The sequence below is a fragment of the Antechinus flavipes genome, chromosome 3 (genome assembly GCF_016432865.1).
Source record: "Antechinus flavipes isolate AdamAnt ecotype Samford, QLD, Australia chromosome 3, AdamAnt_v2, whole genome shotgun sequence".
NCBI lineage: Eukaryota > Metazoa > Chordata > Mammalia > Dasyuromorphia > Dasyuridae > Antechinus > Antechinus flavipes.
In genome coordinates, this window is record NC_067400.1 from 253,192,524 (window position 1) to 253,336,702 (window position 144,179).

The 144,179-nt window shown below is 34.6% G+C and overlaps 4 protein-coding genes across 5 annotated transcripts; 2 read left to right on the forward strand and 2 right to left on the reverse strand.

Moving 5' to 3' along the window:
* Window positions 1-2,430: 2,430 nt before the first annotated feature.
* SMIM34 (small integral membrane protein 34) lies at window positions 2,431-25,655 on the forward strand. The gene is made up of 3 exons (XM_051990588.1): window positions 2,431-2,449; window positions 18,056-18,317; window positions 21,641-25,655. The coding sequence occupies exons 1-3, from the start codon at window positions 2,431-2,433 to the stop codon at window positions 21,663-21,665; spliced, it is 306 nt and encodes a 101-aa protein (XP_051846548.1). The 3' UTR covers window positions 21,666-25,655.
* Window positions 25,656-26,190: 535 nt separating this feature from the next.
* Window positions 26,191-27,205, forward strand: C3H21orf140 (chromosome 3 C21orf140 homolog). The gene has a single exon (XM_051984936.1). It carries the CDS (start codon window positions 26,249-26,251, stop codon window positions 26,996-26,998), a length of 750 nt encoding a protein of 249 aa, XP_051840896.1. The 5' UTR covers window positions 26,191-26,248; the 3' UTR covers window positions 26,999-27,205.
* Window positions 27,206-35,464: 8,259 nt separating this feature from the next.
* On the reverse strand, window positions 35,465-51,437 carry SMIM11 (small integral membrane protein 11). 2 transcript variants are annotated; one of them, XM_051984942.1, is made up of 4 exons: window positions 51,364-51,437; window positions 43,510-43,621; window positions 38,187-38,368; window positions 35,465-35,628 (listed from the first exon to the last, which is right to left on the reverse strand). In XM_051984942.1, exons 2-3 carry the CDS (start codon window positions 43,528-43,530, stop codon window positions 38,201-38,203), a joined length of 189 nt encoding a protein of 62 aa, XP_051840902.1. In that variant the 5' UTR covers window positions 43,531-43,621; window positions 51,364-51,437; the 3' UTR covers window positions 35,465-35,628; window positions 38,187-38,200. The 2 variants fall into 2 exon arrangements, with proteins under 2 accessions (XP_051840902.1, XP_051840901.1); XM_051984941.1 differs by lacking the exon at window positions 51,364-51,437 and adding an exon at window positions 50,878-51,290.
* Window positions 51,438-51,583: 146 nt separating this feature from the next.
* On the reverse strand, window positions 51,584-59,446 carry KCNE2 (potassium voltage-gated channel subfamily E regulatory subunit 2). Its single transcript, XM_051984939.1, has 3 exons — window positions 59,313-59,446; window positions 52,726-52,761; window positions 51,584-52,580 (listed from the first exon to the last, which is right to left on the reverse strand). Exon 3 carries the CDS (start codon window positions 52,563-52,565, stop codon window positions 52,194-52,196), a length of 372 nt encoding a protein of 123 aa, XP_051840899.1. The 5' UTR covers window positions 52,566-52,580; window positions 52,726-52,761; window positions 59,313-59,446; the 3' UTR covers window positions 51,584-52,193.
* Window positions 59,447-144,179: the final 84,733 nt, after the last annotated feature.

Consider the following 144,179-nt stretch of genomic DNA (forward strand, 5'->3'; position numbering starts at 1 on the left):
TTATTACATGCATTTGGAACAAATAAAAGTGCCCTTTAAAAATATTCTATAATTAATTAAAAAAAAATAAAATTTGACCTACTTGCAATTAGCACAATTTAATTAGTGAGATTTTCTGGCAACCATTTGTAGGAATTTACAAAAGATTTTATGTGGAAAGACAGATTATACAAAAGATTTTGTTACGTTTCCAACATGCAATTCAGTTCAGCAGCTGAAGAAATGGAATTTCCTTATTTCCTTACATATTATGTAACACTCAAGTACCTAACTATTGCTAAGTTCCTAGATCAAGAATTCTATTCTCATAAAGGGATCTGCCTTGGTAAGTCTCCAGTCCTTGTCTAGAATTTCCTCTCCCCAGAAAACAGAAAGGGGGGAGATGAAGTGATGTGAATAGCCTATTAAAAAAAAAAAACAACAAAAACTTTTACATGTTATTTATTACAGTATGTTATATCCTGACTGCTTTTTACTATCTCTTCTTTTTATCTCATTTGCTTTTCTAATCAGCATCTTCTGTCTTCTCTTCCATCTCTTTTCTATTTTCTTTTCAATGTTTTTCTTTCCTTGGGGCTTCATTATATCTCTTGCCTCTAGACCTCTCTAAAATCTCAGAAAGAAGAGATTTTCTTAACTCAGCTTTATAATTCTCCCAATTCCAAATACAACTCTATAAATTCATCATTTTATCCATTAATCACTGCGTTGACTCTTATTGTGATGCCATTAAAAGTTCCCAAACTTGAAAGGATGAAAATCCCACAAATACATCCCTTCTCCCTCAAATCTTTTGCCTCTTTCTACATTTTATTTTCAACTTGACCCTGAATATAATCTTTATACATAACCCTTTATATAATTCTTATAGCAGAGGCTCTCTACTAAGATGAAGTTCCCTTGCACACTTTGTGTCCCTTTCAATTGTTTGGTTCTTTTTTGAACTTTTTGCTATGCTCCATTGAAACTGGGAACTCTAGTATTTGGTATTTCTCAAGAGAAACTCTCAGTTCTCCTTATAAACTGGGTGATATAGCTTCAATGTACAGATCAATTTTACTTACACAATAAAGGATTTGTATCTGACTGCATAGAATCTTGAGAAACTCTCATGGTGACCCATAAGGAGGGTCATGTACCTTGTTGCCCCAAGACATATAAAGTACATATAAAATAAAGGAATGAGTATTAAATAACAAATTATTGGGAAGTTTCAAGATTTTTTTCCCCCTTCCTACATCTTCATTCTCTATTGGATTAAGTCAGAAACTTTAGGACAATGCTGATAATGAGATTGGATTAATTTTTCCCTCAATCTTATTCAGACCCCACTCAAGTGGAGAAACCCATTTTGTTCTACTCAGGCTTATAAGGTGGAAGGGATAGATCCTTTTTCTAGATTGCCTCAAGGCTAGGAGTATTCTGGAAGGCTTAAGTGATCAAAGTCATGTCTCCCAGACCCTCACTAAAATAGGTCAACATTTCATCATAACATTCATTCTTCTCATTAATTGTTAGCCAATCAGAGTTGATTGCCACTCTCATTCTTCCAAGGACATATGAGCATTAAATGGGTTCCATGAGGGGTCTTTGGTTCAGAAGAGATTGCCAAATGACCAATCCTTTAATTAATTATCTGCTTGCAATAGTTAATAAATAAAATGATTTATTACCCAGAAACTATGTCTCTGGAATTTTTTATATCTTACAGTACTTAAGAGAACTTCCAGAAAAAAGGCCAATTTGTATTCTCTGTGCCAATCTTTGTTGCTCTTTTTTTTTCCTGAAGCTTTCTCTGCTCCTATGGTTCTCCATCTCTCTGTGGCCTCTATATCTGTCAATTGTTGCTCTGCAATACAACATTCATTTTCCAGCCTCTGATCTGAAAGTTATACAATAATAACCATCAGTATTAGTTAACTCCTTTCCCACATACTTGCTAGCATCTGATTTATGGATTGGTCATATTAGAATCTCATTCCACTGCTTAAAGCAGTTTATAGCTCTTTCCCATATCTATGGCATTGAAGGACTTGAGACTATTTTAGATTTCTGTAGTTTTGTACTTGAGTCCTATAGCCACACACATCCTTTCCAGGTGGTTGTGAGAATATCTCTTTTTTGGATCCCTGGAACAAATCCAAGTTAGGACATGGTGACCCTATCATCTTTTTTTTTTTTTTTAACCTGGACAGTATATTTTCTATATCAACCCTTCTCTTGTTTTTTTGTTTGTTTGTTTGTTTGTTTGTTTGTTTTGCAATCAGGAAGAATAATCTCATAAAATTGTCTTTTCACTTCAGGGGTTTTCTTCCTTGACAGCTGGGCAGGTTTATGAAAATTGTTCTAGGCAGTTTTTTTTTCCATTTTATGTAATTAGACAACAAAAACTTCACCAATTTTCACATTATCCATTTTCCTTAGAAAAAGATGCGTCTAGAAGCCAAAGGTAAAATTTAGCTGAAAACTTTTGTCAAAATCTATACCAAGAAAAATAAGTAACCAATCAAAAGAAATCCATATTTCTGTCACTTGATTTAATATGACCATTAGCTCTCAGAGCCCCAAGGCCTTCTCTAATTAATTTAATGGCTCAACCCACAGAAGTATTTTGTAATAAGCTTTATGAATAAAGGGCTTTTGTGAGAAATTCTCCAAACTTTTGTGACAGCTTTTAAAGGATAGACATGTATTAAGCAAATCAATAAAACACCATAATCACTAGTAATTTAGAAATAGAAATGATTTTAGTCATGATAATTTTTTTCTTAGAAATAATGAGCAATGAATCATTACCACCATTACTCCCTTATTGTTATTTCTCTTTGTTTTTGAAGTGGACCAATGACATCACAGGTGAAGTCTTGACTTGCCCAATAATTCATTTTAAATGAGATAGAATTGCCCAATCATCAGCCTTACTGGTCCAGAATCACCAAAGTCCAGTGTTAAGACAATAGTCAAGACAACTGGCCCCAGCATGAAATGGTCTCTTTGAAGGCTGACCAGACTCTAAGCATTCCATAAGCAACTGCCTTCACAGCTGTTGGAACCGATTGTTCTTCTGGCCCATTCTGCTGGCAGAAGTCTGTGGGCTGGACATCCCGACCTCACTGATGTTTTTGAGGTCTGTCAGTTCTCAACCTAGTTTGGTCCATCTGCTGAGATAGGTTACCAGGGAGTGGCTGCTACACATGCTTCTTGGAACCACAAGTGTGACGGGCAGCTCTGAAAAAGGGCTCAGCAAGCCCTCACCAGAGATACTAGTTCTTACTGAATAATAGAGACACCCTAAACATCACCTGTTATAAAAATAAAATTAAAAAAATATATATGTATATGTATACATATATATATATATAATATAAATATATAAAAATGACTAAAAAAATCCAAACAACCCAGCAGAAAGAGCCATTCTTACTCTCATAAACCCATCTGCTTCAAGCTCATTGAATTACTCAGGCTGTGATAAACATGAAAGTGAAGTGTGTGAGAGAGAATTCAAAAAGATTCTCTTAAAGTCACAAAAGAGTTTATTTACATTATCATTGACCTGCTAGACTATAAAGGAAGTCTAGCAGATTAAAAATAGTTCAGTTATATGCTGAAAATTGGGGGCTTAGCTAGCAGGCTAACAGCCTTTTATAACAAAGTTGTAAAAGAAGGATAAGAAAGATCATAATATAGGAAAGGAGAAAAGTAAGACACAAGTTAGTATGGGGGGGAGGGTTTATAGGAGACAAATAAGGAAAAACAGATAAGAGGTTTTAATTATGTAGTTTTTATTGCTCTATATTAAGTAGAGTCTGGTCTGTGACTCATCATCTCCCCGCCCTTTCTGTCTTTTGGGAAAAAGAAATTTGAGGGATAAGGTCTAGAGACCTATCAAATGGAAGCCTCTCTGGAAAGAAATCCAAAAGGTAAACAGACCTAGCTTTGAGACCTGTTTCTTCTATGAACTAGTTGATGATCCAGAATATCTCGTTTCATCTCTCTGGATTTCAATTTCCTCATCTGTAAAAAGAGGGAGTTATATTGAATGCTCATTAAGGTCCCTTCTGATGCTAATAAACTGATATGTTCCAAAGTTTTTATCTGCTGCTTGCTTTAGGAAAAATAATATGGCCAATGAAAAATAACAAAGTAATCTTGCTACTATTACTCTGGAAGACTGAGAAACATTTTGTCATAGTGGAGAAACATAGTGTCATAGTCAAGAGATCTGGCCTCAGAGCCAGGGAGATATAGATACATATAAATTCTGATAAATATTGGCTATTTGATACTTGACAAGACATTTGCCATCTCATTGTCCCAAGCCATCCTCAAAAGTTTAAGTTGCCCAGACATTGATCTGCATTAGGTAGGAGTTTTCTTGTATAGGAATTCCCTAGGACAAAGGACAGCTAGGTAGTGTAGTGGATAGAGTACAGACCGAGAATCAGGAATATTCATCTTTGTAAGTTCAAATAGAACCTCAGACACTTAATAAAAAAATGATTACTCTGTGCATGTCACGTAACCCTGGTTACCTTGATTTTCTCATCTGCAAAATGGGCTAGAGAAAAAAAAAAGCAAACTCTCCAGTATTTTTGCTAAGAAAGCCCCAAATAAAATAAAAAAAAAGAGACAGGCATAACTGAAAATTACAACAGTAACATTCTAGTAAAACTATAGGTCTTCTCCCTTTTCTAATCCACTTTAGAAGATATTAAAAGATAGACCCTACTCATTTAGGTTAATAAGAATGAGTAGAAGTTTTTTTTTTTTGGTTCCTTCAATGTTAGAAGCATGGTCAACTTAATAGATAAAGGATTTTGACTGTTGTGCCACAGTTCTCTTTTATTGTCCTGACTCAATTTTACTAATTGTTCTGCAACAGCACCCCTTCCTCCTAATCATGATGATCCAGATAAGGAGAAAGACTTTCTATCTTAGACATCATGACCCCAGCCCTTCCCTACTTATCAGAATGCCTCCCCTGACCCTGTCAGAACCGACTGCTGATAGCCCTGTTCTCACTCTCAGTCCACTCTGACTCCGCCTCTACCTCTGTTTACCCCTGTAGCTCGCATGTATATATGTGTGTCATTGAGAACTCACATTGTGGGCTGGATTCTTGGAGACCATAGATCCATTTGGTCCCAGGAAATTTCTCCCTTTCAAATAAAATAACTCTTTACTCTCTAACTTGCCTCAGTTTCTCCAGCATTACATGACGACTAGACTAGAAATGCCTCTAATTTGTTATGGGATTTCAGGGGTCATTATACAAGAAGATAATTTTGATATCTTTCTCTAAATATTTAACTTTCAATAGAGGAAACAATATTTATCTTAATTCTAGGATTTTTTGGGGGGTATTTTGGACTCTCAGAAGACTAAAAGAGAAAGAACAGGGTGATTTGAACAATTTTCCAATCACCCCAGTGAAATAACAAGGTGTGAATCATTAGCTGCAATAACTGAAGGGCACTTCCTCACCGAATGTAAGCAAATCCACTAGCAACTGATTTAAGTTTCAGAGACTGCAGCTGCTTCCTGATGAACAATTGGCTGAGAATTAGCCAGCTCTCTTGATTATCTTTAATAGTTGGCTTAGGACTTCCTCTTAGTCTTTTTCCCTCTGGTCTTCTTTCAAAATTCATCAAGATAGGGGGGTGGGGATATCTTATTTTTTCCTTACTTTCTCCAAACTTCCTTGCCAGCATCCCCACACACAAAACAAGAGATGAAGGTGACTGGTGGCCAAAGCAAATAAAGGCATAATTTCTGGCAGGAAGCCTGAGAGGGAGGTTGAAGTTAGAAGGGAACTTGGAGGTCACTAAATCATAAGATCACAGGTTTTATTATTTCATGACCTTCATAAGGAAATTGACACTTGGGACAGCTAGATGACACAGTGGATAGAGCACTGGAGTCAGGAGGATCTGAGACCTGTCGGCCTTAACATTTCCTAATTATGTGACTCTGAGCAAGTCACTTAACCCCAATTACCTTGCCAAAAAAACAAAAACAAAAAAAAGGAAATTGAAACTCAGATTAAATGCCTTGCCCAAAATTGAACATATGGTGAGTTGGGGATTTTGAAATTAAATTCACTGATTAAAAATATATTCTTTTGGTGGATGGACCCCAACTCCCGTATGCAAGAGTAAGAATTTTGAATTCTCTGAGAAGTATGATATTAGAATCCAGTCTTCTAACTTAGAGAAATGCAGCTTCCTTTTCGGGCAGCCTTGGAAATTGCCTTATGGGTAACTCTAAGTTTGAGAGTTTATGAATTTGAGGATTTGACCTCTAGACCTTCCAGAAAAAATATTTTCTGATGTGCCATATTACTTGGATAAAAAAGAGGAATATAATTAAGTAGATGCCCATCAGTTGGGGAATGGCTGAATTAAGTTATGGTATATGAATATAATGGAATATTATTGTTCTATACAAAATGATGAGTGGACTGATTTCAGAAAAGCCTGGAAAGAATTGCATGAACTGATGCAGAATAAGTGAGCAGAACTAAGAAAACATTGTACACATTAGCAACAAGATTATGTGATGATCAACTATGACTGACTTGGCTCTTTTCAACAATGAGGTGATTCAAGATAATTTCAATGGACTTGTGATGGAAAGTGCCATTCACATTTAGAGAGAGATTATATGGGTCAAAGCATAGTATTTTAACTTTTGTTGTTGTTGTTGTTGTTGTTTGTTTTTTTATTTCTCATATTTTTCCCTTTTGATCTGATTTTTCCTGTGCAGCATATTGAATATGGAAATATGTTTAGAAAAATTGCATATGTCAGATTGCTTGCTATCTTGGGGAGGGGAGAGAAAGGGGAGAAAAATTTGGTACACAAGGTTTTACAAAGGTAAATGTTGAAAACTATCTTTGCATGTATTTGAAAAAATAAAATACTATTAAAAACACATACATATACATATTAAAAAAAAGAGAAAGGTTCACATAGTTCTTGAATGCAGAAGTATACTTCAAGAAGAAAATCGATTAGTTACATTTACTGTATAGGCCTAATGGAAGGGGGTTTGATTATTTAACATCTCTCAAAGTATATTTACCCCCTGGGGAATATCTAAATCCCAAGGTTGGCACTATGATTTTGGAAAGGTTTGTATGTATATGTGTAAGATCCTGTGTGTGAGAGGGATTTCATTGAAATGCCAGAGTGCTTCTAAAATAGGGAGGCCTTTATTCAATCCCTTCCTTTAAGTGATGTAGAGGTCTTGGAGACAACAGAGGAGGGTAATAGGTTATTTGATTATGTTTTTCTCTATCTAATTATGAGCTAATTGAATCCTTTGTACCTTATGCATTTCTGTGTGGTGAAATAAACATTATCCTACACTTCAGATGTACTAAGTACCTTAGGTATTTGTTCAGGAATTGGGAACAACTATCACTCACATTTAGAAAAACCTAGACATAAAACATGACTATATTTAGAGGAGGGATTCTCAAGCTTTTTGGATATGTCTATAATAGTCTGGTAAAGCCTACAGACTCTCCAGAATAATGTTTCTAAATGCATAAAATATGTAGGAATATAAGAAAACATTATATTGAAATACAATTTTATATATATATATATATTCCCCCCCCCTTAAGGAACAAATTCCCAGACCACAGGCTAAGACCCCCTGATTTTGAGATTTTCCTGGAATACTCTAGTGAAGGGCAATTAACCAAAAAAAGAGACCCAAAACTGAACCTGTTCCATATGCCTACAGAGTATTTTTTGTTGGAGGGGTGCCCTAGGATTTGAATCATAAGTTTGTTCTACTTTAGAAACTTGAAGGACAGTAACAGGTGCTATGACCTAGAAAAATAGTAATCAACCAAAAGAATGGTAGTGATACAATCTGAATCATCAACTGTTTTCCATTATATGTGATTTCATATGCTCTATTATAAGGAACTGTTTGTATTAGGCCTGGATGCTGTCAGGTTAAGTCCCCAAACAGGAAATGTGATTGCACTTAGTGGAAGCAGCAGGTAAAGAATAATAGTAAATTATAGTTGCTTCTCTTGGAATGAAAATAGAGTTTTCTGAATAAGGCAGGATGAAGCTTTGTGACTGCAAAGGGCTAAATGAGAGAGAATGGAGTACAACAATTATTGAATAATTACTATTAGGAATTAGGCTAGGAGAAACCCAAAGGTGGGGCGGAGTGGGGAAGTGGATAACTATATTTGAACTCAGATCTTTTTGACTTCAGGCCCAGTACTCTGTACCACCTACTTCTTCTATGGAGCTCTGAAGAAGTGGCGTTTGACTATGGTTGAGACTAAAGTTGTTGAGACTAAGAAAGGAAATTTAAAGGTGTCAAGTTATTAAGAGATGATAATTGGTCAGGAAAATGTTAGATGTAAATAATCTGAAGTATATTTTTAAACAAGAAGCTAAAGCTTTTATGGTAGTATAGAGAATAAGAAAAATTCTAAATGTGTGATGTTTGTATTTCTGCTACAGCTGAATGATTATTATCTTTGTGAGCTGAATGATTATTATCTTTGTGAGCTGACCTCCTTCTAACAGAAGATGAAATGACTCATAGAACGCCTCACTACGTTTCATGTTCTTAGGAACAATAAAATGTTCCAGAAGAAAAAAGAAGTAAAGTTTTAATAGAAGGAAAAAAGAGGGGGGTGTGAGATTTAGAAGGGGAGACTAGCCCCTTCTTCAGATGTTGGAAAGTTGAAGAATTATACACAGGGAAAAGAGAAAGAAAAAGATGGCTATGCAGTTAGAACTTAAAAAGAGATTTGAAACTCTTTCCAGATGGATACAGTTCTGGACCCAATATTAGGAAGACTTGAATTCAGATTCAACCTCAGTCACCCAATGACTTTAAGTCATTTAATTTTTGCCTGTCTCATTTTCCTCAGATGTAAAATGGTGAAAATAGTACCTACCTCCCAAAGTTGTTATGAGGATCAAATGAGTTCAATCACAAGAAGCACAGTGAGATATCCATTGTTCTAGAAAAGATTTCTTGGTTTAAAATACTTGGTTTACTGCCATCTGGGGGAAGGGGTGGGAGGAAGGAGGAAAAAAGCTGGAACAAAAGGATTTGCAATTGTCAATGCTGAAAAATTATCTATACATATATCTTATAAATAAAAAGCTATAAAAAACAAAATAAAATACTTGCTTTAATAGACTCTTGGTCTTAGTAGCTCAAAATGAATTAACAGTATGATATGACAATCAAAAGAACTAATATGATTTGGGCTATACTGAGAGTCACCACTTCTGGGAACAGGGATGCCATCATTAAATAATGACATGGATAAGCTAAAGATTGTTTAGAAGAGGGGGATCAGGATGGTGAAACAGTGAAAGTCCTTAAGTTAAGTCATAAGAGGATCATTTGAAAAAACATTGGATAATTAACCTGGATTAGTGAAGTCTTCATGGGAACATGAAAGCTATCTTCAAGCACTTGAAGGACTAACATATTGGAGAGATATTAAACTACTTCTATTTGGTCCCAAAGGACAAGAAGCTTTAGATGATAATTGCAGAGACCAATTTTGTTTTGCTTCCAAAAGAAAGATCTGGAAGAGGAATGGAAATGAACTTCCTTGAGACGTGAATTATTCCTCCTTAAAGGTCTTCCATAAAAAAGCTAATTTACAACTTGTATGATATTTTATAATAGGATTCCTCCTGAGTATCTATAATGACATTCCAACTCTCCAATTCTATCCATCTAAGATAAGAACAGTGTTCATGCATAACTGTCCTGATTCCCATCTCCCTTCTTTAATGCCATTTCTCTTAATTGCAATACTCTCTCTATCCTTTTTAAATCATCTAAATCCTCCTCCTGATTCAAGATCTAGCTCCAGTCCTACTTTTTCTATGATGGTATGTCCTAGCTGTCTTGTCTCTGAATTCCTACATATTTGAGACTCTAATTACTTCATGTGTATCAATGTTGCTTCCTCACCTACTTTATAAGTTCCTGAAGAGCAGGGAATACATCTTTCATTTAATTGAGTTTAAATAACTATACTCATACAGCATTTAGCTTAAAGATGAATACTTATTTAATTGAATGATTCTTACCTTGGTCATGAATGGAAACCAAAAAGGCAGGAGGAGGGAGAAATGAACAAATTACTAGCCAGTGAGAATAAAAGGGAGAAAAAAAACACAAGAATTTAGAGTATTCATGAAATAAAGAATAAAATACTATGATAACTTAGAAAAATTCTTGGTTATTTAGGCTTAGTTTTTCTTGCCAGTTGTTTCTGCTCTAAACATGCTCCCTTCTCCTTGCTAATAGCGCCACCCCCCCTTTTTTTTCTATAATCTGCTTTGAAATTTGCATACTAGAAATGTCCATCTCCCATGTTCCTCCTATATGCCTATGGTGTCATAGGTGGGCAAACAGTTAGAATTTCTTCATAAAAAATTTATTTCTTTCCTCCTCTATAATATTTGTTTCTTTTGTTTTGTTCTACTTTGGATTTCCTTTGTAATAGACTGTCTTAATATGTAGACTGGCCTTGTCATGAAGTTAATGTAGGGATATGATTTGCATCCAAAACATATGGGGAGGAGGGGGAAGAGGAATCCTTTTACTACGTGAGGATTAAAATTATCCCACTTAAAATAAAAAATATTGAGGCAGAACTCTGAGCCAAAGGCACTTTACTAAAAGGTCCATGGTCCCCTCCAATGAAGTGAACCTCAGATTTTCCTCACAATCTGAGATTCCTCCTTCCAAGGCCCTATTTTTATAGGGCTACATGTCCAGGCATTCAAGAATAGCTATATTAAAAACAATAATTCCATCAACTGATGTATGATGCATAAGCTAAAATAAGCAAAATAATATGTCAGCAGGGTCACATTGGATGAAACAAGAAATATCTGCACACAAGATACATCCTTAGGTTGGGCAGGAGGAAATGGTACAAACCATCATAGTCAATGACCTAAGTGGTCATAAGATGGTCACTTACTTCTACTGGACAAGAGATTGACATGGAAGTACAAAATATTTTGGGGGACTTTCTATAAAGTTGAGTCACCTCTGTCATGCTGGACGTGATCGCCAAGATAAGAAAAAATGAGTGGAGGACCTTTAGTTAACTTTCTATAATAAGGCAAGTGAATTTAGAATCTGCCATTCGTAGCTCTGGGGCTTTCTATAAAGAACTTTGATATGATTATATAAAATTGATTAATACTGATTGAAATATAGTAGGGGTACAAATGAATTATTTCTTATACCTACCCTGGTAGAAAAGATAAGACTAGAGATCTGCCATATTGATTAGTAGTAACCAGATAGTTGAAGAACTTCCTTATTTTTCCTGACATCTATTTTAGGGTTTCTCTCTGGAAGTATCCAATGAATTCTTTCCATTTTTCACTTTGCTTTTTGTTCTAAAATGCTCTGGTCAATTTTCATTCATAATTTCTTGAAATATGGAATTCAGGAATATATAATTTTTATATAATAATTTTGAAATCAACAATTGTTAGATTGTCTTTCTTGGACCTATTATCAAGGTTTTAAATATTTTTCCTTTTTTTTCCCCCTGAGACAATTGGGGTTAAGTGACTTGCCAAAGATCACATAGCTAAAAAGTGTTAAGTGTTTGAGACCGAATTTGAACTCAGGTCTTCCTGACAACAGGGCTGGTGCTCTATCCATTGCACCAACTAGCTGCCCCTTTAATATTATTTTTTAGTTTTTTTTCTTTCAATTTTTTAGTTTTGTTCTGATTTAATACAAGTGTATTAGTGAGTTATTTTCTGAATGACCTATTCTAATTTTCAGGGTATTTAGTTTTTAAGTGACATTTTCCACCATCTGTTCTAAGATATCAGATTTTCTTGCTATTTTTTCCTCCCTTACTTTTCCATTCTTTAATTCTTGTATCATTTTCTTGAAATACTGCTGCATTTCCTATGGCCAAGATTTATTTTTTCTTTTAATGCTTTCTTGACTTGTTATGAGAATTGCTATTTTTCTTGAAGTTTATACCCTGGTCATCTCTTGAAATAATAAATTTCCTCACAATGCTCAGTTTCCTTGTTTTGCTTATGAGTGGGCAGGAACTTGGGTCATGCTCTGAAACTAAATGATATATACAGATCCTTCACAGACCTCAGCAATAGGGCACCAGACCAAGGGACTCTTGAAGTTCTTCATGAAAGCTCCCTTTTGTCATAGGGTTCTAGAATTTTTCTCATTCTTTCTAACTCTCCCTTCCTTTCCCAAATCTGGCACTGGACTCACACCACAATCTTCAGGCACTTGAACTAGATTTTATGTAAGGTCTTTCTGAGATAGTTTAGCTGCTCCTTCCTCAGGCTTATTCAGTTAGTCCCTAGTTTGTCCAATGTAGGTAGGGAGTGGTATCATGGTATGACTTGGAATATCCCACAGCCATTATCTTGTAGTCATTAACTTCAGAAAAGGCTCAAGATTGACTTAAAGTGTTTCGTTCTATGGTCTTCTGGAGGGATACATCTTTAAGCTCTGAATGGAGTGTTTGTTTGGGGATGAAGGAGAATCTGGAATCTTGTACATACCAGAACATTGCCATGTTCCTACAATTGTCTCCTCTCTTTTCCTTTCTGTAAAGAATTTGAACATTCTGAAGAACTCTTTTGGATTTCCCCACTCTTAACTCAAACTATGTTAATATCTTACCCATGGCAACGAACACATATGCTTCCTAGCAGAATTTAAACCTGGACCTTAGTCTCTGGATGCCCTATTAGCTTGTATTTCTCTCCCTGATCATAGATTACTGAACAGTCATCTTAAGATGTATATTTCTAGTCTGAAAATCTAGTCAATCTTAATCAGTTTGAGAAGTTATAAGTTCCTAAATTTTATAGTTAGGACTGATTGGCAGCAGGAAGTATTCTGCAGTTACATTGAGAGAAGATGATCACCCACAGGAAGATAAGACCAATCTGTGCTCTGATTTGTTCAAAAATATAGAATTTTGCAAAATTTTTCACACAATGCAGAATCAAGATGAAATGACCATTCAGCAGTCCTATAAAGATATTTTTTCCATGTTTTGATGTTTTAAGTTTGGCTTCCAAAGAGAATGAGAAAAGAATTATAGATTATTACCTCATGTTTTTAAGGCTTTGCTAATCTACTTGTAAATCTTTTGTGGTTTTTGCATTTCTTTTGTGAAGGGGAGATAAATAGTTGCCCAACACCTGATCTACATTGCATATACTCCTTTTTGAGGTTGTCCTAGACATAAGCCAAATCTAACATTTTTAAAGTGATGATCCCCAGAATTTCATAGTCAGGGCTTCAAAAGCCAGAGAGTGCTTGGAAGAGCATGGTTCCAAAGAGAAGGGTCAAGCTTGACTCTTCCAAGCTCTTCCAAGATTTACTTGCACCCGAGCCTTGGGGCCCCTTCATGGGAAAGGGTATCTTACAGCTGGCCAACATGTCTGTTTTTATGGTGTGGATGTGGGCATGAGTGTGTACATGTATATTTAGAGTTAGCATTATACTGTGGTGAATATTTTGCTGGTATTGGATTTAAGAAAAGCTTAGTGTAAATCTTAACTCAGATACTTGGAGTATGGAAACATAAACTCTCTGAGCCTTAGACAATTTTATAAGTCTACAAGTAATGGATCACTGGTTATATACCCTGGTGGAAGGAGTTTCTACATTGATGAAGTTATAGGTCCTTGAAGCATTCACATACATACATACATATGTAGGTATGTGTGTATATGTATGTATATGTACACATACACATACATAGAGATATTTACACAATTAAATATATATGTATACATATTGACAATGATTAAATGGAAACTTTATTCCAAATTATAACTATACAAAATTTAGAAGACCTCCATACATATACTAATTTTTATGAGACAAATTAGGCTGGAGCTTTCTTCAGTAGGAATTGCCTTTAATCATGTAACAAAAGGTAAGGATTTAGTGGGGATATTAAATCATTTTCTACTATTTCTAATGATTCAGTCAAATATTTGCTATGTGAATGATTTGCTTATATGACTGTAAGTCAGTGTTTATCTAGATTGAACTAGAAAATTTGAATAGATTTTGCAATTTACATACATCAGCAAGAAATCCCTGGCCTTTTAGTATGATATGAGTTGTATAATTCCATTATTAAATAAGCATGCATCAATAATATATAGCTAGTATTAAAGACAATGCATAACGATTCCTACTTCATGCCTACTTACCTCTTAACCTTTTCTAAGTTTCCTTACCCTCTTAAACAGTGAGTGTGCCATACTGAAGGCAAAAAGACACTTTTGTCATTGAATAATAGTACTTATTTTCCTTGAATCATTGCATAGAACCTAGACTTTTTCTTTCCACTAAAAGAACACTTGTAGAAGGGAGTTTTATCTTTATCAAAGGTTTGATTCATAGTTATAAGAAAATAATAGCCCCATCAAAGTGTCCTTAACTCAACAATAGTTTGTTTATATAGAAAGTCAACAATGGCCCTAAACTACCCTGGTGCTGAGTTTCAGGTCTATCAGTCTGTCTCTTTTTCTCTTTCTTTCTTTCCACCTTTCTTTTTCTTTCCTTCCTTCCTTCCTTCCTTCTTTCCTTCCTTCCTTCCTTCCTTCCTTCCTTCCTTCCTTCCTTCCTTCCTTCCTTCCTTCCTTCCTTCCTTCCTTCCTTTTCCTTCTTTCCTTCCTTCTTTCCTTCCTCCCTCCCTCTCTTTCTCTCTCTTCCTTCCTTCCTTCCTTCCTTCCTTTCTTCTTTTTTCCTTTCTTTATTTCATCTAATAATAGCTTTTTCCTGACTGGGGAAGAAAATAAATAATATGAATAGATACTATTATTATCCCCATTTTGTAGATAAATAAATTGAAGCTGAGAGAATAACTTACATGACTTGTTCAGGGACACATGAACAATAAGTGTTTTGAACATCCCATCTCTACGACTTTCTAGCTGTATGACTTTGGTTTAAAAAAATTGAGCTTTCTGGGACTTATTTTTCTGGCTTGTTGATTAGGGATATTGGACTAAATGATCTTGTAATTCTCAGTTGAGATTAAGAAAGGGTAGTCAATAGTGCCAATTAATGATCATAAAAAATTCAGAAATAGGTGGATGGTATAGATAACTTTAGAAATCTAACTCTGTAGAAAATAGAGAGCAAATGAGAGTGCTTATATATGAGGGTAAGGTCATATGTCCTAGAATAGGTGAAAGATAAGTATATTTGTAGTCTGAGGCAAATGAGACAGGGTAAATGAGAGGGGGACTAGCTCTATCTTAGAGTTACTCTTTAAGCCCATTCTGCAAGATGAATTAAACTGAAATCATTTTCCCTGCTTATCAAACTCCACATTCCATGCAAACATCTTTCCCAAGCTTATATTGTGCATTGCTAGGACAGGTGATATAAACCTGAGTCCTTTGATTATGAAGTCAGTGCTCTGAACCCACATTCTTTCCTTCCTTCCTCCCTGCTTTAATTTCTCCCTTCTTCCCTTCCTCTTCATTTGTTCAGATGTGTTGTTCTTATTTTCTTCTTTTTCATGGCACCAGTAGCATTATGTCTGAATATTGGAGTTTCCTAATCTATGCAAAAAGGTGTGCCTTCTTTGCCACACCTCTGGACAGGTGTTGAACTGAGGAATTTCAGGAAACATCCTGGTTATAAAGTCTGGCATCCCCATGTTGAGAATAACTTCACTTCATTAAAAGCTGGGATAAGACTTTGGATGGCTGGAAACAAGTAGGTTCTAACATTATTTTTTTCTTTCTGGCTTAGTTCAGACTGAGTGGGAAAGCTGTGTTCCTTCTGTAGAGTGAAGAATGGTATTTTACTTTGAGACTTCTGATTATGCAAACATATCTAGTCACTTGATGAACTGCTTCTAGAAATATCATATTATTTCTTGCTCAGGAAACTATTGTATGAATGCAGTTATTCACAAGAGAAAAGAGGAACAAATCACTCTTCAATCTTCTTGTCTTATTGTTATTGCTCATCATCAACTTCAAAAGAGAATCTGGCTAGGGGAAAATATTCAGACATGGAGTGTAAATGTTTTTACTTATGTCTTAAGGGGACATTGATTGGAGTTTTTTCCCCTTATATTGTTATTATCAACAATATTATTGTTGGTATATATTATAAATAGTATGTGACATAAGGAACAAATTGTAAGTTACTTCCCATGTACTATATAGCATTAGTTTAGAATTTAGTAAATGATATAGTGGAAGGCCTAGAAGGACTAAATCCGAAGACCTGGTTAGAATCTCATCTTTGTTTTTAATAATTTTTGTGACTCTGGATAAGTCGCTATATTTCAAGAATGCTAGCCAAAAAAAAAAAATTAAAGTTTCTTCCAGTTGTCAATCCTATGAATTTGTTTGAATTGATATTTTGCTTTTTAAGCATAAAAATGTAATTATTTTATATTATTATCATCAGTATTGAGGTAATTTAACCTGTGAAGAATGACCTGGCTTTAACATTAGAATTTAGTATATAAGGCATCTCTGTTTGTTTTAAGAGTGTTCCTTAGACTTGTTCTTAATATATGTGTGTGTGTGTGTGTGTGTGTGTGTGTGTGTGTGTGTATCTCCTTTCTACCATGTTTAACATATATTGAACTACTTGCCATCTAGGGGTGGGCAAGAAGAAAGGTGGGGCAAATTGGAAAGGGCTTTCACAAGGGCTAATGTTGAAGAATTGTCCATGCATATGTTTTTGAAAAATAAAAAGCTTTGATTAAAAAATAAATTTTAAAAATTACACATATATATCCCAGGGGCAGTTAGGTAGTGCAGTGGATAAAATACCAGTCCTGAAGTCAGGAGGACCTGAGTTCAAATCTAATCTCAGACACGGAACACTTCTTAGCTGTGGGACCTTCGGCAAGTCATTTAACCCCAAATGCCTCAGCAATATATATATATGTATATATATATATGTTATAAGTAATTATGTATTGTAAGATAACTAGAAAGAAAAGCATGCATCAAGCAATAAGTGATTGGACATTTTTTTTCTTTTCCTTTTCATTATTTTGGGTTTTCATACACAGTGGTGTTATGGGAAATCTACTATACTTTCATGAGTTGGTTGTTGTTGATGTTTTGAGAGAAAGGTAGCTATTCATCGGCCAATTGTATGTGTGAAAAGTTATTTATTCCACATCTTGCCTTATTAAATAAGCACATAATTAATTTTATTGTCTGTGTGGATATACTGCATACTGTACATCATCCCCTTATCTGAGCCCAACATCAACTTCTTGTATATTTGTTTTAAATAAAAAGGTAACATAACAAGCACTTATTAAGAACCTATTATTTTTATTATAGGTTTTAAACAATTAGACTACAATCTGTCTTTATCTATTTCTACCCCTGAATATTTCTTTACTATTTACTAATATTTCTCTATACTGACGCTCCTGTTTCTAATAATTACTGACTCATTTGAAAATATTATTCTAACATCTATGCTTGTTAGGTTATTTGCCATTTGAACAATATTTTCCTCTGAAAATTTCTGTAGGAAAATTCCCACAGAATCAAAATGAAATAAATGATTCTTAGTAGTGAATTAAGTTAGAGCCAAAATTGTTTTTCTTTCATTAATCTGTAGAGTGTGCCATTGGAGAGAGGTCTTAAGATAGGAGAATTCATAAGTAAGCAATGATTGGGTTTACTCCTAGGAGGAAAAAATGCTATGCACATGCATTTGTGTGTATATGTGTGCATATGTGTGGGTATGTAATAACAGAGTGAAAAGAAAGAGAAGAGAGTTGTATTCACAATGGCCATGTCTTCTTTGTGACCTTAAACATATCCCTAAATCTACCAGTGCTTCCATTTTCTATCTATAAAATGAAATAATAAGCCACATGCTCTTTTTCTGCCTTTTGATCCCCCCCTAAAGAAAGTATGCCAACCATTCCATACAAGAAATTATTGATATAGATGTCATTAAACTATAGGCAAAGAAATAATCTCATTTCAGTCTCTATCTTTTCTAGTGACTGAATGGATCCCTCAAATTGCTTCAAACAAAACCCAAGCCAACACTATACTGCAGCATTTGACTAAGAATTTCATAGAAGAAAAGAATCATACTAATTCCACCAGAGCCTTGAAATTTCCAGATGGGACAAGTGCTACTTGGTATATACTTACCATCTTTGGTATATATGGCATCATATTTTTCTTTTTGTTGGCCAGCAATATCCTCCAGAATGAAAAGCGCTTGGAAGATATTTATTATCCAAATCTCACAACTGAGCTAAAAAAAAGAGCTTCAAGATAAACACATCAAAACCAGCTCATTAAGTATGAATTTGTCCAGTCTTAAAATAAATCAAAGCCATGAATTGAGAAATAAAACATTTTTAATTGTGATAATAGGATAATAAACCTGCCACTCCATGGGATGTCTCATGAGTGCAAAGTACAATGAATTTCCCAGCTTCAAGACCCATACAAAAGCTTTTCATACCTTTAGGAGGAGAGGGAGAAGAGGTATTATGAAGTAGCAAGATGTAATCATAGGATCCCAGTGGCCCTGGGCAATCCAGGCAAGGAAAACCACTTTATACTGGCTGTTCGGCCGTTCATGCTATGAATACCAGTGGAAAGGGGCAAGAAAAAGAGACTGAGTTACAACTTAAACTTAGGTTCCTCTAGGTGAGAAGGACTTAGGGTTCAGCTCAACTGAATCAAGAATAAATATGTTAAGAGTAGGAATGTAAAGATATTACTGAAATTCTGACATTACTAGGATCTTTAAGGGAGTAGCAAGTAACATTTGGTATTAACATTTTTCCAGTATTATATAACCAATTATATCAACAATTTTCTGTCATTTCCCATTCTGATTCTGAGAAGGCAAAGTTTTCTTAATGAATCACTAATTGTTATGACAGTCAATAATATGGGGAAAGAAGAGAGAGATTCAGTAAGCAAGCAAAACAAAATAGAATTCAGAACAGAGGAATATTAGGAAGAAGTAAAAAGGGAGGAATTTGGAAGCAAAAAGGAAGGGTAATAATCCACTCCCATTTGTCCATTTTATCAATTCATTATATCTTAGGGTATGGATATCTCATAAAATTGTTAGGTTTCTAACATCTCTTAATGTAATCCTCTGGTCTGGGTGGTATCTCAGATGAGCTTCTCAGCTGATTTGCTCCTCCAATTCAGGCCACCCACAAATATTACTTTTTCTGTTAGAATCTCTTACAAAATAGATCTTAATACACTTCAAGTTTGCTTGACCAATAACCAGGTCAGATATGAGAGTTAGCTCAAAACTTATAGCTCTGATAAAAATATCAAATTAGAAATTTACAGACCAGAGAATTTGCATTTTTTCATATTCCTTGCTGTTCCTAACCTTAGATAAACTAGATATTTTACCAACAACAGGTAAGGAGAATCTATGGGGATCTGATTTGTAAAATTAGTCCTTTTAGTTATGAATTTGATATCTGTCAACAGTTACGCAGACTATAAGTCAGCATAGATTCCACCATCATTTAACTTTTAGTGTTCATTTATTTCATTCTTCACCTCAAATTCAAGTTCCAGAAAAGGAAAGAATTTTTTTCTCAGTTTATCACCTATATTTGTCTTATGATGTAGATTAGATAATTCCAGGTTGATATATTTAGAAAATTCAAATATAAACATGAAAGATCAGGAAATTCTGAATCCAATCCTTATATTTGACATATATAATTATCTAATTTTATTAATGATAAATCCATTATGCTCTGCTCTCAGGAACATTCTTTGGGATGGCAGTTTTGCTACCCTGTTACCTCAATTAAAGATGCTTTATTTTTCAATTCATGGCTGTGTTTCAGCACTTGACAAGTAATAGTGACGCCCTGGAACAGATCTAGGTGAGCCTGAGACCGAAGCAGGGAAACAGCAGCTTTTAACCCTAAACAGAAAGATAACCAAGAAGACTGAGACAAGCATTAAATACCACACTCCAATGACTATTGAACCTGAATGTTGGTCATTTCTGGGAAATCGTGTCTTAAACTAAGGGCTTATTGATTTGGGATGATTAAACAAACCTTGGGGAATGGAAGTGTGGGGGGTCCCCTCCACTCCATAATGGCTGGCCAAAGTAATGGGAATACTGTTTCAAAGATGTGGCGGATAACCAGAAGTAACCTACTCAATGTACTTTAAAAAGCCCTTTTTGTGTCTTTTCCTTTGACTCAGTGTGTGACAAGTAACTTTCCTTGCTTGGGCTTCCCATGAGGGGTAGAAAATAAACTACCCTTCCCCAACTCCAGCAGAAAAAAATGAACTGAAATCACATGGCAAATAACACCTGTGCTGATTTAAATAAATCTACACCTGGACTTTTGTACCTTAACTGCCTCTTTTGCTTTATATTCTTTTCCTAGTGATTGAGCAGTACTTTTAGGTGCAGGCAACCCCAGAAGCAATATTGTTAGTTTAAGAGGTCTGAAGATCTGAGGTCCCTCAGTCAGAGCTGACTTGACATCAGGAGAATTTTTGCATCAAAGAAAATGACCATGGACAAGGGGAAGAGTTCCACTCTTGTCTAGGCATACCAGAAGACATGGACCTTGAGAGAGCTGTTCACAGCACAGAGTCGAGATGAAATGCAAATTGTTTATTCAGCAATCCCACAAACCATCTCATATTTTAATGTTAAATTTCAACCTTCTGGAAGAATATGAGAAAAGTTAGTTATAAATGTGATGCTTGTTTAACTCTTTTATCAATGTGAACCTATAAGTCTTTGTGTTTTTTAGCTTTTCTTGTGTGGAGAAAATAAAATAGCTGTCCTTAACTGAATTTATTTACACTAAGTACCTTTCTATACCTCTTCCCTCATCCTATTTCCAGAAGACACCAGACATGAACCAAATTAGGGCTTTAAGAAATTTTCCTCAGCAATTTGAGGTAGAAGTGTATAAAAAAAGACAAAGAATAAAAAAAAAGTCAAAGATAACAAGAAAAAGGCCTAGATTCTCTTTCTAGAGAGTCAGGCTCCCCCAAGACTGGGGAGGGAAGTATGGGATATATCTAAAGCTGAGAGGATTCCCAGAGGGAATAGATGGATAAGCACCTTAGCTTAATCTAAAAGAAATTCTTCCTATTTTATTTGTACAGGAAACTTTTGAATAAGAAAACTTTCTTTTTCTATGCTGTTGGGTACCTCCCCCTCAACTTGAAGTCTTAGAAAGCTAACAATACTATAGCTCTGAGTCTGTATACTTTCTTGATAATATCATAATTATCAGCTGCCAACTCCTTGAAACAACTCCTCCCAGGGAAGGAGATAATAACTCATTTTCCTCTGCTCAGCTTCAGCCAGAACAAGTTTTGAAAAAGTTTTCAGAACAAGTTTTGAAAAAAACATATGGCAGAGTCATGGATGGATATGGTACATTTATATTTTTAATAGGGTTGGACCTCAACCAATCAAAACTGGCTTTTCTATTGTGTGATACAGACTAACACTGGAATTCAGATGGAGCATAGAACAACCCTTAGGAGATGCAGAAGAATTGTAGGGATCCTAGAAAGAAAGATAATAATTCATATGACTTAATTAGGCTTAAAGTAAGTGGGTATGGCTGAAAGATTTTTAGAGGGATCCCTCCTCTATGCTTAATTTCTCTTGGTTATTTCACTAACAGGTAGTAAAGTGGTACTACTTTATTTTTCTCTTTTATTTATTTTTTATTTTATTAAAGCTTTTTATTTTCAAAACATAATGTATAACAAGTTTTTAATGTTGACCCTTGTGTTCCAAATTTTCCCCCCTTCCCCTCACTGCCTCCCCTGGCAAGTAATCCAATATAGTAAACATGTACAATTCTTCTATACATATTTCTACAATTATAGTGCTGCACAAGAAAAATCAGATCAAAAAAGAAAAAAATGAGAAGGAAAACAAAATGCAAGCAAACAGCAACCCAAAAGAGTGAAAATGCTATGTTGTGATCCACTCTCAGTTACCACAGTCCTCTCTCTGGGCACTCTCTTCATCACAAGATCATTGGAATACTCATCTCATTGTTGAAAATAACCACTTATTTTAGGACAATTGTCTTTAATTATTTATTCTGTTATTATATCAAAATTTTTTTCAGGTAGCTCAATTATTTTTATGTTTTCTCTTCTCTATCTGTTCTCCAGATCTGTTATTTTTCTTATGTCTTTCCAGATGGATGAAGGAAAAAAAAGCAGTAACAGCAATGTTCTCTGTCTTGCTCTCTCAAACCATGTATGGCTTTCTCTCACATCTTATATCTGGTAGGATCTGGCAAGGTCTTAGGTCAAAATAACCCAATTTCATCCTATTTATAGGCATAGTGGGGAAAACAATTTATTATTTATTTATATTATTTTAACCTAATTTTGTGCGACTGGAAATGATCTACTTCAAGACTGTAGGATTAACTAAGCTCAGAGGATTTCACATTCAATAGGCACAGACTTAAAGGTGAAATACAGAAATTTATTACTCCTCAGAATCTTGATTTAAACAGGATATAAAAAAGAGAAAAATTGTAGTATAAAATTAATGTGCAATTAACAAACACAGTGATCACCAAGATAATATAATAAACAGACAATAGACAACATACAACCTACATCATCATCACTACAAGGAAACGTCAATATCTGAATTCCAATAGCTGGAAGAACTTGGGTCATAGCTATCAAGAGTCTTAAGATGGGAAGCTTTGTTAGGCAAGTGGTACCCAACCTCCTAACTGAGTTCCCCAAGTCCCTTTACACTAAGAGGATTTTATAGTCTAAGAACAAAGAAGGCACCATGCTAAATCTTCTCAGTTGATACATGACCCTTGAGACATAGCAGCCTCCCCTTAGGTACAAGGAATGCTCTATCACAAGAGGTCCCATCAAAAAGAATATTTGTTTATTCCTTTAGGAGGATTATGTTTACTCCAGGCAGTGGCCAGATTTCCAGGGTAAACACAGACTTATCATAAAGAATGTTCATTAATCAAGGGACCAGGAAGATGGTCAATTTTCTTAATGTTTCCTGAAATCTATTAGATAACTGGGAGCATGTTCCAAAGTTCTCAGCAAACAAATTTACATAAAGGCATAACTGAGACTCACTGGGATTCCTCACTAGGATTCCCTACAGTAGAAGTGATGCTGACCTCAGAAATACCTAAGGGAAGCCAGAGACACTGTAAAAAACACTTAGATCCTGCTCAGGTATGATTTTGTGTCTGCCCACCCAGATCTTGAGCTCACCAAAAAAAGCTTGTGTTTAGGATTCTCCAATATCTTGTGTTTTAGCTTTGCCCAAATTTTATTAAATGTTTATACATACTTGCTGATATACATCTCAAGCAACCTTACCAGAAAATTGCCCTTTTTTATAAACTGTTTAATAGTTATTTGCTGGCCACCCAGCTGTTTGTCCTTACACCTTTGCTTAATATTTATATCAGTGTTTCTCAAACTTTTCTTCTCAGTATTCCTTTATACTATTAAAACTTATTGAGAATCTGTCCAAAGAATTTTTGTTTATGTGCATTATATTTTATAGATAGTTACATATGACCATATTTTTACATATATTATTTTTATAAATGAATTTGTAGACCCTCTGAAAGGGTTTCAGAGACCCTAGAATTCTTTGGACCACACTTTGAAAACCACTAATCTATATAATATAAACCCCATAGAGACTCAAAAGAGAATCCACACTTTTTCCACTTCTCTTGGCCAAATGATAATAAAATTATTTTTTCAGGTTTCAGGATTTGTTTTTGACTGACAGAATACTTATGTCTCTAAGGTTAGCATTATGTCCTCAATGCACAGAAGTCATAAATGAATAAATGAATTTTTATTTTTATAGTTCTAGTTGCCTTGTAGCTAGACTCACTCACCAGCAATATGATTTTTGGTTTTCATGTATATACACATATGAAGGCTGAGGTAATTGGGATTAAGTGATTTGCCCAGGATCACACAGCTAGGAAGTAGGAAGTGTTAAGTGTCCGAGGTGAGATCTGAATTCAGGTACTCCTGACTTCAGGGCTGGTGCTCTATCCACTGTGCCACCTAGCTGCCCCAAAGTAATTTTAAATAGTCATTTGAATTGAGCTGGAAATTATTCCCTCCTCCAATATTATTATAAATGATAATCACTGAGCCTCTGAAGCTAAGTAAAAGGTATGAAACTCTTCCCAAAGAGAAGAAAGCTTGACATTATTAGGAGGAAGTAGCTCTTTGTCTTCTAAGGAATAATTATGTGGCTCTACAGGTGCTCTCAGGTGAGATTTCACCAATAAAAGTCTGAGGAAGAAGAAACACTAGTGGTTATTAAGTGACTTCCTGTTGAGCAGTATTAAGGCAGTTACTTGTCTTCAGAACAGAACATAAGTGTGCCTTGTGGATAAGGCATATATCTAAGACATAATAAAGAACCTCCCTTGTAAGACATGTCAAACCAGATGATTATGATACAATTCTAATGACTTAATTGGTCACAAATGATACTCCAGGACAAAACTAGAAAGCAGTGTTAAAGATGAATAGAAATCTTGAGCATTTTTTTGTGTTTAGAATTTATGTTGAGAGAGAAAGAGAAAAAGAGAGAGGAAATAAAAGAATAAAAGAAACAAAAAGGAAGCCCATTAATTTAGGAACAGCAGGACAAAAATTATGAAATTTTAACATGAAAATATGATAACTGTACCAAAAGAAGTGATGAATGTGAGAAATTCAGAGAAACAAGGAAAAACCTAATTGAGGTTTATTCAGGTTGAAAGTTAAAACTCAATATAAGTTAAGGAGATGATAAGAGAGCACTCTTGATAAGTTCAAGTCACCAGGTGTGACCAAATAGCACTTTGAGGATTTGAAAGAAATAGATGATGTTATTGCTAAATCATAGAACTGGAGAAAGCAAAAGTCATATTTTTTTAAGAGAGGGAAAAGGCAGGGGGATCTGAAAATTATATGGCAGTAAGTTTAACTTTGACTCTTGGTGAAATTTTAGAACACATTATTAGAGGAATAATAATTAAATATCTAGAAAATGAAGTAGTTATCACAAAGCATCAGCATGACTTCATCATTTCTTGACAAAGATACTGGAGTGGTTTACCATTTCCTTCTCTAGTTCATTTATAAATGAGAAAACTGAAGTAAACAGGATTAAATGAGTTGCCCAGAGCCACACAGCTAGTAAAGTTGGATTTGAACTCGGGAAGATGAGTCAGGAAGATTCATTCTGTTCACTTCACCATTTAGCTGCCTCAGTAGTTAAGTTGTACAGTATGTAAGTTTGCTTGGAGTACAGGGGGTAGGAAAGGGAGTAACATAAGTAAGAATGAAAAGATAGACTAAGGTCTTCTTCCTTTGTGGTGGTAAAACTATTATACTCTGCTTTCAATTCCTCTCTTAAGATATCATTCAGAGGGATCATTTTGATAACACTGTCAAGAGGCAATTCCTTCAGATTTATTGTACAGCTCCCTAAATGCTAAGCAAAACATATTTGCTTGCAGGATTTAGTACCCACTAAAGACTATCCTAGAACCTATCTATCTAGAATATTTCTTTTATGTCTTTTGTTTTCATATTCACATTCATTAGGATGGCAACCCATTACACTCTAAAAAGGGAGGGTTATCTTTCTTTTTTCTTTAAGGGGTGAAATGTATAGACATTAATTTATACATGAGATTATTGTGAAAGTGATGTGAAAAATAAAGAGAATAGAGGCAAGAAAATTTATTAGAAGACTACAATAGTATGTGTGAATGAATAATTGTTGTTGGTGGTGGTGGCGGGGAGCAGATAGGAAAGGTTGGATGTGAGAGATATCAGAGGCTGGACTGACAGAACATGGTTTCTAAATGATTACAGCAGATAATGATGCTCTAGTTTTAAACATGGCAGTCAGAGTAAATAGTACCAAAGGCTTCCTCCCCAATAAATTTAAGAGAAACAGGTATTTGGAAGCAAAATAAGCTTGATTTTGAATCTGTTGAATTTAAAATGCTTGGGGAGACATTCTATTGGAGCTCTGAAAACAATGGTATTTGATTCTTGGAAATGACCCAGCAGTAATAAAGGCCATTGTGAGGTCATCATAATCCCACACTTACCAAGTCTCTGAAGATGTAACCATGCAAGCTTTCTCTAACACTTAAGAAACCACCATGCTCTACTTTGCTAATCCTCTCTTAAAACATATCATTCACAGGAACCACTTTGATAGCATTGTGAAGAAGCAATGTATCCAATATATAAAAAGTCTAAGAAGCCTACAATCTGATGGATTTAAAACCATCTTTTTAGGGGAAACAGATATTCCTGAACATCTTGTCACAGGAGAAAACCTGGGGGATGAAAACTTCACGCGTAACCCTATATGGAGTGTCGTACATGCTGGAAGCAGTCAAGGATGGGTTCCTTGGAAATACCGAATGTTCCTAAGAGATGAGCTGTGTACCAGACAGGAAGAGGGTCTTTTTCTTGAATTCTGCAATGTGGTGAAAAAGAACTATGGAAAGTGTGTCATTGTGGTCAGAGAGAAAAAACAAGTAAATGACAGAAAGCAGGATGAAGTCACAGAGAATAAAGAAGTTCAACCATCAGTTATTGATTTAACCAGCATTTCATGTTGTCCCAAGATAGCCAAAGCTAGTGGACATGAGCTTCTTCCTCTTCCATCCCCTTACAATTACCTAAATCCTTTAGATTCTGCCTGGTCTTCTCTGAAATGGTTTATCATCAACAACAGGAAAGAATTTTGTTTGCGGTCTATTGACAATGTCTATTCTTACCAGTATATACTTTTCAGTGACTTGATTGGGAAAGGAATTGAGAGGATGACACCGAGCAAATGGAAAACAGTCATTAACAAAGTTCGAAGATGGGAAAACTACTATCTTGGTAAATGCTCTTGAAGGAAACTCAGCAAGCAGCTGCCCTTTGCCACTTTTGGGGCATTCATTCCTTCACAACTAGATTCTTTGCTTTCTTTTTTACTGTCTGCATTGCTCTGGGCCATTTTGGCACTAACCTCACATTCCAATAGAATACTAATGCTGGTAGAGCTCTCTGAACTTGGTGGTGGCTGTCATCATATTATTAAATCAAAAGAAATGAGAATATTTGATTGGCTGACTTCTGTAACTAAATCTCTACAATCAGTAAGTGTTGTAAATTCGCTGGGGTAAAGAAGTTAACTCACATATAGTCAATATTTACAATTCAGTCAGTATAGAGGCAACTAAGACTTTTGGTATAAATTCAATTACAGGCAAGCACAAAGGATAGTTTGCCCACATGCAACTATATTATAAAAAACGATAGTTCATATCCCACAGATTCTAGTCCTAAACTTCATGAAAAGGTTAATTAATCAATCACTCAAATTCTTCTCCACAACTCATGGGAGGGAGGATTGGGGGGTCATGGTTGTGGGGGAAGTTAGGTTACTCTTGTAATTTTGTCCTTTTAAAAAACACAAATTGATCTGCTGAGAAATGTCCAAAAGGGCAACCAGCATCAATCAAACTGATCAATCAATATTTATACGATTAATTTATGAGTGTAAAGATACTTTAGGGACAGCTGCATGGGTCCCAGGTCTGGAATCAGAAGGACTCTTATTCCTGAAATGAAATCTGGCCTCAAACATTTCCTAGCAGTGTGACCCTGGGAAAGTCATTTAACCCTGTTTACCTCAGTTCCTCATCTGTAAAATGAGCTGGAGAAGGAAATGGCAAAACACTGTAGTATCTTTGCTAAGAAAACCCCAAATGGGGTGGTGAAAAATCAGACACAACTGAAAAACAATTGAATAACAATAATAACAAAAACAAAGATACTTGGGGGTGGACAGACAAGGTGGAACACTTCTGTGAGGAAGAAATATGCTGCCCAGTTTTCAAAATAAGGCAGCAAATTCTCCATCACCTGTCCTTTTTATGGCTGAATTGGTGGTTTTTCTAGGCCTTTCTTCTTCCTTCTGCCTCTTCTGAGTCTTTTTTCATAGCTTTTTGGCATTTCCAGCAAAGGTGGATGGGAGTTAAAAGAAGAGATAAAACACAAATCAAATCATTCTAATCTTTCTAGTTAAACATTTTTCCATTGTCAACTCAAGCTTGAGATGTTCAAAATAGAATTTATCACCCGATGCTGCTTCTCCTGATGAACTTGCTTATTTTTATTATGGGCATTTCCTCACAGGTCAAGCTTCATGACCTTGGAGTTAAGAATTGAGCTTTTCCCTCCTGCAGATGGCAAATAAAGTATAGATTCTGATAGGCAGAATAGAAAAGGGAGACCCTTCTGGCATGGGAGACAGCCAGTCTAGAGGCACGCTGTGTCACGACTAAGAGATGACACATCTCGCGTGAGGAAAAATAGAACAGTGTGCCTGAACCAGAAAATTCATGGAGAGAAGCAGCTGTGAAACACTGGAAAGGCAGAAGGGGCCATTTATGAAGAGTTTTAAATGCCAGACATAGGAGTTTATATTTGATTCCAGAGGAAATAGGAAGCCATTGGAGTTTACTGAGTAAGGGAGTAACATGATCACTGCACCTGTGTTTTAGGGAAATGACTTTAGCAGCTGTGTGGTCGATGAATCAGAATGGTGCTCTCCCCATACATGAGGCAAGGAGACCAATTAGGAGGCTATTTCAGTAATCCAGGCTAGAGATGATTAGAGCATAAGCTAGAGAAGCTGGTGAATAGAGTGAATCAGAAATGTACAAAAGATATTGTAGAGAAAAAGATTTGGGGACTTCGATATATGGGTGACAGTAAAAAGTCAAAAATGAAACTTCTGGGTAACCGAAAGGATAGTGATGTTTCAATAATGATAGAGAAATTCAGAATAGACTGTGGGGAGTGAGGTGAAGACAATAAAATTCACTTTGGATGTGTGGAGTCTGGGATGTCTGTGGGGCATCTGATTAGAAATGTCTAAGAGGCAATGATACAAGATAAGAGTTTAGGGGGAGACTAAGTCCCCTGAACATCTAGAAGTCATCTATATAGAGATGATTGAATCTGTGACTACCAAGAGGAACAGTATAGAAAGGAAAAAAGAGAGGGAATAAGACAGAGGATGGAAGATAACAGAAATTAGAGGGGCACATCAGGGTGGAAGATCTGGCAAAGGAAACTAAGTAGTTAGTTATAAAGAGAAAGAAGAATCATCAAAACCCAGAGATTAGGAAGAATTCCTCAAAAAAAATCAGCAGTGTCAAATGGGACAGAGAACAAGGATAAAGACTAGGAAATGATCATTAGATTTAAAACTTAAGAAATGATTGGAGAGCAGCAACTAGGTGGTGCATTTGATTGAGCTGGAGTCAGGAGGATGTGAGTTCAAATCTGGTCTCAGAAACTTAACACTTTCTAGCTATGTGACCCTAGGCAAGTCACCTAACCTCAAGTGCCAAAGAGAGAGAGAGACAGAGTCAGAGACAGAGAGAGAAAGAGAGAGACAGAGAGAAAACAAGAGAGACAAGAGACAGAGACAAAGAGAGACAGAGACAGAGAGATAGATCATTGGTAATTGTGAAGAGAATAGTTTCAACTGAATGGTGTCAGCATATAGATGCTGAAAAATTGATCAGCTGGGAAGTATCCAAAACGGTAACCAGGAATAATCAAATAGTCAACCAACAGTTGTGCATTGATTATCTATATGCTTGGCACTGTCCTACATACTAGAGACACAAAGACAAAAAAGTGGGGAAAAAATTATGGCTTTCACAGACCTTATATTTTCTCAAGACTGTGGTATGGTGTATGTGTGTGTGTGTGTGTGTGTGTGTGTGTGTGTGCACAAATGAATACAACGTGTAAGGTGGTTAATCAGTGGATAATTAGGGAAGGAGGTAACCAACAGTTATGGAAATTGGTAAAAATTTCTTGTACTAGATGGTAGCTTAAAGTGAGAGATTCTATGAGGTGAAAGAGAGAGAGGAAACAGGAAGATAGCTGGTGCAACTGTGAGAAGGTTTGAAGCTTTGAGTTCTTGCCATATAAAGTTCAGTCATGGGAAATGGGGATATTTTGGCTAGAAAAGTGGCAGCACAGAGAGATTGGGGAATGAGAGATGTCTAAGTAATTAAAAGACTGTCAAAAAGTATTGGGATTCTACTTGGCTATGAAAATTAAAAAAAAAAAAAACTATTTTATCAGTTGTAAAAGCTTATTTAGGTTTGATATAAGGGGAAATTTCCCAACAATTATAGCTATGAATGGCTCGCCTGGAGAGTAGGTTTCTATCCACTGGAGATATTGTGCACTGGTGCCCTTGTCAGGGAAATTTTAGTTCTTGCATAAGTTGGACTAGATGATTCCTGAGATTTTTTTTTTTAACTTGGAAATTTCATGAAAATGCTCACAATAAGTCTGAGATAAGTACTGTATGTAAGTAAAGCAAATGGAGTTTTATACATAAAAAAAGTCAGAAACAGAAATTCTCAAATTAGGAAACAGTGTTACTAGGTCAAGATGATATGGAAGGAAGATATTTCCAGAATTAATGGCATGTTAATGTAGTGATTGTTCTTTTTAAAGCCCACTGCACCCTTCAAGAATATGACTTTATTTTTAGATTTTTTTTTTCATTGCATGTAAATATAAACATAATTCTTTTAGATTCATTGAGCAAAGTCAAATGATTCTGTCTTGGGCCTTCTTTTGAGATCAACTGCAACAGGTTAAGCCTGTATATGAATAAATAAAAAAATTCTTCTTAGCAGAGACGTTAATAATAGTTCATAATCTTTTAACAGTACCATTTTGCATTCTGAATAAAGTAAACTATTATTTTCTTGGTAACAATACTGAGTAATATGTGTGTTTGCCATTATTATAATTACCTATTGCCCTATCACCTCTAGGATCAATTACAAACTATTCTATTTGACATTTAGACACCCTTATAGCCCAGTCCCAACTTACCTTCCCCAGCTATATTTTAAATTACTCTTTCATGATTTCAAAAGTCCAGGCAAAAACAGCTTTCTCCTTGTTCAGGTACCACCTGAATTCCACAAGAGATGAAATTGATTTCCCCAGATACTAATTCTACATCCCCAATTCCTAATCTTTCTCCACTCTAAATTATTTTGTTTTTTATACACGTTTTCTCTCTTATAGGATATAAGTTCCTTGGAGACAGGAACTATTTCATTTTTGACTTTTAATCCTCTTTAACCAACATTGTGCCTGATACACAATAAGTATTTAATGTTTATTAACTGATTGATTAGAGGAGCATAGATTTAGAACTTGAGAGACCATTTAATAAAAATCATTCATTTCACAGTTAAGGGAAATGAGATTTAGAGATAGTAAATCCTGGGATTTACTTGATTTCAAATCCGGTATTCTTCCTACTATATCATACTGATTCCTTAATAATATCATGTTATATATAATAATAATATAACACAATAATATGTAATATTATTATTCATCATAATAATATATATTATCCATAATAATGATATGTTAAAACAGAGAATGAGAAAGCAATATTTTCCAGTTTAGTGCTTCTGATAGCATTAGCATTACCTGTCACACACCTACCACCTTCTAGGGCCACAGATAATGCCTGACTAATTGGCAATCAAAGCAGCTATGACTCAAATAAAGCAAGTTACATGGGAGTTGATGGTAGATGAACTTTATGGTAAGAGGCTGTGCTTTTGGATGATTTCTAGTGCCTGATCACCTCCAGCTGTTAGTGTTGTCATTAATGAGCTTGTTTTTACTGTTGCCTCTACCCAAAACATCAGATAGCTGTGTCACTTGAGTAGTTGATGAGTCTCCTGTTGAGTTCACAAAATAGAATGAAGAAAGAAGAGAAGGTAGAGGAGGAAACAGCTTACCTTAAGGGGCAAAAGATTCAATGGCTGGAGCTTAAGGCTAGGGACTGGGTCCCACTTGTCAGCATTCTGCCTGGTGACAGAAGCCCAGCTGAGAGGCTCTATTACAGAGTCCAAGCAACAAAATTCACTGCTGTGCTTGAATTTATCCAGTTACGATTGTTGGGAAATAATAGGCAATTTCCTGGTTAGTTAAAAACTCCATGGGCCCATTTTCCAGGTTACTTCAATAACTGCTGTGATATTTACCAATGTTAAAAAACCCATGTTTTTTGTTAGTGTAGGAATTCCCTCCACTGAGACAGATTGAAAGCCATCTATAATCTGTTATCTTTACAGCCTGAAATTGAGAAAGAGTAGGTGGATTTTCCATGACACGATTGTTACCAAGCATCAAAGAGGAAATTTGAATGAAGGTCTTTTTGATTTCAAATCTAGCATTCTATCTCACTATACTCATCAAAGCTGAAAGAAAACATTTGTCAAACATCGTAATCATATATTTCTTCCAGCCAGCTTATAGGTATAATTTCTTCTTCCCTTGCCACATCATAGACAATCTATCATGATAGATAAAATAGTTTCAAATGACTTTGTCAGATTATATTTATATGTATGTAAATATATGTATAATAAATGTAAATATATATGTAAATCATTTTGGATCTTCCCAATAATTATGTGAAATAATCAAAGAAAATATTTAACTATATTTTACAGATGATGGGGAAAATCAACTTTTTTTTTAAGTTTAAAGGCTATTTAGGCTTAGATTTTTCAATATCACCTCTCCTAATAATAAGTTATGCTTTAGAAGATTAGACAATTGTCATATAGTATAATCACTAGATCTAGAATCAAGAGAAGGCTACCTTTGAATCTTGCTCCAACATTTGCTAGGAATGAGACCATTAAGCAAATCATTTAATTTTTCTGAATTCCATTTTCTCATCTATAAAATGATAGATTTGAAGTAGGTGATATTCCAGTTCTAAATGTATGATTCCAAATGCCATAAAGCACCACATAAATATTTATCACCCTCATTATTATTTGAAGCAAAAAAACTTGGTTTTGGTTCCTACCTTTGTACTTCACACCTGGGTAATTTTATCTCCTTGAGTGGGCTTTAATTTCCACATCTATAAAATGAAGGGGTTGGATTTAGACTAATGCTAAGAAGATTACTAAAATATACATGCCCTTTGATTTAAAGACTGGAGCAATAGGCATAAACCTGAAAAAAGGTCAAGCAAAGAAAGGATCTAGAATGACCAAAATATTCATTGCAATACCTTTTATAATGATAAAGAACTGGAAACAAAAATAGGAATGGCTAAATAAATTATGGTGCATAAGCATAAAAGATTTCATTATAAGAAAAGAAATAAGAACAATTCACAAAAGCATGGGAAGAAGACTAATATGAGCTGATACAGAATGAAGCAAACAGAAGTAGGAAAACAACCTACACAATGAAAATGAGATTTAAAAAGAAAGAACAACTAAAAACACACCCCTGAATGCCATGCAATGCTAAAGATCAGTGTTGCCCCAAATGTGTCTTTCTTCTTTGCAGAGGTAGGGAGGGCTATAAGTCCGAAACACTGCACATACTGTCAGACTCTGCTAATGAGTACATTAATTTTGCTTAGCATTTGCATTGGGAATTCCTTCTTAGCATGTCTTGAGAAATTTTTGTTTTTTTACCTGATTCTGAGAGAAACCATTCAAGAAATTGGGAAAAATAATGAGAATTCCTTCATGGGAATTAAAAGTTAACAATCAACATGGATATATTATTGGCTCAAAGTAATCTACTCTAATATGAGGTCAAAAGCAAGAAGGGGAAATCAAGATACATTGATGTCAGAGATTAAGGTCAACATTTCTAAGAACCAAGACAGAATGAGGAGGAAAAAACTGGTCATGATCTAAACTTGTGTTTGTAACTGTTGCCATCTTATATATGTATGTTTATAGCACTGTCTGCTGCTAATGATGAGTCATTATTGCAAATAAATAAATTTATATGTTTGGTATACTTTATACAAATACTATCAGTTTTGTTACATGAAATAGCTAGTTTTCAGAAACAAAGTTAAGTCCTTAAATCGGCATTTTCAACAGGTGATTCTGTAAAGGAGGAGACTAGGAGATTTGAATGTTAGACATGAATGTTATTCAAAAACTACCCAATAATGTTTTTTGACATATTCCAGTGTTTGAATAATTGCTATAGAATATAGTTTTTGTAAAAAACAAATAAATACAAAACCCCACTACTGTACATTTATCCCTTCCACACTGCAATTTGCCCCATCATAATTTTGATAAATGAAGGACAGACATAAAAAATTAAATGGGAGAGAACAGCTAGATAATGCAGTGGTGAGAACATCAGCCCTGGAGTTAGGAAGACCTGAGCTCAAATGCATCCTCTAACACTTTATATTTACTAGCTGTGCAATCCTAGCCAAGTTACCTAACCCCAACTGCCTAGCAAAAATAATAATAATAAATAAAAAAACCAAAGAAATTAAATGGGAATTTTGGGAGGATTTTGCAGAAGCCACAGATGAAACATGAAGCCCCAAATATGACCAAATATTTAATCTAGATTTCACAATAAGATTCTGTAAACATCCCTTAAAAGAAAAAGGAAAAAAATCATACTTCTTCTCTGGTACAAAGGAAGAGTGAAAAAATTTTACATGGATTTTACAGACTTAGAGGGCACCATGCCATCAACCCTTGTGATATAGAAGGGTTAAGTATATCATATTTCCTATTTATTAAGTAATTGTTTTATATTTATAATGATGAATAAAGAAAATGAATATTGAAAGTATATCAAGAAAAATAAAGGAAATCAGTCAGCTTATTGCCAGATATGATTTAAATTATTGTAACAATATTTTAGTTTGTAATAACAAGCCAAAAATATATTATTACCGTCAATCTTCTATATTCCTTTGACTTTAACTTACATGACTTCAAGTATTTGCTTGATTGTATTAATAACCTTATTTTCACTTTTATGTTGGCAACTGAGCATATTCACAGCTAACTGCAATAGGCAAAAAAATGGGAGGCACAATGATGTATAAGTTTATATCTGCAAAAAGAAAGAAAATGTTTGTAAAAGTGTTTGTAAATCTACTTCAGAAAGTGCTAGTCACCTCTCAAGTTCATGATGAGGGAAAAAATGGAAAAACAGCTAAATTTGTGGGTAAGTCAGATGGTATTTCTTACTCTGTTGGCTTTCAGTGACCAATTGAACCTTTCATCTTCCTCCCTGCCTTTACTTTTAAAAAAGTATATTATATGGGATGTCTCAGTGGAAAGAAGAAAGGGAAAGAATATATTCCCAAATGAAGATGAGATTAAAAACAAACTATATTAATATAATTTAAAAAATTTTTTGATGACAGTACTAGGCTAGAAGGATTCTAGAAGTTCTAAATATCACGACAAATTCTAAGTATTCAGAAATTCACAGACAACAAATTGAGAAAACCATTTTAATATGTAAATTAGATACCAGTTCCTAATAAAGCATATGCCAACTTATACATTGTTTTAAGTTAAAGTTACAGATGAAGATATAATCCCTTGACACACCAAACTCCTAGAACTGGAGTCTATCCAATTCATCAGACAATTGGTAAAACCTAGAAAGAAAATGTTTTAAGAGATTTGTCAGTATTTGGGGAAATAATCACTATCACTTTCCATATTTTACTTTATAATTAAGATTTAGTCTCTCAAAACTTGGTTTTGTTTAATGGTTGCAAATTTTCTTTACAAATTGTTTCCTCAAAAATTGCCAACTTAGTTAAAACATCATTAGCCAATATTTAAAAAACTATAGGAGAAACACAAAATAGCCTGCACCTGCCAACTTGAAGTTGGAGTTTTTAGAATTCATACTTTACTTTTCTTGCTCTCTAACTTCTGAGAATTGTGGGAGATCACTGACTTAAGTTTTTTTATATTCCCACACCTGTTATTAATTCTTTTTCTTGGCTATAGAGAGACTATAAGATAAAATTATATCTTGAACACAAGTATGCAGCATTTCTATGACATTTTCTTTTTATAATCTGTAATTCAAGTCCTTTCAAATGGGTTTATGTCACTAACAGTAATTTTAAGCAGATTTCTTTTAAAGTCAGGAGATTTTTCCTTATTTCATCTTGAACTTATTTCATCATGAAGGGAGGGACAAAAATAAATCTTATTAAGAGGTAATATATGTGCTTGACTAGATACAAGATTCATTTCTGTATCCCCAGCTGAGGATATAGTAGAGACTTTTGTATTCCCAGTCTGAGAATATTAAAATAAAACAGACCTGTAATTTCATTGATAAGAAACTTCCTCTACCAATAAAGAACTCCCCCTACCAAAGCAGATCAGTATTCTGCTCTGCAATTTATATTCTTAGAGAATGATGTGGGGCACTGAAAGGTTTAAGTGATTTGTCCAAGATCATGTAGCCAGTATGTGGCAGAAGTGGGACTTAAATATTCAGATCTTCCTGGTTCCAAATCAATCAATTAGTCAAGAAGCATTTATTAAGTGTTTACTATTTGCTAGGCACTCTGCTAGGTGATGAAGATGTGAAGAAAGACAAAATCATAGTCTCTGTTCTCAAGAAGCCCACAATTTAATAGGACACAAGATGCTAGTAATTGTAAACACAAGATACAGGAGTTGTAAGTAAAAGGTGATCTCAGAGGTAAGGCACTAATAGTGGGTCTGGAGAGTGAGAGGATGGGGCCAGGAGAGAGCTCCTACAGAAGGTAAATTTTTACAGAAGGTAAAAACAATCTTGAAACCAGAGAAGGGAGGAGTCAGAGCTGAGGAAGGAAAAAGGAAGAGCATTTCGGGCTGGAGAGAAAGCTATTTGAGTGATATAAGGAGAGAGAAGAGAAAGATCTCAGAAAAATGCTTCCCTCCTCTCCCCCCAGAAAATTATGAGATAAGGTCCTCAACTGAAAGGGAGGGGAAAATTTAATAAGGGATGAAAAAGTTTGGAATAGCCACTGCAGTAAGTAGAACAGAAAACTGATTAAGAAAGCACAAAAGGATTGCCTCGCCACAATCCAGAGCCCACAATGAACTGTGGAGGACCTAGTCAGTACCATTTTATGATTTCCTCCAATTCTGTTCAGCAGCACATAAACAAGACTGAAGAAGGTAGATGGCAGGAGTAATCCAAAATAAGGGTTTAGCAAGACTTTAATTTAGTGATGAAAAGGGGTAAGGGATTTGAATGGATAATATTGTTGATTTTAATGATTTGATCAAGAGTAATCCAAGGTTGGGGTTTAAAAATACTTAATTAGTGTTATGAAAAAGGGATAAGGGATTTAAATGGATAATATTGTTGATTTTAACTCACTGATCAAAAGAGCAAAGTGAGGAAATGTAGCCAATGCAAGAGTGATGGCCTAAGGAAAAAAACTAAGGAATAAAGAGATTGGACATGATGATGAGATGAATAGAGTTAGGGATCATAAAGTACAGGGAAAGATAAAATGAAAAAGATTACAATCAGATAAAGGAATTTTGGAGTTCAAGAATATGGAGCTAGAACACCTGTGAGTAATGACAAAATCAGGAATATGATCATGTTTGTGCAGATGAGGGGGTACACAGGAGTAGATCATGAGAACTGAGTAGACTGAGGAGCCAGGAAGGTATGGTAGTTGAGGGAGCATCACTATGTATATTGAAAACAAGCCCTGAATTCACTAAGAAAGGAAAATTTCAATTTTCTATCTACTATGCTATGGCTCCCTCTATAATTTTAACATGGCAGGTTCTTAATAAACAGTTATTAAGTACTCTGGCTTGTATGAACTTTAACAGAACATTACTCTCTGGCTTGTAAGAAAAGAATTCAAAATGTATTTCCAGAGCTCACTCCATGAAAATTGCTGTTTAAGTCATTTTCTTTTTAAACTAAGTAAGCCTAAAATGGTTGTCTACAGCCACTTATAAAATATTATAATAAATATTTTTTCTCAGTATTTCCAGGATATAAAGTAAAAGCCCACTTTAAATATGAAGAAACAAAAGCAGTTCACCTAAGAACATAAAGACCTTCCTTGCCAAAGGTCAGGTGGCAATTTTATAGAAAAGTTGGAGCAACTAACTTTCAAATCTATTGCAAATACATTTACTAGCCATATGCATCATACACCAGAAAAATCCAACGTACCTCTTTGAGACACATCAATCTTCTTTCTTCTCAATGGTCTTTTTCTGTGTGGCCTCCAATTTTTTTTGCATTTGTGCTTCCAGTCTTTTCCTTTGCCACATTTTGGCTCCAGCAAATGCCAAGCAAAGAATAATAGATTTTGCAATCAAAATATAGAGCAGAAGTGGAAAATTTTCCAAAGCCTTAAAGAAAAGAGAAGTAATTTTTGAGATGTTTTAATAGTTCTTATTTAGCATTTCTTCTGATAACTTCATCTTTGCTGTCTGCTTCTTATATGACTATTATTCACATATGCACAATTATTAATATGGTTAACCTGTGTTTATTCAAGCACTAACCATTCAATTTATATTATACATGCTTTGCAAAACACCACATTATATGTGATGCTTTCTAGAAAAAAAAGTTGGCATCCACCAGGACTAGAATCATGTCTCTGCCACTGACTATCTTTATAATATCTGTACAAATCATTTTCATTCCTCTGATCCTACATATGAAATCAAGCATTGGACTATATGGAACAAATCATGTTGGAGTTTGGTTCAAAGGCCTCAAATTCAAAGTCCAGCTTTGCTACTGGGGTTTGGGGGAACAGGGCAAGCCAACACACTGAAACTCAGTTCCTCATCCATAAAAAGAAAATGTTGGACTAGATGGTCTCTAAGTGTACCTTCTGACTCTAAATTTATTATGACCCCATGACTTAAAGGTGCCTAAAGTCCCAGAAAAGTCTACAATGCTATAATTCCTTTTTTCTTCTGGTTGCCTATTAACATTTCCACCTGAGGATTAAAAAAGTAATAAAAGCTAAAATTTACATAAAGCTTTTAAGGTTTGCTAAACACTTTATATATCCTTTGATATTAGAAACCCAGTGAAGTAGATGCTATTATTATCCCCATTATACAGATGAAAAAGATTGAGGCACACAGCAAGTGACTTGCTCCCCCACCCAAATATTTGTAAATTATTAAGATGTTTTCCTTATGTCAAGCCAAAATTTGTTTCTTAGTAATTCAAGTTCAAGCATATGGAAGCCAAGCAGACCAAATCTAAATCATCCTCTTCAAGAAGACAATTTCAAATAGCTGAAAATAGCTAATATCTTCTCCCCCAAAATCTGCACCTCCCTCTAATTCTTCTATTTCTGTTGATAACAACAGCACCATCTTCACAATGATCCCCATAATCTGAGAATCATTTCTGTCTCTTTCTCTCCTTAAATCCCAATAGCTAACCAATTGCAAAGTCATATAGATTCTATCTTTCTAATATCTCTCGCATCCAGCTCCTCCTCTCACTATAGGAGTTGGAGCCCTCCTTTCTTCTGTAGATAACTGTAATAGCTTTCAAAATAGTCTTCATTTTCATTCTCTATACTCTCTATAATCTCTTTAATCTATACTCTCTATAATCTCTTTAATACTAATCTTTAATCTTTAAAACCTCACCATGGTTTATATTATTTTCCTAATGCAAAACTGGGATATGTTTTCTTCTACTCCAGAAATTTGTGACTCTCACTATGTATTAAATAAAGCATAAACTTTTGATGAATTCAATCTGGCTCCAATCTATCTTTCTAATCACCTTTCAGTTATGACCAAACTGTTATGCTCCTGACCTCCATCTTAGACAGTTTCCTTCTTCTCTATAATTTTGCTCATACTGTTCTTGTTCCACTTCCTAATCCTGCTTCCCACCCATAAAAGCCAAACTCAGAGATGAGTTCCATAAAGTCCTCCCTAGTCCTCAAAATCTCCTGGATGAAAGTAATTTCTGCCTCCTGAAATATCACATTGCACTTAAGACTTTTCATAGAGCAGAGAATCTCAGAACTGGAAGGAACCTAAGATGTTATCTAGTTAAAATCATGCCCAAATCATACTGTACCTAACAACTGACCACCTAGATTTTGTTTGAAAACATCTAGGAAAAAGGAACCCACTATATACTAGTTTCTAATTTCTTCCAGGGGCATCTTTTATCATCTCTAAAATGAGATGGTTAAACTAAATAATCCCTAAAGTTCTTTCCATTTTTATGATTCTATATTAAAATATGAATAATGCTTTTGAACATTTTATGTAGATTTCCATTCAATTATTTTTACTTCCTAACTGGAAACATTGGCATTCCTATCCTCATTCCAATCATTTTTTCCCTCAACAAAGTTAATCTCTTCCCCCATAAAAGTCTCAAGGTAAATAGCCCCTTTTGAGAGGACAATTTACTATATTTTAACTGGGGCACAGTCTTATTCTATAAAAATGGACTTTATGATAAACATTTCAAATATAGGTCAATTCCTGTATCAAAAAACAGTATTAAGGTTTTGCAAGAGTCAGTGTTGAAAAATTATCCTTGCAAAGTTTAGAAAATAAAAAGCTTCAAAATAAGATAAAGCAAAGAATAGTGTTGCAGTATAATAATACAACATATAACTTTCAAACCTTACTTATATAAAGTAGTATCAAATGCCATGGAATTCCAGTATAGGAAAATAATTTGAGTATCCCTTTGGTATATATTTTAACAAATTCTAGACTTGAACTTAATAAAGATATTACAGAGAAATGGGAAAATCAGTTATTGATATTGATTTTTATATAATAATAAAGTCCTAATATTTTCCCAAATATTTATTATCCTCCCTTGTTTCAGATATGTTAAGAATTGATCCCTCGGTGTTGTCAAAGTTGTGTCACTTCAAGTGTAGCCTCCTCTATATCCTTGGTTTTATTCAGCTCTTTTCACTTTTGTTTGCTTTAGTGACAGTCATCATGTATCAAACCATACATAGAGGAGTAAGATTCCAAATACAATGAATTGACTATTCCTGAAAGAGAAAATAGTTTAACGTCTACCCTTAAATGCTGAGAAGATCTGGTTTAAATAGGTCTCTCTGCTAAACTTTCCAATCAACTTGCTTTTCCTTTTTGCTGTTTTATGAAGTAATAATGCTCAAAAGATTCTATTCTCCTCCTTTATAATATTTTACAAATCAATATCATCTAAACTGTTCTAACTTCTGGCTTTCCTTTGTAATTGGCAATAAGATCAACTACTTTGTAGCTAAGGCAGTTTCAAGTCTCTACCTCTTTGTGGAAACTGATTTTCTTATATTAGACACCAAGAAAGTCTCATTACTATATACATCATGCTTGATTTGCTCAAGAAGAGAGTTTACATGGATAGAGGAAAGTTTCTTCATTGGGAGTTCCATTTAGTGTAAAATTACAAGATAACCCAGAGTCAGAAGGTCTTGGATATGAGACCAAATTATATTACTAAGAGCAAAACTGATTATATTTTAATGATAAGACTGTCTGTGGAAGCCCTCTTTGAAATTTTTGTCTGTTTAGAAAAAGTAAGATGGAATAAAAATAACAGGTTTATTAATTAGGAAACTCCAATTGGATCTATTTAAATAAGTTACCTGATTCTTAAAAAAAAAATGAGAAGTAGATATAATAGCAGACATTAACAGAGAAAAACCACCATTTCCTAAGGAATTATATCTTTCACATCCTAAAAACTAGTTAGAGAGATCAATATCAGAAACATAAGGAAAAACATTTGAAAGAACTGGGACTATTTATTCTGGAGAGGAGCAGGCACAATAGGACATGATAATTGCCTTTAAGTATCTGAAGAGCTGTTATAGAAAGGGGGATCTGACTTAATTCTGCTTGGCCCTCAACAGTCAGAACTAGGAGTAATGGGCATAAGTTGGAACAGCAGATTTAGGCTTGATATAAGATAAAGCTTCCTAATAATTAAATTTCTATCATCATACAGAGAGGTTTGAAGAGACTTACATGAACTGATGCTAAGTGAAATGAGCAGAACCAGGAGATCATTATACACTTCACCAACAATACTATGTGAGGATATATTCTAATGGACGTGGATATCTTCAACAATGAGAAGATCCAATTCAGTTCCAATTGATCAATGATGGAGGGCAGAACAAGCTACACCCAGAGAAAGAACACTGGGAAATGAATGTGGCCTGCTTGCATTTTTGTTTTTCTTCTCAGGTTATTTTTACCTTTCCGATTTTTCTTGTGCAACAAGAGAACTGTACAGATGTGTACACATGTATTGTATTTAAGATATACTTTAACATGTTTAACATGTATGAGATTGCCTGCCATCTAGGGAAGGAGGTGGAGGGAGGGAAGGGAAAAGTTGGAACAGAAGTGATTACAAGGGACAATCTTGAAAAATTACCCATGCATATGTTTTGTCAATAACCAAATCTGAACTTAACACAAAATTTAACATATAAGAGTCAATATAAAAGGTCAATTTAAATGAACTTAACATGGCCAAACTGTCTAAACATTTAAAAAAAATTCTATACTTATATTTTTTATATATGTATATACATACATGTTTATAAGATTCACATCAATAATAGGATAGCTCAAAAGAAAGAGTTAAGGTTAAGATAGTTTAAGCAAAAATAGCAATCATGTTATGCAAATAAGGTGCAGAGGAAGAACAGACACAGAAGCATTAGAGGGGGGAGGAGAGCTTATAGTCCTGAAAATCTACTCATATCAGGAATGGGTTCAACAGGCAACATTACAATATAACATGAAGGGTATAGCACCCTCCAAAATCTAAAAGAAAAAAGGCGGGAGAGATGGGCACATAAAGAAGTGAACGGTGAGAGAAGAAGATAAGGGAGAGAACTTTGATTGGGGGGGGGGACTTAATTAATAGCAAGGCAAGTTATGGAGCAGAATTTAAAGAGGCAGCAAGGATAGGAAAGACATGTGCATGTATGTGAGATGTGTATATATGTATTTATATGTCTATATATGTATACATAAATATATCTTTTCTTAAATATAGCTTGCTTGGGGGAGGAGAAAAAGAAATTTTTCTACCTGGTCCCTATTAAAATAGGAGTCTTAGCTTTTTTTGATTTTGAGTCTTAGCTAATTTGAGTGTATTAACACCTTGTTTTTTATAGCATGTCACAGGTTAATCATCTTTCTTTGAAAACCATTATTTTCATAAGAATTTCTTCTCTTCCTTCAAAGTTTTTGCCTTTTTTTTTTTTTTTTTTTTTTTTTTTAGTCAGTGATTATAGATCCCAGTCAGTTGGTGTACACAGTAATATGTTTTCCATGTCTTTCTAGTTGCCAATTCCAACTCCTGCGTTTGGATCAGTATTACCAATCAGCCACTGGGTAGGGAAAACCCTGCCATTTAGATTTCTATTAGAATTTTTTTGGACACTGTTAGCACAGACATTATGTCTAAAGCACAAATCTAAGCTTTTGAATTTCAAAATTCTCCTTACCTTCCAGGAGGGCTCCCACATATTGGATCAACTGTGAAACTGCTCCTGGCTAGAGATCACCAGAAGAGAACAAAGGAAGAATAAAAAGGGAAAGGAGGCAGAGCCCACTTATCTGAAGAAACAACAAAGGACAGTTAATTTACCAACAATAACTACAATTATATAGCGCTACATAGTTTGCAAAAACATTTGACACAATTTTCTCATGGAAGTGTCACAGATGCCACCAGAAGGAGCTATTACAGGCATTATTAATTCCAATTTCCATATAATTATCTGAGGTCTATAAGAACTGAAAAGAATTATCAAGAAGCCTCAGATCATGGATCATATGATGTAGAACTGGAAGGGGCAGGATCTGAATCCATGTGTTGCTGAGTTACGATCTAATATTCTATCCACTATATCACAGAGGATTCTTAATCAAGAGTTCTTAACCTGGTGCTATGAACTTAAAACACACACACACACACACACACACACACACACACACACACTAATTTGATAAATGTATTTCAACATAATTGCTCATATTGTAATCATATATTTTATGTATTTAAAAATATCATTCCAAGGAATTCACTAGCTTCAATTTGATGGGTCAGAGTCCAGAATCCTCTCAAAACTGACTATCTAGTTAAAGAACGTGAAGCAATAAAACCTCTTTCTGTTGCTCTTTATTTGTCTCCTGTGAAACCTCTATCCTGTCTGATCAACAGTACATTGCTAAGACATCCTGTCTCCTTACATGAATGAAAACGTCCTTTCTAATCTTTCTTTTAAAATTTATAACCTTGTAAGGCTGTTAGTCCGATAGCTAAGCTACACATTTTCAGCATATAAAATTCTTCCCAAACTTCCTCTAATTGTTAGACTTTCTTAAAGACTAGCCCATCAGTAATGGTATAAACTCTTTTGTGACTGTAAGAGAATCTCTTTGAATTCTTGAAGACTAATGATGAACCCTGACTCTCACACATTTCAAACTGATTGTTAAAAGGGTTGTATTTTAGATCTCTCATTTTCCCAAAGGGAAATAACATCTGTTACAAGATTCTGGAAGCATTTTCTCTAGGAGAGCTCATTGTAAAATGCTGACTGATAGTAACAAAACCAATGGCAGCTTGGCCAGAAATGTATAGAGTTTAAGTATCAGTTGTATAAGCCCAAAATAGGCTCTGACCCTTCTGAATGCAGACAGATCCTTAAGGCAGCTGCTCGTGAAGAATGTTCATGAAGAGATGAAGGGGTTTCATTGCAGTCTTGACTAAAAATTTACATGCCCTCTGACAATAAAGTGGAAATAGGAGATGGTGATCAAAATTTGCCTTCCTCTTCCTATCTCTGTGAGCTGTTTTGTATTTTAGCAGTTCTTTTGTTTCCTGCTTTTCAAATCTCTTTTAATAAATTTTAGATGTCCTTATTTTGTTATTAGGCAATGTATAAAAGGAATGGAAAAACCAAAGAAAAGGATCCATATAGTTGTCCTGAGAATCGAAAATATATTTAAAGTTTTTCTTAAGAGCTAAGGAAGCAATGGGGGAAAGATAAGTAAGAAGAACATTACCATTGTCATAACAGAGACACAGAATTTGTTTAGAAAATGTGGATCCTAATATTAAATATGATACTTGCTTTGTGATTTTTGGTAAGTTACCCCACTTTGCTCAACCCAATTTCCTCAGCTACATGAAAGAGTGTGGAGAATATGACAGCTCAGGCCCATTCCAGCTCAATGATTGTTAGCCTTTTGCTTAAAATTTTTTTGTTATACACATATCCACATCCCAAAGGTAAAAAACACCTAATAAATATATAATATTTATTATAATAACATATATGTAATTATATATAATATAATACATATAATATATGTAATAATAATAAAAATAATAAATATATATGCTCCCTAATTTCAAGTTTTCTAAATACTTCCCACCTTAAATTATTGACTGCTCCTCAGCCAAGATCCCTGAGGAAATATAAAACAACATAAAACTAAAATAAACAAAATCTCTATTCTATTTTTATGCTATATATCAGTTTTAAATCTGGATTTCTGTATAGACTTGAATGGTTAGCCTTTTTAACCAATGACTATTGATGACTCAATTTGGGGGTGAATAAACATGGTACTTTAAATATGTAGCTTGTTTTCAACCCTTAGAACATGGATTCAGGATCTAAGAATTTGTTTTTTAAATACACATGCACACACGCACACCACACACACATACACACACACACATATATATAATATATATATATATATATGTATGTATATATATATATAAACTATTTCGATACAATTGGTTTTCTATCTGTATTCTACATATTTTATTTTCTGCATTTAGCAACTAAAATTTATGTTAAAAAATTCTTCTGGGAAGAGGTAAACAGGATTCACCAGACTGTCAAAAGGTCCCACGACATACAAAAAGATTAAGAACTCCTAGTCTAGGATTTCCTTCCTCAGTAACAATAACTCTTATTTTTACAGGTAGTAGTCTTGGTCAGAATAAAGATAATGTTAGTGCTTGAGCTTATTCCTGAGGTATCTATTTTTGTTGCAACCTGCAACCAAAAGAATAGCTTCAATATAACATAATAAAGGTAAATAGCAGGGTGGATCATTTTAAAATGAATTGAGTACAAAAAACAATCATTATTTAACTTTGGAATATGTTATATAATTTTTTGTAGTATATTTATTTGTCTTCTTAATTATTTTAATTAAGCTAATGTCAAAGCCATATTCTCTGATAATGAATGAGCCAAAAAAAAAAAAAATTGTGCAAGGAAAAATCATTATCAGATTAAATTTTATTGCAAATTATTCTCCAAATCTCCAAATGTCATAATTCATCAAAGGACCATGGAGAATGTAATGTATATAGACTAAAGAAAGAAAAGAGAATCATACCAATAGTATCAAAAAATCATTAGCAAATGAATGAATTAAACTATCAATTTTTAAAAAAAGAATCAACAACCTACAATAAGCACAAAAGAATATTAACAATGAGATTGGAAACTTTAAAAAATTATACAAATGATAATGATACCTAAGACATGAACTCAGAAAGATAGTTCTATTTGGAAGGTAGGAAGTAAAGCAATCAAGGTTAAGTAATCTGTCTAATGTCACACAGTTAATAAGTGTCAAAGCGTCAAACATTTAAGTATTTGAACTCAACTTCTGACTCCTGGGACTGACTTTCTATCCATTGCACCACCTAATTTCCCTCAATAGGAATAGCTCTAAATATAGAAACCGCTTCAGAGAGGAAAAAAATGGCTTATTTAAAAGGTACCTTGCAGAAGTGATGCTGAATATAAAGCATATACAAGGTGGAGAAATGTCAACAGAAAAAAAATTATTTTTTATTCTTCTGTAATTTGGGAATAATGTAACTAACAATCATTAATTTAAAAAATCAGTAAGAAGGTGTTGGGTCAAAAACATTGAACCTCATGGATGAAACTGTAATAACTTTCCATTATAATGCTACACAGAACTCAAATATATACACAAACCAACCATAATTCAGGTTTTCAAGGTTATTATTATCTTTAAAACAATTTGGTACAATAGACAAAGTTTCCATGTGACTTTGCAAAGTCAGATAAGGTAATGGAAATAATGGAAGTATTTAGACCTGACTGTATAAGGGTAGATAAGTTTGTGATCTGGCAAATGTGGTAGGGCATATGACTATGATGAGAAAACAAGTTACTATGACTTTTTGGTGGCAGTCAGATGGTTTTGTGGACATAAGAAGACTGAGTTCAAATCTGGCCTGAGACACTTATAAGCTGTGTGACCCTGGTTACTTAGCGCTATTTGCTTACAGTTTTGTTACCTGTAAAATAAATTGGAGGAAATAGCAAACCACTCCAGTAGCTGTGCTAAGAAAATCTCCTAAATGAGGTCACGAAGAGTCAGATATAACAGAACATTAAATTTGCATTCTACTAGTATTTCTGATGCCAGAAAATTCTGTTCTCCATAGCAAATAGGGTCTTCATACATAACACTCCATCTCTCATCTCTTCTCCTTTGTTCTGGCTATTTCCCATGTATCCTCCTCACTTTCAATTTTTAGAATTTCATTTTCTCTAAAATTTATCTCAAAAGTCAGCACTCTCTCTCTATATGAAGTGATTTTAAAGCCCCTACAAGCTGACCTGGTATTTATTTGGTATATACTTATATATGTACTCATTATTTCCCTCTAGAATGTAAAATCCTATTAGTAGTTACAGTTTCCCTGGAGTAAGTCAATATTCCCAGTGCCTAGCAAAGTGCCTGATGTATATATAATAAACATAGTTTGTTGATTTAATGATGCCCTTCAAAATTTGTTCCTCTGAAGCCTCAGCATCTCTATTGAATAGGACTGGTGGGTGGGAAGAAGTAGGGAATAAGGAGGGGTTAAACCTTGCCTAATGCAAAAAATGTTTTGCCACAATTAAGCAAATAGGACAATAACAGAAAATAATCAATTAGCTCAGACCCAACTTATTAAATTGTAGTTCATAACCCCATACAGAGTTTTGAAATTATTTGTAAAATTATAATTTGTTTTCAGTAAATGTTTGATTTGTATACCTATTTTATATACCTGTATACTCCAGGTTCTGTAAATATTGGGCAAAAAAGAATAGAAAAAGTTTAAGAAGCTTTGATCTAAATGACTTATAAAATTCCTTGTGAGAGAGACACAATTCTGAGAAAGATCCAGCCTCAGACACTTACTAGCTGGATAAGTCACTTAACTTGTTTCCTTTAGCACAATAGAGAAGAAAATAGTGAATCAATCCAACATCTTTGTCAAGAAAATCCCATGGACAGTATGGTTCACAAAATAATGAAGAGTCAGATATAATTGAACAACATGCATCAATATTCTCTGCAAGAATTTTGACTTGAATTAAATTAGCACTATAGGCCCACATACCTGGAGTCATAAGACTAAAGACATTTTGGGAAAAATACTGTTGTAAAAGTCATCTATGATATAGTGGCTAAAGAGCTTCAGTATGTAGATCTGATTCAAAGTCCTTTAGGTAACATATAAACTATATGACTCTGGGCAAGTTACTTAACTGATTTTCAAGCAACTATCTAAGATTATATAAATTGCAGAATAATTTCTGCTGGTCTGTTTTGATAAAGAGAGCACTCTCACTAGGAGTTACTATAGCAATTAGTATATTATATCACTATAGCAATTTAATTACAGGTTCTAGTTTTAAAATTAAATAAAACCTCAACCGTAGAATTGAGGAAGAGAGAGTGGATTGAAATGGGCTTTTTTAGCAGTCACATAACTTATATTAAGCCTAAAGATCCCCATATATTTTCATTCAAATAGCTCCCTTTCCAAGCAGATTTTAAAAGCCAAATGTGGGTCTTTATATTTATTTATACCTGTTAAATTTTATCTTTAATATCTAAACCACAATTCTGGCTTACCTAGTTTTGGGGTTTGTTTTTTTTGTTTTTGTTTTGTTTTTTAATTCAGTTTCTGATCACTGTCTCTGAAGGGGTCCCTTCCTCTGCTTCATTTGAAATCTCAGTTTTTAATGGAATTGCCAAGGCCAGTTATATTCACACTTTCTTCATTCCTCTCTGCATCCTGCTCTTAATGCCACAACTTAATTGTGTATATTTATATTCTCCTCCAAGGGCACTTGGTGGTATAATGAACAATGTTGGAGCTGGAATGAGGAAGAATTATCTTCCCTAGTTCAAATCTTGCCTCAGTCACTTATCAGCTATGGGACTCTGGGCAAGTCACTTTAATCCTGTTTGCCTGAGTTACTCATCTGTAAAATGATCTGGAGAAAAAAACCCAATCATTTAAGTACCGGTACCAAGAAAACTCCAAGTGGGTCCACAGAGTTGGAAATGACTAAAAAGTATTTTTTTCAGTATATCCCCCCAACCTTTTGGGGAAAATGCAATGTATCATTTTTTTCTTTATATTACTTGCATAGTGTAAGCACTCACACATAATGGGCACTTAATAAATGATTGGTAAATTTCCATTTATTGAATTTTGATTGAAAGCTAACCTTTATGCTTTGTTTATTCACCTGTTCATTCTCAACCCACCCTCCAGTTGTACTGCAGAGATTTCTGGACAATATATCTTAAAACCTTACATGGTAGACATAAATTGTATCTAGGCTGGCTGTCTCTACCGCAGAGCCCTCCTCCACAATTTTCCAAGGATTCCCACTGGAGAGAATGTGTAACAAGTAGTTTTCCTTAAAAATTTTGCTATCAATGCTCTACTTTCCCTTGATACTTTTTGGGGGAAAGGGAGGATTTGTGTGCATAAAAATATTTTAAAGAGCAATGCAAGAGGTCTAAAATAATAAACATTTTAACAGGAAGGAACTTCAGGGATCATTTGGTCCATTTTAAAAATTAGGAAACTGAAGTCCTGGAAAAAATAGTAAAAGAAATTAGCCCAAGATTTGAACCTACCTCCTCTGACTACAATTCCAATATTTTTTTACCACATGTTAAATGTAACTGGGGGTCCTTTCCTTGTCTTTTAACATAATGGGGCTAAACTAGGTGATCAATCAATCAGTATTTTATAATTACTTTTATAATTTATAATTAAATATAATAATTTATAAAATACTTATGATATACCCCATGCTGTTAAGATTCTGGGGACACAAATAATAAAGAATGAAACCTCTTTGCCATATCTAAAGTCCTTTTCCACTCCAAAAGTGGTCTATCAATCTAAAACAGTGGTTTTCCAAATATAGGCAGCCTGTCCTACAAGTTCTCAAGATTCTTTCAGGGGTTCTTAAGGTCAAAAATATTTACAGAATAACACGAAGATGTTTTAATTTCTAAAATGGCAAGCAACAATCGACATCGTCTACATAAAAATTCTTTGGGATCTTCAATAATTTTTAAGAGACCAAAAAGTTTGAGAACTATTTAATAACTGTCCTTTTAAAGTGAACTCAGAACGGAGGCTAGAGGACCAGAATATTACCGAAACCATTCCCGGACAATCTATTTATTGTCTTCCTTTTTTCAATTTTTCCTGTCTCGTTAGCAACGATCCTTCTCTTGCCCTCCTCTTTTCTCACAGATAGTTCAATAACTTCTCAACCCCAGTGAGGAATATCTCTTTTCCACTGTATATTTTGCATTGTTCCCCATTCCCAAATACCCTGAAGCGTGGTGGTGTAAGACTGCAGAAGGGAGAGAGCATGATCTTTACACATACACACACGCACTCACGCATGCACACGCACACGCACACGCACACGCACACTTCCCACCGTGGCCGTGCTCCGAGCTCCCTTCACCACGTGACCCCCTCTTACCTTGCCAGTTTTCTGACACCTTACTCCCCTTTACGTGCTCGGCTGGCCAGAAAGGCAGACTGCCCCGCCGTTCCTCCCACAATACACTCCATCTCCTGACTCGGGGATTTTCATTGGCTGTCCCCAATGCCTAAAATATTCGAACTCCTTCCTTCCTTGGTTTAAGTCCCAGATAAAATCCCACCTTCTCTAGGAAGTCTTTCCCGATCCCTCTTAACGCTAGTGCCTTTCCTCTCCCTTGATTATCTCCCGTTTATCCCATATATAGCTTGCAGGACTCTTTGGATGTTGTTTTCATTCGCACCTCCCACCCCCTTTATAACACTAGAGTCCTAAAGAGCAGAGACTAGTTTTTGCCTTTCTCTGTATCCCCAGAGTTTTAGTATGCTAAGTACTTGAAAATGCTAGTTGACTGATTGACTGACTTGCCCGGGAGGGGACGCCGGGGAGAGACGATTCTGATAAATAATTTAGTTCTCCTCCTACCTTTACCATTCAGAAATCTCACCATAGACATTTCTCAGTGGCCATTTCTTTGCCGCAAGCAAAGTTCAGCCAAACTACAAGTCCCAGAATTCTTGTGCTCTAAAACTACATCTCCCAATAGACGTCCCTTATGTAGGGGGCAGGGCACAAGGAAGAAAAATCTCTTGTGTACAATTCTCTGCTGCGTAGATAAGTGCGTCCTGCATATTACTAGGTTGTAGTTTTTGTAACCATTCTTGCTGAGTTTGTGGGGCCAGCTGTGACTTTGCTTATTTTTTGTTTAATGCTGAACTTAAATGCCAAAAAAGAGAAATATTACCATAAACACACACAAAACAAAAAAACCCACATATACAAAACTTTTCGCTTCAAAATTTGACTTTATTGTTTTTTGGAAAAGGAAATTTACAGTGCTTAAAGAATAAAGAGTGTATATAACATAAAATACTATGTTAAATATGAGTAACATAGTTTAAGATACTACTCCATTTCATTGGCTTATTATCTGACTTGCTCTAGAGGTTTCATCAGAAAGGAAAGAACTTAATTTCTCTCAAACAAGCCATCAATTTGTTTCACTCCTTTTATCTTTGGAATATACACACATGCATATATGTATACATGCACACACATATACACATGCACATCCTCATGCTGCTTACTTAGCTAAAATACTAATACAAATAAGCATTTGCTTAGAATAATACATATACAGTGTACTAAACACACATGTGTATATGCGCCTATAAAAGAATACATAGGCATGTATAGGTATGCAGAGAGGGGGCAGACAATCGCTTCATGTCTTCTGACTGAACTTTTCCCAATCATCAGGGAGACATTTTGTATGCTGTCGCATCAACATTTTCATGAATGGTAGCTTTGGCATCTTCTAGACTCATAATTTGACTTTTGTATTTTTCACGCCAGTCGTCCACAATGTACTGATGGTATGGGTCATTAGAGTGCTCCTGCCTCTTGGATTTCACTGTGCTCACCAGGATGGCCACAATAATGAAAGAGAACATACCAATCATCACCATGAGGTACAAGATGACGTAGTAGAAATTCTCAGCATTGACTTTGGCCTGGAGAGCCTCTTGTTCTGCCGTTGTGTTGCTGCGCCAGTTGTCCATATAAGTAATAAAAATCTTTTTGAAAGCATCTTCCAATGTTTGTGTTAAATTCGATAAAACGGACATGTTTCTCACAAACTTCTATTAGAAAGACAAAATGAATTATTGAAGGTTTAAAAAAAAAGGATCATTCCAATTTTTAAAAAAATCTCCTTCTACCGTTTTGAACATATCTTTTTCAAGCTGATTTCTAGATCGTGAATCATACAAATGAAAATGTACTTACATGTGGGGATTGCCAGAAAGTCAAGGAAGGGCTGTCCTTAAAAAAATAATAAAAAAGAATTTTTGTATTTTTTGTTACATTTTGAGTTCTGAGTTGTATCTCTCTCCTTCCTTCCCTCTCAACACCAAATTAGAGAAGACCAACATTTGATATAGATATATATGTGAAACCATAAAATACAGACTTCCTATATGACTTCCTTCCTCCCTCTGGAGGGAAATAGCATCATCCTTCACAAGTCCTTTGTCGTTGATTTGAATGTTCATATCACTCATAACAGTTTAGTCATTCACAGTTTGAACAAGATTGCTATTACTGTATACAATGTTCTCTTGGCTCTGATCATTTTGCTCAGCATTATTTCATGTACTTTTTTCATGTTTTTTTTTTTCTAAAATCAACCTATTCATCATTTCTTCCCACACAGTGGTCTTCTGTCAGAATCATATACCACAGCTTATATATCTATCTCCTGATCAATGGACATCCTCTCATTTTCCAGTTCTTTGTCACCACAAAGAGAGCTACTACAAATATTTTAGAATACATAAATTCTTTTCTTTTTTCCCTGCTCACCTTTGGAAACAGACTAATGGTGGTATTACTAGGTCAAAGGGTATTTTATAATCTTTTGGGAATAATTTCAGATTGCTCTCTCCAACATTTGTCATTTCCCCTTCTATCACTTTAGTCAATCTGATAGATATTAGATAATATCTCAGTTGTTTTAATTTGCATTTTTCTAATCACTAATGATTTGGTGCATTTTTATCTGACTGCAAATATTTTTGATTTTTTCTTTCCAAAAACTATCTGCTCATATCTTTTGATCCAGTAATATCTTCATATCTGGATATCCATATCATTTGGGGAATGACTCATATTCTTATAAATTTGACTCAGTTCTCTACATATTTGAGATATGCAGTCTTTATCTGGGAAACTGTCTATAAAATTTTTTCCGCAAATTTTTTTCTTTCCATCTTGTCTACATTGATTTTACTTGAACACAATCTTTTTAATTTAATGTAATTAAAATTATCTGTTTTACATGACACAATGCTCTCTATTCTTGTTTATTCATAAATTCTCCTATTCAACAACTGCTATGGCCCATAGTCTTCTAATTTGCATATGATATCTTTCTTCTAGATTATATGTCCATTTTGACCTTATCTTGGTGAATGGTATAAAATATTGACCTATATCTAGCTTCTGACTGATTTCCAATTTTCTCAGCATTTTTAAAATTAAATAGTAACTTCTTATCCCAAAAGCTTAGATCTTTACATTTATGAAACACAGGATTACTATAATCATTTATTATTGTGTATTATACATCTTCTCTATTCCACTGATTCACCGTTGTATTTATTAGCAAGGATCCAAAAGTTTTGATAATTGCCACCTCATAATACAATTTAAGAGCTGATGCTGCTTCCTTTACATTTTTCCCATTAATTCTTTTGATATTCTTGACCTTTAGTTCTTCCAAATGAATTTTATTACTAGATTTTTTTTTTCTTTTTTGTTGAGGCAATTGGGGTTAAGTGACTTGCCTAGTGTCACACAACTAAGAAGTGTTAAGTATCTGAAGCTAGATTTGAACTCAGGTCCTCCTGATTTCAGGGCTGGTACTTTATCCATTGTGCCACCTAGCTGCCCCTACTAGATCTTCCAAATGAATTTTGGGTAATTAATTGGGATAGCACTGAAGGAGTAGATTAGTTTAGGTAGAATAGCTTTTATTATATTGGTTCATCCCATCCATGAATAATTAATATTTCTCCAATGACTTAAATTTGACTTTATTTGAATAAAAATCATTTTATAATTATGTTCATATAATTCCTGGATTTGTCTTGGTAGGTATACTCTTATATTTGTATTTTTATATTGTCTATACTTCTTTTAAATGAAATATCCCTTAATTTCTCTTTTTGCAGGGCTTCATTGGTGATATATAGAAATGATTTATATGAGTTTATTTTATATCCTGCTACTTTGCTAAAATTATTAATTATTTCACTTAACTTTTTAGTTGAATCTCTAGGATTTTCCTTGTATATCATCATTTCATCTGCAAAAGAGATGCTTTTACTTCTTCATTCTGATTCCTTCATTGTCTTTTTTCTTATTGCTCTTACTAGTATTTCTAGTACAGTATTGAAGAATATTTGTGATAATTGGCAGTTTCCTCTTTTATAATTATCTTAATAATTATAATTTTAAAAGATCTCCTTTCTATTGTCTGCTTGTTTGCTAATCATGAGGATTTAAGTCTACTGTGTGAAACCTAAGGCAAATCATAGGGTTATAAAATTGGCAGATACATGATGAAGCCCTTCAGCTATTATATGCCTCAAGTATTCTACACAGAAGCATATCTGTGTTAGAAAGCAAAAGGACAGTGAGAGTCCTTATTTGAAAATAAGGCATTAAAATTATAACAAGTGAGACATGGCTCTTTTCAGCAATGAGATAGATGATTCAGGCTAATTCCAATAGACTTGTGATGGAGAGAGACATCTGCATCCAGAGAGAGGACTGTGGGGACTGAATGTGGATCACAACATAGCATTTTCACTCTTTTTGTTGTTGTTTGTTTGCATTTTGTTTTTTTCTCATTTCCTTTCCTTTTTGATCTGATTTTTCTTGTGCAGCAAGATAAATGTAGAAATATTTATAGAAGAATTGCACATGTTTTTAACATATATTGAATTACTTGCCATCTAGAGAGGGAGTGGAGAGGAGGGAGAACATACAATATGTGCACAAGAAATTAAAGTATATGAAAAGTAATTTCAAGAGAAAGATAGTGTTGATTATTAAGGAAAGCAATCATCTCATAACTGTGTTTTGAAGACTGCCAGGTTTTGAGTTAGGAAGAGTTCAAGACCAGCTGTAATAATCCTGCTTTCTTCAGTTTTCTCCTCTGTAAAATGAACTGAAGAGGAAACGGAAAACCACGCCTATATCTTTACTAAGAAAACCCCAAATGGAGTTACAAAGAAATGGACATGATTGAAATGACTGAACAACTACAACATATATTCTATAAGGCAGAGGTGAGAAAGAAAAGCATTTAAGATATAAGGAAAAATAGGAAAAGCCGAGAGGTAGGAAATAGAATCTTAAATATTCAGTATATTGGCATCTTGGTAATCAAATCAGGGCTTGATTTTGTTGTTGTTGATCTTTTAGATTTAAAAAAATGGAGATCAGTATTACATAATGCAGATTATATATGCAGATTAAATATAAAAGTATGTTTTTTTTCCCGGAGAACTAATTGCTGAACAGTGTACAACACCCCCCAAAATATCTAGTTTAGTTAGAACAAAAAATTAATTATGAGGAGTAAGATGGAATATATTAGCTGTTGTGGAAGTCCCTTAGGAGCCCCAGATATACATGATTTACCTTCTTTATTTTCTATGAGAAACCAAAGAAACAAAAGTTGGGGAATAGTAAGGTATAGCTATCCTAAATGGCACTTGTCAGAGTTGTGATTGTTCACAAGCTCCAGTGTGGCTTAAAAATGAATATTTATTTATTTTTTAAAATTTATGGAATAAAACAAGCATTTCCATAACATAGTACAATAACAATAATAATAAAGATGGCACATGAAACTGCAAATCTGTTATGTACAATTTGCTATTCAAATAAAGTTATCATATAAACATCTACCCCCCACTTTTTTTCCCCCTCTTCCCTACCACATACCCTAGATATGGTTACCATTATACATATATATATATATAAAATCATTTTACATATACTTTTATTTATCATAGAATATCACTGTATATGTGATGTCACATATATCACATTTTTTCTCAAGATGTAGACAGCATCTTCCTTCATATGTTCTTTATGGTTAATGTGGATATTTATAATAATTGGAATGACTTATTTACTCAAAGTTCTGTGATATAATGCATTGTTTTGCATCTTTCCTTTAACACTGCCATTTCTAGGATTCATACTCTCGCTGTGTTCTGAGCAGAAATTGCTTGTGCAGCCTGAACAAGAGTGACATTGAAAGAGCAAAGGAGACTTCTTTTGGGAATAGTATCCTGAGGACATTTTCCTGGGGCTACCCAGGAATCTTGAAGAGAAATCATTTCAGAAGACAAGGAATGGGAACAGATAGTGAAGAAACCGATTTTTCTTCTATGACTTTTATATTAGTAGTATGTTTAGTGTAGCTCCCTACAAAGTTTTCCAAGGCTTTGCCTGTGAAAAACAAGGGCAGAAAAATGGGTAAAGGGGGATGGGAAATTTAAACTCTAATACAAGTAGGCTATGATTTATTCAAATTTTGTTGTTCTTACAACTGTATCTTACTCTTCTTCACACACATTATGGTCTAGCCTAACAGACCCTCTTTCTGTTCTTCATGTGTGGTACTCCATATTGTCTCCATACCTTTGAACTCATTGTCCCTTATCCCTGGAACATACTCCATTTTCACATATACTTCTTAGCATTCCCACTGTTCTTTAAAACTCAAACTCAACCTTCTATAAAGAATCTTTCCTAATTCTGGTTAATGCCCTCCCTCCAAAATTACCTTGTATCTATTTTTTTTGCATGTATGTATGTATAAATTATTCCCCCCAGCTAAATTGAGAGCCCCCATAGCAAGGACTATTTGTAGTTTTGTATCTCCAGTGTATAATTCAATGCTTGGCACATAGCAGGAGTTTAATATTATTTGTTGATTGATTTCTTTTCAGGAAATGTATTTGTCTATTCAGAAGTGCATATTTCTCTCTATCAGTCTTTACAGAAGTAGATTTTCTGGGGGTCACACTGAAGTTGGAAAGAGATTAGAATTATAAATGATTATGTAATTATTATATATAGTGGAATTATATAGGATGAAAACATAAGCTAATCAAATTATCAATTGTGATAAGGATTAATTATTTTGTTCCATCAAGCCCCATTCTCTGTGACCCATTTAGGGTTTTCTTAGCAAAGATACTGGAATGGTTTGCCATTTCCCTCTCCTGCTCATTTTACAGATAAAGAAACTGAAGCAAACAGAGTTACAGATGTTTGAAGCCAGATTTGAATTCAAGATGAGTAAAAACAATTAGATTTAGCAGCCATGAGATTGTTGGTAACCTAGAAGAGAATAGTGTCAGTACAGTGCTAAGTTATGAAAGCCAAATTGCAAAGATTTGATAAGAAAGTGGGAAGTGAGGAAATCAAATATAGATAACCTCCCCAAAGATCCATCTCAGAAGAGTAAATGTTGGACGGGATATGAAATAACAGGTATATTTATGTTTGTAGGTAGTAAAGAACTGCCAGTAGGTAAGCATGATGGAAAGTGAATGTTTAAGGAAAGAGTTCCCAGAGTAAATGGGGAGAAAACGGAAAAAAGCCAAACAGCCACCACAGCTACTAGAGCAAAGAAGTTAAGAATAGAAATGATAAAGGTTTTGAGATATAAAGTAGCTGTGACTGATGGTTTTTGTTTCTCATAAAGGATGCTAGCTGGGTTCTCACCTAAAGCAGCCCAGAAGAAGAGGCAGCTAGTATAGGAAGTCTGATGAGGAGAGAGAAAAAGTTTGATACAGTTGGAGAGTGTAATAGTTATTCTGGGAAAAATAAAAGAATTGGTTAACTACTGAAACTAGTTTACTTTTCATCCCTGGAAAGTATATAAAATCTTGTACATACTTTTATACATAAATGCATTTAAGGGGTAAGGAATTACTTGGCACAGTAAATGAATATTTTATACAATTTTATTTGTATTATTCTCCTTAACACACCTTTTGCTTCCCCCTTGTTAAAGCTCTATATGAGTTTCAAGAAAACACAGCTTCCTGTGAAATAAAGTATCAGGGGTCAATTATTTCATAATTGTAATGCTATAAAAGAAATGTGGTCAGAGAAATTTTTGATGTTTGTGGCTAGCATTCTGTAGAATTGGGAAGAGAAGATCAGAAAATAAAAAGCAAAGAATCTAGGAACATTCTGGAAAAAACTGTTAGAATAGATTCTTTTTCATACCTAGTAATACTATAACTTCTAGATTCTTTAAGATATAGCTACAAATGACAAATCTCAGATATCTCAGGATTAAGATTCTGGATGATTTATTTGGTTTGATTTTAATTCACCAAAAAAGGCTATAGCTGCAGAAGCCTTAATATAAAGTGTAGCAAGGATAGAATCTGAGCATGAACTGTTCAGGAATTAAGTTATTTATGTAACTGGACACAAGAATGCCAGTGAAACAGTATCTTGTTTTTATCTCCAAGGGCCTATTCTAACAAAGAGTAGGATGGTCCTATTATCCTTGGATATAAGAAGAATATATTATTTCATTACCACATTAAAAATAGGGAAATAAAATTATTTATATTTCATATAAATGTTACTTTAGAAGACTATTTGCCATTATTTTTCTAAGCATGTAGTAGAAAGGGGTCTATCATGAGAAAAAAGAAAAGCATTGTACCATGAAAATAATTACCAGTTTTAAAAATTTCTTGGACACTAAAAGAAATAATTTGGTAACTAATCCATTAAAAAATAAATAATATGAAATCATAACTTACCTGTTGGTATGTTGTTAGTATGATATAAAATTCTTTGAAAGGCAGAGAAATCTCTTTTAAATCTTGTTTAATCCTAGTATAATGCTCTTCAATCCAGCAAATAAATCTTAGCTTACTAAGCGTTTGTAATTTGTGTCCAGTTACACGCTTGTCAGCTCATTTCTATGGTGCTAGGATTTCATTTATCTGAATATTTAATCTTATCTTATGTGAAAGTTAAATACTAAATAACCAATAGAAATTAACCTTTATTTCTGGCCTGGTTTGCTTGGTGACAAGCTCTCTGCCTGGATTCCATAATGCCAGTTTCAACCAGAATTCATTCTTATGGGCACAGTTGGACCCATTTAATAATTATGTAAAAAGATAACATCATCTTCCCCAAACCTGGCTTTGGCTTCTTTAGTGGTATTGCCTCAGGGAGAAAATTCCCCGTCTAGATTTTCATGAGGAGAAAAAACCTCTACTCATCCTCCATTGTGTATAATGAGGAAGTACATAGCTTGGAGTTAAATATGATTTAGGGGAGAGAAAGGGGGAAGGGAATGGCATCCTTACAGTTTAGCTATCTCAACATAAGCTATTTTAGAGCTTACTCTTTTCCAGTTGTATTTCAAAATCAATTAAGCAATATGCATTTATTAAGTACTTGTTTTGTGCTAGGCATTGCACTAGAAACCAGGGATACAAAGAATGAGATAATCTCTGCTCAGAGATTGATCTGAAACAAAGGCTAATCTTTTTAATACTTTTTTATTAAAACTTTTTAGTTTTAAAACATATGCATGGATAATTTTTCAACATTGACCCTTACAAAACCTTGGGTTCCAAATTTTCCCCACTCCCCTCTACTTCCTCCCCTAGATGGCAAGTACTCCAATATATGTTAAATATGTTTAACAATATTTTTTAACCATCGTTCCTCAGTGATCCTATATATCTAAAATTTATGGGCTATCAGATAGATTCTCCAAACAACTAAAAGTAAGGTGACTCAAAAATAAACAGGTGCATGGTAGGTGTGAGTAGGTTGTAGCATAATACTGGTGGAGAATTGTGAAAGAGAAATGGCATAAAGGATATAAAAGAGATGTTTAAAAAAAAGAAATAATAGATAATAGAGCAAGAGCAATACTCTGTACTCAAAAGATCGAGGGGAAGGTTTCTAGCATTTTTTTAGAAGAATTTGCAAGAGAACATGGTCAAGAATAATACAAGATAAGAAAACATGGATGCTCTATGATTTGTACCAATAGAGATATTAGCATGTTAATGATAGAGTTGGAACAATAATTTATTTTCATACTGTTTAACTAATCACAAAATTATTTTCTCACAACAATTCTGTTAGGTGGGTAGTGAAGAACGAGAAGACAATTTGCTGGCTACCCCCAGCTCAGTTGATGTAATAGCAGAAATCAAGGGCAGATGACAGAGGAAATGTATTTAAGTTAATGAAATTCAAAGCTGTGTCCACTCCCTAATATCCCTTAATAAGTGGAAATGCTTCTTGATTGAATAAGAAAGGAACTTGGCATTCACTGGCCAATGATTGGTTATGCCCTTAATGGCTTTTAAAAATCAAAATCTGCCAAGCCCTGAAGACAACTGAACAGCAGAAGTCTTGGAAGCCAGAAGCACCTTTGTGGAATATGACTCCTACGACAGAGGGAAGCAGTGGGTGACAGGACTTTTCTCTTCTCCCCATCCAATAGTCGTGGTATGTTGCAGTGGAGCTGACCAATCTGTGGTAGGCATCTCATCCAGCCTCTGGAGGAGAGATTGATACACAGATACAATTAAATTTCTAAGCAAGAAACAGTATCAAGGAGTGAAAAGAAAGCCAATTGTGAAATAAAGAGACAATTAGCTATGAAGAGTCAATCATGGAGCTAGGAAAAGGGACATTCAGGATAGCCAGCTGGGTGAACTCTCTGGCAAAGATGCTATATCAAGAGGATACCAAAAACCATTGAGTGAAGAAAGGCCTTGGAGCCCTGCAGTAATGGATGTGTGAGTTTCCTTAGTTATATATATTCTATTTGTGTTTGCCTTACTACCAGTGTTTCCTAAGTTTGTGCCTCCTCTTTCCACTGACCTTGGGTATTTGTGGGAGATTTGTAGCTATTATTCTTACTATGCCATTTACTTTGAGCTAATTGTGTCTATAGACTACTAAAGCTTTGCTCAGTGGTAGGTGAATGTGAATTATAGTTTTAAGAGGGCCAGTAAAGAGCATACCTTGAAACTCTAGGTGTGTTGTCTATGGGTCTCAACTCATGACTGAAAACTGGGATAGCTTCTAAAGGGGGAACCATAGGAAGGGAGTGAAAATATTATTGCCAGTTGAGGTAACTGAGGTTTTGAGGCTAAATAACTTATCTATGGTTACAAAACTAATAAGAATCAAATCCAGAATTAATTCTGCTTTCTAACATTAAATTATGTTTTATTAGAACTGGGTTCTTGCTCCTGCTTTTCCAGTTATAGACAATTCATTGAACCCTCTTGAGTCCAAATGTCCTCATTTGTAAACAGAAATTAATAATCTTTGAATTATTTACTTCACATAGGTATTATGAATAAATTGCTTCATAAGTCTCAAACTATTATATAAATAACATTTTTTCAAAAGCCTTCTGATACCCTTCTCAAAGATGCCTTCAACTTATTTTTTTGATGAATGAAATTTTTATTTTTAAAATATATACATGTTTAATTTTCAACATTCCCCCTTAAAAAACCTTGTGTTCTTATTTTTTCCCTCCTTTCCCCTCATCCCCTCCCTAGATGGCAAGTGATTCAATATATGTTAAACATGTGCAATTTTTCTATACATATTTCCACAAATATGCTGCACAAGAAAAATCAGATTAAAAAGGGGGAAAAATGAGAAAGAAAACAAAATGCAAACAAACAACAACAAAAAGAGCACTTATGCTGTGGTCCACATTTCCCACAGTTTTCTCTTTGGGTGGAGATGGTTTCTTCATCATAAAATCTTTGGAACTGGCATGAATCACCTTATTATTGATGAGAGCCATGTCCATCAGCATTGATCATCATATAATCTTGTTGTTGCCATGTATAATGTTCCCCTGGTTCTACTCACTTCACTTACATAGTTCACGTAAGTCTCTTCAGGCTTCTTTGAAATAATCCTGCTGATAATTTCTTATAAAACAATAGTATTCGATAATATTCATATACCATAACTTATTCAGACATTCTCTGACAGGCATCCATTCAGTTTCCAGTTTCTTGCCACTACAACAAGGGCTGCTACAAACATTTTTTGCACATGTGGGTCCCTTCCCCTTCTTTATAATCTCTTTAGCATACAAGCCCAGTAGAAACACTGCTGGAACAAGGGTATGTACAGTTTAATAGCCCTTTGGGCATAGTTCTAAATTGCTCTCCAGAATGGTTGAATCAGTTCACAATTCCACCAAAAATGTATTAATATCCCAGTTTTCCCACATTCCCTTCAACATTTGTCATTATCTTTTCCTGTCATCTTGGCCAATCTGAAAGATGTGTAGTGGTGCCTGAGAATTGTCTTAATTTGCATTTCTCTGACCACTAGTGATCCAGAGTACATTTTCATATAATTAGAAATGGTTTTACTTTCATTATCTGAAAATTGTTCTATTTCTTAGCCAATACCAAATGGTTTTGATTACTGCTGCTTTATAATATAGTTTTAGGTCTGGTATAGCTAGGCCACCCTCGTTTGCATTTATTTTAATTAATCCTCTTGAAATTCTTGACTTTTTGTTCCTCCAGATGAATTTTGTTATTAAAAAAAAAAAGCTCTGTGAAGTAAATTCTTGGAGTTTGAGTGGTATAGCACTGAATCATTAGATTTATTTAAGTAGTATTGTCATTTTTATTATGGTAGCTCAGCCTACTTATGAGCACTTGATATTTTTCCAAGAGATTAGATGACTTTATTTGCATGGAAAGTGTTTTGTAATTGTGTTCATATATTTCCTAACTTTGCCTTTGGCAGGTGGACTCCCAAATAGTTAATATTATCTGCATTTATTTTAAATGGAATTTTGATGGCTTTAATTTATGCAGTGATTGCAAAAAATTGTGCACAAATGGAAAAGTAAACATATAGATCAGTAATTTCTTTTTCTTCTTTTTTTACAGTAATAATGATCAATATTTCTTTCATACTTTAAAAAATCTTTTCCTCTTTCAATGCTCTAAAATTGTGTTAGTTCCAGCACAGAATCTTTTGTGTCCACTCGAACTAATCCAGATGTTTTAGTATCTTTGTTTTCTTCAATTTAGGTGAAGCAATGAATAGAAAGTCAGGAAGAGTTGAGTTTAAATCTGACCTGGGATACTTATTAGCAGTGTGATTCTAGACAAGTCATTTCATCTCAGCTTGCCTCAATTTCCCCATCTGTAAAATGGGAGATAATAATAGCACCTATTTCTCAAAGTTATTGTGAGGACCAAATAAAATAATTATTGTAAAGTACTTTAAACATAGAAAATGCCATATAAATGTTCATTGTTGTTATCTTTCTTTTATATATACACATACATATATACATATATGTATGTATATATATATATATATGTATATATATATATATATATATATATATATATATATATATATATATATATATATATATATATATGACTTTGATGTCCTAGATGATGTCCTATTGAGTTAAAAACAAATGGTGGTTTCACTATCCTAGATGGTCAAAAGAGATGATTTCCCTTATAATGATTTCCCTTCATCTCCTTTTATCTATTTGTTGTCGTTCCAATTTCTATCTTAAAGGCCTTTGGGATGATTTTTACTTAGTTCCACTCTTGCCAAGTTTTCTTAATGTGTTGTTCCTTCCACTGTTTTTCACCTTTTTAAAATGTGTGGTTAATCTTCCACCAGCCTTATCTAAATGGTTTTACAAATGACCTTTTATTCTAAAGTGGTATTGCCTTTAGCAGTTATATAACTTGATCTGTCAAGAAAGCCGCTGATTAAGGCAGTATTTAAGGAGTTTTTTTGTCCTTTTTATAATAATTAATTTATGTTATTTAAATTCCAACTTATGGAATTATTACACTTAGTGTCAATTTCCTTTTCTCCATCTATTTCCCTATTTTAGATGTCAATAATTGTAGAGGGCCACAGACAGGGGGAGAACTCTGAGTGAGGTAGAAGATCCTTCAGCCCAAAGGGAACCTGCTGACAATGTCTGGTTTGGCTCCCCATCTCCCCAAGAGCTCTTGGCCTTCCTGAGAAGTCAGAAATCACAACCTGTGTTGTGATTGAAGCAGAGTGACACCAGGTGGCAAAGAGTCATCTACATGCAATAGCAAGTTGTTCATGTGGTCCCACATACACAGTATATACATGCCCATGCCCAGTGTTGTTTTGGTTACATAGGGTATTAAGGTATAAAAAGGGGAAATAACTGGAAATAAACAGACTCTATTTTTCTGATCTTTTCCCATCTTGATCTATCTGCTATAGTCAGTAATGTTGATCAATTTCTGGATATTCTTTCCTCTTCTCCTTAACTATGGGCATTCCCCAAGGTTTTGTTCTCAGCCATATCCTTTTATATACTCCATTTATACTTCCTATAGTCTTCTCTTGCTATAGTTTCTCTCTTGGTCACCTAGCAATTCAATGGTTTTATGCTTTTGCATATGATTCTCAGAACTACCTATCTACCCCTAATTTCTCTCCTGAAATTTCTCTCCATATCATCAGTTACCTAGTGGAGGTCCCAGAGATATCTCCCCCCCCCCAAAAAAAAAAGCAATTGGGTATAAGTGACTTGCCTACGGCCACACAGCTAGGAAATATTAAGTATCTAAAGCTGGGATTTGAACTCAGGTCCTCTATCCACTGCATCATCTAAATGCCTCCTGGAGACATCTTAAACTCAAAACACTGTATTTATTAAGTATTTCCCGAAAACTTCTTCTTCTTCCAAACTTCTCTATTTCTGTTGAAGACATCTTCATCTTTTCAGAGTCTCATATTTGTTATGTTAATTCTCAGTGTTATTTTGGACTTTTCACTCTTCTTCACTTCATTTACCCAATCAATTGCCAAATCTTGCTATTCCTAAGTTCACAAAAATCTCTTGAATCTGACCTCTCATTACTTATATTAATTCAGGACTTCCACACTTCTTGCCTATAATAATAATTATTATTATTGAGTTACAAAGAATCCTTTTATTACAAGTGATGTGAGTGACATGCTCTGAGAAATAGAGTTTTCTGTAGCCTGACTTAGTGGCAGAAAACAGCAGATGAGGCTTTTAGTGGGTATTGGCAACCATGACTAGAGTCTGATGTTTGTCCTTTTAGGGTCCTGCTCTTGTGCTGGGAAAGGTCAGAACAAAATTCAGGTTGGTTTCTCAAAGAGATACTTGAGATCCAGGGCTCATCCTTCCTGTTCTTTATTCTTGATTTTTGCCTATATTATTTAAACAGTCTCCAAATTAGTCTCATTGCCTCAAGTCCCCCACTTCAGTCCATCCTATACAATGCTACTAGTTTCCTTCAGCAAGGATCTGACCAAGTGATCCCCCTATTTAACGAACTCCATTGGCTTCATATTGCCTCTAGATTAAAATATAAACTACTTTGTTTAGCTTTTAAATCCTTACCCAATTTAGTTCCAACCTATAGTTCCAACTTCACTGAATATTGCCTCATAAATCATTCACCCTCAGCTCTGTGACCTAGCTAAATTCCTCTTATCTATACCTTTGCACTAGTATTCCTCCCTGCCTAGAATACATTTCCCACTTACCTCCCCCTCTTCCTTTAAGATACAGCTCAGGAAGAGTTGAGTTTAAATCTGACCTGGGATACTTATTAGCAGTGTGATTCTAGACAAGTCATTTCATCTCAGCTTGCCTCAATTTCCCCATCTGTAAAATGGGAGATAATAATAGCACCTATTTCTCAAAGTTATTGTGAGGACCAAATAAAATAATTATTGTAAAGTACTTTAAACATAGAAAATGCCATATAAATGTTCATTGTTGTTATCTTTCTTTTATATATACACATACATATATACATATATGTATGTATATATATATATATATATATATATATATATATATATATATATATATATATATATATATATATATATGACTTTGATGTCCTAGATGATGTCCTATTGAGTTAAAAACAAATGGTGGTTTCACTATCCTAGATGGTCAAAAGAGATGATTTCCCTTATAATGATTTCCCTTCATCTCCTTTTATCTATTTGTTGTCGTTCCAATTTCTATCTTAAAGGCCTTTGGGGTGATTTTTACTTAGTTCCACTCTTGCCAAGTTTTCTTAATGTGTTGTTCCTTCCACTGTTTTTCACCTTTTAAAATGTGTGGTTAATCTTCCACCAGCCTTATCTAAATGGTTTTACAAATGACCTTTTATTCTAAAGTGGTATTGCCTTTAGCAGTTATATAACTTGATCTGTCAAGAAAGCCGCTGATTAAGGCAGTATTTAAGGAGTTTTTTTGTCCTTTTTATAATAATTAATTTATGTTATTTAAATTCCAACTTATGGAATTATTACACTTAGTGTCAATTTCCTTTTCTCCATCTATTTCCCTATTTTAGATGTCAATAATTGTAGAGGGCCACAGACAGGGGGAGAACTCTGAGTGAGGTAGAAGATCCTTCAGCCCAAAGGGAACCTGCTGACAATGTCTGGTTTGGCTCCCCATCTCCCCAAGAGCTCTTGGCCTTCCTGAGAAGTCAGAAATCACAACCTGTGTTGTGATTGAAGCAGAGTGACACCAGGTGGCAAAGAGTCATCTACATGCAATAGCAAGTTGTTCATGTGGTCCCACATACACAGTATATACATGCCCATGCCCAGTGTTGTTTTGGTTACATAGGGTATTAAGGTATAAAAAGGGGAAATAACTGGAAATAAACAGACTCTATTTTTCTGATCTTTTCCCATCTTGATCTATCTGCTATAGTCAGTAATGTTGATCAATTTCTGGATATTCTTTCCTCTTCTCCTTAACTATGGGCATTCCCCAAGGTTTTGTTCTCAGCCATATCCTTTTATATACTCCATTTATACTTCCTATAGTCTTCTCTTGCTATAGTTTCTCTCTTGGTCACCTAGCAATTCAATGGTTTTATGCTTTTGCATATGATTCTCAGAACTACCTATCTACCCCTAATTTCTCTCCTGAAATTTCTCTCCATATCATCAGTTACCTAGTGGAGGTCCCAGAGATATCTCCCCCCCCCCAAAAAAAAAAAGCAATTGGGTATAAGTGACTTGCCTACGGCCACACAGCTAGGAAATATTAAGTATCTAAAGCTGGGATTTGAACTCAGGTCCTCTATCCACTGCATCATCTAAATGCCTCCTGGAGACATCTTAAACTCAAAACACTGTATTTATTAAGTATTTCCCGAAAACTTCTTCTTCTTCCAAACTTCTCTATTTCTGTTGAAGACATCTTCATCTTTTCAGAGTCTCATATTTGTTATGTTAATTCTCAGTGTTATTTTGGACTTTTCACTCTTCTTCACTTCATTTACCCAATCAATTGCCAAATCTTGCTATTCCTAAGTTCACAAAAATCTCTTGAATCTGACCTCTCATTACTTATATTAATTCAGGACTTCCACACTTCTTGCCTATAATAATAATTATTATTATTGAGTTACAAAGAATCCTTTTATTACAAGTGATGTGAGTGACATGCTCTGAGAAATAGAGTTTTCTGTAGCCTGACTTAGTGGCAGAAAACAGCAGATGAGGCTTTTAGTGGGTATTGGCAACCATGACTAGAGTCTGATGTTTGTCCTTTTAGGGTCCTGCTCTTGTGCTGGGAAAGGTCAGAACAAAATTCAGGTTGGTTTCTCAAAGAGATACTTGAGATCCAGGGCTCATCCTTCCTGTTCTTTATTCTTGATTTTTGCCTATATTATTTAAACAGTCTCCAAATTAGTCTCATTGCCTCAAGTCCCCCACTTCAGTCCATCCTATACAATGCTACTAGTTTCCTTCAGCAAGGATCTGACCAAGTGATCCCCCTATTTAACGAACTCCATTGGCTTCATATTGCCTCTAGATTAAAATATAAACTACTTTGTTTAGCTTTTAAATCCTTACCCAATTTAGTTCCAACCTATAGTTCCAACTTCACTGAATATTGCCTCATAAATCATTCACCCTCAGCTCTGTGACCTAGCTAAATTCCTCTTATCTATACCTTTGCACTAGTATTCCTCCCTGCCTAGAATACATTTCCCACTTACCTCCCCCTCTTCCTTTAAGATACAGCTCAGGCACAGTCTTCTGTATGGAAACTTCTCCTGATCTCTTTAACTGTTAGTTTTCTTTCTCCCAAACTACCATGTATTTAAGTAGTTGATATAGATTTTCCTTAATTAACTTTATAATTATACAGTGTATTCTTGTACATATACTTCTTTTATCCACCATTAGAATACAATTTTTTGTGAATATTACTTTTAAAATTATTTTTATTAATATTCCTAGCACTTAGCACAATGCCCAGTATATACTATAGACTTGATAAATACTTGTAGATTGACTTCTTGCACAGTCACATAGTTACTTGCATAAATAAAAACAGATCTAAATAGAAAGATCTTAACTGCTTATGGATATACCAATCCAATATAATAAAAATTATAAGGGTATTTAAGTTAATTTGCTTATTTGGTGTTAAACCAAATACCAAATTAATATTTTATAGGATTAGGAAAATAATAACAAAATTCATATGGAGGGAAAACAAGGTCAAGAGTCTCAAGGGTAGTAATGAAAAAGTATAAAAGAGATAAGTAACAGCTTTCAAACTACTACAAAATGATAATAATTAAAATGATTGATTTGGAACTGGTTAAAAATTAAAAAAATTTTTTTAAAGCTTTTTATTTTCAAAACATATGCACAGATAATTTTTCAACACTGACCTTTGCATAGCCTTGTGTTTCAGATTTTCTCCTCCTTCCCCCTAATAGGCAGCAATCCAATATATGTTATATATGTTAAAATATATGTTAAATCCAATATGTGTAAATATATTTATACAATTCTCTTGTTGTACAAAAAAATCAAATCAAAAAGGAAAGAAAAATGAGTAAGAAAACAAAATGCAAGCGAACATCAAAAAGAGTGAAATGCTATGTTGGAGCCACACTCAGTTCCCACAGTCCTCTCTCTGGATGCAGATGGCTCTCTCCATCACAAGATCATTGGAACTGGCCTCAATCATCTCATTGTTGGAAAAAGTCACATCCATCAGAATTGATCATTGTATAATCTTCTTGTTGCTGAGAACAATCTCCTGGTTCTACTCACTTCATTAGCTTCAATTCATGTAAGTCTTTCCAGGCTTCTCTGAAATCATGCTGTTGATCATTTCTTATAGAACAATAATATTCCATAATATTCATATACCACAATTTATTCAACCATCCTCCAAGTGATGGGCATACTCTCAGTTTCCAGCTTCTAGCTACTACAAAAGGGGCTGCCACAAACATTTTGGCACATCTGGGTCCCTTTGCCTCCTTTAAGATCTCTTTGAGATATAAGCCCAGTAGAAACACTGTTGAATCAAAGGATATGCACAGTTTGATAACTTTTTGAGTATAGTTCCAAATTGCTCTCCAGAATGGTTGGATCCGTTCACAGTTTCACCAACACTGTATTAGGGAGAAGGCTCTTTCCAACAATAAGATGATTCAGGCCAGTTCCAATCATTGTGTGATGGAGAGAGCCATCTGTATCCAGAGCGAGGACTGGGGGAACTGAGGGTGGATTACAACATAGCATTTTCACTCTTTTTGTTGTTTGTTTGCATTTTATTTTCTATCTCATTTTTTTCCTTTTTGATTTGATTCTTCTTGTGCAGCATGATAATTGTATAAATCTCTATGCCTATATTGTATTTAACATATATCTTTACTATGTTTAACATATATTGATTTATTTGTCATCAAGGGAAGGAGTGGGGGGAAGGAAGGGAAAATTAGAACACAAAGTTTTGCAAGAGTCAATGGTGAAAAATTATCCTTGCATCTGTTTTGAAAATAGAAAGCTTCAAAAAAAATTATATATGTCCTTTGACGCAGCTATACCATTATCAAACCTATATGTCCAAAGAGATCAAAGCAAGAAGTACAAAAACATTTATAGTAGCTCTTTTGTAGGAGCTCCAAATTGAAAACCAAGTAGATGTTCAAATGAGGAATAACTAAACAAACAACAACAAATAAATGCAATGAAATATTGTTAACCCAGAAGAAATGATGAAATGAACAGTTTCAGAGGACACTATGAAGATCTCTTTGGAAAGCAGAGTGAAATGAGAAGAATCAGGAGAACAACTTATAAAATGACATTTAAAAAAAAATCCTAGTTTAAAATACTTTAGAATTCTATTTAGCATAAAAATAACCCAAAGTCCAGAAGACTGAAGAAAAAACATGCTTCTCTCCTTTTTTTCAAAAAAATGAACTTAAAATGCAGAAGGAACATGTGTTTTTAGACATGGCCAGTGTGATAAATTTTTAAACTAGATAATACATATTTATTATGAAAATTTTTTCTTTTTCTTTTTTTTGGGGGGTGGGAAGAGTTATTCAGTTGGTCGTGTGTGTTTGTAACTAATAGATTACAAATGCATGTAAAAATGATTTTTAAAAATGTAAACCAAAAAGAACCTATCTCCTGATTACTAATCTCTTCTTTATAACATAGTACCTTTCACTGAGTATATCAATTGGAAGATAAGACTTTCCAAGAAAATTTGACATTGTATTTCTACATAGGAGATGTGAATAGGATCAAAAGATCCTATAGATCTATAGAGATAGAATATGCAACTATTTACAAAAAGCTACATGCAAGAAATGTGTTTACTACAATGGCAAAGAAACCAGGATAAAAAAACCAGAGGTAATTAAGATCCATACTTGAGGTGACGAAGAAAAAAACCACATCAGGCCAAGGGTAAAAAAGAGGGAAAATGTGATTTGACCAATGCCATCATTAATACATTAATACATCATTAATACAAATCTTTCTCAATTGTTTTATCCTTTAGCATCCTTAGCAAAAACATAATTGCTATTTTTCCTAATAACAATAATGGACAAGAAAAACATTTTATTTTTCTTGGAAAAATTTATTAGAATCTAAATATTTAAAGAAATATACCTTCAATTGAAAAAGGCTATTAACATACATCTCACCAGGTTCCTTCTATGCTATTTGACACAAATTTGGTCTAACACAGGTAAAACTAAAATTGACTAGGAAAGTTAATTCAGACATTTCAATTGGGTCAAACACCAGTATCCTGGAAGTTTCTTTTAGGGATATGATGCCATCTGCTGTTGGGGAAAAGGAACAGAAGAATAATTACCTGCTTTAATGGAATTACCTTCCATTTAAAAATTTATTTATTAGAGGTATTATTATTATTATTATTATTATTCGCTTTACTTATTAGAAGTAAAACCTCAGGATATTAGCACTAGAAAGAAATTTAGGGATTATTGAGTCTAACCCATATCATGGGTTGCTAACTGAGAGCCCAGAGGAAAGAGATGATTTTATATACACTAAGCAAGTAAGTGAAATCAAGGCTAGAAGTGAAGTTTTCTTTCTTCTCCAGTACCTGATTCCATCAGTGTTTTCTCTATGAATGGTATGTACTGAATGCTGGAGTGTCTGAGAAGAATGTGTAAAGACAAATAGGAAATTCCTATTTTCTGCCCAAGTAGATTGAACACAAGACACCATGAAATGATTATACACAAAGGTCCCTGGTCTGAGGATATGGGGAGGATCTTAACAATGCAACCCTGAAGTAATTGTTACACAAATTTGGGGTTTGTTATTGTTTAGTCATTGAGTTTCAGACGTATTAAATTTTTTGTGACCATATTTGGGATTTTCTTAGCAAAGATACTAGACTGGTTTGCCATTCCTTTCCCAGTTAATTTTACAAATAAATAAACTAAGGCAAACAGGGTAAAGTAGTTGCTTAGGTTCAAACAATTAATAAATGTCTGAAGTCAGATATGAACTCAGGAAGATGAGTCTTCCTAATTCTAGACCTGGCATTCTATATAGTACCACTTAGCTGTCCCAAATTTGGGTAGCTTCTCAAAAAAAACATATCTACTATAGTGAAAGCACGGGTATAAAGCACTCTGAAACCTTCAGGCATTATTTATCATCATCATCATCATCATCATCATCATTACTAGGACTACAGTTTGTTGATGACTTTCTTCCCTGAGCTTTATTCTATATTCCTACTGAACTGAAGCAAGGTTTATAAAGCACACTCATAGGGGCATGCTGGTAAATGTTTAACAGTTAGGTTTTCAAAAGAAAAATGTAAGCATATTATTTAACATAGTTTTAAGTTTAATATATATTGTTAATACTTTCTTAAACCTAAATAATCAACAAAATAATAAATCAAGTCCTGAAATGTAGTGATCACTAATTTCTACTCAGAGTAGGCTCTAGCACATGTCTGAATGAAAGCCTGATTTGACAAGATAAGTAAACCTGCATGTTAATTCTATCCCTGACACTAAAGGTAAGGCAAATTATCTATATATCTTATCTTTTTTCTTTAATATTTTTGTTTTTCCCCATTTATATATAAAACAATTGTTTTACTTTTGTTTAAAATTTTAAGTTCCAGATTCACTCCCTTAATCCTCCTCCTATCCCCCATTAAGAAAGTACATGTGAAATTATGCAAAATATTTTCATTAAAGTCATGTTGTAAAAGAAAACATAGATCTCTCTCCCCCTGAAAAAACCCTGAAAATAAAGAGAGAGAGAAAGAGAGAGGGGAAGGGAAGAGAAAGGGAGAGTAAGAGAAAGGGAGAGAGAGAGAGAGAGAGAGAGAGAGAGAGAGAGAGAGAGAGAGAGAGAGAGAGAGAGAGAAAGAAAGAGAGAGAGAGAGAGTTCTGCTATCTGTCCTCAGACAATGTTTGTTCTCTGAGTGTGGACAGGATTTTTCATAATAAGTCAGAGTCGTCATGTTATATCACTTATCTTATCCTCACAAAAATTTATATTATCATTCCTTTGTTATAGGTATAAATAGAATTCCTATTTGTAATAGGAGTCATGGATAACAGAGTTCAAATGTAATAGTAAGGATCCCTCTTCTCCTCCTCCTCCTTTGCACCCTCCTCTTTAACCCACTAGCAAGTTGTGTTTCCTGGCAGGTGACTATTACATTAAGTTCATGGGATACCTGGTGGTTCCTCACTCTTAGAGCAGAGTGAAATGAGAAGAATCAGGAGAACAACTTATAAAATGACATTTAAAAAAAAATCCTAGTTTAAAATACTTTAGAATTCTATTTAGCATAAAAATAACCCAAAGTCCAGAAGACTGAAGAAAAAACATGCTTCTCTCCTTTTTTTCAAAAAAAATGAACTTAAAATGCAGAAGGAACATGTGTTTTTAGACATGGCCAGTGTGATAAATTTTTAAACTAGATAATACATATTTATTATGAAAATTTTTTCTTTTTCTTTTTTTTGGGGGGTGGGAAGAGTTATTCAGTTGGTTGTGTGTGTTTGTAACTAATAGATTACAAATGCATGTAAAAATGATTTTTAAAAATGTAAACCAAAAAGAACCTATCTCCTGATTACTAATCTCTTCTTTATAACATAGTACCTTTCACTGAGTATATCAATTGGAAGATAAGACTTTCCAAGAAAATTTGACATTGTATTTCTACATAGGAGATGTGAATAGGATCAAAAGATCCTATAGATCTATAGAGATAGAATATGCAACTATTTACAAAAAGCTACATGCAAGAAATGTGTTTACTACAATGGCAAAGAAACCAGGATAAAAAAACCAGAGGTAATTAAGATCCATACTTGAGGTGACGAAGAAAAAAACCACATCAGGCCAAGGGTAAAAAAGAGGGAAAATGTGATTTGACCAATGCCATCATTAATACATTAATACATCATTAATACAAATCTTTCTCAATTGTTTTATCCTTTAGCATCCTTAGCAAAAACATAATTGCTATTTTTCCTAATAACAATAATGGACAAGAAAAACATTTTATTTTTCTTGGAAAAATTTATTAGAATCTACATATTTAAAGAAATATACCTTCAATTGAAAAAGGCTATTAACATACATCTCACCAGGTTCCTTCTATGCTATTTGACACAAATTTGGTCTAACACAGGTAAAACTAAAATTGACTAGGAAAGTTAATTCAGACATTTCAATTGGGTCAAACACCAGTATCCTGGAAGTTTCTTTTAGGGATATGATGCCATCTGCTGTTGGGGAAAAGGAACAGAAGAATAATTACCTGCTTTAATGGAATTACCTTCCATTTAAAAATTTATTTATTAGAGGTATTATTATTATTATTATTATTCGCTTTACTTATTAGAAGTAAAACCTCAGGATATTAGCACTAGAAAGAAATTTAGGGATTATTGAGTCTAACCCATATCATGGGTTGCTAACTGAGAGCCCAGAGGAAAGAGATGATTTTATATACACTAAGCAAGTAAGTGAAATCAAGGCTAGAAGTGAAGTTTTCTTTCTTCTCCAGTACCTGATTCCATCAGTGTTTTCTCTATGAATGGTATGTACTGAATGCTGGAGTGTCTGAGAAGAATGTGTAAAGACAAATAGGAAATTCCTATTTTCTGCCCAAGTAGATTGAACACAAGACACCATGAAATGATTATACACAAAGGTCCCTGGTCTGAGGATATGGGGAGGATCTTAACAATGCAACCCTGAAGTAATTGTTACACAAATTTGGGGTTTGTTATTGTTTAGTCATTGAGTTTCAGACGTATTAAATTTTTTGTGACCATATTTGGGATTTTCTTAGCAAAGATACTAGACTGGTTTGCCATTCCTTTCCCAGTTAATTTTACAAATAAATAAACTAAGGCAAACAGGGTAAAGTAGTTGCTTAGGTTCAAACAATTAGTAAATGTCTGAAGTCAGATATGAACTCAGGAAGATGAGTCTTCCTAATTCTAGACCTGGCATTCTATATAGTACCACTTAGCTGTCCCAAATTTGGGTAGCTTCTCAAAAAAAAACATATCTACTATAGTGAAAGCACGGGTATAAAGCACTCTGAAACCTTCAGGCATTATTTATCATCATCATCATCATCATCATCATCATTACTAGGACTACAGTTTGTTGATGACTTTCTTCCCTGAGCTTTATTCTATATTCCTACTGAACTGAAGCAAGGTTTATAAAGCACACTCATAGGGGCATGCTGGTAAATGTTTAACAGTTAGGTTTTCAAAAGAAAAATGTAAGCATATTATTTAACATAGTTTTAAGTTTAATATATATTGTTAATACTTTCTTAAACCTAAATAATCAACAAAATAATAAATCAAGTCCTGAAATGTAGTGATCACTAATTTCTACTCAGAGTAGGCTCTAGCACATGTCTGAATGAAAGCCTGATTTGACAAGATAAGTAAACCTGCATGTTAATTCTATCCCTGACATTAAAGGTAAGGCAAATTATCTATATATCTTATCTTTTTTCTTTAATATTTTTGTTTTTCCCCATTTATATATAAAACAATTGTTTTACTTTTGTTTAAAATTTTAAGTTCCAGATTCACTCCCTTAATCCTCCTCCTATCCCCCATTAAGAAAGTACATGTGAAATTATGCAAAATATTTTCATTAAAGTCATGTTGTAAAAGAAAACATAGATCTCTCTCCCCCTGAAAAAACCCTGAAAATAAAGAGAGAGAGAAAGAGAGAGGGGAAGGGAAGAGAAAGGGAGAGAGAGAGAGAGAGAGAGAGAGAGAGAGAGAGAGAGAGAGAGAGAGAGAGAGAGAGAGAGAGAGAGAGAGAGAGTTCTGCAATCTGTCCTCAGACAATGTTTGTTCTCTGAGTGTGGACAGGATTTTTCATAATAAGTCAGAGTCGTCATGTTATATCACTTATCTTATCCTCACAAAAATTTATATTATCATTCCTTTGTTATAGGTATAAATAGAATTCCTATTTGTAATAGGAGTCATGGATAACAGAGTTCAAATGTAATAGTAAGGATCCCTCTTCTCCTCCTCCTCCTTTGCACCCTCCTCTTTAACCCACTAGCAAGTTGTGTTTCCTGGCAGGTGACTATTACATTAAGTTCATGGGATACCTGGTGGTTCCTCACTCTTAGAGCAGAGTGCACAAACTCCCATCAATGAGTTTATCTTTAATAGTCAAACATCAGTTTGCTCAAAGCAAAGATTAAGATATAATGGGAAGAACAGAAACTGCACAGCATCCTCCCATAACACACAAGTACATACAACAGAATAGGTAACTTGAGACTCTGCTGATAGTGAAGCCTGCAAATAGGGACACGTGTCCAAAGCAAATAAGGCTTCTGGTGCTGTAGGACCACAACTATCCCTCCTCCTTATAACTTATCTCCTGACCATAATGCTGGCTTTTTAATCCACAGTGAACTCTTACCTGCTTCCAGGAGTATCATTCCTTTCTTAAGCTGTTTCCTGCCTGGAATGCTGGTGTTATCTGTATCTGTGTCTGTGTCTGGAAAGGTTGTTTCTGTTCCTTGATATAATTCTCCAAACTGTCACCCGCTGGATGGAGCATCTTGTACTGTACTGTGCAATTGAAGAAACAGAGAAAATCACCTCTCCTCTGTATTCATTAGATAAGCTGAGCCGATGCGCCACAAAGCTGATCCCTGCTTCAAGCACCTCCATCATTCTGTTGTCTTCAGAACTTAGCAGGTTTAACTTTTTAAGACCTCCAGAGACATGATCAGTCTTTGTCCAGTACAATGCCAACCTCCTTTTGTTTAGAGTTCAGGATTCTCCAACCCAAGGAAAAACTCAGGCTTCCCCCCACCTTTCCACCAAAGGGGCAAACTGATCTCAAAGAGAGAAGCCGGGAGTTCCAGTATGATTGTACAAGTGGTTTAATAATTATATGTGTTACTTATATAGGGAATGCCTGCGGGTGGCTGCCAGACAATCTCTGATCCCTGCCATGCAGTCTGAGGCAGTAGCCAGACTATTCTGTGGATCCCTATAAAAGATCCCACAAAAAATCCCATTATAATTATAGAAATTGGACAAAGGGAGGAAGAACTATAGAACATCATGCATACATTAGTGTGGTTTGATTTACTTCTTCCGAACTGGACCTGGTTCCAGAATCTGGGTGCAAGACCAGTAAAGATGATTAAGTGTTTGGACACTGAAGGCCAAGTACTAGTTAAGTTCCCAGACACACAAGAGTTATTTACTGGACATTGTGTCTTTGTAATGGCTTTCACTCCTTTTGCTACAGCTTTCACTCCAATAGAGACCTCACATTCTACCTCCGAAGTCATTTTTATAGTTTCACCACTTGGGACCCCACATCTTCCAATGAGGCTATCATACTGGGAAACAACCCCTGTGGAGAAACAGCCTGACACTTACTCCCACTACAGCCACATCTTTTGGCAGCCCCTAAAGAAAAATTCTAGTCACCAAAATTCTTGGCATTGTCAAATTGCTTAGGATCAGAAAATTGATGTTTTTATCAGGTGACATTGCATTAAAGAAAAGCATTGTCATCTACTTTGCTACTTTACCCTGAGGACAACGGGATTATTCCATCAGACTTAAAGCTGAAATTTTCCATATGTATTGTATTTTCCATTAAAATATGAGCTCCTTGAAATCATGACCTATATTACTTTTCTGTTTGTCTTTCCAATGCTGAGAATATAAGTGCTTCAAAACTGCTTTATTCATTGATTTTGGATGATAGGAGATGAATATCTTTGTCCTCAATTAACACATTAATACCTTATTATTTCTATTATTGATTCCTTAATTTTTATGATTATATCAATTATCTGCAGTTTTCTGGGGGAGGAGAGAATCAAATCTCTCACTAAAAAAAGAGGGGGGAGAGAAACAAAGAAGGGGAGGGGAGGACGGGAGGGAGAGAGTGAGAGAGGGGGGAGAGGGAGGGTAAAGAGGAGAGGAAGAGAGAGGGGGAGGAAGAAGAAGAAAAGGGAGAGAGGGAGGGAGAGAGAATAAGAGGAGGGGGAAGAGGAGAGGGAGAAAGGCAGAGGGAGAGGGAGAAAAAGGGAGAGAGGGAAGGGGAGGAGGAGGGAGGAAGAGAGAGGAGACTGGGAGTCCTATTTAAGTCCTGTTGAATGGCACTTCGTATAAGGTTAGGGCTAGAACTTCTATGTCAGAGATATCATAGACCAAAGTTAGGTATCCTTTTAGGAATAATTAGAAAATGTTTTAAAAAATATGTGTCTGAAAGTTATTTTTAAGAAGCAAAAACAAGAAAATTTACTAAAAAGAGAGGCATAATAAGCTCAATGTAGAAAAGAAGAGAAGAAAAAAATGTTAATCAATATTTCCCAACATTTCCAGGAAAATCTCAAGATGTTAACAGTAAGTTTTAAAAAAGTATCCTGAGGACAAATTCTCATATTTAGTGAGTTCCCACATGTAGAAAAAATAGAGCTCATTCATGCATGCAGAGATAGGATCCCACATGTATATGGAGTTCCCACTTGTACTAGAATCATGAATAAAAATAATGGTCCCAGATATAATAATATTAACAGTTATAATTACATATAGATACACACATCTATAACTTCCTTTATGAAAGGGTCTAATAAGAAACTGTTTTGGGTGCTAGAAATCTTTCTTTCTAGGTGACCAGCTACAGCACAGAATCATATCAGATTATGTCAATGCCGATTAGCAGCTGTAACTTTGCTTTCCCATCCTCACCTCTATTCTCTGTCTCTCTCCCTCTCCCCACCTCTCTCTCTTTGTCTCTCTCATATATATGTATGTATATATATAATTTTAATGTTATTTTATTTTTCCTAATACATGCAAAGACAATTTTCAACATTCATCTTTGCAAAACTTTGTGTTCCAAATTTTTCTCCCTTTCCTCAACCCCTTTCCCCTCCTCAAGACAACAAACAATTCAATCTAGGTTAAATACATGTAATTTTTCTAAACATATTTCTATATTTTCATGCTGTACAAAAAGTAGGAAAAACACAACAGGGAAAAAATAAAAGAAAAAATAAGCAAACCACCACCACTACCAATAACATCATCCAAAAAAAGGTGGGAATACTATGCTTTGATCCACATTTAGTCTCCATAGTTTTCTCTCTGGATGTCACTTTCCATCACAAGTTTAGTGGAATTGTGAGATCTTTCTCCTGATGGCTCATGTATAGATTCTCTCTAAGTCTAGGGAATAATGCTGAGTGTTTTGGTCCTTCCTTCTTATCTTAGTTTTTGCTAAAGGGTAAAATTATGTTCTGTTTTTTTAAGGGCAAAACATCTTCCCAAATCTATTTCAAACATCGAGCAGTCAAGGTCTTGGTAGCCACCTGCTTTTCTTTTATATTATTGGGAATACATTTATGAGCAACGAAAAGGGAGTAAACAATTGGAAAAGGGTTCATTTGGAGCACAGCTGCTTGGAGTGCAAGCAAATAGGGAACAGATTAAGGTTCTCCGACTTACTGGGAGGAAAACAAAAGTAATTAATTTTTTGCTGGTAAAGAAGATCGGGTTATGCTCCTTTAATGGTGGAGTAGGATAAGCAAAGAATCCCTATGCTTTGTCGTTCATCTAAAACACCCCATCAGTTCTTGAAAATCTCTTTGTTCATTCACTAAATTCCAGTTGCCACAATTTACAACAACCTTTAAGAATCCTGGGGACAAGGCAGATCACTCCCCCAGGAAGCCTTGCTCCTCTGTGTGGCTTCACCAGAATGGATTCACTACTTCCTCATTTTTCCTTTCAATGCTAAGTTCAAATGTCACCAGTCTTGAGAATATTGGGTAAAAATCTGTTCAGTTGCCATGGTTACCTCTAATCTCATGTTTCCATGGCAATGCTGCCAGGTAGCCAAGAATTATACAGATAAGGAAAATGAAAGCTAGGTGACTAAGTGAAAAGTGAGGTGACTTGCCTAAATTCACATAGCTGGATATGATTAGAGTTAAGATTAGAATTCAGATATCCTGGTTTCTAATCCCAGTGTATTTCTAACATGACAATGTTATATTATGATAGTAGTAAGCATTTATTTTAGGTTAAATTAATCTTTTAGTTCCATTTAAAGCAGGACAAGATTTTTGAATTCTGATATTCAGTCATTGTTCAAGTTATGAAAATATTCTAATAATCTTTAGATAATTTTATTTCTTTAGGGCTAAATTAGATACTATAACTTCATAACAAACAAATTCTTGAACTTTGATATGTAGGGCTATATAATATAATCCAATGAAGCATGTAAAATTCCTTCCTTCTAATTACTGATTAATTACTACAGTAGAGTTTGAAACAAAATGAGAACACTACAAAGGAATAACTTTTTTGGCAAATTATTTTTTTTGGACCTCAGTTTCCTTATTTTTAAAATCTTTAAGGCCTCTCTCATTGCATAATGCTGTAGTTTCATTGTTCAAGAATATATAATGTGCCTAGAAACTAGCTACATCTAGTTGTCTAACTATTCCTTCAACTTGTGCTCAAACAGAAAGATTAGGTCCTTTGGATGAGTGACTGCATTTCTAAAGGGTGACTGCTACTCTAAGGGTGGAAAGAATGACCTCAAATTTCTAATAGTGGACTAATAAACACAATTGTGTGTATCCTACATGTGTCACAAAGGGTAACTCATAACTCTTGGTAATTTCTCTTTTTGTAGAGTCTTCACACAGCTCCTCTTAAGGGTAATATCTCTGCTAGATGGACAAGTAAGATAAACTTACACTTTACTCTCTTCTTGAGTTCATAGTGAGTTCTTTTCTCTGTTGTAAGGGGGCAGAATCATAGAATAAATCACAGAGTTGGAAGGGACCCCAGAAGGCATCTTAGTCCAACTTATAAATAAAAGGAAACCCCACATAACATTCTTGACTAATGGTAATCTGATATCTGCTTGAAGACCTCAGAGGAGTGAAAATCCATCACCTCTCTAGGCAGCCCATATCCCTTTTGGACAGCTCTTACTGTTAGGAATGTTTTCCTGATACAAAGCCTAAGTGGACTTATTTGAAATCTCTACCCATCACTCCTCATTCTGCTTTCTGGGGCCAAACAAAATAATTCTTATACACACTTCACAAAATAACCCTTCAAATACTTGTTTCCCCCTGAGTTTTCTGCAGACTAAATATGCCTCGTCTTCTTATGGCATAGACTCAAGGCCTTTCACTATATTGATTGCCCTCCTCTAAAGACTCTCAAGCTCATCAATATTCTTAAACAGGAATGCCCAGAACAGAACATAATATTCCAGACAAAAGCACAGTATAATGGGAAATTACCAGCCCCAATTCCTATAATGCAATTCAAGATTGCCATAGTTTTTTTGGCCACTACATATCACTCCTGACTCAGATTAAGCACTCACTTTGAGCTCACTAAAATCCTCAGATCCTTTCCATAACAACCATTTTCTGACCATTTCCCTCACAATTGTAAAATTCATTTTTCTTTTTAAAATATCTAAGTGCAGGAGTTTAAATTTGTTCTTAATGAGTTGTATTTTACTAGATTTAGCACAGAGCTTGACACATAGTATCAACTTAATAAATGCTTGTTGATTAATTGAGAGCTTGTCAGGATCTTTCCTTCACTATAAGTGATCCCTCCCAATTATGTGTAATTGGACAATTTAATGACTAAGATCATCTATGTCTCTATCCAAATCATTGATAAAAATGTTTAATGTCATAAAACCAAGCACAGATCCAATTGAGACCTTAAAAATTGACATTGAGTTCTGAATAATGATAATGATGATGATGATGATAACTCTGAATCCATTTAATTGTGTTATCATATGATTAAGAAGTACCAAAAATGCAGTCTATGAACCTGACCCAGATTAAAATGTAATTGGGAAATACTTAACAAAATAAAAATACAATAAAACCTAGATGATATCATATGTAGCTTTCTAACTTAATGTGCAGCCTACAAATATCCTTCAATACAGTTTAGTGGTTCCTAATCATATTTGAGTTTGACACTACAGACCCAAATCATATTTCTTCATTTTCACCACAAAAATACTATAAAATAACTTATCAAAAGTTTTGTGAAAATCTAGGCAAAGTATAACCACAACATTTTCATTAACTGGTTTGGTAATCCTAACAAAAAATAAAATGAAGTTCGGATGATATGTTCTATACTTGATGAAATTGGCTTAAACTTGTAATTTCTGCTCCCCTTTTAAAAGGTTTGCTAACCATGTCTTTCATGGCTTCTAGAATTTTCCCTGGAATGGAAGTCAAGCTCACTAGCTTATTATAGCTAATAGTTTGTATGAAATTTTGGTATCTGGTTATTCCTTCTGCCCTCTCATCTTAAAACACCAGATCTGGTCACACATGTTTCCTTCTATTCACGTTCTCTAGCATGGCTAATAAGAGATGAAATGACTGAGTAAAAAAGGTTCACTCTTTCAACTAGTTGATTTGTTAAGCAATGCCTGTCAATTGCCCAACAAACCAGGACCAAACTTCTTCAAGTTAAGATTGGACTCAAGATACAGGAAGAAATAGAATTTTATACATTAAAAACAATCAAATAAGACTAAGTAATTAAAAGAAAAAATACAATATTAGGTAATCTGATTTATAATTGGATGAAAGAATAGGGATTTCTAAATTTAGAGGAGAACAAACAGGTGAAATTTCCTGGATTCAGGAAAAGAAGTGTCTAATTTCCCTTAATTGCCTATAAGCAAGCAAAATAACATTGAAACAATAACTAATTGATCAGTTTGGGGCCAGGGTTGCTTGAAGTGTACAATTGTGATTCATGCAAATTCCCCAGGTAATCTCTGACTGTCCTAATTCCCTAAATTTCCTAGCTAGACATATCTTTATCTTTCTTCCCTTTCCTGAAAACTGAAAATTTGCTCTTTCCCATTCTCATGAAACCTCTTCTGTTTTCCATGATCCTATAATTATCACCGAAAGTAGCTTAGCAATTATATCTGCCAGCTTTTTCAAGGCTCAACCATATGGTTTTTTTTGGACCAGGTGACTTTTCAAAAGAAGCTAGTAATCTCTTACTCATTATTTCCTTAGTTATTATTTACTTATTACATATCTTGGATATCAACTCCATATGATTAAATTTTGTTCAGTTATTTTCACTGTGAAAGTTCCTTTGCAGAGAAAACAGAAATAAAATTAAAAGCACAAGTAATATCAGAATTTGATATAACAATAGCAACAACAAAAAATTACCTTTCTAACAATTAAGCCTTAATTAATTAATTAATTAATAATTAACAATTAACAAGCAAAGTGAGGTATTTGCCAAATCTGATTCTGATTTTGATTCTCTGTCTGAAATCAGATTGGTTTATTATCCCTTTTTCTTTCTCATCTTGTGTGGCCAGACTAGGCCACAAATGATCCCTTTTATTCATGTTCTCTAACATATCTATGTTTTCCAAGGATGTATATATTTATGAGAAGTTATACTCTGGGTTTATGGAATAAGTATTCTACTACATTTCTTAGTATAAAAGCCTTTGCTTTAAACTAATTGTACCTTCTATGTCCTTCCTTTCTTCCTTCCTTCCTTCCTTTCTTCCTTCCTTCCTTCCTTCCTTCCTTCCTTCCTTCCTTCCTTCCTTTTTCTTCCTTTCCTCTCCTGTAGGTACTCTGCCTAAAGGAATGTAAATTTTGATCATTAAATCTCCCAGAATATTTCAGGATTCACAGACTAGATTTTTTTTCCCTTAGGGATCATATCTCAAACCCAAATCACTCTGGCTTTCATTGAGTGGCTAACAAAAGATCCCAGGCCAAGTTTACTTGGTTTTTGTTTGGGCCTCCACTGCTTCAGAGTAAATGGAAATAGCAACTGTTTCTTTGTTGGCCAGAAACCCTGAGGGCCTTCCTTTTCCAGATTGATTTTTTTAACTAGGTAAAACAGGCTATTCTCTGCTTCATTTCTTACCCACCCTTAATTACTGATTGGGCATTGCCTCAGTCCTACTGAGATTTGTTAAAGATCTTAGCGTAAAAAGGCCAAGGTCTCCCATTGCATCCAGGGCCAACTCTTTTCATCCTGCATAATTGCATTATGGCCAGTTGTTATTGCTCAGCCATTCAGTCATGTCCAATTCTAAATGACACCATGGACCATAGTATACTGAACGCTTCTATTTTCCACTATCTCTTGAACATTATCTGAGTTCATGATACTTTCTATCCATCTCATCTTCTGTCATCCCCTTTTCCTTTGGCCTACAATCTTTCACAACATCAAGGTCTTTTCTAATGAGTCCCATGTTCTCATTATTTAAGCTAACGCTTAAATATTTGACCTTCCAGTTAATAGTCTGAGCTAATTTAAGTATTGATGGATTTGACCTCCTTGATGTCCAAGGGACTCTCAAATGTCTTTTCCATCATCATAATTTGAAAAGTTGATTCTGTAGTGTTCAGCTTTTCTAATAATCTAACTCTCATAGTCATATATTGCTACTAGAAAAAAATCATAATTTTGATTATATAGACCAGGGGTCCTCAAACTACGGCCTGTGGGTCAGATGCGGCAGCTGAGGACCCTCAGCCCCCTTACCCAGGGCTATGAAGTTTCTTTATTTAAAGGCCCACAAAACAAAGTTTTTGTTTTTACTATAGTCCAGCCCTCCAACAGTCTGAGGGACAGTGAACTGGCCCCCTATTTAAAAAGTTTGAGGACCCTGATATAGACCTTTGTCAGCAAGGCAATGTTTCTGCTTTTTAGTATGCTGTCCAGATTTGCCATAGCTTTCCTTTCAAGGAGCAAGCATCTTTTAATTGCATGGCTGCAATTGACATCTTCAGTGATCTTTAATTCCAAGAATATAGAATCTGTCAGTTTTTATTTTTTTCCCTCCTTCTATTTACCAGAAAGTGATGGGAACAGTGGCTAAGATCTTCACTTTTTTATTTTAAACTTCAAGCTACCTCTTTTTTCCTTGAATTTTTAAAAAATTAAAACATTTTATTTTAATTGCATAGATAATTTTCAACATTCACCCTTGCAAAACATTGGGTTCCAAATTTTTTCCCTCCCATTCCCTACCTTCCCCCAGACGGCAAATAATCCAATATATGTAAAACATATGTAATTTGTATTTCCAGAATTATGCTGCACAAGAAAAATCATATCAAAAAAGAAAAAATGATAAAGAAAACAAAGTGTAAGCAAACAACAATAAAAAGTGAAAATATTATGTAGTGATCCACACTCAGTTTCCACACTCCTCTTTCTGGGTGCAGATGGTTCTCTTCATCACAAAACCATTGGAATTGGCCTGAATCATCTCATTGTTGAAAAAAGCCATGTCTATCACAGTTGATCATCACATAATCTTGTTGTTGCTATGTACAATGATCTCTTGGTTCTATTCACTTTGAAATAGCCCAGGCAATAAAATTCAAGACAGCCGCAATGAGGAAGATTTAGAATTTATTTGGTACCGAGCTCGGGAGGGAATGATTGAATTGTCCCTTTACAGAACTAAAGACAGCCTTATAAACATTTTTTTTGTTCGGCTTGTTACATTGTAATCTGTGATTAGCATTTTTACAACAGGAGGGTGGGAGCAGATATTTTAACATAGACAGATCAGTATCGAGTATGGCAGAGTACCACCCATCTGGAACAGATACCCTTAAGGGCATTGTTGAGCCGGCCTTTTGAAATACAAAACAAATCCCCAATCTAGCCCGAGGTGGAAAGGAGGGATTTGTCCATTTCAACTTCACTTAGTATCAGTTCATGTAAATCTCTTCAGGCCTCTCTGAAATCATCCTGCTGATCATTTCTTATAGAACAATAATATTCTATAACATTCATATACCATAACAAATTCAGCTATTCTCCAAATGATGGGCATTCACTCAGTTTCCAGTTTCTTGACACAATATAAAAGGCTACCACAAACATTTTTGCATATATGGATCCTTTTTCCTTTTTTAATGATCTTTTTGAGATACAGACCCAGTAGAGACACTGCTGGATCAAAGGGTATGTACAGTTTGATAACTTTTTGAGCATAGTTTCAAATTGCTCTCCAGCATGGCTGGATCCATTAACAGTTCCACCAACAATGTATTAGTGTCCCAATTTTCCCACATCCCCTCCAACATTCATCATTATCTTTTTCTGTCATCTTAGCCAATCTGACAGGTGTCTCAGAGTTGTCTTAATTTGCATTTCTCTGATCAATAGTGATTTAGAGCATTTTTCATATGAATATAAGTGGTTTTAATTTTTTTTATCTGAAAATTGTATTCATATCATTTGACCATTTATCGATTGGAGAATTCAACTCAGCTTTTATACTCTCCTCTTCCATGCTCAGCAAGAGGCTTTTTATTTTTTCTTCGCTTCTTGCCATCAGAGTAACATCATCTGCACATCTGAGATTGTTGATATTTCTCCCGTCAACCTTAATTTCAGCTTTTGTTCCAGCCAGCCAGGAATTTAATATAATGTAACTTATCATATAAGTTAAATAAATAAAGTGACAATATAGCCTTCCCATACTCCTTTTCCAATCTTAAATCGATAAATTGTTCAATTTGATTCTAACTGGTGCTTCTTACCCTCTATACATATTCTTCTGGAGAGAAATAAGATAATCTGGTACTCTCATCTCTCAGAAAACTTGCCACAATTTCTTGTGATTCACACAGTCAAAGGCTTTAGTGTAGGCAATGGAACAGAAATAGATATTTTTCTGAAATTTCCTTACTTTCTCCATAATCCAATAAATGCTGACGATTTGGTCTCTAGTTCCTCTGACTCTTTAAAAACCAGCCTGTTCTTCTGGAAATTCTCACTTCACATTGCTGAAGTTTAGATTATAAAATTTTAAGAATAAAGTTGTTATTATGTGAAATGAGCACAATTGTTCAGTAATTTGAACATTCTTTGGACTTACCTTTCTTAAGAATTGGGATATAAAACTGCCAGAGGCAACTGTAGTGTTTTTCAGATTTGCTGGCATAATAGTAAAGTATTATTAATTAGAAATTCACTGTGTGCAGAGTCCTTCTCTGAGGAAAAATGAAAAAGAAGCAGGAACTGGAACTTTGTTCTTGAGGATAAAACAATTTAATGAGGAAGATAGCATCATGTTAACAGAAAATAACATAGCATCTCTTATTAATATATATTAACATGTTCAAATTAACATAGGATCTCCTGGACAAGCCATTTAAATCAAATCAATCTTCATTCTCCTTATTTGTTGAACAAGGATAATAATATCTGAAGTATCAACTTCACAGGATTGTCAAGAAACTCAAGTGAGGTAATGTAGGTAAAGGACTTTGCAAATTTAGAATGACATACAAATGGTTACAACTAGTAATATACTATAATGGAAGTGATTTAAATCATGATGAATATAACTACTACAATTATTATTATTAGCACAAAGTAACTAAGTGGCACAATAGAATATTAGACCTGGAATCAAGAAGACAAATTTGGTCTGTCACTTGTTTGCTGTGTGATCCTGAGCAAGGAATTTAACTATTATTTTCCTCAGTTTCCTGTGCTATGAAGTGGGGAAAATATCAAGACCTACTTCCCAAGATTGTTGTAAGGATCAAAAGAGATAATATTTGTAAAGTGCACAGCACATAGTGAGAGTTATATAAATCCATATTCCTTGTCCCTCCCTTCCTTAATTATTAAAATTATGTATGTATATGTATACATGCATGTGCATGTATACATATACACATGTATACACATGTGCTGAGGACATTGAAGTTTGGGATGTTTACACATATTATACAGTAGTACTAGAATTGTCATTATTTAGATACAGCCTATTGACTCGGAGATCCCTATAAAATATCTGAAATCTCCCAGCATTCAACCTTTTGAGTTCAATCATTGAAGGTCCAAGTCAAATGTAAATGTTATCCAGAGACCCTTTGAACAATTGTCTGTTTACCACCTTCCAAAACTATTAAATTAATCAGATAGTCAGCCAGGAGAGCACTGAGGGATGTGAAATTCAATAGGTTTTTCTGAGGAAGACATAAAATGGCCAGTATATCAGTGAGCATCTGAGGAGAAGAAGAAGGACAGGAAGGTGTGAGGGAACAGATATGCAAGAAAAGGGTATGAAAGCAGAACAAACATCAACTTTTGATCACAGTTTTGATACCCTTTGGAGATATGATTTTTTGAAATATACCCTTTGGAGATATGATTGTCCAATTCTACATATTCAGACAAACTCCTTTAAAATTTGGATAGCCAACATCCTGTCACATTCCAAATGATCCAGTTTATCTGGAAAGATTGTTCACAGCAGTTCTAGGAACCACAGGGTGGTCTCCCTTCCATGAATTTCTTGTTTGTGTAGCAATTGAAATTATGGGTGGGCTGATGGAGCATCATTACCCAGTGGGAAGAGAGAATAGATCAATCAATCAACACGCATTTCATAAGACCCTGTGCTAGTTCTGGGAATATAAAGACAAAAATCAGTTGCTTAATTTGAAAAATTTAGGCTGCTTTTAAATTCCCTATTCCCTGCTCCCAAATATATAATACTTTATTCTAAGCTCCTGGTGTCCTAGTATGCTATAACAATGATTACTAACAAAGGAGGTGCACCTGGACCTTCAGGGTGTGCATTTAAATCAGTTCCATGTGTAAGTGAAGGTTAATATAGAAGAATTCTTGCTTAGTTCTGTGAGACATAATGAAGGTTCCATCCTCTGGTTCCCATTGACTTCAAGATTTCAAGTTTTAGTTTATCACCTTTCTAGGTTAACTTAAAGGCCATCTTCCTTTATTACAAGGCAAATCTTTGAAACAAAGAGTTTACACTGTTTATCTCATCCATGGAGAAGAAAGAAAAAAAAAAAAAAAATTGGTCCTGCAGGTGGTGTTATTTAAAATGACCACACTGTGTCTCCATTGCACTACTATATATGGACTGCTGTTGGAACTATAGCAGAGCCTGGTTTCCACATCTGAATATATAAGAGAAGATAGTATTAATGTGCTCTAGTCAGATATTGATTATTAAGTAGTTCTTTTTTTGCTAGCTCAGATTTCCATTACTGGATCCTTTTATCTCTTGGTCACTATCTTCCTTCTTGACTTATCTCAGACAGAAGGACTTTTAGCTTCTTTAGACTATCCAGAAACTGTTATAAACTAGGAGAGATAGAGATGCTTCTGGAAGGAATATCATAATGGTGACTAAAAGAGAACTCCAAGATTAGTTTCAAATTGTATTAGCTGGTGATAGAGATACTGGAATTGTGATACTTGACTAATAAATTTGAAAAGAATGTAGCTACCTTATCTTTGCTCTCACAATCTAATGGGGAAGATAACATGTACAAAAAAATTATGTACAGAATAAACTGCAAATAGTTTCAAATTTGAAAAGAATGTAGCTACCTTATCTTTGTTCTCACAATCTAATGGGGAAGATAACATGTACAAAAAAATTATGTACAGAATACACTGGAAATAATCAATAGAGGGAGGGGCCTTGGATTAAGGAGGATTAAGAAAGGCTTCCTTTTTTGTAGTGGCAAGGAACTGGAAATTGAGTTGGATATCTATCTGTTGGGGAATGGCTGAATAAGTGGTGGTATATGAATGTTATGGAATACTATTATTCTATAAGAAATGACAAGTTGGCCGATTTCAGAAAAGCCTGGAAAGACATACACGAACTGATGTTAAGTGAAGTGAACAGAATCAAGAGAACATTGTATACAGCAACAAGAAAGATTATATGAAGATCAAATGTGATGGACTTGGCTCTTTTCAACAATGAGATGATTCAAAGCAATTTCATTAGATTTATGATGAAAAGAGCCACCTGTATCCAGAGAGAACTAAGAGTACTGAATGTAGATCAAAGCCTATTTTCACCTTTTTTTGATTGTTGTTTTTTCTTTCTTGTGTTTTTTCCTCTTTTGATCTGATTTTTCTTGTGCAGCATGACAAATATGGAAATATGTTTAAAAGAATTGAATACATTTAAGCTATATCAGTTTGCTTCCTGTCTGGAAGAGGGGAGAGAGAAGAAGGGAGGGAGAAAAATGTGGAACATAAGATTTCGCAAAGATGAATTTTGAATTCACCTTTTTTGCATGTATTTGGAAAAATAAAAAGATATTTTTTTAAAAAAGGAAAAGCTTCCTATGGAAAGTGGGATTTTAGCTCAGTCTTGAAGAAGATAGGGACGCTAAAAAGATGAAAAGGGAGAGCATTCCAAACATAGAGGACAGTTAGTGAAAATACCTGGATTTGGAGAACAGAATGTCTTGTTTGAGGAGCAGCAAGGTCAGTGTTATTGGATTGTAGAATATATGGTGACATAAGCTCCAAGAGGTTTTGAAAGTCTTTGAATGTCAAATAGAGGGTTTTAGATTTTGTTCTATAGATTAAAAAAATAAAATAGATTTTTTTATATTTTATTCTGAGGATGATTTGGAACTACTGGAGTTTATTGAATGAGGTTGGGGAAGTGACATGTTCAGATTTTAGGAAAATCACTTTGGCAGCTTAATGAAGGATATACTAGAGTGGAGAGAAAGTTGTGGTAGTCCAGGAGCAAGGTGGCAAAGGCTTGGACTAGAATGAGGACAAAGGGAAAGCAAGTGATGTATGTAAGAAATGCTACTAAGGTAAAATCAACAGGCCTTGGTAACAGATTGAATGTGGGAGATGAGAGAGAGAGATTGAGGAGTTGAGGATGACACTTAAGTGACAAGACTGGAAAACAAATTGGAGACTAAGTAGAAGACCAGTTATGAAAGAACATCATGTTCTATGCTAATAGAAGTCTTTTAAAATTTATTTAATGGTATATAACTAACCAAGAAAAGTTGCTGATATGAGAGACCTCCTTGCTACTCCTCAAACAAGACATTCTGTACTCTGGATGAGAGATAATTATGACATTTAAGGTGAATGTGTCATCAGTCTTGAGTTAATATTAAGAGCTAAGTACCAGAATCCAAATGGTATCTAAACGGTTGTATAGCAACAGAATGGATATTAAAGATGGAAAAATCAAGGCAAAATCCACTGTCTTCTAAGGAAGTAATCTTCGTGATTATAATGTTTCAGACAAAAGTGACAACAATTTTGAAAAGCCCTTTTTTTAACTTCTTGGAAAATGTCTTGGAGGTTCTAATTTGGTATTTGTTGTCATGACTGCTTTTATATCTACAGAGGTTGTTAGAGAGCCAGTGATTGAGACCAGGAGAAGCTTTCTCAAAATGTCTATGAGCTAAGAATAGATCAGACTAGGCCTAAATCATGTGATCCCTTATTCCCAGAGGTCTGCAGAGCCGGAAGATGAGGCCTTTGGGCCCAGGTTGCAGGAAGTCACGTGATCGATAGGTCTAGAGCTCTCTAAAGGTCAGACCCTAGGTCAGCTTCAGGAAGTGACAGGAAGTGATGTGACCCACAGGAAGCAGACAACATTGGAGACTATTGGTCAATGATGGTTACTTCCTTTTTAATCTATCCAATGAGAAGACTTGGGTCTTTTGCTATTTAAGCAGCTTTACTGTTTCCAGTTTGTTAGGTCAGGCATGTGTTGAAAGCTGAGATGCTTCCCAGGTGTGCCTGGGCCTCTCCCTGGAGGGACTAAAATGCTTTCTCTTTGTACCTGAAGATGTCTCTGCTTAGTTAATTTGGGGAAGGGGGTCTTGCACCCTCCCACACACCAGCACATAGTATGAGTAGACCAGAGGTGTTCAGCAAAGAGAGACAAAATTCCCAATAAATAAAAATACAACATAGATAATGAAATCTGTGGTTTTCCAAGTCAATATGTGGTCTGCAGGGATCCCTTTCCATTTGAGTATGATAGAAAACTGAAGCTCCCCTAAGAAGATGACAACTGGAAAGGGAATAAATAAATAAATAAATAAATTTAAATTAAATTAAATCCCAATGTCAGAAATTTAGTCAGTAGCATCTTAGTAGCATGACTATGTAGTTGAACAGACTATGTGCTTTATTTGGGGTATGCTAAAAGAGACGAATTGTACATACATATGTTTAGACTACTACAATTCATATATACATACATATGTATATATACACATATGTTTAGACTACAATTCATATATACATATGTTTAGACTACTACAATTCATATATACATATATGTATATATACACATATGTTTAGACTACAATTCATATATACATATGTTTAGACTACTACAATTCATATATACATATATGTATATATACACATGTTTAGACTACTGGAATTCATATATACATATATGTATATATACACATATGTTTAGACTACTACAATTCATATATACATATATGTATATATACATATGTTTAGACTACTATAATTCATATATACATATATATGTATAGATACACATATGTTTAGACTGCTACAATTCATATATACATATATACATATGTTTAGACTACTATAATTCATATATACATATATGTATATATACACATATGTTTAGACTACTACAATTCATATATACATATATGTATATATACATATGTTTAGACTACTATAATTCATATATACATATATATGTATATATACATATGTTTAGACTACTATAATTCATATATACATATATGTGTATATATACACATATGTTTAGACTACTACAATTCATATATACATATGTTTAGACTACTACAATTCATATATACATATATGTATATATACACATATGTTTAGACTACTACAATTCATATATACATATATGTATATATACACATGTTTAGACTACTATAATTCATATATACATATATGTATATATACACATATGTTTAGACTACTACAATTTATATATACATATGTTTAGACTACTACAATTCATATATACATATATACATATGTTTAGACTACTATAATTCATATATACATATATATGTATATATACACATATGTTTAGACTACTACAATTCATATATCCATATATACATATGTTTAGACTACTATAATTCATATATACATATATGTATATATACACATATGTTTAGACTACTACAATTCATATATACATATATGTATATATACATATGTTTAGACTACTATAATTCATATATACATATATGTATATATACACACATGTTTAGACTACTACAATTCATATATACATATATGTATATATATGTTTAGACTACTATAATTCATATATACATATATATGTATATATACACATATGTTTAGACTGCTAGAATTCATATATGTATATATACACACATGTTTAGACTACTACAATGTGTATATATATATTTCATATTTTAGACATGTAATTAACTATTTTACATTGCAATTATGTCCTTCTTCAATATGTCCTTCAAAAATAAAATTGAAGTCACCTCACAATATTCAGTAATGAATCTTGCTTATTACTGTCCTTTCCATTTTTTTTGATTTAATCATGATACAATTGTATTTAAAATATTAAAAACAAAAACATCTCATGAATTGCCGTTTTTTTTTTTTTTGTTTGTTTGTTTGTTTGTTTTTGACTAGACAATAAGAGAACACCACTATTTCATAGAAAGGCATTTAGGGTAAAATCTTTTATAAATACAAAATACCATCTGTGGAAAGATGGATGAATGGAAAGAAGATATGCCTAGAGAACATGCATATGCAGGGAATGTATGACCAGGTCTGCTGCTGCAAGATGATGGAGGAACCAAATAGTTTTCTGCTGCTTTAAGAAAAATCCAAGGATGCAACATAGTGGTCAGGAGATACTAAAGACAGAATCACAACCTCTCTGGGAAGGAAAAATCAGCCTCCCTGATTTCAAACTTAGTAGCCAGGGGAATATAGAACCAAAATCAGAATCACTTTCGTAAGGACTCCGTTTTACTTAGATGGTTATTTATTAGGAATTGTTTTCTTTTGTCAGTTTTACAAAATCTGCCTTCCTTCAATTTCTACCTGTTATTTTTAAAATTCTGCCCTCTAATGCTAATAAAAACAAGCCTAATCACTCTTCTTCATGGAAGTTAGCTAGAAGTCTTGCTTCAATGATGTATGGAATGCATAAAGGGGAATATGAATTGAAGTTGGAAAGATAAATTGTAGCAAGAATAAGGGTCTATGAAGATCAGAACGAATTCTCTCCAGATATGTATATATGGGACAGCTTGGTGCTGAGTATATAGAGTTCTGGGGCTGGAATCAGGAAGACCTGAGTTCAAATCCAGCCTCAAACATTTCTTAGCCATATATATGACTCAGGGAAAATCACTTAACCTTTGTTTGCCTCAGTTTTTTCAGCTGTAAAATGGAGATAATGTTGATAACCACCTCCCAGGATCAAATTAAATAATAATTGTAAATTGCTTAGCACAGTGGCTAGCATGTGGTAAGCACCATATAAATGTAGGGGCTTACAGTGAAGTTTTTCAGAAGAATCCAGGAGTGTTAAAAGGTGGCAATATGGACTTTGTCCACACCTTCATTTTATTTTAGTTTCAAACTACACAGATGGCTGCTATCTGCTGATAAGTCATTGAGAGAGCAGACTTTCAGGTGACAATTATAAAAATTTAGTTAGTATGTTTATAGTCAGTATGTCAGTATTGTGTTGAAGCCCCTATTGGAACAGGGTTGTGTAAGCATAGGCTTTTCTGTAGCCTCCATTAAAGAAAATTTTTCCTAAGATGTGGAAAAATAGGAACGGAGACCTTTAAACTATTTAAGGATAGTTTCCTTTCCCATCATATACCAATTCCAAAATGAGCACATGTAGCAAATCATATGGAAATTTATTTACTCAAGTTGATAGCAAAATGGAAAGAAAAAATATACATAAGAGAATATATATCAGACAATGGATTTTATTTATTTATTTTTAATAATAGTTTTTTTATTTTTCAAAATACATGAAAAGATAGTTTTCAACATTCACTCTTGCAAAATCTTGCATTCCAAATTTTTCTCTTTCCTTCCCATCTGCCCCTTAGGGCTCCTAGACAGCAAGAATCCAATGCAATTCTTTTAAACATATTTCCACATTTATCATACTGCAAAAGAAAAATCAGATCAAAAAGGAGGGGAAAAAAAAAGAAAGAAAAAACAAGCAAGCAAACAACAACAACAAACAGATGATTTCCCCCTTAGGGCTCCTAGACAGCAAGAATCCAATGCAATTCTTTTAAACATATTTCCACATTTATCATACTGCAAAAGAAAAATCAGATCAAAAAGGAGGGGAAAAAGAAAGAAAGAAAAAACAAGCAAGCAAACAACAACAACAAACAGATGATTTCCCCCTTAGGGCTCCTAGACAGCAAGAATCCAATGCAATTCTTTTAAACATATTTCCACATTTATCATACTGCAAAAGAAAAATCAGATCAAAAAGGAGGGGGAAAAAAAAGAAAGAAAAAACAAGCAAGCAAACAACAACAACAAACAAATGAGAATACTATGTTGTGATCTATATTCAGTCCCCATAGTCCTCTCTCTGAATGCAGATGGCTCTCTCCATCAAAAGTCTATTAGAATTGGCCTGAATCATCTTGTTGTTGAAAAGAGTCAAGTATATCATAGTTGATCATCATATAATCTTTATACCAGACAATATAGATTGGAGGAACACTCCCATGGGAGTGAAATATCACTCAATGAAGACAGATGGTCCCAGATTTCACCCAAGGGAAATTCCTTAGTCTCTATTTAACAAGCTGGAGACCGGGACATGATAGAGAGTGCCAGCTTCTTTCATCCCAGCTTCTTCCCAGTCTTTCTTTTTCTTCAGTGACCTGAAGAGAGGTTAGAATCACAAATCTCTCTCAAAGCTTGAAACCTGAAGAAGCAGGAAGAAAAACTCTTCCTCTCTAACTCTCTAGCCAACTCCAGTCTATTCTTCATGCCTGTATGAGGCCTTGATTTCTATCAGTTAGGAGAAAATCTCATACAACTGGCCCTTCTAGTCAGGAATTTACAAGTACATAAAGATAACAGTCAGTATGTAGACCTCAAATCCAGCAATTAGGGACTGTTATTTTTTAATCACAGCAATTGTGTGTTTCTTTTTGCAAAGTTGGATGCATTAGAAGTATGGAGACTTACAATGATCTAACAAACTCGACTTTTGATTTTTATTTTTTCAGTCAAAAACAGGCTCTGAAGAAAATAAGTTTGTCTTAGTGAATGACCGAGAGCCGCTAGTGTCCCTGAATGGGTTTACTGAATATAGATTTTTATGATTATCTTTTTGGAAGGGAATTGTTCTGGGCCTTAAATGTTATATGAGCACCTATACCCTGAAAAATATATTAATAATACTCAGAATTTGTAGAGTATTTGAAAAATCTCTTTTTATATATATGATTATATATATATTTATATAACCTGATCTTCTCAAGATTCTGTTTTACTCTTCCAACAAAGAGAATTAAACTATGATCTTGAATCACTTTATATGGAAAGTTCTTCACTTCTGAAGATGGCTTTGCATTAGGAGCCATTCCTTCTTCTTCCTGAGACAGAGATGCATTGAGTGTCTACCTGAAAGAATTTGTTTCCCTAAGTTATTTCTGAAAATTCTTTCTTTTTTTTTCCTTCTTGGCAACTGCTGTTCATTTCTTGTAATGGAAAACTGACACTTCTCAGGACCCAAACTAAATAACAGCTGTAGAACATTCAAGTTTTTTTTTGTTGTTGTTCACTGAGCCCCAAGTGTATTTAAGATCACAAATCCAATAGCCTGCCTGCCAGTTACTGTAGTTAATTTTGAATGAGCTTGTCTGGGTCAGTAGAAACAGAAAATCCTATTTCCCAATATAGCCAACTGGTGGCTCAATCTGGAATGATTGGCTGTATAAGTGAATCAGTAGTCCCTTCCTTTGGGATTTGGGGTCACTCTATCCAGACCTTATCTTTCTCCTCACATTAAATTACCCTAAGGGTATGGTATGATCTATGACTTTATTTCATTCTTCACTGTAGAATTTTAAAGTATCACTGAAACAGATGCCATATCACACTACCTTGAATCTTGTTTACTCATGACTCCATAACCTAGGAATAAATGTCCTGAGTATTATAGTTCATTGGGGTTCTTTGATTCAGTAGCTTATTAAAATTATTGATAAAAATAAAACTCCAAATTTCTCTTTCAGTAGATTTAATCCCCTCAACAATCCTATTATTCTGAATCATAGTTATACGCATCATCCTGTTTAGTTCAGAGTATTCTGAAATATTCACTGGCTTCCCACACTGCTTAGCTCCTTTGTATGCACTTATTTAACAATTATGAGTCACAGCATTTATGATCAGTTATAATTTATCCAGTCTAATAAACATTTATTAAAGACCTACTATGTACAGGAGTCATCCTAAGTGCCAGGGATACATTTTTTTTTGAGAATTTAAAAAAAATATATTTTATTTTTCCAATTACATTCTTTTTTATTTTATTTTTGTGAGGCAATTGAGGTTATGACTTGCCTAGGTCAGCTAGTAAGTCTTAAGTATCTGAGACCTTATATGAACTCAGGTCTTCCTGACTCCAAGGCCAGTGCTTTATCCACTGTACCATTTAGTTGCTCATAGGGAATGCAATTAATAGAAAAAGAAGACAATCCCTGTCTGAAAGAGCTTGTAATAGAAAGGGAGAAGCAACATACAAAAGGAGGCAGGAAATAAGGGAGGACTAGGGAATACTAAGTAGTATCTAGCACAGATGCATCTTGTTCCATGGAGTTGAAACCAGGTAGAGTAAGAGATGCACAGTGGAGTGAAGTGAAAGTTTAGTTTCTGTCCTCTATAAAAGAAGGCATGGGAAAGAGGTTGGTATTCCACCCTCCAGCCCTTCATCAGAGGGAAAAGAAAGCTGAGGAAGGTGGTGGTGCTGGTCAAGGCTTGCATAAACAGCATAGTGGTGAGTTTAGAAATGAGAAGCTTATCCTGGGATGGGTATCTTGAAACCAGGTAGAGCAGCAGATGCAAAGTGGAGTGGGAGATGAAATCAGGAATTGTAAACAACTTAGGAAAGTCACATAGAAAATATCTATCAGTTAAAGGTAAGAAGGAAAGGGAGTGAGATTTTCACTGTCCTTTTGCTGATCTCAGGGAGCAATAGCAAATAGCAACTTCAGTGCATTCCAGCCACCCCCATAAGAAATTTATTTTTTCTTCTAATAAATAAAAACTTCAAATTCACATTTTAACACATCTAGTGGGCCTGTTTTGTTTCTTTGTCTAACTGCTTTTTTCTCACTGCTCCAAGCTTAGCCTTCTCCAATCTCTCCTGAATTTCAACTTAGCATCTTCCCTCTGAAGTCTCACGAGCCTTCTCTCTCTTAACAGTGGTGTGTGTGTGTATGTGTGTGTATTAGAATTCTAGAAAACATAATGTTCACAAGAACATTTCCCAGAAGACTACATATTTAGATATCAGAATCTTTCTTTGCCCATAGGGAAAGTCCGAATACCTGGTTAAACTACCTAGGAGTTCTCAGAGCAGTGAGAAAGGAAGCCATGTTTTATATATGACTCTAATCTGTATACCAGTCTGAAACCTGGCAACTGGATGTATTCTCATCAATTTTCTTCAACCACTAGAGTGGTAATCAGAAAAGAAAATGAGAAGAGTTCTTTATATTTGGGTCTGCCTCTGGAAAACAGTTTTTTTGTACTAAGAAACATTGCTTTCTCTCTCAAAAACTCCATTTCTCCCAGTAACAACTCAGGGATGGTTTTTAAAAGGGGAAAAAAACAAAACAAAACTCAATTCACCATTGTAGGGTTTCTTTCTTTTCCACTCCCTAACCTAACCTCACAAAGCTTGGAGTCAACATAGACACTGGAATCCAGCAGAGAACAACCAATTCTTTGTTGCATTTGCCTAGAAGCTGGAAAGGGTAGAAAATAGCTAATACATGTAGGTCATTTGACCCCAGTGGCTGTGCTGAAATATTGCTTTTTTTTTTCTTGATGTTCTCCCTAGCCTCGTGCCCCAACTCTTATTTCTGTTTTTGCAGCTAGAAGAGATTTGTATGATTGAAACATTATCTTATGATTTGACAAATTCTTCAGTTTCCTGAATGAGGTCAGTCTTCTTGGGGGTGTAATATTTTTTAGTCTTTACACCTTCTAAGTCCAAGCATATTTAAAGTCTTCTTGTTGACACAGGTTTCTGATTGAAACCAAATGCTGGAATAAGGCTTCTTCCATCAATGTGATGGAAAATTTATATTCTAAATATCTTCCCAAATATGATATTCCTAGACAACTTGTATTACTCTTAGATGAGTGAGCTCTTGATAAGAGGGGAGCACAAATCTGTGACTTTCCTGAGTTATATCTCTATTAAGACTAAATATTCTACATCTTTTGTGGTTGGTAGGGAAGAAAATTTACTGATGTATGGATCCCATTTATCCCCCTAGGAGATCTTTTTAGAGGCAAAATAGCTGTCTTGGGAGACTAAACTAAGGAACTCAATTTAAAAATAAATATTCATACATACCTGCCCATAACCTCATGGCCACCCTGTGTATTATCAACCCCCTCAGCTTTCTTCCATAGCAACTGTTGTCTTATGTACTTAAATCACCAATAACTACCTAAATCACATGCCACTTTAGACTATTTTGGTTATATAAACATGGAGACATCTATATTTGGATTCCTAGGTTGGTTACAGGAATTTGTAAACAACGTGGTGTACGTGTTTCAAAGAAAACTACCCAGGTAATGCTTCTTTTCCCACTGCACATTACCCAGGTTTGCCCTTTACAGAGTCTGACTTAGAAGTTTATTTAGAATTGGGGACATTCTTTCAGTTAAGTGCCCATCCCAAGTATAAACAACAATTACCCTTTAAAAACTTCCCTCTTAAAGACTAGTTTTGTTTTTGTTATAAATAGAAACTTTATGGAAAGATAGTATAAAGGAGATGTAAAGAAATATTTATATATATACAGACATTTATACAGATTATATAAAACACATGTTTATACAATACATATATGTATATATACATACACACTGTGTGTGTGTGTGTGTGTGTGTGTGTGTGTGTGTACATATACGTATCTCCTTTATGAGGTATGGAATTCGCAGTCAATCTGATGGATCATACAATATCCATCTCTGGATAAACATAACTGACACCACATTGGCAGTTTCTGGTGACTAGCTGAGAAGATCAACCATATTTCTTGGATTGATAAATTGAAAACATGCACTTATACACACACACACACACACACACACACATACACACACACCAGATTTAAGAAGAGAGTAGCTATAGAGGAAGCACTCAACTTTCTTCATCCTTCCTTTTGTGCTTCTTATATAATGCAACTAGTGGAGAGGGGGGGCAGAATTTCTCTCTGTCTCTCCCTTCCCTGCCCAATATCAGCAATGGCATCTTGAACATCAGAGGCACAGGAAAGGAAGAAAACAAATATTTATTACATGTCTATAAGGTGTTGAACACTGTACTAATTTTTTTTTTTTCAAATGGCTCTTGTGATCCTCCCAACAATCTGGGGAAATATTTTGATCTCTATTTTACACTTGAGAAAACTGAGACAAACAGAGGTGAAGGGACTTGAACAGGATAACACAGCAAATAAGTGTTTAAGGCCATATTTGAACTCATGTCATCCTGACTGCAGACCTAGTATTCTATCCATTGTGTCACCTAAACAACTTTTCCTCTACATTCCCCCACATGAAAAAGTCCAGTGCTGAAAAGCCTCTAGCTATGGAGTTAAGTTGAAAAGCCAGTCAGCTTTCTCCCCACATCAACAAAGGCATCTTACAGTAAGAGTACACAGTCATAGGAGATGTCTTGATTTATCTTGCTAATTTCTTGGATGGACTCTTTGGACCTTCTGTCTGCTGTGTATCATTTCCTTCAGCCATGTGCTTCAGCTATAAGATACCATTACCAGAGGGGAATGGGGGGAGGGGGGGGGAAGTGGTGGTGAAAGAATGAGCTTGCTTTTTAAAAAATATATAAACTTAAGGACTACTAGTATCTGATTTATTTAATTACCATTGATCTATGTGTTGCCTTATTTTCAAACAGGATTGCTGCAACTAAGAGAAATAGAGTTTAGTCTAGGTAACAGTAATATAGAAAAGTTCTGAATCTGGTCCCCAGGAAGTTATAGACTTTCTCCACACTGAAGGTTGGACTAATTGAAAATCCTGTGCTTTTTCATTATTAATATTTTTGATAAATTTCCTAAAAGTCATATCTAAACTATTTCCCTCCCCTTTACCCTAGAGTAAAAAATTGGATCAGGATCTCATTTTTACTTTATGGGACAAAGTTGAATCACTGAGATGCAGTCTCACTCATTTCATGTATCTGATGTGATGTCTAATTTTGTTGTTTATAAGCTTTACGTCTCTAAATTATTTCTGGAGTTTTGTATCCACTCATTTGAGACTCTAGTCTAGTCTAGACTTACTCAGCTACTAAGGTGATTTCACTTTAGAGAAGGACTGTCCACATCACCCACCCCTGAGTAATTCACTCTTGTAATTTCCTACTATCTTCTGTTAACTTAAATTAATTAACTCATTAAATTCTGTTGGCATTTAAAACTCTACATTATCTGGCTCATTCCTACTTTGCAGTTTTTTTCTATTTAATATGATCCAGCTACACTGGCCCATTTGCTATTCCTTGCACATAGAATTCCATCTCTACATTGGCTAAGACCTCGTGCTTACAATTCTCTGTCTTATCACCTCTCCTTTTTGATTGCCCTAGATAATTCTTTCATTCCTTCCTTTTTTTCCCTATTTCTTCAGCTATTCAAGTCTTTTTCTCTCAATCAAGTTTCCATCCAATCTGTATATACACAAATATAACATATACCTTGCTTTTTACATGTTGTCTTCCCATTAGAATGTGTGCTTCTTGAAGGCAGGTACCTTATTCTTTGTACACCCAACATGTAACCCTGTCTGTCACATGATGAATATATAATAAATGCCTGGGATGCTAGGTGATGCAGTGGACATTTTCTAGAGTTCAAATGTGGTCTCAGACACTAACTAGCTATGTGAACCTGGGCAAGTCACTTAACCCTGTTTTTTTCACTTTTCTCATCTGTAAAGTGAGCTGGAGAAGGAAATATAAACCCCTCCAGTATTTTTGCCAAGAAAACATCAAATAGAGCTACAAAGAATAAGACTTGACTGAAACAACAAAATAAATGCTTTTCTATGATAGGATCAATAACTACCAGATGTCCCTTTAGCCTAGATTTTCCCTACAAGTAGACAAATCCAGATTTTATTGGCTTAATGGGGTATACTTCAAGTTATGCCTTCCTTGACTGGGCTTTCTAATGGCCAGTAGCTGTAATAGGGGTGAAACACCTATCAATGTGGGGTCAGAGATTTTCATATTCAGTGTATGTCCCAAGATCATAAATTCATCATACTTGTCCTAATGAACAGATATATTTCCACGTGGAGAAAATAGAGTCCAATTCTATGTAAGTTAAGTGCTACTGTATTCTTCTTGCTTAATAACTCTGATATATTAGACTAAGAAAATCTCCTTTTGTTAGCAGTTAAATGATCAATGAGTGCCTTGTTTTGTCATGATATTGAACATGTACTAACAGAATTCCAGTTTGAGTCAGGTCCCTTCTTAATATTGTCTGACATGATAAAAAACCTTAGCTTACAGGCTGTGGAGAAACAGTAAATCCCTCATGGTTTTTCCAATCACTCTCACTTCAATGTGTATCCAAACACTGGTACACACAGCTTAACAGTCATTGTGGTTTTAATAGTATCATAGGATTTAAAGGAAAACTTAGACATAAAACTTCTAAATACCTGTGGCTTAGCCATTCACTAAGGGATATAGCAAAACTGCTCTCCTTTTCTAGGAACTGTAAAAAATAGACTAGAGGAAGTTTTAGGCAATGGGCTAGAATAAATCTCTAAATAACAAATAACAAGCACCCCTTATCTAGGCTGTATATCAAAGGTGTCAGAGTTATGTACTTCAAGGACTACAAAAAGCTGAACCTGACTAAAATATAACTGGAAAATGTTTAATAAAATAAATACAAATATAATAAAATACAGACAATGTTAATTTTGATTTTCTTTTCACTTTTTATTTGAGTTTGAATTTGGTACTGTTACTATGATTACCAGAGACCTCATTCTCCTAGAACTAGTCTATTATGCCATGATGGCTCTCAGTGGTTCCTGATTCTAGATTTTCTCCTCCACAAGGTAAAAAAAAAAAAAAAAAAAAATCACATTATGCTCCACCTGTTCTGCACTGTTGTCTAAAACTCCTGCAACCACAGTTTGTCATGGCGGTCCTCCTGCTCTGGCAAGATCTTACTCCCAAGGTCAAGTCCCTTTCCCCTGCTCTGCCCCCATCTTCTCCAGAATTACCATGAACCAGAAGTAACTGCAGATCAAAAGCCCATGCCTAATCCATCATTTGTACTTTCAGCTTTCTTATACCCCAAACTTTTGCTAATCTATGGAAAAGATATTACAAATCTCTCTAAAGCCATAAAATAAAAGATTATTTTATATTGAAAATTCCTGAGATTGGGGACATTTGGTAGAATGTATCACAAATATCAAATAAATATCAACGCTTAAAAAAATAAGGAAGAAAAATCAAATAAAACTGAAAAAAATGAGAAAGAAAATAAAATGCAAGAAAACAACAACAAAAAGAGTGAAAATGCTATGTTTTGAACCACACTCAGTTTCCATAGTCCTCTCTCTGAGATAAACAGAACATATTACATGTAAAACAGGCTGTATGAGTTGTACAGGGAAGATAAGCTCTTACATGAGGGTTTACTGAGCTCTTTTTGTAGCTGCTTATCCATCTTTGGTGTCAGTAATCTTATATACTTGGAAGGTGGAGATTTACCAACATTTAGGTATTTACAAATTACAACAGGACAATAACTTTTTTGGAGAATCATTACAATAAGCCCTTTCTATATGGCAGGGAGTGTATTCAAGAGGACTAGCACCACTGGTGTGAAGGGTTGCTTTTTTTACTCATCCACCTTTGCTGTTTCCACTCACCAAACTCTCACCTATGACTCCAAGAAGCCATGGAATGTGCAGCAAGTGTACCACACTCTAGTAAAACCGATTCAGCAGATGGGCTAAACCAGGGTGAAGGTAACCAATAGGATTCAAAGCCATTGGTGAGTTAGTGGGATGTCTACTCCATACACGTGAAGACTCCCTTGTGGAATAAGCAGATGAGAATGATTTGTTCTAAAAGCCATCAAGGTGACTGAGCCCCCAAAGTTTGGTCAGACATATAAGACACCAAGGTTATACACTGCATCCCAGGCCATTGCCAGTGATCTTGACATTTGAATTGCCACTGGACTTTGATGCTTCGGGAAGAGAGAGTGAGATTAATGACTTGATGTAGCAGCTGTTGTGGTAACTAGTAACAGTATTACTAGCTACCACAACAGCTGCCACATAAAAAGAAAATTTGTATAAGCTTATATATCAATAAACAAACAGTAAATCTATTCATAGCTAATAAATATAGCTACAATGCATGCATGATAGCTAAAACTTAAGCAAAAATAAGTCTAGAAGTTGTGAAAGATAGAAGGTAAAAAGTTTGATGAGCAGAATTAATAATTCTTTTTTTATTAAAGCTTTTTAATTTTCATATTTTTAAAATTTTTTTGCTGAGGCAATGGGATCAAGTGACTTGGCCAGGGTCACATAGGAAGTGTTAAGTGTCTGAACTCTGATTTGAACTCAGGGCTGGTGCTCTATGCACTATGCCACCTAGCTGCCCCCAAGCATTTTAATTTTCAAAAGATATGCATGGATAGTTTTTCAACATTAACCCTTGCAAAACCTTGTGTTCCAATTTTTCCCTCCCTTTCCCCCCATCCCCTCCCCTAGATGGCAAGTAATCCAGTATATGTTAAACATGGTAAAATATATATGTTAAATCCAATATGTGTATATATATTTTATAATTATTTTGCTGCACAAGAAAAATCAAATCAAAAAAAAAATGAGAAAGAAAATAAAATGCAAACAAACAACAACAAAAAGAGTGAAAATGCTAAGTTGTGATCCACACTCAGTTCCCATAGTCCTCTCTCTGGGTGTAGATGTCTCTCTTCATCACAGGATCATCTCTTTGTTGACAAGAGCCACATTCATCAGAGTTGATCATTGTATAATCTTCTTGTTGCCATGTACAATGATCTTCTGGTTCTGCTCATTTCACTTAGCATCATTCATGTAAGTCTCTCTTACAGAACAATAATATTCTATAACAATTAATAATTCTAAGAGTGATGCCCTTTGTTCTCAACTCCTCCCTTCAGGCATGGTTTCCTTTTTTCATTTCAAATTAAATTTTATTTAATTAACAGAAATGTATTTTCTCTTTTTCCCACGCTCATTCCATTTAAAAAATGGAAAGAAAAACAAATTTCTTGTAAAAAGTATTCATAGTCAAGCAAAACAAATTCCCTCATTGATCAGGTCAAAAAAAAGTCTTATTCTGCATCCTGAATGTATCACTTCTCTGGCAGGATGAGAACAGTATGCTTCACCTTTGAGTCAGGCCCATTCTTAATATTGTCTGATATAATTTTAAAAACTTAGTCTGTAGATTCTGGAATCATGGATGTCATTGTTGATCAAAGTTCACATATCTCAAAGCTGTTTGTTTTTACAATGTTGTTATTGCACAATTTTTCTTCTGATCTTATTTATTTCTTCCTTCATCAGTTTATACAAGTATTCAAAATTATTTTATATACATATATGTGTATATACATATAAATATAATTGTTCTTCTTGTTTTGCTCACTTTACTACATATCTGTAAATGCAGATTATTTCCATATCTCTTTGAAGTCATCCTTTTTTCCTCATTTCTTACAGCATGATAATATACCATCATATTTATATATCACAATTTGTTTAGTCATTTACCAACTGTTGGGAACATTGGCTGTTGTTTGTTTGTTTTTGCCACCACAAGAGCTGCTACAAAATTTTTGTACATATAGCAAATACCTTTAATCTTTCCTCTTTCTCTAATCTCTTTGAAGTATAGGCTTAACATAGACTTATAGGTAGATCAAAAAATAGTTGCTTAAGGCAATTGCCTCTAAAACATATTCTTTTGCTCTTTCTACATGGGTTGCTTTAGGTTCTTTCATGCCTACGTAATTTGTGTTCTGAAAAAGTTCTGTTGGAGAAATTTTTAAAAATATGAATCAATATCCTCTCTTTCGGTCTTTTGTCTTTCAGTCTAATCATAAGTACCCATATTTTTCCAGTGAATACATTCCAGCTTTAATCATGCATATCAGTTTCCCCCTTTAGGCAGCTTTCATACAGTGGATCCCCTATCAGTTAAGTTCAATCTGAAAGGACATACACAAAGCAGCAAGACAATGTACAAATAGTCATTTTGGAGACTCTGGTTTCTTTAGGAGCTGGAGCAAACAAACAAGCATACAAACAAAACCAGAAAGAAAACAGGACAAAAACTAGGGAGATGATTCAACATTCTTGCAGGAAAGCATTAAGAGTGAAAAGACTGAAAAATCTGAGCAATCTATTCATGGTTCATCTTGGGCGGCAGCAAGAATAGCACAATGAAAGTACATTGTATGGCCTTTTTCAACTTGCTTTAATTTGAATTTCCTCTCTTCCTCTTCTTCCTCCTCCTGAGGATTGGGAATGATTAAATCCTCTTAGCATAGGTAGAGAAACAGTAGACACTGGTCTCTAGTATCCAAATACACATAAACAATAAAACAATTAACTGAGAACATGCTCTTATGTATAATAACATGAGGATATGAAAAGTTGGTTTTCTATAGATACTGTCAAAATAGGATGAAGAGAGGGATGAAATATCGTGTAAAGATATCTCCAGCTAATTATCATGTGAGTCAAGAAACTGGCTAAAGGTCTGACTGTAATCTGGCCAATCTGAACCTTGATGGGAGAGATAAGGAACCAAGCTAACAGTATAAAGCTTGCTCCTGCATAATACTTCTTATATTTCATCCATGAGCACACCCACTTCTCATGAGAATCACTGAATAAAGGATTCTTCTCTCACTCTAAAAGAGCATTGGTTGTAACATTACTCCTGGACTAACTTGCAACTAGGAAAGCAGGGAGCAACAGCTCATCTGAGACTTACTACCCAACCCCTGCTGAATTCCATGGAATCTTTTGTTAACAATAATTAACACATGCATAGAGGAATATATTCAATTAAAGACCGGGCATTGATTCCATAGGGAGGTATCAGTATAATCATTTGACTATTGTACATGTGTAACCACTTCTCCATTTTCCCTTCTGCAACATCATAAATAATGAGTTATTCTGGTCACATAGGTTGAACTATATGAATTGGTCAACATCATTATCAGATTACATTATCAGGTACAATGCAGGTCTGAAAGCCTGGAATCAGGAGAACTGAGTTCAAATTTCACTTGCTAGTAGTATGATCTTGAGTCACTTATCCTGTTTCCTGTTTCCTCAACTGTAAAATAGTGATGTTATTACTATTATTATCACTATTGTTATTATAACTTACAGATCACTACTCCTCAACCTGAACTTGTTGAGTGCCCAGGATAGCTGCCTTTATTGCCAAACTATATGAATTGCCTTTCTATCCTAGAAGTCTTTGTAGCCTATGTCCTTAGCAAAAAAGTTGTTGCTTTTGGTGTTAATTGTTGAGGTCTAGATTTGAAGTACCTAAATGAAATTAGGGTTTAGTTAAAGTCTAGTGGCAGGTTTGGGGTACAGGGAGTCAAGCAAAGCTCCCCTGCAACTCCTTTGGATTCAGTGCAAGGATATGGTGGTAAATGGGATCTAGTAGCAGCATGAGTACCCAATAAAAGCATTTATTGGCCCGAGGGCTAGATTGATAAAAGAGGTTTATTATTGGGTTTAGAAGTAAGGAGCTAGGTGAATGTAATGGGCTGAGGCTTGAGTTGATGCACTGAGGTCCCAAGCACATGAGGCTAAATAGTAATTGGACCATACTCTATTAATATATAAGCTTGGAGAAAGAATGGCCCCCGCCTACTCTTTGTGCAAGTCCTGATGTGTTGTATAGGAAATGACGATTCTGGTGGGTGGAGGCAGGGGAGTGAAAAAGGAGAAACAAACAGGAAGCCAGCTAGCAGAGCAAGTGGGCCTAAGCTCTCCTCCCCTTAAGCCAGCTAGCAGAGCAAGTGGGCCTACGCTCTCCTCCCCTTCCTTTTTCATTCCCCTGCCTCCATTCACCAGAATCGTCATTTCCTATACAACACATCAGGACTTGCACAAAGAGTAGGCGGGGGCCATTCTTTCTCCAAACTTATATATTAATAGAGTATGGTCCAATTACTATTTAGCCTCATGTGCTTGGGACCTCAGTGCATCAACTCAAGCCTCAGCCCATTACATCTCCTGCTTTCTTTTGTTTTAGAACACAGGTGGTTGTGCCATCCCTGACTCCTCAGGGAGGTCAGAGCCCCCAAGGGGAGGTGATCACATCCTCCCTGACTTCTCAGGAAAGGAGGTGAAAGCATCGAAAAGGAGGTGATCATGACCCCCCTGACTTCTCAGGAAGGGAGGTGAAAGCACTAAAAGGGAGATAATCACGCCCTCCCTGACATCTCAGAAAGGGAGATGAAAAGCACCAAAGGGAAGTGGGGGTTGCTAGCAGGTTTCTGGCTCAAGGGTCTTATTATGTGCAAACCCATCAGCATGGGAAGTATTACACAAGCACATAGCAACAACGCAGAGGCTATTAGTGATGACTCTCCCCACAGTTAGTGCAGGCTTGATGTGGTGTAACAAACATGAATTATACACCCAAGTAACGGTATAACAAACAATATAAATCAACATTGTGTTGTAAAAGATTGCCAGAAGTCCTAGAAGGAGAGTATGTAAACAGCAGTCACACATACATCTTCTTCAGCAGCCAAGAGGTGAAGATAGAGATAAGGAGGGCACTGGACAGAGGGTCCAGTGGACAGAGGGTCCTCACATGGCTAGCATGTTTGGGATCTCTGCAAAGAGGGGGTCCCAGTGTGTCCCTTTTATAATGGGAGATTTAGCTAGAGGGGCTTTTGAGTATAGCCCCAAAGTTGGCTCAGATCCTGGTGGGGCTGGTACAAGCCCATATCTTCTATTGGAATACAAAGGGACCAGGATTTGTGAGTTAAAAGGCAATTCACATTCACTAGGAGGGGATGGGAATCTAGAAACTAATCTTTCCCACATCATTAATGATCCACTTTCCTTGTCTGAACTGTTAATTTGGCTATAGTATATAAATTTCTTTTTATACAATATCATTTTCTGTATCACTATTAGCAGAAAATCCAACTAACTCTCTTGTAGGCAACAAATAGTTTCAATAAATTTTCTTTTAAGTGTCTATTTAAAATGTCCAATGTCCATCCACTCCAGTCTCGAATTATTTTGTAAAGTTTGCATAAATTGTCTAGTCTCTCCACAACTAAGAATGGGGAAGCTGCTAATGTGTGTCCCAGGAACACCTGAGTTTCTCAGTAAAACTCGGTCTTATTATTCAAGGTTATGATAATGATCTCAGGCATCATACCATCATTTGTTTCTCTCAGGGTTCTTTTAAGCTAAAGGAATAATATGGTAATCGTTCTTTCAGTTTTTATCCAAGACTTGTATTCAAATGAATGCCTACAATCTCCCCATCCTGTGATCTTCAAAAACAAAAGTTAATAACTACTTATGTCTTTCACCAAAGCATAAGCAGGTATAGTGTGACATTTGTACTAATTTCTTCACTTAAAACACTCCATTCCAAGACTGAAAAGCTTTCTTGACCTAATTTTACCTCATAGTTTCCTTATCTATTCCTTTCCCTAATACCTGTAGGTATTAGAGTGGGTGAATACTGGGCCTAGAGTTAGGAAAACTTAAGGTAAAATCCAACTTAGATGCTTACTTGTCATTTAATTTATGTTTATATCAAATTCTCCTACCGTAAAATGGGGATAATAGCAGAGTTATTGGGAAGTCAATTCAGATAATATTTGTAAAGTGCTTAGGATGGTGCCTGACATAGTACTTAAATATATATAAACAATAAAATTATATAATAATTTAATAACATATAGCATACTATAATATAAATTTTGTTATAGTTGTCATTTATTACATATAAATATAAAACACATCATATGAAATATTATAAATATCTAAACACATGCATTTGTATACATGTATTATACACACACATATATAAAATATACACATATATGAATGTATTTCTCTATATATACTTATTATTCCTTCCCTCCCTAGCACCCTTCAAGACTTATCTCAAATATCTCCTTTTCCAAGAAGCTTTCCCTGTCCCTCCAGCTATTAGTGCTTTCCTCTCTTAGATACCTTCTATCTATTTTGTATGTATTTTGCACATATCTGTCATTTACTTGGATAGCTAAGTAACAGTGTAGATAAAGTGCTGGGCTTCTTTGAAAGTTCAAATTCAGCCTCAAACACTTTGTTTTGTGACCTGAGTAAGTCAATTACTCCTGTTTGCCTCAGTTTGGAAAAGAAAATGGCGAATTACTCCAGCTCCTTGCCAAGAAAATCCCAAATGGGATCTGTTTACTCTAATCCCCTTGCTAAATGAACCATGTTTTCTCCCTGTATCACCTCTAAAAAGAGTTGGACATGACCAAAAAATGATTCAACATGTTATTTATATATTTTATACTCTGTCAGAAATATGCTACAAAGATAAAACAGACTCAAGAGTGTATGAAGTAAGTTGGTTTATTTACAGTACTTGCAAGAAATAGATGATTCACTCAAGGGAAGTCCCTGGGTAGATCCATGCTTATAGACACGGGGATGAGTCTTTTAATTTCTATCCAGAAATATGAAGTCTCTCCCTCTTAGTCCCAATTGGCTGAGGATGACAGAAATTAACAGACTTCTTGGTCCTTTCATTGCATGTTCTTTCTTGACATGTTACCCCTCTTTCATCATATAACCCATGTTAAAATGGCAGCAAACTCCTCCTTTGGAGAGGAGTTCATATTAATTAACTCATACTGAATGAGTCAATTAAGCATGTATACTCAGTGCTTGCAGTTACTTTTCACTCACTTCTTGTTTTGGGGTGATTTTTATCAGTTTATCAGTTCAGCAGCTCAATATCTTGATTTGTACAACTAAACTGACTTGACTTTTTTCTAAATCTTTGATCTTATATGGAAATACAACTCTATAGTTTGTTCATACATTCCACTTAAAGACAGGGACTGTTTTTAATTCTCTTTCTAACTAGTACTTAGCATGATATACATATATAGTACAAAGAAATGCTTGACTGACTGATTTCCTTAAACTTCTCCTCTATGCAAATATCAACTAAACATTTCTTGGCTTATTTTATTAATTTCATCTTTCAAAAAATGGCAAAAAAATACTGTCATTTTGTTCTTAAATTGATTTTCATTGATGAGAATCTGCTATCTGAGAGTAGAAGTGATGGGATCTAAGGCAATGTGGTCATTCCACACTGGAACTGGCAATAAAGAAGAAAATCAAGCATATTCTAACATGAATTCTGGAGGACATATGAAAGAAATTTCCTCAAACCACACTTGCACCAGTAGGCTGGGTCCCCAGAGGACTTTTTGAAGGAAAGCTTAGTATTTATTTAAATATAACTAAATAAGCACAATTACTAATGGCAAATGAGGTTTATTTCAGTTCACTGAATAATTAATATTTAATGAATTAGAATGAGAAATCAGGCTAATTAATGAGCTGAGAATGTAAGTTTATTAATGATACACAAATTATCCAACAAACCTTCAGATTTTTAAAGAGCTTAGAATTAATAAATTAAATATATAGAAATAATTCAAGTGCATAATTGAGTTTGGGTTGCCTTTAAATGAGCCCCTCTATCAACTGTTATATGGGAAAAAGTCATCTGGGCCCATCCTTTTGATACATGTTATAAAAGCAAAATTTTAAAATTTAGAGACAAATATGGAAAAAAAAATCTTTGCAAATTTTTTTCTGATAAAAAGTTTAATATCAAAGACATATAAAATTGACACAAACATGCAAAAATAAGATCCATTTGACTAGCAATTCTGAAATAAGAAAATGTAAGCTATTGCTATCAGTATTAAAAAACAGTTCCAAATTATTAGAGAAATGAGAATTCAAACAACTCTGAGGTTTTAATTCATACCCATTAGATTAGCAAAAATAACAAAAAGAGATGAAGTAACAATTTTGATAAGTTGGTTATAAACTGATATACTAATACACATTTGGCAAAGCCCCGGAATTGGTTCAGCTGTTGTGGAACATTTACAACTGTAGTCCTGATGTGACTTATTCTCTTCCCCTTTCAGGAAGAAGTCCAACCAGTTATTTGCAAATATACCAATTCCCAGACTATCCTGTTTGTGCAGAACATTTGTAAGGAAGGAACTCTTTATCAGCCTCTATTGTCCATTCCCCAGCCTCTGGCTATCTTTAAACAACCTTTTGAGATGTTGATTAGCATATTTTAGATAGAGTAGAACTTGCTCTGCCAGGTATTCCAATTGACTCCTCTTTGATTCTCACCTTGAGCTACCTGGCACTTTCTCTTCTTGATCCCCCTTCCCTCTAAGTTCCCACCTTTACTTTAATGAGAAACCCCATTCTCCTAGAAAAGATCTGCTTATGATGAAGATTTTAACTAAATTCTTTTCAGGACTAAGCCCACCATAAGGTTATTCCGGTTTTCCCTTTTCAGCATACCTTCCCTCAACTGGTTTTTCTTCTCCTTCTAACTCTAGCGAGTCTGTTAAACTCCTTTATGGATATAACCTGCCAGTAAATGGTATATCCAGGCATCACAGAGTATTTCCTTTCTACTGGGTAATTGTGAGTTCCACTCAGGAACTTCTTCCATATGCTCTTCCACTCTTTTTCATATTTACCCTTTCTGGAGTCTATTGTATCCCTTCATTTTTTTCTGTAACCTATTCCCCTAAGTAAATCTACCTTTTACCAAAGAGAATGGACATTGTGAATTTCTCACATGTTTATTTTGAACTAGGAATTGCTATCCTGACCTCATCACTTCCAAGTCATTAAACTATAAAATTTTGATTCAGTGATACCTCTATTAAGCATATACACCCAGAAGATAGAGGACAAAAGGAGAGAACTCATATATACAATGCAATAGACATTTATAGCAATTCTTTTTGTTGCAGCAAAAACCCCACCACCAACAACAATCACCAAGAAACAAAATAGGTGCTCACAAATTGGTGAATGGTTGAAAAACTTGTGATATATGAATGTAATGGAATGTTGTTTTGCCAAAAGAAAAGATGATTATGATGGTATAGGAAACATAGGAAGATTTGTATATGCTGTTGTAGAATGAAATGAGCAGACAGAGAAAAAAGAATAATAAAAATTAAAAAGTGAAAAAATTAGCTTTGAAAGAACTCAATTTTGGTCAAAGGAGTGACCAATTAGAAGTTGGAAAGACTGATGATAAAACATTTCTCCAAACTCTTTTTCGGACATAGTTGATTTGATTTGCTTGATTTGTTTGATATTTATTACAATGTAGGGTTGGAAACCCTCCAATCCAACATTGTGGGTAGGAATGAGTAATTGATATACTACACAAAGAGAGAGAGGCAGAGACAGGTTCAGAGAGACAGAAAGAGAGCACAAGCAAGAGCATATATGCATATATATATACTCATATATGCATATGCATATGCATATATATATATATATATATATATATATATATAAATTGTCTGAAGCCTTGAATTGTTTGGTAATATGGACCATTTCTTCACTTGCAAAGATGATTTGGGAAATATTGATGATATGTGTAGTAGGAGCTTGGTGAGAAGTGTGAATGTACTTCTGTAGCTGGCTTCTATATTTTCCTTCTTTACTCAATCATTAGGTACTTTATACACCTATTATGTTGAATTATGAAAGACCCAGCCTGTGGGAATAAAAGGTTATCAGCAGGTTTTTTTCCTCTTGAGCTCACTTACGTCATTTCCTTGAACTCCTGATCTGGTGATTAGGGATTATACACTTTTAACATAATTATTAAAGCAGTTTTAATTGAATTTTATGAAGTACCTCTTGTATTTTTTAAAAGCTTAGATTTATAGAAATAAGCCGAATTTAGGTTTAACCCACAATTGTCACTATAAGTTAGAGTGAAGTCTATTACTGGGGGAGCCTAGTCTCCCAGTAAATTGTCCAAAGGAGGAGCCATATTGTCACCTCTTGCCTAGAAGGTAACAAAAAAGTCAGTCCCTAAGGGAACAGAGTTAGAAAAGTTCTGCTGATCCTATATCAAGGGTGTTGTGAAAAAGCATAGACCTAGCTAAAGAAGACATTAACTTAAATGAGATTGGAGATGGTGGAGACATCTTCCCACTAATGTGTGAAGCCAGAGATTCTAACAGATAAAATATCTGTCAAGAGATGCCATGCCTTGTGAGGAGCAAGTCTAGCAGCACAACAACTTAATGGTATGCCCTCAGAGGAATCAGCCTAGCTTAAAAGTAAAATCTGTTACTAATATCATTTCACTGAAGTGAACTCCATGAAGATTTTTGAAAAAGAGGGAAAAGATGCTGCAGCTTTGCAGTTCCCAGGTTGTGAATTGCCTTGGTCACATACCCATGTATTTGAAGTTTGTGGTCATGATCCCCAATAGACTCTGTATTAGTGAGATAATGTGCTCCAGTATTTTTTTGGGAGGAATGCTTTATATTAATTTTTTGCTATACTATTTGAGGAGATGCATTTGTTTGAGGTCTAATTGAACCAGATTATTGTTAATGAGAAACATATTGGTGGGGGCTCATAAACTCTTCTAATAGGTATAGTCAACCACAAAGTTACCACTAGATTCTAAAGTAATAGTTATCTATGTATCCAAATTTCAAGAGCAATTACAAGTTTGGGAGAGTGGCCCAAGAGATGTGTGTGATATAGAAATAGATATATGTATATATGTATACATAAATGTGTAAACCCATGTAAACCCTTCCCCCTTTGACTATATAATCATATATATGAAGAAAATATGTGTATGTGTACATTTCTTAAACTATTTATTACAAAAGTTCACAGTTTTAATACTCTTTTATGTTCTTTATGCTTTCTTATGGTCTTTCTTATTCTTTGTCATATTGAAATATTTTTATTTATTGGATTCTAAAAGAAAATTTTATAATTGAAGCCTGAAAGGGGGAAAAATCTACATGTTGGTTCTTTCATAAAATGGCTGTATGATCTTGGGCAAGTGCTTTCACTTCTCTGTATCTCAATTTGCTTGTCTATAAATAAAATCCTGAGACTGGTTAATCTCAAACATCCATTTTAAGTGAAACATTCAATAATTCCATGATCTTTGTGCTTGTACCCAACTAGGTGCCCATTTAAACAATTCATTCCATTAATCAGCAAAACTTAATATGACATTGACTTCTAAGTTAATATCAAAGTGAATGGGAACGAAACCATACTGGAGTCTTCTCTGAGAGACCAGTGTTTCAAAATTATGTCACATGAAGAACAATATTAATAATTCAGGGACTTTTAGGATTCCAAAAATCTCTAATCAATCAACCAGTAAGAGCATTTCCCTGATAAGAGATAATTGGTGAAGTAGTTGAAGCATTATATTTCATAAAACTGGATGCTTCTGCTGATCTTGAACAACAACGAAATAATCAAAATCCTTGGCACATGATTCTTTGAATATGTTTTGTTTCAGAAATGTTCCACTGAAGCAGCAGAAAAATAGGACACCAGACTGAGACTGGAGCCAAGTCTTCCTCACAGCTGCAGGAATTGGAGAAAAATCCAGAGACACAATTCCTGAGATCTTATAGTAAGAGAGGAAATTATATGAAGTACTGTCTAATTTAGCTTTGAGATAAGTACAAAGTATATATTAGGACACTAAAATAAATCTCTTTGCCACTTACCCTTTTCCCAGGTGATATCAGCTAAGTATATTGAGAATGAGAGAAATCTAATGAATTTTTTTTTGAGTTTTTGTCCATTTTCCATGATCATCTAGCCTTAGACACCTGGACACATACTAATTTCAAAGCTAGTCTGTATTCATTAAAAAAGCCAGAAGAGCAACAGATGACCTGTTGGCAGACACATTATTCTAAACTAAAGGGAAACAAAAACAAGGAGGGATATTTACCTTCCAGGACTGAAGAGCTTTTAGTACCATCAATCAAATAGAAAATGCTTAAATAAGTCTGGCAGCTTCCTCAAAGACATTCAGGCAAACAATAGAAAGTTGCTTAGTGGTTTTAAGCACATGAGGAAGTATTTATGGCCAAACCAGAAATTGGCCTGCTCTGATTCCAGTTATGAGAACCAGGTGGCTGTGGACAGATACAAATGTAACCCTGGTTTCTTGGGCTTTCTGCCATTATAGTACTGCTATGGAGACAAGCGACTCAAATAGGCTCAGTTCCAGAGCTCCATGGTTGGTGATGTCCAGAACATGGATTTCTGGAAGAGACAAACTAGAAGGGAAGATGAGCAGTTATTCTGATTTCCCACCGCAGAAGAAATGCAGGCAATAGGTGCCCTTGTCCCCTTCCTTCACATGCAGATGAGTCTATTTGCAGATAATGGAACTCAAATTTGAAGAGTAACTTTGCTTTTGTTCCCTATAGAAAACTGATAAAATTTGCTGACGAGATTATTAAGCACCTATTCAGTGCAAGGTTCATGTCTTTTCTGATTGTTTTCTTGCATTACCTCTATCAATCTAGTAATGATGTCTCCTCTTTCCCTCCCTCCAAGAAGGAGAACATTTAGCACTTTTTAGGAGTCATTCTCCAATGGCTGGACCCAGATGACTCTGGAGGGGACAGTGAGACAAGTGACCTTGCACAGCCTTCCCTCACTTAAATTCAATTCACTTGCATGAGTCACCTCCCTGAGATCATGGTCCTCTTTGAGAACAAGGGACAAATAAGAACTCTCCAATGTGCTTATTACATAATATTATGTATTATAGAAAGGAAAAAAGCATTTATTAAGGGCCTACCATGTGCCAGCCACCATGTGCTCATTACAATATTACCTTCTTTGATTCTTATAATAATCCTGGAAAGTACATACTATTATTTCTCCTATTTTTACAGTAAAGGAAACTGAGGCAAACAAAAGATAAATGACTTGGCAATGGTCACTCAGCAAGTTTTTAAGGTTAGATTTGAACACAGGTCTTATAAATTTCAGACCCAGCATTCCATCCTCTGGGTCACTTAGCTTCCTCTTATTGTTGCTCACTCGTTTCAGTCATGTCTAACTTTTCTTGACCCTATTGAGGTTTTCTTGACAAAAATACTAGAGTGGTTTGCCATTTCCTTCAGCTCGTTTTACAGATGAGAAAACTGAGGTGAACAGGATTAAATTACTTACCAGCTAATAAAGGTCTGAAGCCAAATTTGAATTCAGGAAGATGACTCTTCTTGACTCTAGGCCTGGTTCTCTATTCTGCTGGTTCCTGAGGTGTAGTCCAGAGAATCCTGGGGGTCTCTGAAACCCTTTCAGAGGGTCTACAAATTAAAAATTAATTTTCATTTCTACTATTGTAAATGTAACCCACACAAGCAAAAACTCTTTGGGCAGAGCCTCAGTAACTTTTTATAGTATAAAGATACTGAGAGCAAAAGTTTGAGAACCCCCCTTGCTCTATCCACTGTGCTACCCAGCTGCCTTTCCCTTTCCCACCCTCACCTCCCAAAAAACTACCTCTACTATAGCTATCTATATTGAAATCTTATTCCCCTAGTAGATTGTAAGCTCTTTGAGAGCAAACATGTCTTATACAAGCTTTGTATTTTCCCAGTGCCTCATAGAGAGCTCAATATGCTTTGATACCTCAATGGATCTGGTTTATCATTGATGTGAGTATTTCCTCCAACTATTGTAGACTCTATAATATTCACAGGGCTCAACTATCATCTCTTTACAGATGATTTCAGATCTATAGATCCAGGTGTAGTCTCTCTGCTGAGTTCTCATGCCATATCTCATATCTATTAGATATTTTAAACTAGATGTCCCCTAGGCATCTCAAACTCAACATGTTCAAAACAGAACTCACCCATCTTCCAAACTTCTCATTTTCATTGAAGATATGATTTCTTCCAATCTAAGTTCATAATTTCAGCATTATCTTTAGTTCTTCACTAACCTTTACTTCATATACTCAACCAATGGTCAAATATTGCTGATTCTACCTCCACAATATCTTTCACATTTGTTCCCTTTTATTTACTCATAATAGCCACCACCCTCAGTTTGGGCACTCATCACCTCATATTTGGATAATTTCATTACCTTCCTAAAAGATCTCTCTTTTCTGAGTTTCTCCCCTCTCTAATCCATTCCTCATATAGCTGCCAAAGTGATTTTCCTAATTATAGTATTCCCCTTCCCAATAAGCTCCATTGGTTCTTCATTGCCCCTAGGATGAAATACAACTATCTCTCTTAGATATTTAAAACCCTTTACTATGTGGCTCCAACCTGCTTTTCCAATTCTCTTCTATGTTTCTACCCTTCACTCACTTTATAGTTCAATAAAACTGGCATTTGTATTTCCTTTAATTTGGCACTTCATTTCCCATTTCCATACTTATGATAATGACTATCCATCAATGCCTGGGATGCATTCCTCTCAGAACTCCTTCTTTTCAAAGCTCATCTCTAGCATAACTTCCTGCATGAGAATTTTCCTGCTCCCAAATCTGGTACAATGCCTGGAAACTTAGTAAATGCCTTTTAACTGATTATGGATTGATCCATGTTATCTTATCCTCTTGTTTTATATCCTTTCATAAGTCCTCCAACAATGATCCCCCTCAACATGCAGGGGACTTGTCTCTGTATCTCTTGACATTGCAAGGATACTAATGAAATACAAAAGCTGTTTATCCTACTTTCTTCCTAAATCATATTTTTCTACTGGTATCCTTTGTGCTGCTTTCCTTTTGTAAATTGTTATTGATTATATGTTGCAATCTACTCATGCCCAACCTGTGATTCTTCATTACCCTTTGGATTATCCATAACTTTACATTTCCAGAAACGAAAGCATCATGCTAAAAAGGAAGGCCTTTGTTTGGGGCAGGGGAGAATTTGGAGTCACTAAAAACAATACACAATTTTCCTGCTCAGCCAGGTGGTCATGTGTTAAATGCAGTAGAACAGACAAAGGATAAAGGACTGAAAGTCTTCATTGCTTATTGTCTGTCTTTTTGAGCTACTAGTCTCTCTCTCTACATTTTCTCTTTCTGATCAATCCCAGCTGTCAAAAAATTTTTCCTAATGTATAGATCTGGCCATATCATTCCCCTGTTCAAAACCCTTCAGGTCCTACCATATAAAATATGATTTTTTTTTGGCATGGCAATGAAGGCCTTTAATAATCCGGCTTTAGTTTAGTTCTCAATCTTTTTTTTCCCTAGTATCATAGATGCTATGTATGTTGAGGGAGTGTGGGAGGGGAAGATGGGGTTTGAAATTGAGCTAGCCAGACTATTTCATTTTACAGATTAAAAAACTGAGTTGCAGAATAGAGATTTGAACTCAGGTTCTCTGATTAAGCTTAATGATTTTTCTTTTTTCTAGTCCTGTTTTGTTTCTGTGTGTACTTCATTCCTGGAAAAGGCTTACCTTATGGCATTCAATCTCTCTTCTCCTTGAAGGTCCAGTTCAGATGTCACATCTTTCATGAAGTCCTCCTTGACCCCTATAGCTAGAAATCATAGAATGAAATTTCAGAGTTGAAGAAATTGTAAAATTTATTTAATCCATCCCATCCTGAATAATTTCCTATCTTCTTGAAGTTTTCATGTCATTGTAATCTCTTCTATGCATTTAATCATTTTCCTGACTCAAATAAAAGTTTGTTGACTTGGAAACATGACACTATCTCCAAAATTTGTCTCATATCCTTTCTTTCCCATTCTTATTGCCTCTTTTCTTGACTAAATCTGACCGAGGCCAATTAAGTATATTATTTTGGATTATTATTTAGTAATTTTCATAGTAATTTAACTAATTCTTTCAAAATTCCATTAAAGTCTATAAATTCATTCTTATGTCTTTTTTGGCTAGTTCTTAAAAGGACACATTACTGTTCCCAACATAATAGTTTTTGTTATCCAATTCTCCTTGCAAGTCAATTAACTTTCTTTAAGTACTTAGATACTTTTTTCATCCTATCATATATACATACATACAGGTTTGATATTATTTTATCTTTGACATTTTTGAGCTTAACATAATCTCTATGATTATGTCTTCTAATCATGTTTTTTTTCATTCTTGCCTTATTTGAGATCATAATTTCCATTTTACTTTTTTGAAATTACTGAGGCATCTGGTAAGTAATTCTTGTTTTAAGACTTTTTTCTTTTGATCTTCATAATATCATAAGATTTTCTCAAGTTACATCATAGCCTTTTGTGATCCTGCTTGTGAATTGTTGGTACTTGAATTCTTTCTTACTGTCTAGTGTATTCTTTCTTTGAGATGGAAGCTCTGAATTTTTAGGTACTATATTTATGTTTGTTTTTAATTTGTGATTTCTTTCACAAAGGTGATCAATGGATTTCCCCCATTTTTGCTTTTCCCTCCTGTTCAAAATGATCTGGCCAGTTTTCTTAATTTTTTAAAATTTAGTTCTTATGATTTTATTATTTTTTCTTTGTTATATTTTTAAGAGGTCTGAAGGTTCTTAAATTATTTCTTCTTAACCTTTTTTCTATCATATCAATCCATTTATCTTTATAAATTGTACATGCTGTACACTTTTTCTAATTTTCCAGTTTTTTGACTCTGCTCTAATTTTTTTTCTTGTTTCATGAATGTATTGGATTATGTTTGCTTCATTTTCTTTTTCAAATAGTCTACCACTTAGGTAAAGTTTTCTACTTTCCATTCTAAGTGATTTATTTACCTTACTTTTTGTTTTTCCTCAATACTTCTAGTTTCATTTTCAATGTTATTTTTAATCTTTTCTTTATCTCTTTCAGGTACCCTTGTTGTCTAGTCATTATTTGCACTTATTGTGGGATTACAATTCTTCTTCTGGTTTTAAACCCTGGGTTTCTGTTAAGCCATATAATTTCTTTCTTTTTTTTTTTTTTTTTTAGTGTTTTCTTGTGTTTAATCACATACCCTATCTCATTTCCTGTATTGACACTTTGTTCCATGCCCAAGCTCTATCCTTTCCAATACTATTGGATGAGATAGTTCTTATTTTGTATCTTCTATACTGTGTATTCTGCTCACTGAAAATCTGGATGGTGTGGTTTGTACAAGGTCCTACCCTCTGTGCAAACCCCTGGCTTCTGTTCTTTCTCTTAGTGGCTCCATGAAGATGCTTTTCTGAGATCTCTTTCTGTCTTTTTTTCCCCTGCCCAATCCCCCAAGAGTTAAATCTATGTTCTGGTGTGGCTATGACAGGCCCCAATAGGATCTTGAGTAATATTGGCTTTAGGATACCTGGTGGTTTAAAAGTTGAAGGCAAAAGGGAAGAACACATTGAAGAGAAAATAGATTAGAAATATATATTGTGAACAATCTCTGAGACATAAATAGGGGATAATTAAAGAAATTAATTTCCAGAGGAGTATGAGCAGGTAGCATCAAAAATATAGGTCAAAACCTGAAAGAAGCAGAGAGAGTCTGTCTTTTTCTGAAATTGGAGAGAAAAACAGACAAAGTTTAGAAGTAAGAAGGAGGCAAGTTGAAGGAGGTCATGCCAGATGGTCTCAATCTTCTCAGCAAGGGAGAAAGCATGATTATTTGCCAATGGAAAATGGGTGAGTGGGTGGGATTAGGGTCTTGGGAAGAGATGAGATGTTTTGGAATATAATTTATAGAGAGTGGTGAACTAAGATTTCCAAGTAGCATTGAGGACCCAGTTAAAGATAGAAGCTATAAAATTCATAGTGGTCTGTTTGTTACTTTTCCCAGACAAGGTTCCCTGGCCTGAGAGCATGAGCTGAGAAAACAGGCAGTGGCAAAGATCCAAAACTGGAAAATGGCAATGTGGAAAGTTAAGGAGTGAGGAAGTCTAAGGCATTCATAAGATAAACACTGAATGACTGACCATAGAGTTGAGTAGATTGTATATCTGACCAGTAGCCGGGTTTACAGAGAGAACCAAGAGGAATATGAATAAATTGGTCAAATTCCCTGTTCTAAACCATCCAGCATTATGCCATATTTCTTCATAGACAAAAAATTCCCACAAATGATGGGAATAGAACATGTAGAACACCTTCATTTTTTCCTTCTAGCTTCAAAATATTTATTTTTATTTTATACTTCACTAGAGAGAAAATAGGAATCACCTTGTTTCATCTCCAGTTTATGCAGACCAATAATGTGACTTCTAATAGACTTTTTAGTCTAATCCAAAACACAAAAATATATATCCTGAAAAGTTTGTTATAAATAAAGGTTTAACTACATCTACATTTAGATGCTTAAGTTGATGAATACTTATTGACATACATAAAAATAATTTTATATCTCTGTAAAAAGAAATACTACTATAGTTATATTTTATAGGATCATAGAATTGAATTTAAAAGGAACCTATGGACACCTTATTAAACACCTTCATTTTCCAATCAAGGGAAGTTAATTAGAAAAATTAGTGACTTGTCAAGGAGCATAGAGATAATAAATGATAGTCAGGATTTGAATTCAGGTTCTGTGATTCAAAATTCAGCCACTTTTTCAGAATACAATGTGTAATATCTGCCTTCCCAATCCCAGGACCTAGTTAGACAATCACCTAAACTGATGCAGAAACATTCTACTTTTCTAATGGAGTTGGGAAGGTATAACTGTTGTACTAGAAACTCTGCTTTATGACTTAGTATTATGATCCTTCACTCAACCTGCCTTGGAAGTTGCCCACCAGTAGAATCAGAATATTTGAGCAGAAAGGAGGAATGCCACAAGATAATACAAACAAATACTAATCCAGAGCTCCTCAACCATTTTCTGACAGTTGGTGTTCATCTGACTCTGTTCTTATTTATTTTTAAATAATTTAAAATTAAAAAATTCAAACAGAAGGCTGAAGAAGAGAAGCATTTGGCCCTTCTGGCTTATTCTGCCCCTGGCAAGATAAATTCTATTTTTCCAGAATGGGATAGGAGCTGGAATTTATTTATCTTTGCAGCACCTAGCATCATGTTCTGCACCTACTAATTGCTTAATATGTTTTAATAGAATTGATTAGAAGTGTCTTTCTAAGTCAATCTCCTTCTACCTCTCCCCCTAAAACTAAAATCGCCTCAAGAAAATAAAAAGATTAAAGACCATTACTGTGGCATCCCAAATATCCCATCAGTTGCCAAATTTTATAATGTCTACCTCCACAACTTCTCTTATAATTTATTTCTTCTCTCCACTCCTACATCTTAACCTTTATTGATTTTCACTTAACTTACTGCAATTGGTCTCCTTGCTTCAAGTTTCTTACCACTCCATTCATCTTATACACAAAATCCTACTTGATTTTCCTTAAGCACAGATCATGTGATTCTTGACTCATCAAACTTCAATGGCTTCTTCTTGCCTCTGGAATATAACATATATTCCTCAGTTTAGCTTTTGAAGCCCTTCAAAACCTGACTCCAACCTATTTTTCTATCCCACTCAACATCACTTCCCTTCATACATACTGCAATCTAGCCATATTGGCCTTTTCTCTGTTCCTTACACATGATGCTACATCATTCATCCCCATGCCTTTGCATAAATTATTCTTCCATGCTTTGAATGCACTCCTACTTTACCTATATTTCATGGAACTCCTCTTTCTTTAATATGTAATTCAAGTATCATCTTGTACATAAAACCTTTAATGATTCCTCACCATAATGGGGTGCCCCCATTTCTCTGACTAAGCTATATTTAACTTCTTTATATTTTTTGCAATAGGGAGTCATAGTAGTTTAGTGAGTAGAGAGTGACATGATTTAACCTTTATTTGAGGAAAATCACTTTAGAGTTATAATGGATTAAAATGGGGAGAGACTTGAGGCAGGCAGACCCACCAGCAGATTATTACAATAATCAAGGCATGAGATGATGTGGGCCTGCACAAGAGCAGTGGCTATGGCAGAGGAGAGAAGGGATATAAACAAGAGATGTGGTAAAGGAAAAATTAGCAGGCTTTAGAATAGGAACAAAATTTAATTAAAAAATATATTTTCTCAATATTTGTAGGGAAGAGAAATTTATAATGAGAGATCATTATTCTACAGAAGGAGAAAATATGTTATTTATAAGAACTTGTATTTTATACTGGGAATCTCAATTTTATTGTGAATTGCTAAATTAGGAATTTAAAAATTTGAAAAAATGCAATTAGTCTTTTACTCTTGTTCTTACAAATACTGGGATATACAGGAGTTTCCTTACACCTGGCACTTATTTCATTTACCTCTTATGGGATATAGGTAGGATATGATAAACATTTGCTATGGTTTATGATGATGATGAACATTTTTTAAGTACCTACTGTGTACCAGGGACTATGCTAAGGACTGAGGATGCAAATGAGAAAAAGAAAAAAGATAGGTCCTCAAGGACCTTATAATCTTTTTTTTTTTTAATTAAAGCTTTTTATTTTCAAAATGAATGCATAGGTGATTTTCAACAGTCACCCTTGCAAATCCTTGTGTTCCAAATTTTTCCCTCCCTTTTCCCCACCCCCTCTCTTAGACAGCAAGTAATCCAATATATGTTAAACATATACAATTCTTCTATACATATTTCCACATTTATCATGCTGCACAAGAAAAATCAGATCAAAAAAGAAAAAAAGAGAAAGAACACAAAATGCAAGTAAACAATGATAAAAATTGAAAATACTATGTTGTGATCCATCCTCAGTCCTCACAGTTCTCTCTTTAGGTGCAAGTGGCTCCCAACATCACAAGACCATTGGAACTAGCCTGAATCACCTCACTGTTGAAAAGAGCCATATCCATCAGAATTGATCATCATATAACCTTGCTGTTGCTGTGTACAATGTTCTCCTCATTCAACTCACTTCACTTAGCATCAGTTCATGTAAGTCTCTCTGCACCTCTCTGAAATCATCCTGCTCATTTTTTCTTATAGAACAATAATATAAGATAGCATTCATATACCATAACTTGTTCAGTATTCCCCAATTAATAGGCATCCACTCAGATTCCAGTTCCTTGATACCACAAAAAGGGCTGCTACAAACTTTTTTGTACATGTATGAATGATCTTACAATCTAATAGGAAAGGCAATACATATAGGGAAACTAAAAGTAAGATGGGAGTGCTAAAGGGGACCTAGCTTGGGAGCAAGATGAAGATAATGATGTATTTGAAACCAAGTAGAGCATCTGATGGTAAATAAAGACTGATTGGGTTCTGGCTCTAAAGAGAAGATATAGGAGGAATGTTTTTTCTCTACCCTCCAACCCTATATTCAGAATGACAGAAGCAACAGAGGTTAAGTAGCAAAACTGAAGTAATCTCTACAATGATCAGTTTCCTTATGATGAGTTTATGCTGGGCAAGGCATGATGAGTATGATTATAGAATTGAAACCAAACAGAGCAGTTGGTGACAAATGATATAGATATTTTTGTTCAAGCAGCTCTAGAATGTACAGGCTGCTTTATTGTTTGGTATTATGTCAAATCAAACTGTGTGCTGATATTAAAAATATTTTTCAATAGTCTTTTTCTTTTATTTTCCAAATACATGCAAAAATAGTTTTCAATATTTGTTTTTGTAAGACTTTGTGTTCCAAAGTTTTCTCCCTCATTCTCTTACCTCTCCCTCCCCAAGAAGCAAGTAATCTGATATAGGTTAAATATGTGCAAAATTTTTAAAAACATATTTCCATATTTGTCATATTGTATGGGAAAAAAAAACAAAAGGGAAAAACCATGAGAAAAAAAAGAAAACAAACAAAAAGTAAAAATACTATGCTTTGATTCATAGTTCTCTTTCTGGATGTGAATGGCATTTTCCATATGAAGTCTATTGGAATTACCTTAAATAATCACATCGTTGGGAAGAGTCAAGTCCATCACAGTTGATTACATAATCTTGTCATTGTCTACAATGTTTTCTTGGTTCTGCTGATTTATTAAGCAATTGATCTTAGTAGCCATTTCTACTAGAAGAGGAAATATTTTAAAGCAATACTTTTTTAAGTATAAAAGGTTTTATTTACCACTAGAACCAAAAAAGAATAGATGATTTCACCTAATTAAATTGTTTGACAAACTGGAAAAATTGCATGTAGATCAAATTAGATTTATCTAAACACCTAAATGGAATTAGGTTAAAAACAAAACAAAGTTTTTTGAATGAAGTAATTAGGATACTACAGAGTGCTGAATTAAGACAAAATTATGGGAAAAGGAAAACTAAAACTAATAATACTATTGAAAATTTGAAACATATTTTGTCACTTCCAGCAAAAATGGCAATATTAAATGTTTCAGTCAAGCTTGGCTCTCCTCATAAAACTGTAGCAAAGTTGTAAAAGAATGCCAGATGAAACAAAGATTTAATCAATCCAAGGAGAAACACCAGGAAGCGCCTCCATCTAGTTTATGATAGTCCAAGAAGATTGCCAGAAGCCTGTGGAGCATTGGACTGTCCTGTGATGGGGATTGGCAGAGAGAGGTAAAACCAGAATAATCTCCCACAAAAGTGGGGAGAGCAGAAAAAGAAGAAGTAGGGAGTAAACATTTATGTACATACTTCATGCCAGGAATTAAAGCTAAGTGCTTTACAAATTTTTCTTATTTGATAATATAAGCTAACAGGAGTTCAATTCTGGCATTTAAGAGCTGCAGAAGGATGTTGCATTGTATAACCTATGCCCCAGTGTACTCCAGGAGACTTGATATCAACACAATCTCCAGTAGAGAATATCTGAAATCGGATCTACACTGTCCAAGGAGAAAAAAATAGCTTCTAGTCAGTGAGTCCACTCAAAGACAGAGTCTGAGTTGTGGAGGCAATTCACTCTTCACGGGCTGAAGATTAAAAAAAAATTTTTCTTATCTGTGAATCTGTCAGAGTCATAGTATTGAACAAAGTCAAATCTTGGTAAATAAATATTTAAGAAGAAGAAGACAGAGATTGAGGCTAACGCCATGAGGTAGGAGACGAGACATAAACTAGAGGTTAAGCAGAAGGCAGGACTTGGTCCAAGATCCAGACCTCACCTCCTTGTTCCAGAACAATGACAAAGCAGGATATTGGCATCCATCCTGTAATGAACATAGGTCCTGGGTATAGATACCCATCTAGGAATTTCAGGATAGTTATAACTTAGCTTTGACAAAACCCAATATTAGAACCCAACCTAGAAACATGAGTAAACAGAAAAACAAATACAATAAAAATAAAGAATTAATAAAGGAAATATCATGAGAGAGACTCAAAGAGTTGAAAAAACAAATTAGAAAAATTTTATTATGTGTATCAATATAGACTCAGAAGAAAGAAAGAAAAAACAAATTAGAAAAATTTTATTATGTGTATCAATATAGACTCAGAAGAAAGAATAGTCATAAAAACTTCAAAAGTAGATGAAAGAAATGAAGAGATTAAAAATTAAGCCTTTTAAGAGAAAAAAATAAAAAGAGAATAAATAGCGTTTACTAAAGAAGACATTATTCAATAGAAGAAGCCCTGAAAAATGGAATGAAGCAAGAATTCAATGATTTCATGAGACAATATGAAACATTACTACAAAAGCAAATGACTGAAATGATAGGATATGTAAAGTATATATTATTAAAAACTAGTGATCTGAAGAAAATATTCTCTTTTATTTTGTTATAGCTTTTGGGTAGTCTAATAATTATTTATCTCTCCTCAATCTATTTTCGAGGTCAGTTGTTTTTCTAATGATATATTTCACATTTTCTTCTATCTTCATTAAAAAACCAGTTATTTTGACGTTGTTGTCTTCTTCTGAGTTTGCATTGTGATTTTCTCTGTCATCTTTGTTGTTGTTGTTTGCTCATTTTTTAGACTATTTCTTGACTTTGAACTTTATGTTAAAAGTAGGCTCATCTCTTGGGGTGGAGATGGCACCATCCCAAGTTTCAAGGTTTTTATGCATTCATTTTCAGTGTTAGTTCTGGGGATCTGTAAGTTTCTTTTTCTTTTAAAATTTATTTTATTTGAAAAAACAGTAAGAAATAAAAAGAAACACAAAACAAAATAAAGCAAAACAAAAGAGAACATTATCATGTGCTTAGAAAAATATGAGGGAGGATTCAAAATATATAATAACAAATTACCACATCAAGCAAGTAAATTTATAGAAGAAATTACATTCATGAATTTCCCCTATTTCTTTATTTCCTTTTAAATTTTTCTTTGGATCTCTGCTATGTTCCTTATTTACATTATTCATTTTTTCCCCTTTAATTTCCCCCCCCATATCCCCCAAGCAAACTACATTTAAGAAAAGATATATTCATGTATATGTATATATATATATATACATACATACATACACTCTCTCACACATACATATACACACATGTCTTTCCTATCCTGATGACTATTTGATTTAACTTCCCCCCACCCAAGGAGCCCTCCTTTGTTTTCTTCCCTCACCCTTTGCTTCCCCATCAACCCATCCCTCTCCCTTATTTCTCTATAGATTTTGGATGGTGCTATACTCTTTATGGTATTTATGTAGTATCAGGGCAATTAAAGATAATTCTGGATGCAGTAAGACCCTGGCCTTTTAAAGCTAAAGTCTTTCCAGATCTCAGTTTGACTGAGGTAAGCACCCATTTATGATTAAAGCTAGATAAGAATAGAAGCAAAGAGTGACCTCTTTTATTAACCAAAAACAAAAACAAAAAAACCCCCAACAATTTGGAAGGGGAATACTCTCAGGGTTTGTGGCAAAAATAGAAACAATTGCTATTTATATTCACTTCAAGTCAATTAGTATTTACATAATGACCAACTGGGGCTTGGTCTGAGACTTATTGTTACAAGCCAGAAATAATTTCAGCATAAGGAATTTTAGACAGGATCACACAAGACTATGCTGCAACTAATATAGAGATAGGAAAGCCTGGATTGTAATCTATTAAAATGCAACAACAACTAATTCACAACCACAAATAACTTATCCTACATAATTGAGTATAATTTTTAAGGAGAAAAAATGATCTTTAATAGAATAAAAAAAAAACTTGCAGGAATTGCTGATTTCAAAAAAGACCAGAGTTAGATAGACTCTTTGAAATTCAAGAAATCTAGAAAGTAAATATGTTTGATAAATTTGTTTTGCTTTCTTGCTTGTTTTTTGATCCTGGGTTTCCCTTTCTTGCTTAATCTAGCCATATAGTAGCTACTCATGGGCCCAATCTCACTAGTCATCAGCACAGAAGCTTTGACCTACTCCATTTCCAACCTCAGCTGATTCATCCCTCCTTAAACAGCTTTATAGCTCATCCTTCTGAGGCCTCACAACATTGGTGCCAGACTTAGTACAGACATATAAATGGATTTATTTCACTGCATGTCAGATTTACTAAGCTCAAACAATTCCTCCAGGCTACCTAGTAAGCAAAGGCTATCATAACATATAGTACAATGTCTACTCATTTGATTGATTTGAAGGAGCTAAGTGATAATCAAATACTTATAATAAAGGAAAAGAGAGAACTGACCCTTTAGAATTTTAATATATTGAAGAGTCATAGAGGAAACAAAAAGAAACAAAAAAAGGCCTTGAGGTTCCTTTGAAGAAAGATACTAGTTTTGCTCTCTATACTCAAGATTAAGCAAGCCCCTGACAACAATATAAAGTTACTGTGCTATTCCCAAGTGCAGCAACCTCTACTCCCTACTCCCATCCCCAGCAAACCAAAGAAAAGTTGAAATACCATAAGGGGGAGAAAGAAACACCTGAAGAAATATTTTGCTTTAAGAAGTAAGAAAGTAAACCATAAAGGAGTAAGCCAAAATGAATAACTCCACAACCCTAGGTAAAGCCTCAGAGAAAAAAAAAAATATCCTGGTAACAGGCACTAAGAGAATATCTGCAGGAAATTTTAAGACATACAAAATGGAAAAATTAGGGAGAAAATAATGGAAAGGAAAATTAACACCATAAAAGAGACTTTGGAAAATCTCCCTCAAGAAATGAATGCCTTGAAAATTAAATTGGGACAGACAGAAGACAATGACTTAATGAAACAATTAGAAAAATCAAAACAAAACAAAAAAATGAAAAGAGAAGAAAACCTATTAAACATTATATCAAAAACAGCTGATCTGTAAAATAGGAGAGACAATATAAGAATTAACAGACTTTAAATATTATTATCAGAAAAAAGGAAATTATCAAAGAAATTGCCAAGAAGTCTTAGAACCAGAGGATTAAGGATTAATAGAAAGAATAGAAAGAATCCACTAATCATCTCTAGAAAGACATCCCCAAAGGAAAACTACAAATATAAGTTTAATACCATGAAAAAAGGTAAAAATAACTGCCAACATTCTGGGTGTGATCCTTGGATGGCCCAATCTATCTTCTTTCATAAGATGTAGATCAGTAAGGATATAAAATAAGCCATATCTTTGTTCCACTCCTTCCTTAAAAATTTCTCTTCTAATAAACTCTTAAGGATACTGTTATTCTCCAAGAGTAGGATCCAGAATCTGAAAAAGATACTTAAAGATGCATAGAATAACTTTTATACTTTTAGCAACTATGCCACATGGTTACATTTAAGGTCTTTTCCTGTTTGAGTGTGCCAATGTGTGGTGTATATAAGTGGGGGTGAGAGGGTGGGACAGAATGAATGAAACAGTTTTTAAAAATTGTTTACATCTAATTTTTCCTTTGTGGTCAAACAGTACTTCAGGAACTACCCAATTTGCCAGATTTGGGTTGTAGCAAAACCTTTCAGAGTAAAGAGAATAGCTCACTCCAACTACAGAATTTTTGTGTAAATATACAGATTGATTTTACTCAGTGGCCAAAATGTTATACTTATGCACTTATTATATTGATATATTTAGCATTATAGGAATACATTCCTGTTACTTGACATTTACCACATCAATCTCCTCAGAAGCAAATAGGTAGCACCAACACTGGCCAAGAGACTAATTTTAATCCCTCCCAAAGACAAAAGATCTTCCTCATGATTCTTGACTTGTACAAAAATCATCTGTCCTTAACTAAGGATGTTAGCCATTTCATCAATCAATTACTCAATAAACACTTATTAATTACCTACTCTGTGTCAGGAATCAAACTGGATACTGGAGATATAAATGCAAAGAATGAATCCATATTGTCAAGGATTCTACATCATATGCCCATACATTGTAAAGAAAATGCTGATATGTGGGTTGAATTACTTTGTGTATTGAAAGCACAAAAATGGGGGGGTATGAAATGAGGATACTAGGTCTGCCTTAATCTTTGTTAAGCTTCTATAGCTATTTCTTTTCTTAGTAAGATTAGGTCTTACTAACAAAAAAAAAAATTAAGGGAATCCATTCTGCCCTTAAGTAAAACAATGAGAGGTTTGTTTTATTTGTTTATGTAATTTTGGATAATTTATTATTCATTAATATTTTATTGTTTCTCTGAACACCCTAAAGGAGCATGCTAAGGCTCAGTGGTTTGCTTTTGATTATATCCATTAATTTTGAGAATATCTCCATAGATTCATTTTTCTCTCACATATTTGTCCTCTTGCCTTTATTATTACTCCTATCATTTGAGTCTTCACTTCCCATTCCTTGAGTCTCTTTTCTCAAGACTAGAACAAGTTTTGCTTTGCTTCATCTATTGGGAGATCATTGCTTTCAAGACCAAATTTTGCATCTGTGGAAGGATTTTTTCCATGTCACCCTGAGAAAACTGTATAGAGTTTGGGCTATTTTTTGGTGTTTTTTTCATCAGAGGTACAGTTATAGAGCCCCTAATCTGTCTGGGAGCTTGAGTCAAAGGGGATCTAGTAGTCTAGGAATCCAGGCCAGAGGTTGCAATCCATTCAGCAACAATGCCCTGAGGAGTATGGATCCAGAGCCAAGAGTCAAGGAGAAGTCAGCACTTTGAACTAGACTTGGTCTGATTAATAGTTTATATAGGAATTGAACTAAATTTGGGAAGCTAATCTTCATCCCCTTTCTAGAGCCTGAAGTGACTGTGAAAGGACACAAAGTGTTGGGAAGTATTAGTATTGCTATACCTTTGAAGTAAATATCCCTTTCCAAAAGCTAATCTGATATAAAGTGGCTAAATAGAACTGGACTGCTAGTCATTGCTCCTAAAATAAAGGAAAAGCAATTAGCAGGGCTCAAGCCCTGTATTAGAGAAGAGAAACTTCCACATCCTTCAGGGTTTTAGAGAAATTTAGGGGGATGAAATATACCTGACCTAGCCCTCAGGAAGTGGGTCCAGAACAGTCAAGTTGCATAAGAAAATGTGACAAAAGTTCACAAAGAAAAACTAAAAATATTGGATAATAAAGTATTATAGTAGATAAGAGCTCTGACTGATAATCAGGAAAGTCTGATTTCAACTCCAACTGCATACACTATGTATATGACCCATTAAAGTTACTAATTTCTTGGTGCCTCAGTTTCCTAATCTATAAAATGGAGATAATATTGGTACCTACCTTTCAGTATTGTTGTGAGGAAAAAAAGTAATATAACAAGCACTTTGAAAAGCTTAAAGTTCAATATAAAGCTACCTATTAGTATGACTATTATGTCTAGGGAATTAATGAAAGAAGAATTTTCAGAATCATTCAAATAAAAAGGCAAAATTGACAGGATGCCAATAAGTTATTTGCCTATTCACCCAGATATATTTCTATCAACTACTATATATACAATGCTAAAATGATGCCTTTAAAGGTCACTAAGAGGAAAACGAGTCAAAAGGGCAAAGTAGGAGGAAGCAGTGTAGACCCGCTTGCCCCCACAACAAAATCACCAAATAGTAAATCTTAAAACAATTTGATACAATTTAAAAAATGCAAAATCAATCAGAAGAATAGATTAAATACTTAACATAAAGAAGGAAATTAATATGGTAGCCTAGTGATCAATAAACATAAAGCCCCCAATAACTATTTAATTTAAAAAATTCTTCTGGGAATTTGGACATTAATATGGAAGAAATTAGATTTAAACTAACATCCCATACATTACATGCAGATGAGCTTCAAATAGAGCCATGTCCTAGATGTAAAAGGTTATATCATAACAAATTAGAGAAACAATAGGGAAATATTTTTAAAATGCTCCAAATCATTAATAATGAGATGAGTGCAAATTGAAGCAAGATTGAGGTTTTATCTCATACACATCAGATTGACAAAGATGATTTTTAAAAGTATCAAATGTTCTAGGGGCTTTGGGAAAATAGTCACATTGATGTACTCTTAGTGGAACTATGTATAGGAATAACCATTTGGTAAAACAATTTTAAATTACATAAAAATGTATTAAACTGTGTATAGACATTGACCCAGTATAGCAGAGATCACAGAAAAAAAAAGAAACCTTATATATAAAAATACTTATAGTAGCTCTTTTTGAGGTGGCAGAAACTAGAAATTAAAAATGTCTATTAATTGGGGATGAATGTACAAATTATGACAAATAGATAAAATTGAATACTATTATGCTATAAAAAATTGTGAAAGGGAGAGTTTCTTAGAAATCTGGTAAGACTTTTATTTGCTGGTTCACAGACCTCTCTTTATGAAAAGATGTTCAATTCAGATATAGAATGAGACATTATACAGATACACACATATACATACATATACACACATACATATATGTATATAAATGCATCTATATAATATCTATATATCAAGTCTCTCTCTAGATACATGTTTATACATACTTACATATATACACTTATACACATACATATATACACATGTAGCCAATGCTGGTAATTAGTTTGATTTAATATTTGATATCTGTTATAAGATCTTTCTTTTCCAATGTGAGTTGAATGGGAGAAAAATTTTCATTCTTAGGAAAAAATTCGTTTAATTTTAAAAGATAGCAAAAAAAAGTCACCAAAAAGAAAAGAACAGTTATTTAAATTGGATAGGATTTTTTATATAAGATAAGGAATAATAAAAAGAACAGGAATGTGCATAATGAAAATCTAAGTAAATTGAGTTTCATTCCAAAGTCAACTTACAAGTTAAAATGAACATAATAGTTAAAGACAAAAGATTATTCTTTTCTTTTCGATAGAAATTTCAGGAAGAATGAAGAAGAATGACTAAGCTTTGGGTTGACTGATGCTAAACAAAATAACAAAAATGTTTTAAGGTAAATCTAAAACAATACTTAACAATTACGAATGTCTAATTAAGTAATATAAATGCTAAAAGAGGGTAGAAAAATAAAAGAATTTTTTTTTTTTTTACAATGCACAATTATCTCAACACAATATCTCTGCAGGTAGGCCAACAACAACAACAAAAACTATTGTTCTGATTAACAGCTACCTCAGTGTAACTACAGTAGACACAGGTGTACATGTAGTCTAGATGTATTGTGCTTACATAACAGGAAGAGCATTCCCATTGGTCCTCTTCTGAGGGTTGCTAGGTTACATAAAAGCAAGTAGCTTTGATCAATTTCCTCAATGTAATTCATGGAAAGACAAGTCATCAATACAATTCCCTGGATTAACCACTAAAGAACCCAGGCAAACTTGGGGGATAAAGAGTTGAATAAAGAAATAAACATATGAAAAATAAAAATGACAGAGGGATACAGTGATGTTTATTATGAACATTGCAGTTGGTAAAATGGGAAAAAATCAAAGAGCATAGAAAAAAGTTGGGCAATGAATTCAGTTCTTATCTAATTCAGGTAGAGGTTGGGGAACTCAAATTGTTTTTCTATTTTGTTGTGTTGTTATTTTTTTTTTAATTGAGAAATACCAGTAAAAAATTCACAAAAGAGTGTTTAGTAATGGTGGTGATGGTGGTGGTGGTGGTGGTGGTGGTGGTAGTGGTGGTGTGCGTGTATGTGTGAAAATTAGAGATGGGTCAAGTCGAAGAAAGTGTATCTGATCATCTTATCCAGACTCAATATGGCAAAGCAAACGTTGTTAGCTATTACAGAACAAAGCTCCATTTAATAGAACTTGAAAGAGCCTGTCCAATCTGATAGGCTGGCTGTTTTCAGCTATAAATCTTGACCTGCCTTAAAAAAAAAAAAAAACAAACAAAAAAAAAACCTCAAAAACTTTGCTCATAGAGTCTTGTGAGTCCAACTCCAGTTTGATAACAAGCATCAAGTTTGTTATTTCAAGGAAATTAAAATTAGAAAAAAAAGTTTATTTGCAGAAGACAATTCTCATTATCAGACACATACTATGTCTGATCATAGTAGGTATAAGGATGAACCAATGACTTTTCAGTTCAGGGTGTCCTACTAATAAGTATCCTAAATGGACTTTGACTTTTCTTTTCCCTTTAAAGCTACATTTTCCAGAATTCTATCCTTTTCTGGTAACACACCTGAGTCAACACATTGTTATTTTCCTTTTTGCAGTTTACAGTATCATCAAGATAGTAAGAAGTTCAGTAGTTACTATCCTATGCCTATTCAATTATTTGGTTCTTAACCAGATATCTAGTTCCCAACTGGAACTTCTTCCTTTCAAGTAAGATAAGAATACACACATCAATTATGCATTGCTCTCTCTTTGCTTTCCTAACCAAGGCAGAAATTATAAACCAAAGCTATAGGAGAGGGGAGGAATGGTAGGGGAAGGGGAGAAAGTTTGTCTTATTCTTTCTGTTTTGAAGCTGGTTTGCTGAAGTCTGATAAAGAATTTGGAAAATTCATTTTATGAAAAGCCTCATAAATTTTCAATATTTGTTTATAGTGTTTACCAAGAACTTTGGAAACCAAACCATCCTATATGTCATAAGGATGGTTTGAAAGAAAGAAATGCCTCTGTTAACCAGATAACAAAAAGTCACTTCTACCTACCTGCTGCAATTTACTCATTTAGCTCAAGTTGTGTTTGGTTTAGATGCTAATATTAGCTAGCATTTGATCTTTTACTAACAACTAAATTTTAAAAAATTAAGGATGACTGTACACAAATAAAACATCTGCATGTGCTTTGAAGTTTGGGAATTGTAATTTCATTGATATGGGAGACTCCCTCTATTGATGTAGGTCGGCAACTTGTCTGAGGTGTTAAGTTACCTGCCTCTGATTACCCAATTAAGGTGTGACCAAGGAATGACTTGAACTCGGTTCCTTTTATTTCCAAGGTCTATCCTGTACCTCTGTATCTTCCTGATTCTCTTTTATTCTTACATTTACATAGAAAACATATACATGGTTCACATTTAATATTTTCTGAATTCAACTTCATCTCAACATTTTGTGCTTTCTATTTCCCTGAATTGGAAGTGGTTAGACATGATCAATGTGGGAATATGTTTAATATGACTGTTTATGTATCATCTATATCAGATTGCTTGCTGCCTTGGAGAGCAGAGAGAGGAAGGAGGAAAAATAATTTGGAACTCAAAATTTTATAATAAGTGAATGTTGAAAGCTATCTTTACATTTAATTGAAAAAAATAAAATATATTAAGTATGTGGAGGGGAGAAATTAGAGTTTTCTGTTCCTCAAAATGTTGTCTTAATACTTGAGAATGACTTTGCATATAGTAGATATCTGATAAAATGTCTTGACTGAGTGATTAGCCCATCTCCCTAACATAATTTGGAAGTACATCCTATATCAGGACACAGAGGAAGTTTTGGATGTTTTCTTTTAAATTTTAATTGAAGAGGGGCAGCTAGATGATACAGTAAGTAGAGCACCAACCCTGGTGTAAAGAGGACCTGAGTTCAAATCTGGCCTTAGCCATTTAACACTTTCTGGATGTATGACCCTGGACAAGTCACTTAACTCCAATTGCCTCAGCAAGAAAAAAATTAACTGAAGAACAGATTTATCTTTCCAGCTGGCTTTTGCTTACTATATTTCTAACTTTTAAAAAATACATTTAAAAAAGAATGGCTGGGTAAATTGTGGTATATGAATGTTATGGAATATTATTGTTCTGTAAGAAATGACCAACAGGATGAATACAGAGAGGCTTGGAGAGACCTACATGGACTGATACTAAATGAGATGAGCAGAACCAGGAGATCATTATACACTTCGACAACGATATTGTATGAGGATGTATTCTGATGGAAGTGGATTTCTATGACAAAGAGACCTAACTGAGTTTCAATGGATAAATGATGGACAGAAACAGCTACACCCAAAGAAGGAACACTGGGAAACGAATGTGAACTATTTGCATTTTTGATTTTCTTCCCGAGTTATTTTTACCTTCTTAATCCAATTCTCCCTGTGCAACAGGAGAACTGTTTGGTTCTGCAAATATGTATTATATCTAGGATATACTGCAACATATTTAACATATATAGGACTGCTTGCCATCTTGGGGGGGGGGTGGAGGGAGGGAGGGGAAAAAAACGAAACATAAGCGAGTACAAGGGATAATGTTGTAAAAAAATTACCCTGGCATGGATTCTGTCAATACAAAGTTATTATTAAATAAAATAAAATTTAAAAAAAATGAAAAAAATACATTTAAAAAACAATAAAAAACATCTAAAGAGGCATAGAAAAAGTTTATTGTTTCAATCATAATGATTACAAGAACTTTCTTTATAAATAAGATAATCAATAATTGAAAATTATTGAAATTTACCCTTGAAAATTACCCTAACATACACACAATTTCAGAAAAGGATGGTAAATGGCCTCGAAGTCATGTTTCATGAGAGTTACTTGAAGAAGGGGAGATGCTTAGTCTGACATACAATGACTGAAATTGATATGGCTTTTGAACAGGATTCTCAGAAACCCTAGTGCATAGAATTCTAGCAGCGAAACAAGTAGAATCTCAAGGTCATGACTGTTCAAATGCCTAAATAAGAAACTGACTGTGTGAGGTTAGACTTCTCTCAACTGGTTAAGTAAAATAATGGAAAATTCCAATGACATTCTTGACAAGTGGTCTTATGTGATTAATCAACTTTCCACCCTACTGGCAAATTTAATTGTTACAACTGATGTAATTGGGATACAAAAAAAAAAAAAAAAAAAGACTCAGGAAGTTTCATTTTGCAAAAGAGACTCCCCAAAAGCTAATTATTTGATGCACCATTAGGAAGTCTTATGTTATTGGCCATTTCTTTTTTGAAGAGTACAATCAATGATAAATCTTAGTTAGCAATGTTTCACAATTTTTTCATTCTTAAATTGCAGAGGTTACATCTATTAAATAGCAGAGTTTTTTTTTTTTTTTTCCCAACAAGATTGGGCACCTTCTCGTTACACATTTCAAGTCTGATGATTTTTGAATGACACTTTCTCAGAGGAGTGGATTCAAAGAAAATGTCTTATATGGTCACTTCATCCATCTGATCTATCTCGCATCAAACCTTCTCTTATGAAGTAACATTAAAGTTACATAAAAAGCTAGATTAAAACATGCATCAAAACCTCTTTCTTTGGAACAGTTACGAGTTACAATAGTTAGGATTACAAATATGATCCTGTCAGTTGATAAAAGGTCGTTGTTGTTCAGCCATGTCTAAGTCTTCATGATTTCATTTGGGGTTTTCTTGGCAAAGATACTGGAATGGTTGGTCATTTCTTTGTGCAGCTCATTTTTATAGATAAGGAACCTAAGGCAAATAGGGTTAAGTGACTTGCCCAGGGTCACACAGTTCAGATTTGAACTCAGGTTTTCCTGAATTTCATGCCTGGCATTATATTCAGTATATTAGTTTACAAAGTTCAAAAATCAATAATTTTTTAAACATTATATGGGCAAGAGAATGATTATATTATGTTGAATTTTAATAAGAAACATTAATAGTTCAAAACATCAAATAACTACTCTTTCAAATGACTTTTTAAAATAAGTTTATAGCATTTATACTTCTGAAACTACTAAATCTTAAAAATGCTTGATGATGTTTGGGACCTGCTGTGTAATGTCTAAATGAAATGATAATAACATAGCTTATAGTTATCCAAATCATAGCAAAGCAGAAATCAGAGAAAGTATATATAGGAGAATGCAGAGGAAAACATTACACACACACACACACACACACACACACACGTGTGTGTCACATACATATGTGTATATATGTATATACATGTGCATATTTATGTGTATATGTAGAACATACATATGTATGTGTGTGTATGTATATAACAATACAGAATGAAGGAACTCTCCTATTGGGAGCAAGGTTACAGCTCAACCAAAACTTAGATCTCACCCAAGGGGAAACTCCCAACAGTCTTTAAAGTAGCAAGCTGGGAACAAGGACATGATGGGGATGGTAGGCTACTCTCATGCCTTCCCAGTCTTTTCCTTCAGCAACCTGAAAAAAACTCTTCTGTTTCTCCTTCTCAGAATTTTGAGCCAGAAGTACCTGAAGCATCTGAAGAAGTCTGGCGCTTTCTTGAGCCAATTCAATCCACTCCTCACCAGGGAAGAACATTCATCTTCACCAATAAAGAGAAAAATCCCATTTGAAACAGGAGTTACACTGGGATGTAACACCTTTTTACCTCCATCCATATAATATTTTCCTTTCTCTAAGATACAGACTACATGAAGTCTTTCCTTGTCTTCTCAATTTCTGGTACATTTACTCTCAAACTATATTGCTTTTAACTACTTTTTATTTGTTTATTTTTCTTTTCTATATATTTATGCTGCACATAGGAAGAAAGGGGGAGGATTCTTCCTTCTCCTTCATTCCTTCCTCATGGACCTTGATCAGTCTGCATTCCTAGTTGCAGGAGACCAAGTAGACGGGAAGGAAATAGACTTATCATTGAGGAACTTGAAGTGAGACATGACCAAAACTAACTGACTGCTGGAGCAGAATTCAGTAGATCTACAAATGGTGCAACTTACCTCTTTTTTTTTTTTCTTTTGGTTTTCAATTATCAGAACTACTTTGATGTGAATATGTCCAGCCAGGTGAGAGAGCAGCAACTTGTCCCATTCCTCCACTAGCTTCCATGTCCATAAGGATATGTCCTGATTAGGCTAGCTTTGTGTTTCCTGCCTTGAGCATAAAACTACAATAGCACCCTCGGGAAGGAGGTGTCCAGAAACTAACCCTGCTCATTTCAAAAGGTCTTAAGGTCCTAAGAAACCTGAAACTGCTAGCAAGTGCAGTACAGTTGGAGTGGCAGTGACTGGTGACATGAAAAACATCTGCATTAGAGAGTAGCCACCAAAAAATTTAGGACTGGCATCCTTAGTTGTTTTGCCAGCAGATCAGTATTAAGAGAAGTCAGATACCATCCACTGCAATGGCTGGGAACAGAACACAGGTTGGTGAAGGATCTGGCCCCTGGTGAGACCATCTTGATTTCATTATATAAGATGTTTATACCTAAGTAACAGATATTTGGATTGTTTTTAATTAACTCTCAAACAGAATTATGGGGTTTATAATCCCATTTCTCTCTTCTTATTCTGAGAAGAACTGCAAGAAATATTGTGTCTCTTAGACTGGACTGAGAAGGATTATAGAACCATTAAAGAAGCTTGAACTCTTTGGAAAAAGTAGGCGGAAGCAGGAGAAACGGAGTGCTAAATACTATCATCTGTGGCTACAACTGGCATTTTTCCTTCCTGACACCTAAGAAGCAGAAGGGAAGGTATGATAAGACTGTGGTGAGACTGTACCTAATCATAGAGTTATAGCATGAGGAGCTATGGGGCAACTAAATGAAATGAACTGGTTAATAAGGGTTCTCTTTCTTTATTTCCATTCCCTTTCCAAGTATGGTTTCCATATAGGATCCATGAAATTTTGTTTTCTTATTAGATTATTAGCTCTTCCTTTATATTGACTTTATTCTTTCTCCACATAAATTTACAGTTGACCCAGAAATGTGTACTTCCTGCATATGTTTTGGTTGCATCCAGAGCACAAAAGAGGAAGCCCTTTGCTATTTGGTTATAAAAAACTAACAAGTTGGGCAATTTCCTTTCCAGTTTAGTAGCTAAATGTCTCCTAGAGGCACAATGAGCTGTTATATCATTTATTTGTCAAATAATTTCATAAACTTCCCATAGGTAGAAACTTAAATTCAATCTTGTGTTCCTTTTTTTGTCTTTAGAGTAAAGAACACATTTTTGTAATATAATTGTGGCCAACCAAGTCCCCCAACTCAGAAGACAGAAGGAGAACAACATGGAACATTGGTTCTTTACTCAAAAGGTGAAGTGGTAAAGGGAGAGGGGCTGGTACTCAAGAGGAAAATCTCCATTTAAAAAGAAGCAGAAGCCCAGCCATCTCTTCATTTTTTATGAGCTACACTCCTTGGAGTCAATGCCATCATCATCATGCCTCCCTCCACATCAGGAACCTTCTCCTTCCTCATCTTTTGATTTTTAGCTTCCTTTTTTATGTTGTCTTCCGCTTATTAAATAGGACAGCAGGGACTGTCTTTTAGTTGTTTGTATCTCTTGAGTTTAATAAATAGTTATTGTATTATATTATTTCTATTGCTAAAATATAAGCTGCTTCTTTTTTTAAGAATAGTGATTGTTCTCTTTGATTCAGCAGTGTCTCTACTAGGTCTGTATCCCAAAGAGATCATAAAGGAGGAAAAGGACCCACATGTGCAAAAATGTTTGTGGCAGCCCTTTTTGTGGTAGCAAGAAAATGGAAACTGAGGAGATACCCATCAGTTGGAAAAGGGCCGAATAAGTTATGACATATGAATGTTGTGGAATATTATTGTTCTATAAGAAACAATTAGCAGGATGATTTCAGAGAGGCCTGGAGAGACTTATGTGAACCGATACTAAAATGAGCAGAACCAGAAGATCATTGCTCAGGGCAGCAAGAAGATTATGCAGTGATTAATTCTGTGGTTCTTTTCAACAATGAGATGATTGAGGCCAGTTCCAATGATCTTGTGATGAAGAGAGCCATCTACACCCAAAGAGAGGATTGTGGAAACTGAGTGTGAATCACAACATAACATTTTCACTCTTTTTGTTGTTGTTTGCTTGCATTGTTTTCTTTTTCATTTTTTTCCCTTTTTGATCTGATTTTTCTTCAGCAAGATAATTGTATAAATATGTATACATATATTGGATTTAGCATATATTTTCAACATGTTTAATATATATTGGATTACTTGACATCTAGGGGAGGGAGTGGAGGAAGGGAGAGAAAATTAGAATACAAGGTTCACCTTCTGAAAGAGATCCCCAAATGATAATATACAAACTAAAAGGGAATTTGGAATTCATAGGCTCATTGAATACAAGATTTGTAAGACAAGTAAACATCATTTAGTCCTCTGCCCTCTCTGGCACATTCATCTCTTCTGCTCCATCCCTGGTAAGGGATTATATATCCTTTGCTTGTATATTCTTGGTAATGGATTACTCAACTAGTTTGCAAAGCAACTCATTACAGCTCTAATTACTTGCATTTTGTAAATTTTAGCATTACATTAGAATCTAAAGTTTTGATATCATAATTTCCTTTAATTCATGTACCATTCAGGTTGGTCAAATCAGAGTCAGAAATTTAGAAAGGTTAGAAAGAAAGTGTAAGGATAGGATTGAAACTGATCTTAACTGCATTTTAATCTATATTTTAACTCACATAAGAATAGGTCTTAAATCAGCTCTTCCAGCTGTAATATTATATAAGAATTGTGTTTATGTAGGCTGAAGAAGTTCCCTGGGAGTAATATATAAATTGTAAAGCTAGAAATTGGCATTCTAGCTAAAATCCCTGCGCATTCCCTGCTTAGGGAGGAAGAAGAAGCTTTGTACTTGGTCTTTGGTCTATCTTCGTCAAGAGGAAGAGTTGTTCACTTTTGAAGGATCCAGAGCATCTTGAACTTTCCAATATCCTATTCACATCCTCAGTTTCTCCAGATTAGCTGACAGCATTGTCTGATTGTCGATAATAAACTGAATGTGCACTCATACTTCCATAAGGAATTCACCAAGAAACTCTCCTATGCCTAAAGAAAACTTCTTGAGATCTCCATAAATGGGAGAGGAAGGATTCCAGCAATCAGGAGCTATGAATTATGTCTTTGCCACATGTGCTTGCCAAGCTTGAGCTCACTTTCTCCTGGACTCTATATGTACTTGTGGAAGAATATATTACAGAATTTTGTGAGAATGCTTTGTACTTCCTATTCATTTTACTACATTAGTACATTAGCTTTCTCTAAAAACTACTTAAGATTAGCTGTCTGAAATTATTCTCAGTTGATATTGCAGAAAAAACACAAGTAGGGACTTGAGCCAATAGTATTAGTCAATCACAACTCAACCCTCCCCCCCCCATCTCCTGAGAAGTATTCCTAGGACCCAGAAGGGAATATGTAGGTCCCTTGGGTAACAAGAGCATAAAAATAGTTTTTGTGACTGATGAAGAG

Bases quoted from the DNA above. Each gene is read 5' to 3' on its own strand.
- SMIM11 (XM_051984942.1), bottom strand. From the start codon at position 43,530: ATGTGGGAGCCCTCCTGGAAG. The intron at 38,369-43,509 runs GTAAGGAGAATT...CTTTTCTTTAAG, and splicing joins TGTGGGAGCCCTCCTGGAAG to GCTTTGGAAAATTTTCCACT.
- SMIM34 (XM_051990588.1), top strand. The intron at 18,318-21,640 runs GCTAAAAAAAAG...TGACTTAATTAG, and splicing joins TATCCAAATCTCACAACTGA to GCTTAAAGTAAGTGGGTATG.
- KCNE2 (XM_051984939.1), bottom strand. From the start codon at position 52,565: ATGTCCGTTTTATCGAATTTAACACAAACATTGGAAGATGCTTTCAAA.
- C3H21orf140 (XM_051984936.1), top strand. From the start codon at position 26,249: ATGCTCTACTTTGCTAATCCTCTCTTAAAACATATCATTCACAGGAAC.